We start from the raw sequence: 144,179 nt of genomic DNA, 5'->3' as shown, positions 1-144,179 counted from the left end.
TCATACAAGGCTATACAATCTTGACTGCAGTAAGATTATGCTGGATCCTTAGCTTTGCAAAGGAAATGATCACCTGGGTGTACAGCTGGTTTGAAAGACAAGTATTAGGTCACTTACCTATTTCAATGGATTTACACTCAGAACAAAACTTTCAAGCAAATATGGGTTTCCTGCTATTGTGCAAGGAATATGCAAAGGTGAGGGGATACTCGGCATGAAGTGAAATTGATAAATACTGCTAAAATTTCAAAACATACCTATGAAAAAAAAGGTTAGATTTTCCAAGGATAAAAAACAATCTTTCCATAAAGAAAGCCAGTGTTGATTACTGAAGTAGAGCAGCACTGGACACCATCCCACAAGGTAAGCTTCAGATCCCTCACTATTATACTCCTTCAGAGTTGTATTGCTTTCACATGATGGTTATGTTTGCTCCAGAGTGCTTGCAAGGGCAATTTTTAAGAATATAAGCTCAATGTGAAACTATTAGAGATGTTACTACGCCAGTAGTGGTAAACTTAGCTTTTGCTCTTTTCCGTTCTTGCACACACACACGCAAAAAAACCTCTCATAAAATCCAGAACTATTTGTAACATGTTGTTGTGGGTTTTGTGTTGTTTTTGATGTCAGAATGTTGTAATCACAGAATGGTAGGAGTTGGAAGGGACTTCTGGAGATCATTTAGTCCAACCCCCAGGCTAAAGCAGGTTCGCCTATAGCAAGTTGCACAGGAACCCGTCCAGGTGGGTTTCAAATATCTCCAGGGAAGGAGACTCCACAACCTCCCTGGGCAGCCTGTTCCAGTGCTCTGTCACCCTCAATGTAAGGAACTTTTTCCTCGTGTTGAGGCAGAACTTCCTATGCTCCAGTTTGTGCCAGTCCCCCCTTGTCCTGTCACTGGGCACCACTGAAAAAAGCCTGGCCCCATCCTCTTGACACCCACCCTTTAGATATCTTTAAGTGTTGATAAGGTCCCCTCTCAGTCTCTTCTCCAGGCTAAACAGAACCAGGTATCTCAGCCTTTCCTCATAAGAGAGATGCTCCAGTCCCTTACATCATCTTTGTAGCCCTCTGCTGGGCTCTCTCCAGTAGCTCCCTGTCCCTCTTGAACTGGGGAGCCCAAAACTGGACACAGCACTCCAGATGTGGCCTCACCAGGGCAGAGTAGAGGGGGAGGAGAACCTCCCTCGACCTGCTGGCCACATTCTTCTTAATGCACCCCAGGATGCCATTGGCCTTCTTGGCCACAAGGGCACATTGCTGGCTCATGGTCAACTTGCTGTCCACCAGGACTCCCAGGTCCCTCTCCACAGAGCTGCTCTCCAGTAGGTCAATCCCCAGCCTGTACTGGTGCGTGGGGTTATTCCTCCCCAGGTGCAGGACCCTATGCTTGCCCGTATTGAACCTCTCCACCCAGCTCTCCAGTCTGTCCAGGTCTCGCTGAATGGCAGCACAGCCTTCTGGTGTGTCAGCCAGTCCTCCCAGTTTTGTGTCATCAGCAAACTTGACGAGGCTGCACTCTGTCCCTGATATGACAGATAATCCCTGATATAACATAGAAAAGAAATTATCGGGCAAATGAATGAATAGAAATATATACACCAACTAAAACTATGTTGCATACAGGCAGAAGGAACATAAAAGCAAGGACTGTGTGGGTTTTACATAGTCAAACAGTGGTTTCTTAACTGGGACACTGTAGTTGGCTGAGGAAACCTCATTAAAAATCTCTAACTTTATTTTTCCTCTCCTCATTCTATGAGTCACTCATTACATTTTTGGATGTTGCAATACATTCATGAATAATAAACACATACTGGGAAGAAGAAAAAAAACAACCCCAGTGTTCACACTGGATTTTTTTATGTTCGTATTTATCAGTATAAAAATAAAATCAAGAATGAAGCTGAGATTTGTAGAAGTTTCTGTGCAAGGAATGCTATTAATCACAGACAAAGTATTTGGTACAGCCAGAGACAAGCGCACAGATATGCACAGAAGTTACAGCACGGCAATGTTAGTATTACTATTATTGTTTGGCCTTTATACAGAGCAAGAGGATAGGGGGAGGGATCATAATGTTCCCCATCAAACCATCTCCTGAGGGACAACAGCCAGGCACCGCCCTTAGCTAGATGGTTCTGGACCCAAAGCCGTACTTCTGCAGCTGCTTTTTTTTTAATTATTTTTATTTTAGAGCCTAGAGAGTTAGGTTGCAGAGACTGCGCAGTCGCAGAAAGCCAGCGGTGCTACAGGAAATTATTGTTGGTATCTTGAAGAAGTACTAGGGAATTATTTATTCACGTTTGTGCTTTAAACAATAACAAAGGGCATCCAGCATATGTCCATGTCAGGGTGGTTGCTGCAAGGTCTTCTACTGCTTGTCAGATGAAAAACCTTCGCTTCTATTGCGATTTTTGTTGTCCTTACAATCCCACCACCCTAGGAAGGCCATACTGGCTACTGCACACACTTGTGCCAACTCCCTGTAGGGATGCAGGCCAAATTCATGGAATTAAAGGAAATCCAGACAAACAACATTTTTAGAAAAATGATGAGCTAGAGTTCCACAAATATTTTAGATGCTTATGAGAAGGCAACAGGGTATTTCTGCACTGCTCAGGATGTGAACACAAAGGAAAGGAAAGCGTGTTTATGACTGCTCTTTCAGCTGCTCTAATTAATGGAAAAAGATAAGTGCTCACTTGGAGAAACAGGAGAAAAAAGAAAAAAAAAGTTGTGCAAAAAGGTAAGCTCGTGAATGAATCCATTTTCCATCACAACTGACTCAGACAGAGAACCGGCTATTAAAGAATGGTTATCTGGAAACACAACCCGATTATTTGCTTGCTCAGGAAACAATCAATACTTTTAGTAGCAGGCTTACCTATCCAAATACATGCTACATTAACCAGTAGGTGAATACATAAATCATGAAGACAAGAGAAAAAAAAAAAAAAAAAAAGACTGCAGGACACAAAAAGGAGGGGTGTTGGGGAGCTTGGTGCTGCAGGGAAGGTGAATGGGCTGCTGGAAGGCCAACATTTTGATCTCTCAGCTACATTTCAAGTTGTACAAACAGTGGCCTTGCATCTCTACACTGATCTTTGGCCAGGTGAATCGTCCTACCAGCAAATCCTGCAAGATTACAATCCTGTGGATCACTCCAAGAAACCAAACTGTCACCTCTACTATTGTCACTTGCCCATAAAAATGAGGTACTGCAGTCAGACATACCCTAGAAGATACCATCACACGCACGCACAGAAGCTCGGTTCCAGAAAGAACTGCTGCTACTACGATGTGTTTTCCAAAAGCCTCTTAGAAATCCTCTTTCTCGACTCTGTGGTTTAGAGAGCCCTGAAAACAAAATCGGGAACCAGAGGCCAAGAGAACAAGAGGACATTATGGCAGGCACAGTTTCACAGATGTGATTTTTCTGCTGCTTTCCATTAACAGAGGTCATTCATTTAATGGAGGTAGCTCAATATTCTCCTCAAGTAACCTGTCATAAAGACTTAGTACTCTCAGTGCTCCATTCAAAGTACTATATATACATTTATGTTTACTATTTTAGTCTAATATTGTCAATTTAACATTTCAGTATATACGTTTAACTTTATAACCCATTTTGTCCTGCATTTACTGAGGGTCCCTCAGCTTTAGAGATATCTGTGCTCTGGAAAACATCCCACTAGCCAGAGTGGAATGATTTCAACTCCCTCTACTATAGAATCATAGAATCATTAGGTTGGAATAGACCCCTGAGATCATCAAGTCCAACCGTTGACCTAATACCACCATGCCCACTAAAACATGTCCCGAAGTGCCACATCTACACGGTTTTTTAAACACCTCCAGGGACGGTGACCTCACCACTTCTCTGGACAGCCTGTTCCAATGTTTGACTACTCTTTCGGTAAAGAAGTTTTTCCTAATGTCCAATCAAAGAACAGAGATCTAAATTTGAGGGTAGAGGGCTCACATTCTAGGACAGTAGCCTAAATTCACAGTGTTTCATCCACTGCTTCTCTGTAAAAAATTTTATTTCTTGAACTTTTACTCCTAATGCTCCCCCTTTTTAGCAAGGCACATTAAAACTTTTTCCAGAACTGCACATCAGACAAAAATACACTACTTGTGACCGTGTCACAGAAATCTTCCTTTATTTCAACTACTACTGAAAAGTAACATCAAACTAATTTAATTTTAATATGCAGAATAAGAATAATTAAAACAGCTTTTCTTGCAAGACAGTGGACAATGATCTCATGAAGGAGAAAGAGTCAAGAAAATTACTTTTTGTGTTTGGTTTTGGGTTTTTTTTTTCCATTAATTGCCCACATCCTCAGGCCTGTTGGTTTTAGAATATAAGCCTTTGCTGCTTTGCACAAGCTAGAAGCAGCTTACTCCCTGCTACTCTCTGTTCCGTGAGAGAACAAACTCCCCTACCCAAAACAAGCACACTTTAATTCCTTTATTACTAATCCTTAATTTCATGCAGTAGGCTGCTGCTTCCCCAGAAGATGCCGAATAACCTCTCCGAAGACCGTGGTTCTAGGTGATTCTAACAGGTTTAGGTATATTATTTCTACTTACTTTCTGAAAATACATTAATTTCCCTTCATTCTATTCAAGTGAACGTTTTCAAAGCTATACAGTGTATCATTCGTGCACCATTCTGGCAGAAGTCTGGAGGTGCGGGAATTGTACAACAAAATTATACAGCACGTTGGACAATTCACTTGTACCATTAAACGCCCACTAGCAACACCAGACAGCAAGCAGGAAAGATACCACCTGTACCATCAGGAGACGTACATTTGCATTTTTGAGGTGAAGTGGCAGCTAGATACTGTGTAGGGAGGGAAAGAGAGAGGAGGGAGCACCTCGCTTTGGATACAAAACCTGGCCGCTGGATGTTGAGCTTGAGCTCTTGGTCATATCCAACCAGGAAAGCTCTGGTGCTTCACTGATGGTTACCGCTCACTTAAAAAAATCTGATCATTAATTAGACGAAAAAACTGCCTGCCCATTCTTTATGCTCTTAATCTCCTCAGAACTACATCATGCTAACACAATGTTTGGGAAAGGAGGGGAAAGAAATCTAAGCTCTAACTACAGATCGTTCCTCTTCAATGCTATCTAGTAGCAGCGTTCAGATTTGCATCTATTTTCCTCACATTTAGTAAAAGCTAACACTTTGTTCTTAAAAAGGACACAAAAAAATCCTTCAATAAACAAATGTCTGTCCACACATTAAGTTGGGTGAGAAGAATTTAAACTTCTTTCTATGGGTAATGCATTCAACTCAATATTCTTCCGTAAGCGCTGACCTAGCTCCCAGTTATTCCGTAGCAGTTCAAATTACCGCAGTTTTATCAGTAGGACTATTCGCAGTTTCTTCTGCGTCTTGTTTCCCTGGCTCATATCCTTATGGTTAGAAAGATAAAACTACTTTGGACCTACCTCCTTCTATTTCCTTCGCTTTCTAATTTGTTTTACCTTATTTTCTTTCGTTCCCAGCTCTATTCTCTATTCTTCAGGCTATGAATGAACATTCAAGATACATTCTGGAATAAAGACGGAAGAATTTGGTTGTGGTGGCTCCACAGAGCAAAAGCATGGAGACATCTGGTTTTAAGCCACCCAAGCTGTGACCATGTTCCAGTAAGAATCCACGTACAATTGTCATCTACTCCTCTGCTTATCTGGAACTGGTAAGTAATTTATTTTTCTGTCAGATGGAACAAGTAAACACAATAAAGGATTTTCCCAGAATGGTGAAAAAACACCTCTAGGATTTTTATTTCTACTTGTCTTCAGTTCACTAACAAATTAAATGACATGATTTGGAAACCTGACTGGGTAAGAGGGAGCACACATACAAAAAAGTACCAGTGACAGTGTTCATAAAGCCACCTCCTTGCATCAGTCCTCCAATTACTTTAACACAGTGTCCAAATTCAGTGGCTTTCCCAATACTTCCCATTTAGAATAGCTTCCTCTGCTAAAAGGCAGTCATTCTGCAAACATGAATGCAGTGCTATACAAAAGAGCCACAATTACGCATTTTCTCCCTTAAACAACACCTGCACAAATACTTGTGCCTCCTAAAATTCCTATAAGACTACTGCTCCATCTGATAATAAAATATACAAAATGGAAATTTAAATCTGAAAATGTATGTAACAGAACCTTCTCCACCTCCAAAAAAAAACAAAAAGAAGCTAAAGGGGGGTTGATATGGTTGTCCACCATGTCATAAACCAGAAGCTCCAATGAACTACGCAGTCTCAAACTATATGTAATGTCGCTAGAGGATTAGAGAATTCAGAAAAATAAGTAATATTTTCAACAGGTATTGAGTCAAAGATGTAAGACCTGGAACCTCGTCTGAGCCTTAAAGCAGGTGAAGAAGTAGTGTATTTAGCACTAGTTCTCCACAATAAAGGCAATTCTCTCTACAACTACCTTGTTTTCTTCAGGAAAACATGAAATGAGACATTTTCTTGCACTAATGTGCATAGATCTGGGAAAAGAGGGAAAAAACCCCACCTAACTAGTAAAGACAGTGAGGGGGCTCGTACAGTAACAGCCTCATATACGACTTGACCTTCCAGCTGCTGGTCACACGGCAATGACAAAACAAGAAACTACAAACCCCCATTTCTGATGCAGCTTTTATTTCAGAGGGGCAAAACACAACATATACAAAAGTTAACATATTGGTTTTGTCACAGAAAACATATGGAGACTTCTTAAGCAAACAACATCCTGAAAACATGCTGTGACCATTCAGCTGCCTGACCTCTGTTTTAGACGGCCCCAGAAACTACATCCAGGGGCAAAGCAAGAAGCTAGATCAGACTTTAGGTAATGTATTTGCAACAATTCACCTCAGACGAGGTACGTAATGATGCAATCACCCTCTCCCCTCCCGAAAGAGTACAATAATGATAAAAGTATACCAGTAAATTTGATCACAAGGACATGAAAACTATTTTACGCCAATAGACGTGTCCTGGAAAATTTTCACAAACAGTCATTTGCCAAGAATATAAAAGTATATTTCTGCCTCTCACCATCTTGGCTGCAGTATATTTATAGTCAGAAGTCAGTTCATTCATTTATTAAAATATTACACCTGTAATGGTTGAAAAGTTTTACTACACTGTAATATTAACATTTGAAAAAGCCTTAGTAAAAATTTTTGTAAACCCTAAAGACTAAATCTGTTAACTCATAAAACTTGTTCAACTAGGAAAACCTAAAAAAAAACCTAAAGGTTTGTTTTGGATGGCTCAAGATGCAGGTTTCACTTCAAAAGGCATCCAGTGAAAGACAGCTGCACAGAGCACATAGATACCCAAATATGTAAGAGAAAAGCTCAGCACTACTTCAGTGGAGGTGAGCAGGTGCTGGGGGACCTATTCTCTGCACACAATTACACGTCAGTATAATTTCCCTCTCCCAGAAGGAAACATAGAGGTAAAATGGTGTCACAAGGCTGGAGAAAGGTTTACAGTTCAATAAGCTGCGGACACATCTCATTTCCAGCACCTCCACTAACACACCACTAATTTCCTCAACCCAACCCCCGCAGCAGCTTCTCAGTAGTTATCAGAACCTTCCTCGGCTTTGCCACCTAAGCTCCCCAGTCCATGTTGACTGAAATAAATCTACTGTTTAAACCGCCTAAGTTGAGCAATATCTTTTTGTCAGAAGTGTTCCCGTGTTCAGCTGGCAGGTCGAGGGGAGCAGTAAACGCCAGCAGAAGATGAGTGACAAGCTGAGCGGGGGGGTGACCGATGGAGAAGAGAGGTAGCCACCACAGCCATAGCCACCACGGGCATGGAGATGAAGCACCCTGTACTTCTTACACATGCCACGGCCCTGTTCCCCCTGGGGACGGCTGTGCAAACTGCCACTTCTAATGACAGTGTGAAAAAGCCGAAGCCTTTCCCTGCACAGCTGTCCCTTGAGGCCCAACATTTTACTTAGATGACTGTCTGCAGTTGGGATCCCTATCATATAGATGTCAGCCATTTCATTAGATGGTGCTGTCTGGCACGTGGGAGGGGGGACGTGCAGGGAGGGCAAGAAAAAGCACTGCGCAAGGGCTGCCTGAAGGCGTTATCTGTTTAGAGAAATTACTGCTAGAAATATTCAAGCACTGGACTTTCTCCTGGAGCTCAGAAGCGGCTTCGTTTCTGTTGTCTTCACCTGCAACCCAGGAAGCAGAATGGGAGGGAGGAGGCCCAGGGCCCAGATGTTGGAGCTCTCTATCATTTCACTCTGCACAAATAGGCTGCATGAAGACAAGGAACGGTCTTGCTTAGGCTCGAGGGGAAACATATTTTAATGCATTAATTAATTCAGTCATCTGTACTTAGTTACTCATTTTTAATGTTTAAATCAGTTGATCTCCCCCAAAATACTGAAGTTTCTGAAACTGCATTGATCTACGCTCTTCTAGAGATTTACTGTTCCTTAGGTAAGACATTACCATCACATGACATGTTGGATCAGTGTTCCTACAGCAGTATATGAATGCTAAGTACTGTCACCATCCTTTTTCTGACTACTCTTGTTGTCCTTTTACTCACAATACCCCTTCCCCTGTCATTTAGCTTTAAAAAGTAGCAAATCCTATACCACAGGATAGCATAACCTCCTCACCTATTCAATAGTTTAAACTGGTGACAAAGTGCACTCTTTCCGTTTCCCTCAAAACAAACGTATCTGCTGTAATTCTCTTGAGCAACATCAGATCTTGAGCAACAAGAGACCTCACAATTTTCTCATCAAACTTCCCCTCTTAACAAAATCAAAGAGCAGAGAACAGATGCCAGGATGCTGTTCAATCACCCCTTGCCCAAAAAAGGGGTCTCTGAAGGTCTGTGGCAGAATCCTACAACTTTCCCACCAGCAGTTCCACTTCTCAACCACCAGCTCGTGTTCCCCCGTGAATAGCCCAAGCACACCCCAAATGCATCCGATAAACACTTAACATGCAAGCTGCTGGAAATGACACAGCAGCAGCATCTCTCTGAGCAGCAGCAGATGTTGAAACAGAAGCTGCAGAAGCAGATACCATGTCAGTGACCTTCTGCCAGGACTTGGAGCATGCTCTGTTTCTTACCTGAATATATGACACATAAACGAGTAGCAGAACAAGGTCAAGCAAGGTGAAATACCTCATTAAATTTCACTGATGCCTGTATGACCAGGTACTTCAGACACTGTAACTGCTTAATGTCACTATTGTATTAATGGAGGAAAAAAGACCAGAATATCACACTGCCTAGAGTACGCAGACAAATCCGAAATAGTGGTTTTAACAAAAAAGATACTTCTGTATACACCCATAAATAAAAGAAGGAAATTAAACTAATTCTGGGGAGCAGGCAAAATTACATCTTCACTGGCCACAGGTGTGCTGGATTAGGGACTATGTGGAAAGTTTGCACACACACAGCAGGTACAGAATAACACATTCAACAGAAACACCTAACTCTTGACTACCCTGATTATAGTTACATTTGGCACTGGTGAAGGGGTAAACCAAAGCTGGCAGAGAACACAGTCCTACCACTATTTCCAGCCTTTGTTAATTTGGTTGTCTGGTTGCATAATTATCCTACAGACACAATTTGTGCTGTTAGATGTACAGTCAGTCAGTTATATAGCTCAGCTATTTAATAGTACTATGTTCAAATTTGATATGCCCCTGAGACGGACACAGATCACTTAGCAATTCTGTAAATTTTAATCTCAGCCTAAAAGACTGTTTCATGTCACAGCCAGCAAGGGAATAAAACTCACTAAATATACACAGTGAGACATCATAAGGTGGCAAACTGCAACTGTATTCAGCTCTGGGGCCCCCAGTGTAAGACACAGACCTGCTCGAGCAGGCCCAGAGGAGGGCCATGAGGACGATCAGGGGGCTGGAGCATGTCCCCTGTGAGGACAGGCTGAGAGAGCTGGGGTTCTTCAGCCTGGAGAAGAGAAGATTCTGGGAAGACTTTACAGTGGCCTTCCAATACCTAAAGGGGACCTACGAGAAAGGGTGGGGAGGGACTCTTGATCAGGGAGGGTAGTGATGGGACGAGGGGTAATGGTTTCAAACTGAAAGAGGGGAGATCTAGATCAGATAGTAGGAAGAAGTTCTATACTATGAGGGTGATGAGGCACCGGCACAGGTTGATCAAAGAAGCTGTGACTGCCCCCTCCCTGGCAGTGTTCAAGGCCAGGTTGGATGGGGCTTTGAGCAACCTGGTCTGGTGGAAGGTGTCCCTGCCCATGGCAGGGGGGTGGAACTAGGTGATCTTTGAGGTCCCTTCCAACCCAAACCATTCTATGGTTCTACGATACAACCCACGACTGCACTTTCAAAACAGGCATCATGTGGTGATACTCATTATCATCTCCGTATCAATCCAAGTTTTATCCAACTACTGGAATGTTAAAATAGGATTCAGAATTTACCGTTGATTCTTTGATTTTGCCATTTTCTGAGAATATATTAAATATCCTAACTAGAGCTCTTCGAAACTGAAAACATCCAATATGATCTGCACTTTATTAGTGAGTTGGATAATGTATCTCCCCGAAATCAATAGTGCATTATCATTAACTCCAAAGAGCACAGCAATAGGCATATGGGCCAAACCCTAGAAGGCTGTACTGTCATTATTTTCCTCAAACATGCACATCTCAATAAGGCAGCTGAGGAAAGTGTTTTTAGAAATCATGTTTGAGAAGAGTACTTTAGTGCTTAAGTATTTCCAAGTAAACGGAAATACTTATATGCATGTTTTCAAGAAGTCTAGAGATACTGATTTACAAGAACTTAGGCTCCTCAAGTTTCAGTTCTCCTCAACAGGAAATGTCATCCTGTATCGAAAATGCAATTTGTTTCCTTAAAACATTCACAGGCTATTTTAAAGTGTGACTGAAGAAGCTCAAATCAAAACCACTGTGTGAAATACTGAATATCAGACCCCGGCATTCTTTTGCGTACCATGTACCCTGGAGTAGGTGCAATAAAATAAATTTTCTACAGAAAGAAATACTTTAACACTTAAAGTGTATTTATTCTAGTTCAAATGCCAGAGGAAAAAAATGCGTGTTTGTTATATTAAAAAGAATGAACTATGGAATTATAAAACACCATTTCATAACTATCTAGGCTCAAGTGCAATTCCCAGACCAAATTAAACCTTCAGCTTTATTGTGAGGCTGCCTGAAAAGGAGCTCTGCAGGTAACGCTTCAACTTGATTCCAGCAGTCAGTCACATGTTTCAGGTTACAAAATGATTTCACCACCATAACTTCTGTCGTTTTAGGGATCGCTGGGGGTGATATGCTGCCAAGCCACACACACACATGCCCACATCCCCATCTCTGGTGTCTGCTTGCAGCAGGAGATCTGGCAGCAGGAGAGGCATGCCCAAAGGTGCTTAAGGGGAGAGCAGGCCTGCAGGTACCACAAGCCCTCATCAGCTGACTTCTGAACAGTGAGCAACGTCCTTGCCTATCTAACAGCAGGGGAAGGATCTTAATCCCCGAATATAGCTGTCAGTATTCTGAGCAAAAGAAAGACGGTACACCAACCTGGGAATATGAGGGGACTCTGTACAGACAGAGAACAGTAAAAGAGGAAGATGAGTACCCGATATCCTGTCTCCAGCTGCCACCAAATGCTGATGCTCTGGAGGAAAGTACACAATAATTAATCATAATCCCAGAAGTCAAATTAAGCACCAAGAAAAAATGGTCCTCCTGGCCCAAGAGAAAACCAGCCAAGTTCTGAAGCACGACTTTTTATTATATTCTTGTCCAAGGTAGCAACATGTTCTACAATACACGGAAAGCACTGCAAATAATCTTGTTTTCTCAATCTAGGGAAGGATGCAGTCGAACAGAGCACAGTCCTTCCCCCTTCTGCATGCGCTGGAAATGTCCTCCACTGAACAAAGCCAACGCACATCTTTGAGAAGGAAACCCCATCTCACTTTAAACACTCCCAGCAATAGCAATCCATGACAATGCTTTATTGCCCTCGTTGCTACTTATTATTTCAAGGTACAACATACCTAACTTCAACTCCCAAAGACTGAATGTCTCAGTAGGGTCAAGTAAACATCATGTATTTTCCTTACACATACATACGATACACAAAGGCATCACTTCCCCTCTGTACACCCTGCATAGTGAAGCTTGATGTCCAAACCCTGGATCACTTTTGTCACAGTGCTCTTACTAGTATTTCACATCCTTCCTCACGTGTGAGCAGCAAACCAGACACGGAATTCCCATGATCTTACTAATGCCACGTACTTTCCTATTTCTGTGCAGTATTTATATTGCTGTACAGCCAAAGACAACATTTCAGTCACAGCATTACAATGAAAACTCCTGTTGAGATGATTCTCTGCAAAAATTCTTAAGCCTTCTTTCAAATTACCGAAGACAGTCTCCTGTCCTGCTGGTGTAACTGCATTCCTGGTTCTTTTGTATGTGGCTGCATGCAAAATGCCTTCTGCTGGATGCTGACCCTTTAAAAAATTATTTGGAGTACACCGTACCAGTAACTCGTTCCGCATGCGCACAAACCTGCATGTAATCTATTGGTAACAATGAGGTATCATCACAAAAACTTGAATATAATGATATTGAACAGCCTTACACCAAGATCCAGCCCCCGGGGAACCCCATGAGAAACAGCTGCACTCCCATAGAAGAAAGGCACGCCTAAGTTCCTCTCCGAATTAAGGCAGATTTATAAAGCAACTTTGCCAACGTTTGTGGTATTTATTCCACAGTGACTCCATGGCACAATTGTTTTAAACTCACACTTCGCTGCAGAGTTAATAGATATATCAGGGACACAATATAGGGTGAGTCTGCTACAACAGAACAGTTGATGAATAGCTTAGGAATTTGGGAGATGTGGTTTTTTACAGTTCAAAACGCTGGGAAGCAATTTGCTCTAGTCCTACTGTAAATTAGTCTTTAACAATTGTTAAGTCGTTCTGAAAGATGCAGAACAAGTAAGCCCTGGCTTGTCATTTATTTCAGAGGCTCCATTTTAAGTTTTCAATTTTTCAGCCAGGAAAACAACAACAAGTAATGTGAGTAAGGAAAAGCATTCACACAATTAACCAAACAGTTTTAGGTTCGATTCTCTATCAAAAAAAAAAAAACCCTGAATCAACTGTCTGCCAGTTAGTTGACCAGGTAACCTATTAATTAATATTACAGTTCAGCAGTGTATTTCCATGCACGTACACATATATATAGGACTGATGAAGCTTGTAGTACCGCCTATTAGGCGGCTGCCGAACACTTTCAATGCAAGATGCTGCTTCCAGCTGCTTGTAACTTGGCCAAACTTTGACTGTTTGGGTTGAAATTTTCCAAGCTGAATGTCTGCCTCAGGCTAAATTTTGTTCCATGTGTTGTAGAGGTTGCCTCTGAACGAGGGGTGCAGAAAGAGGCAGACTGCAATTAGAACCCAGCCAAAATGCTTCACCTGTTTTCAGAACAAGACCAGGGAAAATGCTGTCTTTCAATGTTAACAGAAACCTCTGGCAAACTTAGAAGGCTATAGAGCCCTTTCAGCTCTTGGTGACAGATTTGAAATCTGACATGAGGGCTGGAGCCACTATATTGGAGGTGTCCTTTCTGCTGCCCCCATGGAAAATCCACCTGCTTTTGGTCAAATGTCCAAGGGTGAACTGCACTTTGTGCACTTTCAGTAGGTATTTGCTAGACCAGGTCAACATTCTTCTCAACTCATCACACTGATCAGATGACATAAGCCATCCCCACAGCAATAAGCAACTTGTCCCCCAGCACCCGCACAGGACAGGGCTACAGCTCAAAGAACCGTGCTCCAAGCCAGGGAACGGCAGGAGGCTCCAGGGCTTCCATGTAAGGTCTGCTGGAGGCCACGACAGCACCAGGTACCTGGGACACGAGCAGGAGTCCAATTCTCCTTGCCCTTTCCCTGTCCCATCCCACGGGTCTTCACAGCAATGCAGACCACAGCCACGACCTACCTCCACTGGCTATCCTCTACAGAGAGCTCAAAGAGCAGAGTCCCAGGCGTTACATTATGAATCCGGCCAACGAAGGATGGTGACACAACTACACCGCCCTAGGCTGCCTATCTGCTTTTTAGCTCTTTTCCTAAGGGAAAGAAAACCTAAGAAATTACACACAAAAAGCACTATTAAAAATTTGATTAACATGGCAGAATTTAGGAATTATTAGAACCAAGTGCCTATGGTAATTAAAACTGTCTCCTAGTGCTTATATGCATGGAGGTCAATCTCTTAATAGCAACTGACTTGGTCACATTTTTTCCCCATAGAAGCTTTGCTGTAATTAACACACAAATTTCTCTTTTTACCCTTGTTCTGTAGAGCATCACTACACACTTTCAAACCACAAGAGGGAATTACTTCTTTTCTCCCAGGTTCTTTTATGGTTCTCATCACTACAGTAATCTGTGAGATACAGGATACTGTTACTCACCTTTTTTTAAAGACGGGAAACTAAGATACAAAAGGATTAAAGCAAAAATCTACAGGCACTGAGTGAGCAACTCTGACACTCAAGTCCTGTATTTCTAACATACTTAAGACACACAAAACATCCTCTGTATGTTGAGAGTGAACAGCCATTGACTTTTGTCACAGATGAACAAGTTCAGCAGAACTGCAAAGCAGATCCCAGGGACTAAGGCCAGGCACCCAGAAAACCCAACAGCCCCTGGGCAAGAACCTTTACGTTTACGTGGAAATCCTACAGCAAAGGCAGGGGCTGCAAAATCCAATTCTTCAGCTGCCTCGGGCGTGAAACTGCCTTTCCCTCCGCGTATAATCGTCTGCCTCACTCACATTACCTGTTCTCACTGCTGCCCAGCTGGGGAGCTGCTACATCTTGGTGGATGCGCCTCCAGTTCATCACCCGAGCTAGCCGGGAAGGCGGATCATGTCACGACAAACACCATCATGGAGCACAGGCCCAGGGCAGCCAGACGAGCCTGGCAGTTTTACAACACCTGAGCACTTCACTTCGCAAACTTACCCACGGGGTAGGGCTAGGTGGGGCGTAGAGGTAGTGAATGTATAGAATATGGAGATCAGCTACATCCACTGGGTGGCAGGCATGTTTCACGGGATCCAGATACATGTACGCACAGAGGTATATAAACGAAACCTCTTAAATACTGTGCTTGGTCCCTGTCTCAGAAGCAGCAATTGAACAGACACAGCTAAAAAAAAGTAAAATAAAAATCTCACAGAGCAAACAACATATTCTGCCCTCATTTTAACACCGGCTTCTTGTCCACAGCACTAAAGTGTTCAAACTGTCCTGACACTCAACGGCCAGAGCTGTGCAGACACGCAGTGCCCCACGTCACTTCTGTAGGTGGATGCCCTAACGTGGGGCAGCAAGGACCTTGCGAGAGCCTCCAGCGAGTCTCTGCTGCACTAATTAACGCGTAAAGAGCAATGCCTGCACAGGCCAAGCCTTTAAGCTCTTCCCCAATTTAACAAACTTCAAAGTGGGGGGAAATGTTTTTTTGGACTAACAGCTGTAAATACGTCCATGTGCATAAGCAGTGAAGCTTTAAAGTTCAGAGAAACATAAAAAGCCAGTATTTTCCATGGATTTCCACTTAGCATCTAAGCAGAATAATTTCAAAATCTGCTTCGAAGATGTTTCTGGAGAAGAGGCCGTCGACTAAATTTCAACCCAGTGCATATTTTTATAACCAAGTTGTAAACTACAGAATAACTACACTTATAATGGAAACGCTGACAAACGCATAACCACTGCAGTTAGCTATGACAGACAGCCTGACCGCAAGCCCTCCTTCAGGAAAAAGCAACGTTACTTCCCCCCCCCCTCCTTTTTAAGGCGGCTCGATAGCAAGCTGGGGCCGGGGCCGTGTGGGATGGCTGGGTACCTCCGTCCTATCCCTTTATGATGAACTTAAGCAACTCTTACTGCACTTATTTCCCACATGTTGAACGAGCCACCCCCCGGTTTTGCCATAAACAACCAGAGGGCCTCTTAAACCCATGACTCACCCCGCAGGCTTCTCCTCCACCCTTGTGCGTGACTCTAGCGAAAAGGTTGCCAGCTGCACTCGGTGAATTAACACTACTTTTTGCGCGGCACCTTCGGGAAATAAGTCACACGGGGAGGTACGAGGGTTTTTTTGGGGGGGGGGGGGGGGCGGGAAGCGGCTGAAGAGGGGCTTCTCCAGCTTCCCCAGCCCCGGAGGCACGGCAGGGACGAACACCCCGGGCGGCAACACGGCCCGACGGGGGCCGACGTGTCGGGGCCGCCCGTGTGCGACCCTGTTCACCCCCACGCCGCGCCCCAGGGCGGCGCCGGCGCCGGCCCCCCCGCCCCGCCGCCTCCAGCGCGCACGCACGCGCCGCGGCCTCCCCGCTCAAGGGAGCCAGCCCGGCCGCCCCCCGCCACCCCCGGGAGAGCGGAGCCGCCGCTGCCCCACGGCGCTGGGACGGCGGCAGGGAGGGCAGGGCGGCGGCAGGCGAGAAGGAGCAGGAGGAGGCGGCGGCGAAGTCGGCACGCAGCACCGCACCCGGCCCCCGCCACACGCGCTGCCTGAACTCCTCAGAAAGTTGGCAGCGGCTCCCGGCGGGACGGGGCGCCGTTGGCCGTGGCCCGAGGGCGCGCACAGCCGCCGGCCGCCCGCCCGCACAGGGCCCGCCGCTGCCTCCCCAGCCCTTTCGCACCCCCCTCCCCCCGCCCAGCACCTCCCGTCTCCCACAGCCGCGGCGGGGCAGGAACAGCCCGGCACAGGGTAGTGCCGGCGGTGGGGCTCGAACCCGCGTCCCCCGGCGGCTCGCTCCCACCCCCCGGGGGAGGGGGGGGGGAGCCGCCCCGTCCCCCTAAGCGGGGTCTCGCCGCAGCCTCTAGGCGCACGGGCGGGCGGCACTCACCGAGCGGCGGCGGCTCCCTCTCCGAGCGGCTCCCCGCAGAGCGCTCGCCTCTCCCGGGGGCGGGGGAGGAGGAGCGGGCGAAGGCAGGAGGTGGGGAAGGGCGGGGAGGAGTGCGCGGATTGAGCCCTCCCGGTTCCCGTCGCCGCGCTCCCTTCCGCCCCCCCGCCCCCCCCCCCCCTCCCCGGCCCGCCCCAGCGGCGCGGCGCGGCTGGCGGTGTGCGGCGGGGAGCGGCGCGGTGCGGCGGAGGTGCCGGGGCAGCGGCCATGTGAGTGCCGGGGGCCGGGAGGGAGCGGGCAACGCCGGCCGCGCCCCGTGCGCAGCCCCCCGGCCTGAGGGCCGGGCTCGGGCAAGGCCGGCAGCGCGGGGTGGGGGCGGCCGGGCCGGGCCCTGTCCCGGTGCCCGCAGGCCGTGAGGAGGCCTTGGGGCAGCCGGGTTGCGGCTGTGCCCCAGCTGCGGCCGGCGACCCCCGCTTGGCTATTTCTCTCTCGCTCTCGTCCCCTTGCTCCCGTCCTCCCCCACACACCCCCTCCCGCTGGTTGTTTGTTTCTGCTGCGCTTTCGGCCCCTTATCTCTCCGAGACAGGCCGGGCAGCTTCGGCTCCCGCCTGCCGGGACTGCACGTCCTGCTGCGGGAGAGGGTCTCTGTCCCTGCGGGAGTCCCTCCTGCCCCCCTCACACCGCGGCCTCCTTGGGCGTCCCTGGTCCTGCGAGAAGCGTGTGGAAGAAAGCCTCTGTGCCTTGCTTTTGCTGGGCATCGCTAGCTTTTTCAAGTGTTTAGTTAGGAAATCTGTGTTAATACCTGACCACATTGGGGGGGTGGTGTAAAAATACAAGCTTTGGTCTTCATTAAGTGAGAATGTCATATGAATGGCATTTGCTCGTTTCTGCTACTTTTCAAAGTATCCTAGCTTCCCTGCTAAAAAAAAAAAATAATCTCAACCTCATCAAAAATTTCTTTAGAGATATTTCTGTGGGAAAGTATTTGATAGCTAGGTTGTGTGAGCCGGTCTTGTGGACCGATACTACATACAGCAGTGTTCTTAATTTTAGTTATTGCTAAAATTATACCTGAACAGTTTCCTGACCCAATTTATGTTGCTGGTTTTTTCCTCTCTTCTAATTCTTATCATATTCTTCCTGACGTAGCTCATATCCTTCTTCTGGATCTACAGCAGCAGACCTCTGCTCTCAGGAGATATCCCTCACTTCAGATATTTAACTTTTGAAGGCTGACTCAAGCAGGTCTCTTTAGGTTCCCTGTATAAGGAGGAAACATGCACCTATGGAGTTCAGTTTGCTTCTCAGATGCCTATTTAGGATAGAAAAAAGTGGCATTTTGGAGATGACAGTCCACGTCTATTGATGTGGAGAACTTATGACCACTCAATACCTCCCTTTTCAGACAGCTGAAGTTAGGGGAGATGAGGTCCATTGGAGCTCCATACATGCAGAAGGCTGCCTGCCCTGATATTCTTGTGCATTCTTGTATATCGTTAAAAATATTTGTAGGATTACTCCTCAAGTTACGTAATTTACAATTTAGAAAAGAGATGTGGCAAAGCAGATCCGTGGAAATGATCTCCAGCACCAGTACAGGTCAGACAGAGCAGCTTCTGCAGACTCTGCTCTCTGCTCAGGTTGTCTTGCGGGATATTACAGTTTGTGTGTTGTTCAGAGCAGGCTAATATAGCAATAAAAAGAAGCAGCTGCTGAGGTTGTAAATTAAAATTTACCGAAGGATTACCAAAAATATAATCGACTTGAAGGCCAGAAGAGCCAAACCCTTCAGAGAACTGCTCTGTTTCATGTGGATGAAACCCGTCCAGTACTAGTCTGTAGGAGCCCACATTTAGACATACATTCAGTGATACATTAGAAAGCCAACAAGCTGAGGGTAGGTAGGACAGCCCCGTGTGCTTGGTGTGTCAGGGATGCTGTTTTCTCGAGTCCTTAAATGCCTTTTTTTTTTTTTTTTTAAATAAAAATTAAGGGTATGTATCTAAGAAGAGTTTTTAGGGTAACATTAGTGCACTGTGAATGAATGGAGTTGCTGTGAATTATTTGGGAGCAAGGGTTGTTAGGGTCATGGCACTGGGACCTACCTACTTTATGGTACAAGAAAACCTTTTCTTTTTTGGCCTCCTTCCCTGCTGATTTTAGCGTGGCATTTGTAGGTCTTACCAACAGTGGGGTATTTTAATTGGAATTAGCTGTTCTGGAATGGCATCCCATGTGGAGGAGGGTCTATTGTGAAATATATGCGATTTTTTTTTTCTTTTGTTCTTTCTTTCTATTTCTTTCCATTACAGAACTATTACTTTTCTTTAGAAGTACACAGTATTCCCAAATAGAATTTATTACTATTTTTTAATACTATGTCCTGTTGAGGGGCTGTTATGGAGCAGCCACAACAGCCACTCTGAATCCATCTCCTTGTCTAGTCAAGAACTTGAAGCTGTATATTACTTACTTCACACACCTCTATTCAAGAAGGTGGTGCATGCACAAGCTGTTCAGTGTTCAAACCTGCAGAAAGCTGTAAGATACTAATTTTGTATAAAGTCTTCAGAAGTTGTAGGTATTAAAACCAAAAAAGACTGCTGAGCATGGGTATGATGGTTTTTACCTCCTAAAGGCTTATAATTTGGACAGATACATCCCTGATACAAACCCCCCTGCATCCCTGCCAAATTTCAAGTCTGATGTTTTAGAAAAGAGCAAATGCTTCCAGATTTTGTTTGCCCAGCCAAAACTCTTTTTTTCTTGTGTTCAGAACCACCTAAAACACTTGTTTCTCCCCCCACCCCCAATTTTAATTTCAGTCGGTGTGTGGTAGGAACAAAACCTCCAGCCAGGTCTCAAAGTTTGGCAAAGCTGTCTCAGCTGAAGAGAGCTTCTTTATGAGGTTTTTTTAAGCTTCCCTATGTAAGGCAAGCTGATTGCACCACCTGTTAAAACATTAATAACTGTAAGTTGTGGGGAGAAGGAGCTCGCAGGTTGACAGTTCGGGGCCCTGGACCCCAGTACTGCTGGAGTTACTCTGCAGGTGACTTTCTGAATGCTGTCGACAGAACCTGTCCCCTTTGTGCGCTCCCAAACGCGTGGCTTGTGCTGAAGTGCATAACCTGGTCATTGCAGCATAGGCTGTGTGATTCTCATGGCTCAAGGAATGAATTATGCAAAGTAAAAATACCTGAGTTTCAGAGTTTTCTCTCTGAGATTCAGCATTTTCATATCTTTTGAAATGGCAAATGTGGCAAGTGCTGCTAATACAGTGTTGCTCCTTGTTCTTCCCTGTCTCCTCACTGCTTCTGAGGTTTTAAATTAATTACAGAAATCTGAAAATGGTTTTAACATTGATGGTATTTGCACTCTACAGCTGTTTGCAGCAGAGTTTGTCATTTCATTAAATTTTCAAGAAAACAATTTGATGTTCACTGTCTCTTTTTCCCTCCTTCCCCTTTAGCCTTCTGAACTGCTGCACATTCTGTCCCCGAGTAGTTTGGCCAGTCAAAGTTGAAAAAAAAAACCCTATTCTTTAGGAGACACAAATTTCTTGCAAGTTAATACAGGATTTCCAACTCTGGATGAAAGTTTACGGACAGAAAGTTAGTCCAGAAGTTGCCCAGTACCCATCTGTATTGGCACTGCTCTGCTCCCTAAGTGCCCAGTAGCAGATTGCCAAGCTGACTTGCCCAGCCAGCTCTGGAAGATCGGGCTCCGAGCAGACTTTGTTAGAACCCTTCCCAGGAGGTAGAGCTTCGCAGTAAAACTTGCACACCTCTCCAGGTCCGTGCCACCAAGCTGCTGTTTGGCAGCTACACCTGGGTAAACGTGTACAGTGCTGAACCTCAAATTCTGCCAGCCTGGACAAGCCAGGCTTGATGCACTCTGAACTGTCTCTTCTTTTTAGTGGAAGGAGGAAAGATAGTTGTGGTGGCGATGGCTAGCTGGTCAGCTCCCTGGTCCTTAGCAGGTTGGCCCGGCTGTAAAACTGAAAACAAGAATCAACCTTTACTCTGCTGTAAGTGCAGGTGGAAGTTAAGGAGTCTTAGAAGCTATACCATTCTGACTGCAGTGGCTTTTTAAAATAACAGTGTTCCCCTTGATTTGTACACAATTATTCAAGTATAAAAGACTTCTGTGCCACTTAACAGCATCTATTCTCAAGCCTGTATTTGGCAGATTAATCAAATAATCACATACTTAAACATTGTTATCGATCTGGATTAACTTTCAGGTTTGGGACCGGAGCCTGCAAAGCACACGTAGCATCTCACTGCAGTGGGATCTTGCTTCAGTTCCTGCTCCTTTCCAAACACTCTTTGGTTTGTTCTCATTGCAGCACTGCTGGTGCTTTGCAGGCTCCGCAGTTGCTACAGTGGCAGATGCTCAGTGGATATTTCATCTGAGCTTACTCTTTTTCTGAGTGGTATGAGCTCAAGTGGAAAATCTTCAAGAGAATTACTCAGCATGTAATACTCCTCATGCTCATAAGTCGCAGGATTTGGACCATAATTTACACAATTAACTTCATTAATCATAAAATGCAGGATTTAAGGTTCCCAGGATATTAGGTCTGGTGCACAGAGTACCGTTTACGTTTATATGTAACAACAGAGAGCCAGCTTCACTCTATATCAAAACCAATAGGAGATGAAGACAAAAGGCTTCTCCATCAAGACCTGGATTTGTACTTAAGCCTCAGGTGTGCCCTCAGGTTCTCCAGCATGATTACTGTATGCGTACCTACAGTGGTTTGTGACAGATGCGATGCCCAGTAGCATTTAGGAAAGAAATCAGGGGAAAATATAGCTGTGAAAATACATCTTGTCACACTCTCAGGTCTTGACTTTTGGGGGGGTGCAGCTGTACAGTCTTAATTTTAGCACTTACACTTCATGCTGTTGATGAGAAAGAGCCCACTCCGTTAGGTTAAACTGAGAAATACACAGATGTTGTTGCACATCTGAAACATGCAGTGAGGCTCTTTTGCAATTTATGTTTTCTGTCAGAATCAGTCCATTGCCTTAGGAAGGTTAACCCAGCTTTTAGCTGGCAATTTATCTTACATGATGTTGGAGGATTTAGAGACAATTTAGGAGCTATAGCTCAAATAGGAAAAATGACCTCGAGCTGTTTCTGAGCTCTGAATTTCTCCCTCCAACTCAGCTCATTCTCCAGCCAAAGTGTTCGATTTCCCAGACTTTGACCCCAGTATGTTTTCATCTATAAATCTCAAAAACCTTTTAATTAAATATGTGACTTAAGTAATCACGCAGTTTTAAAGTACACCATTTAGGGAGGCGTGGATTTCTCTTTAAATCTGGGGAAGCCCAGCTGCTTCTTTCTAGCTTTCCAGAAAATTGCCTGAAAAGCTGTGCATTACTAACACAAGATTGCTTATAGGTTGATGTATTTTTGCAGAGCACATCCTTCATACTTACACTTCTAAATAACTGTAGCCTCTTAGAAATTGTATTTTTTTTTTTTTACATTAAGCACTGGTAGGAGAGCGTATTTTGATATCTGCTTACATTTTAAGAGCTGAGTTTCTGCTATTAAAGATCTGCTCGCACGTATCATAAAGTTTGAGGGTGCTATCGTTGTGCATGGAAGAAGTTTTTGTTTTATTGAATAAAAATGGCGGGAAGTATTTTCCTTGAACTCTGTACATTTATCTTCAGACAGAAGGCAAAGATTAATTTTTGGGCTGATCTTTTTTAATGTTCTCAGTGTAATCTGGAATTGTTTTTGGTTTTGCCCCTCATTGTTTTTCATTTTAACTTAAAAACATAGAAGTCTGTTGCTGGAACATGTTCTGTTGAGCCAAAACATTGCATCTGTTGCTGCAAGCTAACGAGAAATTTAGTTATTTCTGCACAGTCCTCATCTGGCATTACGAAGTGGTTTTTGATGAAGAAACAGCTATCGGAGGGGTTGTTCACTTTATAGTTAAATACTTTTGTACTAACTTTTGAGCTCTGAAGAGTTTTCCCCAAGTTCCCTCACGCATAGGCATCTTAGGCAAACTGCATGGTTCAGAAATACTCACATTTTTACACTGAAATACCCAAACTGCTGTGTCTGTGACCCCACAGGTCAGAATCTGTTTTAGGATTCCCCACCGTAGCTCACATTGTCCAGAACTGCACCTTTGTGCAGTAAGCTCACCCTGTACGGTATCCAAAGTAGACTTAGACATGAAATCTGAAGTTTTATGCTTAGAAGCATTTATTGTATGCATTTTTACGAAAAGTAGTGCAAGATGCACTTTTCTGACCGTTCTGTGTTTAATTAGAGTGTGTAGAACTGCTTGTGTATCTCTGGCTCCCTTTGTCTTGTATTTATTTCTGGTTCTTACAGCGTCATCTTCATTGTAAAAATTTTGCAATCTTCAGGGGTCAGATGGGCACAATCCCAGCACTGAACTGTGCTTTATGGGACACAATGTAGCTACTCTTGCTTACTCCCCATACTGTGTTTTAAAAAAAAACAAACCAAACCAAACAAACTCTTAGCACATCATCACCCAAGGAAGAATAAATTCAGTTTCTGAAGCTATATATGTTAAAAAAAAAGGTGACTTTGATTATTGTTTCAGATTGTACATCTTTTTTTTTTCTCTCCCCAGGGCCGATTACTGGAAATCTCAGCCAAAAAAATTCTGCGATTACTGCAAGTGCTGGATAGCAGACAACAGACCTGTACGATGGTGTACCATACTACGTCAATGATTTTGAAATACTAGGAATTTGAATTACAGGCTATTAGCATCACACTTCATACTAATCTATTGATGCATGAAATTTGTTGTTTAAAAATGCCTTTGTAATACTTGTGATATTTAAAATACATTACGTGAGAGCCAGATACCTGCATACAAGACGGTGTGTGCTGTTGTGCTTGGCCGTACAGATAAGAACTGAAATATCTGACCCTGCTTTTCCTTCAGGTTCTGTAACTTAACACTTGATCTGTCTTGAAAGTTTGTGCACACCTGCTCCTAGCCTTGCTATGCAAGTAGAGAGCAAAACCTGGCATGGGGACTGTTTGTATATGGTGGGCCTGGTACAGTGAGCGCTTCAGGCAGGTTTCTTTCATTTCACACAGCCCATAGAAACATTACTGGGTTACAGAAAAGTGTTTCTGACTTGCGGATGCCTTTTGCAGACCACTAGAGCCATTGGTTTCATAATTATTTCTAAGTTTTGCATTCCTGACTCGAAGTTCAGCTCCAGCAGTATCCCTGGTGTCATCTGGCTTACACTTAGATACCTGCAGTTCAGAATGACAAGTGTGAGCTGATTGGTTTGGGTTTCTTCTTGTAGGCAGTGAAGAAAAATACACATTAAAGGGGGGGATTTGGGTAACTTACAAAGTCTGTCTTCAAATGAGATGAATCATCCCCCGGATATGCATGCTCTGCGCGTCGGTTCGTACAAAGAAATTCTAGGATTACTAGGTCAGGCTTAGGCACCTAACATCTGAACACCTAAATGAGCTCAGATGGTTTTTGTGAGAACCACAGGAGGACTTCCACTGTTGTACCTGTAGAGTTTCTGAGCTCCTTCCAGTTCCTACTGGCTTCGGTCTTTCTGGCAGCTTTTTATCTTGCAGACTGTTATGTTGTCCGTAGTTACCCAACTCTTCCACTTTGCCTTTTCCTCTCTCTCAGATTGGTGGACCTGCAGACTAGTCTAAGTATTTGTGGAGCGTAGCATAATCTAATTAAGGACCATAGCTAATATTTGGAACTCTTGAATAAGCCATATGGTTTTTAAAAGTTTGCATGAAAACAGAAAGGGTAAAAAAGAAAACCAAGGGATGATACTTGTAATGATAGGATGGAGAAGGAGCCCAGATTCCCTATTCCTTGTCTCTAATATGTGTGCTGAACAGTATTATTTGAAAAATTTTAAATCTTATAAATACAGGCTGTGAAATTTTATGATACCATTTTGGAGTGTTACTGATTTTTCGTAATTCCTATGTTTAGTGTTTCTCAGTGTTCCTGAATTCCTATAGCCATTTTATAGCTGTAGTGTTTGCTCTAAGTTTTTCAGAACAGGTTACGTTTAGGCTTGTTCAGCTAAGTTTAGTCTTAAGTAAATTTTAACTAACGAAAACTTAACTAAATTACATATGTATAACATGCATTATTTTTCTTGCTTTTAAGAGCATTGAATTTCACGAAAGAGGAAAGAATCATAAAGAAAATGTGGCAAAAAGAATTAGTGAGGTAACTAAAATATCTTATTTGCACAAATACTTATTTTTCATTTCTTTATCAGACTTGTTTAATTTATTCTCTTGGGTTTTTTGTTTTGTTTTAGATTAAAAAGAAAAGCTTGGAAAAAGCGAAAGAAGAAGAAAACATGTCAAAAGAATTTGCAGCAATGGAGGAGGCTGCAATGAAAGCATATCAAGAGGATTTGAAAAGGCTTGGAATTAAGCCAGGTAGTTCATATAGCTGCCAAAGGATTAAAGACAGAGTTGAAAGAATATTGAATAGGAATGCTTTTTTTCTTAAATTAGGTTTTAGGAACATGAGAGGAGGCTTCCACAACCCCGTTTGCTCATAAAAAAAAAAAAAAAAAAAAAAAAGAGTCTAGAGAAGTAAAAGTTGCGGTACAGAATGTTTCTTGCTGCCATGTCCTTTGATCCATGGAACAATCCGATTTGGAGTACAAAAATTAAACAATGTGATCACAAAAAATAGGTTGTAGTTGGTGTTTTGAATCAGCAGTGCAGCTTCCCTTCGTTAATTTTGTGTTTCATTTTTGCCAGTTGGAGGGAAATGTTCGCATTGAGTAGGAGAGGTTGGGTTCCCACTGGTGTCAAACACTGGAGATGGGACTCTCCGTCTCAGCTTGCGGTTCAGCAAGTACCTTTGTCCTGTCCATGCAGAGACACATTACCTGTAAAAAAAGTTTGTGGTTTCAAGCTCCTGTATCAGCTATCTTTTTCATAACTCTTGGTTTCTTCTTTGTTGTCGTTTAGTTAGAGCTCATTGGTCCTTACAGTTTTTCTCTTTACGATTCTCATCTTTTGATATTTGGACTTTCTTATGACACTATAGAGTATTGCTACAGTGCAAGATTCTTTGGATATAATCTTCTAAGTTTACCTACTAAAGGATAATACTAATGAGTGAAAATACTCATAAGAACAAAATTCCCTATTTGCTGTTGCTCAAGAGTGCCTAACATTTAAGCTCAGATTATTACTCTCTTTTTTAAAAAAGGGAATATTGTTTTCTTTCAGATGATGTAGGTCCCAGCTCGACACAGAGTAAAACACAGAGTAACACAGTGGAAACTAAAGGAAAGAAAGAAAAGAAAGAGAAGAAGGAAAAGAAGGAAAAAAAAGAAAAGAAAAAAAAGACACCTCAAGACACCTCTGTGCCACCAAAAATTGGAACGAAGGAGTGGGTGCAAGGATTTTCTCCCGAAGGCTATACATATTACTACAACACAAAAACAGGAGGTAAAACCTAGTGAGGAGCAAATGCAGAGATAGTTTGTGGATATAAATGAGAAAAGACTACCTGCATTTCTTTACCCTTCTACTTTCTCAGTAGTAAGATGATTATTAAGATGTGAACAATTAGATGGAGGTTTGAAATTTAACATTCAAGACTTAGGTGTCCAGAACTTCAGACTGGTTTTGCTGTTTGTTAATAATGGAAGAATGCAGTAATTCCACAGTTTCTAGAAATGTTTAGCCTTTTAGAGGTTAAGTATACAAAAGATAGCTGTGATCTTCCCAAAGAAGCTTTCTGATCAGGAATGTGAAATAAATTGATTGTGCCCGAGGAAATGAGAGCTGCTCTCTGATTGCTTCTTTCTGCTTTTACAGGATTTATCTAACTGACCGGCTTCTGTTGAGGAGCTCTGTGTTATGCTCTGCTTTGGAGCATAAAAGCAACTCTCTTTTATAATTAATGAGAATATTACAAACTGTTTCTTAAAAAATTAAGGATTGACATTAGTATTTACCATAGTCTTTCCTCATACAAGATAACATCCAAAAGGTAAAAATCTTGTGTGTTTAGTTTCTTCTGGCCTATGCTACCATTTAAAAAACAAACAAACAAACCCAACACCTTTTTTGTACCAAAATTCCAGTGTCTGAGTATCACCTATGGTTTAATAGAGTCTGGAAGGTGGTCCTGTTAAAGCCAAATGTAGTTATGATACTTTGGTTTATTGTTCATACCACAGTTTGATCGAGGATGATTTATATTCAGGTGAGGTGTATCTATATAACTTGTTTGTATGTGTGTACGCGTCAGTGTCATACCCTTCAGATCTGTTTTTTCTAAAGGTTATTCAACAGGATTGAATGATGGGTGAAATATGTTTTTGGTTTTTTTAAGAATCACAGTGGGAGAGACCTAAAGGATTCCAAGGCAACTCTCAAAACTCACAAACGGTAATCAAATGCTGTTATTCATACTTCTCTTTGTCCTTGTAAACACTTAGCAGGACTAAGCTAAGCAATTTGCAAGTCTTCTGATAGCAGAAGATAAATTGTTTGCTCTTAGTAAACTTAGGAAAACATAAGTTGAGTATATAGAATGTTTTATGATACACTTGATGAAAACCGAAATTTTACTATACACATCTTTTTTGGCTGATTTGTTTATCAAGGGAAGAGAAGTGATAGTGGTGGTTGTGTTTTTACAGAATATGCTTTTTTGATGCTTCAGTCCATAAAATTAAAAGCTTTTGGGAAATTCTGAATAAATTGTGTTCAACCTTTTGTGAATTAAATGTAATTCAAAAAATTACATCTTACATATTTGAAATAGTTAAGACTCCTTTATCTTAGGAAACATTGAGATTGTATTGTCAGTTAAAAAAAAGAGTGCCTATTTTTTGGTGTTTGCTTTAAGATACAGTTATGTGATAATTTCACTTTTTCCTGGGTTTCTTACAGTCATGGAACCTACATGCAAGCAACCTTTTAGCATTTTACTTTATTTTCCTGATTTAAGGCGCAGGAAAACTTGCAGAATAGTCCAAAAGACAGAAAGATTTCTCCTTATGGTTAATGGTCTTTCCTCTGATACTTACCACTCCAGGATTTTTGAGCTTCACAACATTAAAAATAGAACTTTTACAACAGTCCTGTGAAGTGATGCTACATTTCCCTATTTTCAAGACAGGTGTCACGCATACAGTATGATTTAAAGTCAGTTTTGTTTCCTAATGTTGGATTTTATGTTAGAGATAAAAAAAGCCTGGCTTTTTCAGAGTGTTTGGCGTTCTGTAGCTCTGTATTGTCACATCTCAGAAAGTAGCCTATGCTTGGTACTGGTTTACTTACAGTCAGAGGAGAAAATGGTTATAATTGTGTATAATTTTGGGCGATTGAGTCAATTCACAAAGTGTACATGAAGTCTTGTGTGTATTCCATCTCTTGTTACGACAGTGTTTTATCTCAAAAATGCAGGCTTTTTCCGTCCAATGTTCTTTCCCAAGAGAATGCACGCTTCGTGTCAGAGCTGCCCATCACATGCTACTCTGACTTTCTGATTCCTGCATCCTGCGGTTTTGCACAACTCGTTAACCAGCACTTCAACTTTATCTTTTCAGTCAAGGCATAGCTTTGCAGTATTTATAAGCCAGTCTTTACTGTAGCCTTCCACTGAAAGATGTGGTCCTGTGACTAATCTTGCACGGTCCTTGGTGCATATTTGCCCTGAGAGCGAACTAGTTCAGGGAGTGAAAACATCGAGAGTTTAGGTTCGTGCTTTGTAGGCTGAGTTCCTTGCCATCAGCTCTCTGGGTAATCGGAGATAGGCCGGTGTGGGGAGAGCAGACGGAGGAGAGAAGGAGCTCCCTTCTTGGCAGCAATTTGAAGTGAGGTCATCTCTGCTGTATCATAAACCCACACCTTCAGCCTTGGTATCTCTCTAATGCCACATGGCTGTATTTTGCCATTCCTCTCTCACCCTGCTCAGTGGCTTTGTGGTGTCTTGAGTTAGTTTCGGTATTGTTAAAAACAAGCTTTTGATTGCTCCCTTATTTAGTCTGAGCTAAAGATATAGGGAACATTCCAGATCTCTAACAAGGACTCACTGCCCAGAAATTAAAGGGCATGCTTGCAATATGTAGTGCAAGTGAGATTCGCAGGCCCTCCTTGTTTTACACGTTAGCTTGCTGCTCAGACTTTGTAAGAGGTGGAGAGAACAGAGTAGTGAAAAGGCATGTTGAAGACTACCCATAACTTCAGCGAGGTTGACATCACTCTTGTTAGCATTTATGTAGTAGGATACTCGGTGGGCCTAGTGTCAAATATCAGCTGAAAACCTCTTAAGAAGCAGGTCTGCAATGCTCAGGATCTAACTCTAACAAAAAGGGTAGGTTGTACTTAAGACTGGGTTTTTGTGCTCTTTCTACTTAGAGAAAATAAATTTTCCTTTTGCTTCTTTTGTTAAAATTAGCACACTGAAGCTTTTGAGACCAAAACCTTGAGGAAACTTGCTCACTGAAGGCTTTCTTGCCTTTGCCTGCTCTGAACCTACTGGTACAATTTTTTCCGGTTCACAGAGCGGGTGTGAGAACTTTAATTTCTGATTTTGTTGTGTTTTTTAAAAATACAGTGAGGTTTTAATAGAGTATTAAGGAAATGTATAGGTATGTGTGTGCAAAAGCCAATCTATGTGTATGTGTCTGTATACACATAGACATTTAATAATGCAAACATAATGTATGGTGAAGCTGCACAGTTGTTACAGGGGAGCAGGCAGTATTAGTACTTAAGGAGCCGTGAAATAGTTGTATGCGTGTTGATGAAAATCAGATTCTTAAGGAAGATGTTCAGTCATGGGTAATGTGGCTGATTCTTGTAAAACATCTTTATTTTACATAACCCCAAAGACATACCAGCAACTTCTGCCACATTTCATATGTATTTATTAATCCGTATGGAAAAACAGTGCTTTGCTGAAATCGGTGCTTTACTAAAAACATAAATTCATTGGCAGGCATTCCTGCAAGAGTTGATTCTTCAGTTACTTTTGGTGAAGATCTATTTTGGGATAAATTTTAGAAGGGTTTTTGTTTGTTTGTTTACGTTTAATTTGTGATAGTATTTATTGGTATTGGTTTTCTGTAGCCCTCATAAAACCCTGAGTCTTCCGGAGAATTTTTTTATCAATCTGTACTAAAGACAATGACACAGACAGGGGGTGAATACTGTGGAAAATAAAAAACGTGTAAAATAATGGCCTATGTAATAATTTGAACTGTATGGCAACACTTACTATACTGCCTCATACTCATTATCCACTGTTTGAAAAAAAATTGTGTATGTCCATTTGCAGTATTTTAAGTTAAGCAATTCAATCTCATTTGAGTCAAAGGGAATACTTTTTCACAGCTTTAGGGGTTCAAGCTTTGAAACAGTAAAATTATCAAGAACAAAAAATACTCAAGGGTTGAATAGTCTTATAAGTAATGCTTTGGCTGAGCCTTAAAACTTTTTTAATTAGCTCCTGTATCTTTTTCCTAGGCAGCAGAGTGGGTAGAAGGTGTCACTGAAGATGGTCATACCTATTACTACAACACCCAGACAGGAGGTAAGGAGAGCTTGTTTTCCAGTCAAGGTCTGTTTCAGAAGAGAGGGTTTTCAGAGAAGCATTTTGTTTTGAAAATAACTGCATTGTAAGGCCGTTACAAAGTGTTGTATTTTTTAAGCTGCTGCCTTATCTGCGATATATTTGTTGCTTAAGTCGGTGCTGGCTTTGTGTCTGTCTTGTCAGTGTGTATACGTTTGTGCTTCATAGGATTTTTTAGACATTCAACTTTAAACTATGGATTCTTCTTTTCTACATACATACTGAAATTATAGTTTGGAGACCAGAAAGGGGCAGGATTTTGTTTTGACAGGTATGTAGGACTGAATAAGAATCTCTTAAACTTTTCCTTTTGCTGACATAGGATTGATAAGAGAGTCCAGAATCTTACCTCCTCCTTCTTTTCCCTGTTTCTTTTCCCTACATGGGGAACTTCATGGTAACTCCCTCAGAACAGGCATCTGTTTTCTAAATCTGTTTGAATTATTTTAAGGTCAATGATGCCTCTCTGGAGAGCAAGTGATTTTATGCTGTCTATGAGTTTTCCTTCTGCTGTTGGGTATGAAGTGGCATTCCTAATGATGCCAAGAATAGAAAAAAAGCCAAAACCTTCCAGTTTTTCAAAATGCCACTCCCCTGTCCGAATGATTTGTGATTTCTTCTTTTGTAAGGGAAAGGAGATGCTGGTTATTTTTAAACGTTGCCTTCTAAGTTCAGATACATTTTATGTCTTTGGTTGTGTTGCTTTTTTAAAGTTCTTCATGGACACGTGACACTCGTGAAGAATGTCTTTGTAGTCATCACATTTGGTAAAATTTTGGCTTGTGAGATTTTAAAGTGTTCTCTTACTTTTATATAGCTGTAGGTGTCTTGGAAATGCTTCAGGATTACTTGTCAGTTCTGTTCATGCTAATCCCATCCTCTGAAGGCAATACAAATTTTTGTCCAAGGGAAGTAGTCGTAGTGTCTTATCTCAGGCATGTGACTTAGGAGACCGATGTCTCTAGGCTTAGCACTACAAGTCATGCTTTGGAAGGCTGCACCTTACTCCACTGGCTGTATATGGCACCTAGGAAAGTGAACTTTCTCAGTTATTAGTCCAAAACTAGATGACAGCAGTACCCTTAAGAGACTGTTCTGTTCATGCGAAGCCACCCATTGCCAGTTTCTTACCCCTTTACTTCTTCAAGATACATCTAGGTCCATACCTGTTAAGTGTTTTCAGTTAGGGATTTCTTTGGAAGTAGATAAAATGATTGGAAAAATAGTAGGTTTATTATAGTTGAAAGCTTATATAAAAATATAGATTGAAAGTTGGTGTACTTTTGCCTTATTGTTACTAAAACCAGTTTTAAGGCCATTGGGTCAACTTCTATTTAAGTGTTTCCTCTCAGTATATTTGCTGGAATACTACCTTTTAATTGAAAGTGAGGTCATATCCTGTGCACACTTCCATGTCTTTTCAGATTGATGTTTGTATTTCCTTCTTTGCTTGATAGCTCTTTAATTAGAGACCTAATGTTAGCACAGAGAAGGGGTTTATCTGCCCAGAGAGCTGAGGCTCGCAGTTACCGTTCTTTACCTTATCCTGTCTTTGTAATCAATGGATAACTCAAATCAAATAGGCATCTCTAGAGGGCCATGTGTCTGTCCTGTGTAAGGATGAGAGGGACCACAGTCTTGTGGACCACAGTTCACATGATATTTTTCTTAAGCACTAATTAAAACAAGCTTTATCAACAGTGAACTCAGCTGTCATGACTGTCTCTCTGCTGGGAAGTGAAATGTTATCTTTCTGATTATGCTTATTAAAAACAAACATACTGAACAAAGGCAAAAGCCTGATGCTAAATTATTTGCTGTATTTTTGCATAAGGCAGCACTGCTTCTGAAAGGTAATGTTGTCAAAGCAATAATAGATCAGAATTAGAAACATAAATAATGCGGTTGTTCAAATACCTTGGACAGTATCCACGTGGGAGAAACCGGATGGTTTTGTTTCATCTTCAAATGAGAAGAGTCAACGTGACAAGCGTTCCGAAGAGCTTGCAGAAACAGATTCCAGAGCATCTGAATCAGACTCAGAAGATAGTGAAAATGAAGCACAGAGTTCAGAAACAAATTTCAAGGTAAGTTTTCTCTTCAGATGCATTTTACATATGGTATTCGTTTTCTAGTATAATATGGTTTATCTTTTCATCTCCTGTGATAGGCTGTACTCATAGGTTAAATAGTACGACTGAAAGTAGTACTTTGGACTTGTTTGAATAGTAAAATGAATCTTTATTCAACTATTTGGCCCATTAGTGGCACTGTTCCAGAATAGAAAGCATGATCTTTCCTTCGGCCCACCAGAAGTAGCTTGAATTCTGCAAGAAATGTGATGTTTTCCGCGAAAGTTCACTGTCAGCTCTGAAATAATCCACAAAACAGTTTGGATTTCAGTGTGAGGATGACTTCAAACCTTCGTTGGTAAATGTGACTTCAGGAGATCTTCAGGGAATGCTTTTTGGCTGAAAATGACATGGTTGTAGTTTCCTTATTAATTGAGAAAAATCTTGGCAGCACGTAGTACAAAATCTGTATCAAATATGTATTTTTGTCTTCAGATTTAAAACTTAAGGTAAAGGGTGTGATTATGGCTGTCGTTGGGGCAGATGTTTTTTCTGAAACTGGTAGTTCAGAACAGGCGGAGACAGTTTAAATATCAAGTGTATTCACAGACAGGTGTTAATTCTAAAATACCTATTTTTGTATCACTGTGCATCATTATAAACTACTACCAGGTATTAGCTGTAAAGTGTGTACAGCTGCATGCACAGAAAACTGTATGTGAATTTTTGCCCCCCCCTTTTTTTTTAAAGACATGCAAAGCTTTGTTTTAAAGTAAGTTTCTATTGGCTACTCCTTACTAACTTCACCCTTGATGAATGGGGTTTTCCAGCTTGAACTTTTTGTAAAGTTTAAGATTTTTTTTTTTCAACTCTATGTGATGAAAGCTCAAGGAGAAAAATTTAAAGATTTTGTTACAATATGAGTTTATTGTTTCAAGTTACTCTTGGTTGAAAAGTATGAATAGTAGATAATAGTAAATAAAAGATGTAAAATAAAGCTACATTGTGTTTTTATTTAGGCATTTTTGCTTAAGGTGGGTTTTTTCCTCTTTAGAGGAAAGGTGAAGAATCAGAGGAAGGGAAAAAATCTTCCAAAGCTAAGAAGTTAAGTCCTTATGGCAAATGGCGAGAAGTTAAGCCAGAAGAAACTGTTGATAAAAAGGGGAGTACATCACCTTCCCAAGAAACATCTAGTGATGCACCTAACAAGACCAACCCCTATGGAAAATGGAAAGCAATTAACGCAGTAGAAGAAGAAGAAAAAGAAGAAGAAGAAGAACCAAGGTGAGGATCTTTTTTACCATAGTTATTTTCATGATACTAGTTTCCAGCATACTTGTTTTCAAGAGCTGAAGCTTTTTCTTCTGAATTCTGGCAGAATTAGCACAGCAGTGATTGGAAACATAGCCCAAATACAGTTCTTTCCATGGTGATTGTTTCAATAGCTCTCCACTTGGTGGATAGCGGTGGGGTTTTGGTTTTAATGTAGAAGTTCACCATGAGTACAAATGAAATTAAAGTGATTTAAAGGATCATTGTCATCCATCACTTTTCTCAGAGGCTGAGTATCAACTCCCTAAATGTAGTTACTCTAAGCTTGTGCATTTCTTAACATCATCTCCTTCAGCAATCTGGTTCAGCTGCCTCAGGAGCTCTTGTGACTGTTTTTTTAACTGCTTCCAGCCTTGGAACAGCATAGGCAGCTTTCTCAGGGCCCCCAGCTTGCAGGCTAAATTCTGTTTCTGATGAGTAATTAGTTGGGATAACTCTGCCTGGGGTTCAAGATCTATCTTGATCTTCTAGCAACCTTATCTTGATCGTACTAGGTTAGCATTGCTTTGAATTCCTTCCCTGTGGGATCAATAGTTCCTGGCATCGAGAGTATGCTCTTCGAGACTATGAGCTATTCCTACCTAAGCCTGGCATGTTTGGCTGAGTTACTTCCACAAGCGGTGAGTTATTTCTCACTTTGTGGTGTTGTACTAACTGGTCGCTTGAAGGATGCAGCCTAAAAGACACTCCAAATTTTTTGTCTTACTTTCACCCAGTATTGCAGTAAAAGACTTCTGGTTCAACTGTTTTACTTGTTCCCTAATTTCCCTACTTTCAAAACAAAGTTAAGCAAAACCAAAGCCACTACAACCTTTTCTGCTGTCACTGTGGGTAAGTGCTGGAGACTCTTATAACGTGGTGGGAGACGCCTTCTGTAATGATTTAACTAAGGAGATGAGAGACGAAAGGTGTGATCTAGTTATGCCAGTTTTAAATCTGGAAGCTGTCTCTCTCTCTCCCATGTCCAGCTGATGTACTGCAGTTGTTTTCATGACATACATTGGATCAGGAGATTTGATTTGGTTTGGTTTGGTTTAATGCCTGAGATGACTCAATTTTTTGGTGAAGCGTGCTGTCCTTTATGGCCAGTTTCTTATTGTGGGGCCGTGTAGGAGTCTGGAGAAATTAGGGTTTGGACAACAAATACCATCTTTTCCCTCATCCTCACCCCATTCTCCAGCATTTTAGTTTAAGTTATTCAGCAGTTTTGACACTGTTCAAGCTAAATTAAGCACTGATATTCTTCCTTGGAGATGGTAGCATTTACGTAACACCTCCTATATTGGACCAGCTAACCGCTCCTTGACTCCAGAGCTGATAAATCCTTTCAGGTTTTTGGAAAGCACTGACCTTAGTTCAGTCTGTACACGAACACACAGGCTTGAGATATACAGACATGTAAATAAGACAAATGCAGTTGTTCGTTATTTACTTTAAATTGAGACTAGGTGCGGTGCCAGCCACTTTCAGGAGGTTTGCATTTTTGGGGCACTGCAACAGTCGCATTTTCTTGACTTGCAGTCATTCTCATGGCTCTGGTTTGGGTGCTTGAGCTGATCCATGTCTTCCTTGAAGCGTAGGACCTGAAACTAGGTATAGTACACGAGCTGACATCAAACTAACACACAGTAATACTGAAAGATTTCTTGTATGGACTGGCCAGGAATACAGCGTGTGTCTCTCTGCAGCAGTGTTACGCTGGTGTGATTCCTGACGGACTTCTGATTTAGATCATTTTCTGCGAACTGTTTGTTTGTTCTCCATGGTGTGTTTGTGCCACAGGTTACTCTTTTGGAACACAGTGTTTTGCTGTTGACCCCTTAAAACCAATTGGGCGATTTTAAGACGATGTCTTTGATTTGTTCAGATCAGTATTAGCTGTGATCCTGTTCTCCAAAGCCGCTTCTCCCAACTTGGGGGTCACTGGCTGATTTGGTAGGCCTGTTCTCTGCTCTGTCCTGGAGACCCTCAAGGATGCACACTTCTGGAAAACTACTCGATAGCATTTTGGCAGTGAACCATTGCTAGTTACTCACTGACTACTGTCTTTCAACATTCTTAAATTTACACACCTGCTGTCTTTGGCAGGACTATTCCATGACGAGTGCTCGGGCCATGCGATAAGCTCTGTACAGAATGAAGTCTTCGGGGTTTTTTACATTTTATGGCAGCCCACACAGAAGAAACAATGAACGTGTTTTTTTTCTTGATCCCTGTCATGATGGTGATCTTGCTAGAAGACTGCATCTAGCTCAAAGCTGCTTTGACAATTAAATATGGACGTTACTGTCTGCGGTACACCATGTTGTTTTCTCCTTGTAGATTTAACCCTTTCATGTTTTCCTCTCTTCTCCCAGTGAAAAAGTGGACCTGGAGCTTCCTAGTACAGAGAGTGACAATCTACCACCTCCAGTGCTAGAGGTTCCAGAAGATGCAACAATGATCTTTAAAGAGAAAACAGTCACCTCCCTTGGAGATCTGACAGAAGGGGTGCCAACATTTAAAAAGAGGAAATTTGAAAATGGAAAATCTAGAAACTTAAGACAAAGACTAAGTGATCAGTAATACTTAGTAGATCATTTTAGATTCTGTTTAAGCTAGAGTGAATCAAAAGTTTAATATTTTAAACAGGCTTTTATAAAGACAATGTTGGATAGAAATTAAGGATTTATAGGTATTAAAACATATGTGAGTTGTAATATTTTTTTATTTTATTTTGATGTGATTGATTTTGGAATGGAAGTTTGTGTTATATTACTTATGCAATATTGTAAATACATTTATTTTTTATTTTAACCATGCCATCTAAGTCCGATTTGCTCTGTGTATGCTGTTTTAAATACATTGCGTAAGGTTTTTTACTCCTTTTCTAAGTATGGGAGAATGTAGCAATCCTTGATCTGGCCACAATGATTCAGACCTTTTATTTTTACAGAGGAACTGCATCAATGGCATGTACCCAAGCTTGGTTGTATGGAGTAGTTTCCCAACTAATGAGTAAAAATATTGTGCTTACTAACCTTTGGCTAATCGCTTGCAAAAGAGCAGGTGGTGAGACCGCCAACATTTCAAATAGATCGTTTGAAAGCTGTTTTTAGAGGAGTTGGTCACATCAGTGCCACTCGTTCCAAGTGGCGTTCTGAAAAATTATTTGTGGACGTGCATGATAAATGTATTAAACCTCTGCAGAAGATTTAAACCGGATGAATCTTAACTTTTAATAACAGCACCAGAGCCACCCAGCCCTGTTGGAGTAGGTATTTCTGTGGTGTCTGCCTGTTGTATTGTGCTTTATTGTTGTCTCCGCTGGAATTTTTCCTTCTTTTTACACATCAAGTTTTCTTTTTTTGGGGGGGTTTGTTTTCTTTTTTGTCTCTTTCCCTATAAAAAATACAATTGCCTGATATTTTCATGAAAAAATATTCCAAAGACCTGGCCCCGCTACAGCATACAGCACCCTTTTTGAGGCTGATGGGTTTTGTCTGTCGCTAAGAAGAGTATATTGAATGGTTGCAGTGTTCGCTAAGCTGAGAGGGGCTAAGTGTATTGAAGCTTCATCATTCTCAGGACCATAGGAGAGGAAAACAAAAGATGGATAACTAGAGCTGATGGCTGTACTGTCCAAGATGGCTTGGACATTTTCTTTAGATTTGATTTCTTCACTTGGTGGGATTGGTCTGCATTTAGCATCACCAAGATTCATTGGCTGCATAAGAATACAGCTACGCTCATTGCTTCTCTAGGTATCAAACAGTGGACCATAAAGGTTCAAACCATGAATCCATTAAAAAATATGTCTTTGTTCCTAAAGCTCAAGGAGTGCAAGACAGGGAGTTTGGTTTTTCATGTATTACAAAGGAAGCTGAAGTCCTTTCTTCTGTTCTATGGTATTTTCTCTGTGTGTAGAAGAGAACTAGGTATTGTATTTAATCCCATGTGTTTCTTTGGCTTCATCAGGGTTGTTGTATTTTTCTGATGTTTGTTTTGAGAAATTTGAAAGATTTCTGTAATACCTAGCCCTGGATTGTCATTTAGAGATGCAGGGTGCATGCTGGATGCCCTTGCAGTCGTAGATGCAGGAACATAACAACAGGTACTCCATATGAAGGACCTCACATACAAGGCTAAAACAGAAATGTCCTTTTCGCCCAGGAGAGGTTGTCAGGTTTCCAGACTTTCCAGGTTTTGTTCTTACTCTTATTTGAACATCACTGCAGCAGCTGGAGCCCACTCTAACTTGAAGCCTCCGAGTGTTTGTGACCACTTTACACTCGTTTCCTCTCGGTCTACATAAGTGTTGACCTTGAGCTAAGCAGCTTTTCTTCCTCTCCAATCCATCACCTCTTTTATCTTCAGAATCACATAAAGCATCCTTGTGTGGCAGGACCTTCAGCACTTCCCTTCATCCATCCCAGCCTGAGTTTGCCTAGATTCTATGCTGGAGGAAGACTGAGGCCACGCATGATGTCACTAATACTTTGTTAGCATATTGGAAGTAACTCTTGATACATCCCTAAACCACGTCTGCCTTTCACATGACCGCGTCATGCTGTCTGCTGTGGGTGCCCTGTGATCTACCAGTACAACTAGCTCTTTCTACTTCTTTGCCATTGCCAGCTGCTGAGCTAACAGCTGATCTTGCTTTCCTTTCAAGCACAATTGTTTTTTCTTAGAAATTTGTTTTGTACTGCTGGACGCATCCCACTTCCAATACTCTAAGCCTAAAGTATATACATTTCTTTATGATCCCTCTAAAATGATTTGATTGTTTAATAGTACAGTTTTATACAGTAGTATATTTTTTGGTAGGCTCCACTTTTAATATCCCCTGAGGAGGACATCTTTCCTCTGCTGGTGAGGTTCCCAAAATATCAGCATCTTTCCTTACAAATGTTTTGCTACATGGAAATGGTCATCAGCAGTGATTTAAGATACCTGTAACTAAATTGCTTGACCAGATGTTTAAAAATAAAAGTGTTCAAAACTTGTTTCCATGAGGAGCTGCTGTTCACTGTAATATGAACTAAAGGTCTTTGTCAAGTACTGTGTTAAATAAACAAACCAAGGCATTAGGAAAAAAAGATTAAATGTTTTCTTCGTTCACTGCTAGTGAAATTGGTTTAAATACATCGCTCTGCTCCCCACTACCTCTGAAAGTTTGAGGAGAGACCAGTTTATTCTTTGTGCTTAAGTGTAAATTACAACAAGGGCCAACTGAATGAAATCTGATATATCCACATCCACTGTTTCGTTTTGCACCATGCTGTCAGTCGATTTCCTTATTGTGTATCTAAACCAAATATTTTGTCTTTTATACAAAAATACTGCCTTGTGTGAGATGTAAGGCAGACGCTGCTTTTCCAGGACATCTGTTCTGCACAGATCTCTCTCCCTTCTGTGCTATCTCCCTGCAAAATCTTCCGCCTTTGGAATTTGCCGTAGGAATCCTCTAGGTATTTCTCATCTGCTAATCCTTCCTTGGGCTGCGCTGGCTTTCGACAAAGGAATGTTCCTTTTACTGTTTCAGAAGAACAGTGTTTTCAGAAGAAGAGTGTTTTGTTTTCTGACTAATCCACCCTCTATCATGCAGCATGGTTTTATCTGCTTGCCTGCTTTTATTGCAGGCTCCTTGAGCGAGGACTCATGTCCTTGGGTTTATAGGTTGTCGTTATTGGCAGTGTGAGGAGGAGAGTCGGAGAGAAAGGGGGAGTCTTTGCAATTTCTCACGATGACTTCTTTTGTGTGGTTTTGAGCAAGTCAGTTCACTGCTCTGTATTTTTCTTTCCTTGCCTCATCTGTCACCTGCCTTGTCTGTTTAGAAAGGCAGCTTCGCACTGCAGGGACGTGTGTCGTTGGTGTGTGTGTTTTTATAGTAGGGCCTGCCTGGAGTTGGTGATGCTTTTAGAAGCAAACAGATTGCATATACTAAAAAAGAAAATGATTTGGTTGGGCGTTTGTTATGCTAGGAGCTGCGGAGAGACCTGCTCAATTTGACCCAGGTTACAGAATAATCCTTGTTCCTGTTTAGGCTAAGCCAAATTTCAACCCATCGCCTGGGAATTTGTAGATTGAATTCCAGACTTTCCCAGTAGGGTCAAGTTTGATTTTTGTTTGACCCTTGTAGGCAAAACCTGTGCTGCAACATCCTCCAGTTCCAGTATTCGGATTTAGAAGGTGGGAGGGGTGGTCATGACATGGAGCTGAGTAAAATTCACTAACATGTTTAAAAACATTTCCTTTTTTTTTTTTTTTCCCCCCCTGAAAAAGATGTTATTTCAGTGCAAATTTTGGCATCTCAGAAAGGGAGTAAAAAACTATTTCATGCTGCTTGGTTTCCTTGATTTGCTTTTTGAGTCGTGCCTCCCCTTTTTAGCACTTTCCTTATGATTGCTGTCTTCCTCAAACCGTCTTCCACCAGTATTCCTTTATATGCAAATCCACATATCGCCTCTGTGCTGCGTTTCTGGCGTCCACCTTCACCGTATCCCCTGCTCCCCCAAGAGGGTCGGAAAGCTTCGCGTTGTCTGACGTAGGCCCGATCCGCATCTCCCGATCCCAGCCCAGGCCGAGCGCTTCTGCTGCCTCTTCACATCACGCCCCGAAGAACTACGGCCTTGCCTGTTTCCCGACAACACGCAAGCTCTTTCAAGACCGACTACATGTGCTCTTTTGATTTCCTTGATAATTTGTTTTCCTGGGGCAGATTTCATTCCATTCCTCCTACGGGGTTTGCAGCCCTTCAGTCCTTTCGCTTGTTGGCGCAAAAGCTGTCCATACACCTTCTGCTAGCTGCGGCGGCAACCCTTTGGTTCTGTTTTGTCAGCCATGTACCTTCAGTCTCTCTTGTATCTACCTCTGAAGTCCTCTTACCTTCTACCTGCTAAGTTATTTAACTTAGAAATTGTGCTAACCGTTTGTATGATTACAAATTTAGCTTTGTGAAATGTTTCAGGATATGGCTTGAATAAAAGTTTCTCTACAAAGCAAAAAAGCATTGCAAATAATAATCTGAAAAAGGCTAAATTGGCCCAGGAGGATTCCCAGGGAGTGTCAGCAAACGCAGGTTTGATTCTACCTGTAAAAGCAGAAATAGCCTTTGTTAAAAACCAGCAGATGGCATGATCTGGACCACGGGCTGAAGACAGTGGATTTTAATGGCTTGCTTCACTGAAGATACAGTGGAGAACAGTGGGGTGATTGAAAAGTGATTGTTTCAGTTTGTAACTATTGTCTGCAAAGTTAAACAGCTGGTTTCTCTTTAACAGCTTCTCAGTCGCAATTACAAAATATTGCAAGCTCTTGAAGTGGAGTTTATATTCAAAAACTGAATAAAGCTTTCATTTGAACAATCTCCATCCCTGTTGTTCATCTATTGAAGGGGTTTAGGACAACCTGAGAGATGCATATTCGGTTAAAAATGGGGCCTGGGGTAAATATAAACTAAAATAGGTATGTAAATATGGAAGTGCTTCTTAAAAGAAATAGACTTTTATTTTGTGGTCGCCGACGTAGTATCTGGGTGCCTGCCAGCAGCACATTAAGCAGTTACTGGAAATTGGTTTATTCTGTGCATCAATTATGAGTAACAAATGATCTGCGTTAAAATTATTCATTTTATAATTCTTAACAGAGTTTAGGTAAGGTTTGTGTAGTACTATTTAGTAGCCTTCAGAATGTAGCTGAATATATAAACTTTCTGATGATAACAGATTGTTAGTACTCTTCGTTTTTGCTCATCTTAAAAATGACGAGAGATAAAGATGCACACTGCTAAAAGGTGGGGAATGCACATAAATTATTTCACAACATTTCTTGTACCAAGAAAAATCTTTTTGTCAATGTGATCTTTTGGCAACTTTATTTACAGAAAGTGAAGAAAACTATTCAGCTGTACTAAGCAGCTGGAACAAAATGAGGTACGGTGCAGGCAAACAGTTCTGCTCGACTATGAAATGCATTTTGTTGCAAACAGCGTTTGGTTATTTCTTCCTTTTAGCTAAATGAGAACAAGCAGGATGCTATGTCAAGTGAATAAATTCATTTGTAGTTCTAGGATTTTGGAGGCTACAGAAAATGAACTAATTTAATTGCAAAATAGCCCTACGGTCCTGCAGTCATGACATGGCCATCTTCCAGTAAAATAAACAAGGCTCTTTTTTTTAAAAAAAAAGTGTTTCAATAGTTTTTCATAGTAAAGAATTTCACAGGCATTAACTAATCCTAGAAGGAGAATCTGATCATTCAAAATGCGTTCTTTGTAAGAAATTTCTGAGATTGTTGAAGCTATATAATTAATAAAATAAAATTAGTTTGCATCACAAAAGTGAGCAGGGTAGTTGGATAAAGCACATGAACTGGATACTCTCCTACTACAGCTGATCATACTAGTTACTGCCCGTCTGTCAGCACTGCTGCCCAAGTACAAGCTGAGCTGCACATCTCCTCGGAGGGGTTTCTTTTTTCTGAACTGCTTACTGCAAGAAGTCAAAGTTCAAGGGTGCAAATGACTCTTAAATTGCATGGTAATACATTTCCTGATGGAGTTACAGAGCTATAAATTAAAAGAAAAAAAAAAAAAGCTTTTATCATTAAAGTGTTGGAAGCAAGTCATTGTCTGTCATTGCCAGACAAAGCTTGCTGATAAGAATGTGCAAACACACAAAAGAATGGAAAAATAATTCCAGAATTGAGAACCAAGTATAGTTTTCTTGCTTTCTTGCTGATACAAATTCGGTATTTCTTAACAGAGCTGAATAAAGTTAAAACTGTTATTATATATGCAGTAGTAACAACTACACCATTTAGAAGAACTCTATATTGAAATAATTATTTTTCTTAAAATGACTTTTTCTTAGCCCTGTAGCATTCAGGATCACAAAATAAATGTGCAAATATAAATCAAGCACGAGGCATAATTTAAATCGCAGCAACGAACTGATTCTTCACACGCCAGAGATTGCGCAGAGCAGCTTTACAGCACAACCTGGGAAGAGCCGGACAAAAAGAGAACACTGTGATCTAGCAAGTCAACCCAGTTCAGCAGAGCACTTGCCTGTTTTTGTGTGACGTTAAACACGTGAATATTCCCGAATCGCTGCATACGACGACCGCCTGCCTGCACCCACGGGCCTGTCAGCACGCTGTGCCACACGCGCTCGGGGGGGGGGGGGGGGGGGGGGGGGGGGGAATGGGAACGCAAGTCCTACTCAAGTCCTATTAAAGCCGAGCGCGCTCTGTAGGTATTTGGATCGCCCCGGGGACAGGCATGCGTTCCCAAAGGCATCAAGGCAGAAACTGAATTCCAGAGCAACCCCATTTGCTAAAATGCGTCTACACTACGAACTCGTTTTCTCGGCCAAGCAGCAGGGAGCTGCCTGTTATCGCTGCTGAACTCCTTCCAGAATCTCACCGACGTCATTTGAAACTGGAACGCGTACTTTCACACGCTGCTGAGGCACGTGGTCCAGGCCCACCCTGAGCTGACCCAAGCAAGAATGGCTAAAAGGAAGCTGACAGGCTTCTCTCTTAAAGAGATTCTGACCCCTTGCCCAAGATCGCTCCCTTTGTGTTTGTATATTCCCTCTAAAAAATAAAGCATCATGATACTGGGTTATTTTTAAGCACCTACATTAAGGAGGCTCACCCCATCAACGGGTAAAAGTAAGCGCTATTCATGAGGCCAGATTCTAGACTATGTTTGGGGAGCTTAGGTTCTTTCACCTGGAGAGGAACATCTCCACCCCCAAAACAAAACGTGCTCAATCTGTTATTTATTTCTTCTGCTCCGTCACCACAATTCTGTATCTTTCCAGCTCCAGTATGGTCAAGAGAAGGACCGGCTTAACAAAGCCACGCTGCGGAGTCAGAAGGGATGTGCACACAGTGCTCCGAGCTTGTTCTTTTCTGCTGGGCTGCTGTAATACATTCAACCCATTTGCACCAAAATATAAAAAAGTAGCACCACACGCTGAAAAAGAGGGGCATAGATTTTAATCAATGTATCATCTAACAAATACATCTGGTTTCTTCTGCTACTGAACACAACGTTTCTGCTTTAACTCTACACAAGGTCTTCAGCAGCCTCCTCCTTCTAAAGCCTGTAAATTTTCTAGATATTCGGTGACAGCCTCTATCTCTGCGAACTCCAGTAGTCTGCTGATGAGCTTATCCAGTGCTTCTTTCCCACTTAGAATTTCCTATGGAAACAATAAAACCAGACAAAAGCATTACTGACTGTACATCAGCGGGAGTCTGAAACGCCGACTACTCCAACGAGGAGCTCCTGGAATGCACTTCGCCTGGAGCCTTATCTTGGAGCATCCACTTGCTCATCCGGCTCCCCCGCGTGAAAGCAACGCGGCGCGGTGCACAGTTTACATGAAAATCCCCTAGCAAGAACGATCAAGGAGGGAAGAACCTAATTCCAATGCTGGTGTTCGTGCCGAGAACCAGTTTTGCCAGCGAAGCTCAGATCACTTTCATCAGACAGTTTATGGTTCCAGTTTCACTCAAGAAAAGTAACGAGTTCCCAACACTAAGTAACTGAAAAGCTCGACTAACAAAAGTAATTTTTATGCAATCATGGAACTTCTTCCCATTCTCCTTCACCATAGTATTTGTATACCTATTCCCCACTCCACTAAGTATGAACCACTCCATATCCAGCACGCCCTGGGCTCTTGAAGCTACCCAGGACGCCTGTGGGTACAGAAAAGTGTTGCTCCTTATGCAACAGCACTGACAGTAAACTGGACACCTAAGCCAACATATTGAAGGGTCAGCCTAAACTTTGTCCTAAAATTCAAAACATTTTCATAAATTGAATACACAATGCATTATCAGGTATTTGCTTCCCTGTAAAAAAAACAAATAAATAAATAAGATTAAAGCCATATGTAAAGATTTACTCAGAAATAAGAGCTCAGGTAATGTTAAAATGAAAGCATTTGGTTTCAGTTTCTTTTAACTGTGGCCTGCAAGGCAAACATAAAAGAAAAGTTTTTCTCTTTCTTCACTCCAGAATTAGGAGGAGGAAAGAATGGCTTAACAAAAGAAAAAGAGAAAAAAAAAAAAGAAAAAGAAAAAGAGGAAAAAAAAAAAGTAAAACAGAAAAAAAAAAGAAAAAGAAAAACAGGAAAAAAAAAAGAAAAAGAAAAAGAGAAAAAAAAAGAAAAAGAGGAAAAAAAAAAAGTAAAACAAAAAAAAAAGAAAAAGAAAAAGAGGAAAAAAAAAAGAAAAAGAGAAAAAAAAAGAAAAAGAAAAACAGAAAAAAAAAAGAAAAAGAAAAAAAAAGTCCTTCGCCTCAGGTTTCTCCTTTGGATGTAGTAAGCTTCAAGAATCTCCAATGTCACTTGCCCAGTCTGGCTGAGGGACTCAAGGAGTTCACTGAGGGCTACAGGCTTGATCATTTGTCACTCATACAGCAGGAGAAAAATACGCAGAGAAGTAGTGCAGAAACTTATACCCTGTGCCAGTCATCTTTAACACTACTCTGGAAGGCAGGAAAGAAAGCTTAAGCTTTCTAAATCTAGGATGTTCTGTCATATCACAACTGGCTATCGGATTTCCTCATATATATTAAGCAGATTTCACTAAGTTAATTTTTTCTTACGGTACACGTAAGTATCTAACTTTAAATGCTGTCACAAGCAACCGTTACCTTGATATTGCGTGCGTCATACGAGATCCTGTGGTCAGTGACTCTGTCCTGGGTGAAGTTATAAGTACGAATTCTCTCTGACTGGGCTCTGGTTCCCAACTACAGCGAAGCAGCAAAAAACAAATTATATTATATTGTGTTTTAAAAAAAACCACTCCAATACTACTCTAAAAGAGCATACCTAGAATAAACTTTAATGGATCAGCCTGTTCCAACTACAAACCTAGTGGTCACTGGCTTAGCATATGAGGCTTTTAAATACTGTGGCATTACCAAACCGTATTCTTTGTGATTCTGTGCCACAGACCGAGTTTTTACATCCTCCACTACATTTCTGTTCCAGCTCTCCAGCTGGAAGAATTATGTAACTCTAAAAAGTCATCTAAGGCAAGAGATATGTCTATAGGAGTCCTTAGTTCAAAAATGGGAGAGTGTTTTTCTTTTTTGGGGGAGTTGTAGCTCCAAGAAAAAAATAACGAAAGCCGGCACCATTAATCACAGAAGGAGCACAGTCAACGTGTGACAAAGCAGTTCCCCTACCGTTTGGCTGTTGGAAATCAGCACAGAAAGAGGAGGAAATTAAGAATACGAAGAACAGTCCTCTAGTGGTAAAGCGCAAGAAATGCAAGCAATTCTAAAAGAACCGAAAGCCAAATGAAGCTTTGTTGTGCGGTTTATACACTTTATGAAAATGAAGACTTAAATGCTAAAAACTGCTTAGAGAAATGGGTGTCTGCTTCAACGGGCTTTTCTGAAAATCCCATCTGCACCCAACAGGTGTATTTCAAAACAAGGAACGTATTGAGTAAATTCTGAAACATTAGGAAAGGTAATTTAGTTTTGCCTGATTTTCCGTAGTATTCATATAAATGTCCGTCTAAGTCCTTTAAGCCTCCTTCAAAGGCTCTCAAGCTCAAATTAATAACAAAAGATAAACAGCTCGCTGCTTACAATGACTGGGTTAATAATCTGCAGGAACAACATACTTAAATGCAACTTGAACTTAGCGATCAAATAGCTAAGCTGGAGTACTGAATAACTCTGTAATTCTCGAGTATTTTTATTCCTGTCAATCGGTGTTGAAGTCTGCACCACAAATGGGAAAATACTCAAAGAATGGGAAAAGAACGATGGCGCATTTCAAGGAAAAGGACACTGCGCAGCATGACTTGAGGTAACTTTTTTATGGAAGCTGTTTCTTCCTTAAAAGGTGACCTAAACCTTGTCAAATAAACTGCTACTAACTGCGTAGCAGCAGGATTGTTCATATACTTGTTTCTTTCAAAAGCTCTGTGTGGTCTTATCAAATACTCCGGTTTAGAAACAGGTTAAAATAGAACTTCTGAGCCTAGTTTTCACGGAAAGTAACTTTTTACTGATGCTCTATCTGTGCGACTCTGGCCTTAACAAGGGGATTCAGTATATGATGTCGAGTGTTGCCTTCTGGATAATTCCAGCTAGTCTTTTGACTCTTTTCTTTCCAGCTACAGTCGATGTCTCTTTTGCATTGCCTGAGAAGTCTGTGATAGCACTGAACTGGGGTAAGTAAAAAAAAAAAAAAAGACTTGCCATTTTAAAACCCAAGATTCTCCTTTGTAAGCACACCTGGTCAGACACACACACGCACTTGCTCTGTCCCTGGCGCTCAAAAAGATCAGAAACAAATCTACAACATCACACCCTCTCCAAATTTCAGCAATCACATGTTCTCACCTGCAGCTTTCTGGCACTCTGCTCTTGACTCAGTTGTTTTTCAACGATCTGCTGGTACAGCTTAGCTCTCAGTGTCCGCAGAGCTATTTCCTTGTTCATCTGCTGTGATCGCTCCTGCTGGCACTCAACTGCTAGTCCTTTACAGAGGGATTCAAGAGAGCTCAGATCAAAAGCCCATTATAGCAAAGAACAAACAAGCTAAATGAATTCTAACACATTAGGCAAATGAAACCTTCTAGAGTGCTCCTTTGTAGGGCTGTTCAGCTGTAAGATTGGCCAGAACCATTAGTATGTTTTTAAACTCTTCACAGCTGCACCACAGGCTTTGTTCAGCGCTACAGAAAAGTCAGGGATACTTTAAAATTTCATGAAGCAAACAAGTTTCTGATATTGCCTTCAGAAAACGGGTTCACTCCAATTAGCTATCACAGGCTAAAACTGCACAGTCTACGGAAGCATGTTTAAAACACTGTAACACAAGTTTTGAAAGTCTTAGTCTAGATAAGCTCTTGGAGGCTGGAAAGTTCATTATTCTAGCAGAGAAGGGTGTCTAAACAATACTGGTGACTCTTAAACTTAATTATGAATAATGAAATAAAATAAAATAAAGGTCTTTAAAAGCAATTTAGTAGTTATTTTTACTTCTCATTTCATTTCTGAAATAAAAAGGCATATAGGAAACAGCTGTTTTCAGGTCACTACTGGGATTTCCTGTGCCTGAAGAGACTCTGCATCTGGACAGATAGAAGCACACTGAATTTCAATAAAATCGAATGCTGAGAAAGACAGAGTGGTCCAGTTTACACACTACCTTCCCATCAGTGTGCATTTTCCTCCCTATTCAGCAGCTGATGGCATTATCTAGTACCGAATGAAAATCTTCAAGCCTCCTTTTTTCTCAGTCGTGTAACTACAGAGGTTCCAGCCAGGCCAAGCGCACCCGTGGTTGCCAACGGCCATTATTCCTCAAGGTACAGAGCACACAGCACGAATTATTTACACCTGCCATCCCACCCCTGCCACCCTCCATTTGTTCCTTCATCCTCCAAAGACCGTGTATTCATTAAACACTCCCTCTGAAGACAAAACTGGCATAATTGCAACTTACTGGCCATTGTGCCACTGGCACATATCCCTTTTCTCACGCGTTGCCTTGCTAGAAGAGGGGCAGAACCACAAGGGGCTACTTCCTTTTTTTTTGGTGTAAGGCCCCACCCTGCAGACTCACTCTAAAGGTGAACTTGTTGCAGGATCACAGGCTTTCTCTTCACGCTACAGATGTAGGGTGATCAGAAGGATGACAGGCAGCCAGGCTTACCCGTGGGAAGATGTACAATTCTCACAGCGCTGTCGGTTTTGTTAACGTGTTGCCCTCCTGCTCCTTTGGCCCTGAACGTATCTATACGCAAATCTTTGGGATCCACTTTAACATCAACCTAGAATCAAAGAAAATTATTACTTGCTGCTCATTCTAAAAATATTTGAATGTCAATGATACTCGGTGTAAAAAAAAATAAATCACTTCCCAAAAAAACCTGCTCCTTTACAACTGTTCCTGAGTAACAGCTGTAATTATTATACTTTGAAAAAAATGCAGTATCAACTATTATCTGCAACGCGAGTGATGCTTTAAATATTCCACTTATTTTTTCAAACTCTTAGTCCAGGTCCTTCACAAAACAAGGTACATGCGTGTGTGAAACAAAACAAAATCAATAACTTTTTGTAAAACCGCTAGCTTTGGCAGGGAGACTAAGAAATATGCAAATAAACAAAAAATACTTCTAAACAGCAGTGCAAGGACATTGTCCATGAGTCAAGCCTGAATGATTCCTGCAACAGTACCTAAAAACATCAAACTGAGGAAAAAATGGGTGCATCCAGATCCAAGTAAGGATTGCAGCATTGGAAATACAACTCCATGATGACCTGGACCACAGTTTGAGCTCAGTGGATGGGAAAGGAACATTCAGATCTGACCAATGTTGCAAGGAAAGCATTACAAGGAAGCAGGAGAATGTTCAGGGAAAGCCTACAGGGTCTGTTTTTGTTTATTTTGTGTGTAAATTGCTGGCCTGAGTGAGAACTGTCGGTATCAGTGAGATCTCAGACAGACCGTCGGACACACTCACTCGTTTGCATTCCAAGCAGATTGTCCTTGATTTAACAGAGAAGGGCATCAGTAGTTTAAATGAAACAAAAAAAAAAAATCAAAAGGACTTGCAGAATCACATTACTATGCAATCCTGAATATCTTCTTGGACGTATTCCCTGTCTTAATACATTACGTAATTTAAAATTGGCTTACTCATAGCAGTCAGCTTGGTGAGGGCTGGGGCTGGAATACTCATTGAAACGATCATTGATTTACATGCCATTTCAGGCAACAGCAAATCTCTGCAAAGTTGCTTCCGATGACCCAATTAAACATGTCAGGTACAAAGCCAAGGACTATTATCACCTTCCAGAGTCAAAGAACTTGTGGTTCTCTTGCTGGGACCTGCACAAAGCACTTGGGTATCAATAAAAGCCCCAAACAGTAACAGTAACGTAGTTTTAAATAACACCTACTCCAATGACAAAACGGGTGAGCAGGGATACACCACCTCACTACCCTGACTAACAGCTACTTTACCTCGTCTGGCTGAGGGAGGACAATAACTGACATGGTCCCAGTGTGAATACGCTGCATTCTTGATGACAGGCCTGTCTCAGGGATTCGCTGGACTCGATGAGTCCCTCCTTCATATTTCAGGTGCCTGTAGACTTCATCTCCTGAAATATGAGCAGCGGCATGATGCAACCCACCTAGAGAGACAAATAATGCATGACAAATATAGCACAGAAACGCTGCTTTTAATTTCGTTGTCTTGGTGGAATGTCTGAAAAACTACTGTACCTTTCTCAGCCAGCGTATAGTTCACGATGTCAAAGGTCCAATGTTTATAGTCTGCATAGTTCTGGTACATCTCGAACATTTCTTTGGTGAACTGTTGGCAGATGTCTCCTAAAAATATAAAGGCACTACAACGTAAATAGCAGTTCACAAAATGGCAGCCACCACTTTTCAGATTTAGCTGCAGTCATTAGACAGGTTAATACTCTTCTTCAGGCAGCATTACTTGATACTATTAAAGTACAAAAAGTCATTAAGAATAACCCATAAGAGGTTTAATAAAGTTGGATGGAGGTTTGAAGTAATCTTTACTGTGGGGACTTTGCTGACCTCCAGTTGTTCTGCCAGCTGTCACTTCTAATATGACATGACTTCTATCATATTTTTCCTTTGGCAGTAGAAGCTGGAAAAGCTGAAAGAGAAAAAAAAAAAAAAAAAAAAGAATGTCATTATCTCCTTCACGACTCTGTATCTCCTCTTAATCAAATTTACAGCCAGCCTTCACAATTGCCACAGCTTGAGCGCACACAACCACTGATTTCTTTAGGCAAACGGGTCAGCAGGACTAAAAACTGTCCAACGGCCGTGGCAACTCAGCGCATCAGTGTGGAAACGGGATATGCTGGTGCAGCCATAGGAAAGCTAGCTGAAAATTCGATCCTGCAAAGTCAGGTGCCAGGTCACCCACTCCAGCCCCAACGACCTGTGATCACAAAGTTATTAGCTATAACCCAGCCAATCTTTACATTAATCTTATTTTTCAGAAAATCCCATTTCATATTATTTCAATCTGAACATAGAAGTGAGCCCAAACATAGAGAGGTCTCCACTGAATCGTTTCAGCTTCTCTGCTTATAATTAATTTCCCCACCCATGGGGTGCTGTCAGCTGAAAAGAAAATGAAAGACTGCAAGTTCCAATCAGAAATCTTTCAAGAATGCACGCTCCGCTGCCACAAACAGTTACTAGGATGTCATGTCAGGTCTCAATAGCACGGACTCACCATTTCTTTAATGCCCTTCAGCATCTGCAGACAGACAAGCAAGCCAGCAAAAATGACTAAAATAATAAGCTTCTAAGCCACAATTGTCAGTAAGAAGCTTACTAATAATTAATGTTGCCACTTCTTTTCAGGGAGATGACAGAAGATGGACTTCTGTTTCACTAAACGCAAGTGTCAGTCTATTGGTAAGATCACAAAAGAACATTTTTCTGACATCTTTATTTATAAAGCTGTGTAATTTTATCTCAGGCTCACCTTTCTGCACAACATGTTGATCTTTTTATCCAGGGTTTCCTTCTCTTCTAAGGCAAGCTCTAGAAGTTGTTTCTCATCTCTGCTGTCTAGCTCTAAATTCCAACAGGAATAGATGTTAGCCAATCTCACCTAGTTTAGAGCAAATTGTAATACAGCTGTCCAAAGACATGCATTGCAGCACATAAAAGCTTGCAGTTGCACTTTGCCAGCATGAAATATCAAATAAGAGCAGCCCAAGCCAGGATGCACACTGCTGACTAAATGATCATGTTTTTCAGGTGTGCTGGAAGGAGTAGCGGGTATCTTAACTCTCAATCCCTACCTTACGGCTCAAAGTCTGCATCAAACAGATGCCAGTCCTACCTGACAGTTACTCACTCTCAGTTATACTGATGGTTATGTGACACAGATTGACACGACAGTCCAGGAGTAAACCCACAAACGGATTTGACGAAATACGTCAAAAACATGCCTGCAGATACGAAGTGCCTCAGTTTCCCCTATTAGAATTTTTTATGAAACAAAATGTTTTGTTTCTAGACGTGCTCAGAAATACCCATATATTCAACAATTTGTAGGCAACTCATTAATACAAATAATGGTACGATGACAATAATGAGGTTTCTAACCTTCTGTCTCCTGCTATTCAAGACATCGGTGAGATGTGGGAGTCATGGCTGCAAGTCATCAGGATGTGGAAGACCTCATTTGGACTCTTTGCTTTGCTTAAGGAGATTCCCTTCCACTCTCCAGACCACAATCTGTCCAGTTTTGAGCTCCCCAGTACAAGAAGGTCATGGAAATACTGGGGTGAGTCTATTTGAGAACCACCAAGATGGTCAAGGGCTGGAGCAAAGGACGTATGAGAAGAGGCTGAGGAAACTGTGTTCAGCCTTCAGGCAAGGAGGGGGAGGGACAGTTTCATTGTTGGCGATAACGTGTTTAAGAGAGGAAAAAAAGTAATTGCGCAGCAGTAATTGCAGCGAGAGAGAGGAGTGAGAATACGTGAGAGAAACATTCTGCAGACACCAAGGTCAGTGAAGAAGCGGGGGAGGAGATGCTCCAGGCGCCAGAGCAGCGATTCCCCTGTGGCCTGTGGTGAAGACCGTGGTGAAGCAGGCTGTCCCCCTGCAGCCCATGGGCGGTGGAGCAGATGACTGCCTACACCCCATGGAGGGCCCCCACGCCGGAGTAGGTGGATATCTGAAGGAAGCTGTGAACCCACGGGAAGCCTGCACCGGAGCAGGGTCCTGGCAGGACCTGTGGTCCGTGGAGAGAGAGAGAGAAGCCCACGCTGGAGCAGGTTTGCTGCTGGTGACCCTGTGGGGGGACCCACGCTGGAGCAGTCGGTTCCTGAAGCACTGCACCCCATGAAGGAGACCCACGCTGGAGCAGTTCCCAGAGAACTGCAGCCTGTGGGAAGGACTCACGCTGGAGAAGTCACGGAGGACTGTCCCCCATGAGAAGGGACCCCACATTGGAGCAGGGGAAGTGTGTGAGGAGTCCTCCCCCTGAGGAGGAAGGAGCAGCAGAAAACAGCAGTGTGATGAACTGACCCCAACCCCCATTCCTGTCCCCCTGTGCCGCTCGGGGGGGGAGGAGGGAGAGAAATCGGGAACAAAGTTAAGCCCAGGAAGAAGGGAGGGGTGGGGGGAAGGTGTTTTAAATTGGGGTTTATTTCTCATTACTCCTCTCTGAGTTGATTGGTAATAAATTACATTTTTTCCCAAGTTGAGTCTGTTTTGCCCATGACAGTAAATGTTGAGTGATCTCCCTGTCCTTATCTCAACCCACAATCCTGTTGTTATATTTTTCTCTCCCCTGTCCAGCTGAGGAGGGGGAGAGTGATAAGAGTGGCTTTGGTGGGCACCTTGTCAGGCATCTGGCCAGGGTCAAACCACCACAGACCCTCAGAGGTCCTCTTCAAACTAAATTGCGTCATTACTTATTTTGTAAATTATTTTACTCCCTGTGTACTCTCTTATTCCTGAACAGTATCAAAAACAGCAACAATTTTTCTTAGACAACCATCTATTTTTATTCTTTGAAGGACCCCTCAAACATTTTCAAAGAAATACTAGTTTTTGCCATTTAAATTGGAAGTTGACAATTCAGGGCCTAATGAAAGTTCATGTAATTTGCTCAATAAGTATCACTGAACTGGTAGATGGAATCCCATTTTAAATAATACAGGTGAATTCTGCATAGAATCATAAGGTTGGAATAGACCTCTAATATCATCAGGTCCAACCGTTGACCTAACATCACCATGCCCACTAAACCATGTCTCAAAGTGCCACGTCAACATGTTTTTCAACACCTCCAGGGATGGTGACTCCACCACTTCCCTGGGCAGCCTGGTCCAATGCTTGACCACTCTTTCAGTAAAGAAATTTTTCCTAATGTCCAATCTAAACCTCCCCTGGTGCAACTTGAGGCCATTTCCTCTTGTCCTATTGCTCGTTACTTGGGAGAAGAGACCGACCCCCACCTCACTACAACCTCCTTTCAGGTAGTTGTAGAGGGCGATAAGGTCTCCCCTCAGCCTCCCCTTCTCCAGACCAAACAACCCCAGTACCCTCAGCTGCTCCCCATAAGACCTGTTCTCCAGACTCCTCACCAGCTTCGTTGTCCTTCTCTGGACATGCTCCAGCACCTCAATGTCTTTCTTGTACTGAGGGGCCCAAAACCACACACAGTATTCGAGGTGCAGCCTCACCAGTGCCGAGTACAGGGGCACGATCACCTCCCTACTCCTGCTGGCCACACTATTGCTGATACAGGCCAGGATGCTGTTGGCCGCCTTGGCCACCTGGGCACACTGCTGGCTCATGCTCAGCCGGCTGTCGACCAGCACCCCCAGGTCCTTTTCTGCTGGGCAGCTTTCCAGCCACTCCTCCCCAAGCCTGAAGCGCTGCACGGGGCTGTTGTGACTCAAGTGCAGGACCCGGCACTTGGCCTTGTTAAACCTCATACAGTTGGCCTCCTGGCCCGTCCAGACCCCTCTGCAGACCCTTCCTGCCCTCGAGCAGATCAACACTCCCACCCAATTTAGTGTCATCTGCAAACTTACTGAGGGAGCACTCAATCCCCTCATCCAGATCATCGATAAAGATATTAAACAGAACTGGCCCCAAAACTGAGCCCTGGGGGCCACCGCTTGTGACCAGCAACCAACTGGACTCAACTCCGTTCACCACAACTCTCTGTGCTCGGCCATCCAGCCAGTTTTTAACCTAGCTTAGAGTGCACCTGTCTAGGCCATGAGCCACCAGCTTTCCTAGAATGCTGTGGGAGATGGTGTCAAAGGCTTTACTAAAGTCCATGTAGATGACACCCACAGCCATCCCCTCATAGACTAGGGGGGTCACCTGCTCATAGAAGGAGATCAGGTTGGTTAAGCAGGACCCACCCTTCATGAACCCATGCTGGCTGGGCCTGAGTCCCTGGTTGTCCTGCACACGCCATGTGAGCGCCCTCAAGCTGAACCGCTCCATAATCTTCCCTGGTACCGAGGTCAGGCTGACAGGCCTGTAGTTCCCCAGATCCTCCTTCCAGCCCTTCTTGCAGACAGGTGTATGCATCTATCAAATGTATTAGGCTCGCTAAATTATTTTCCTTCAGTTCACACTGCTCTTAGTTCTATCAAAAAACAACCTTAAAACAAGTATTTCCAAACTATTTCTGCTAGACGGATAGCCCTGAGATTCCAGACGATCCCTCTCTTCTAAGCTGGCTGTATCAAGACCTCAAACTGAAGTGAGATGAAAAGCAGAAGGATGTGGCTGGATGTGGAAAACCCTAGCAGCATGCAAGCTCCCAGGAGCAGGCAGGCCCACCGAGTGTTCCAGGACTGGCTGAACTTACTTAAAAGCTTTCCCAAAAGGCTGGGCAATGAAGTTTATCACAAGCAAAGCTACTGTTCTGAAACAAGTAAGTAGATGTGTTCTCCTTACCTCTGCACATAGCTTCTAACTCCTGAACTTCTCTTTCAGCCTCTTTGATTTCTTGAAATGCAGCTGCAATAGGGGACAGATCCGCACATCTTCTCCTCAGGGTTCTTTCCTCAAAGTCATTTAATGAGTCAGTATTTAGCAGATGACTACTAACCTGCTGGTATTCCTTGCTGAGAGTCTCCAGATACTTCTGCACAGCCTCATGCTTCCACAATGCTCGAGAATCCTGATGTATTTTCCTACGCTGACTGTTAGAAGACAGAGTAAATCTAGCTGTGTCCAATAAGGACTTTGGCCTCCAAAATCCACAGTTGTGCAGTCCCACCACATAACCTATCTTCTTTGCAACAGGAGGGAGAAGACAGCTATGAAGTTGGCCGTGACAGTAGCAATTGGCAAGCAGGCTCTTGAAAAGACAGACACTTCGGAAAGGTTTCATTTTGTTTTCTATTTTTCCACCACCTGAAATTAAAAGTAGACAGTACATGGGCCAGTGTTATTACCTAGAGAAAGAGAGCATTCTATTAAAAGAACCCCAAACGACCAAAACCAAGAACTGTATCAAGCCCAAATCCTGTTCTTGATTACACCAGCACAAATGTAACTGTCATAAAACTATTCCTGTTTTAGTCCTGGTTTAAACCAGAAACTCTTATCAGCACCATTGTACCGACTGAGGGGTGGAAAGGGTCTCTTCCCTCACCTCCTCAAACAATCTATTTATGCTGTGGAAAAGCTACTGTAGATGCGGCTTTACAGACAACAGCTTCGTTTTGCCATATGTCTCACTGGAAAAATCCAACCGTGTCACGCCTTACTGGCAAAGGAAAAATGTTGCTGAGAGAAGACAAATCTATACTGGAGGTACAGAATTCTACATAGAGAATGTCTGAAATGTCCAGAATTATGCACAAAACTATACCCGCTAGCAGGACAGAACTTTGGCAGGAGGGCATGAGTAACATTGAGCTGACCTTGCAACAGATTAGCCAGTAGGACTACAATAGACCTGCAAGAGATTACTCACCCATATATGTACCAAGACACGGGAACAGTGCTTTATGTCCCCTGTGTGCTCCTTCCCATGGTATATTTACATATAAGTGACATAAGTATTTTCCATCCAAAAAGCGAGTGAGAAGCTGGTTCTTTGAAATCCAGCCCAGTGTATTTTTCTGAAACACTACTGTTTTGCAGGACAGAGGCTCCTCGTAGCATCACTGTTGCTCTAGAAAAGATCTTTTCCTCTTCATTTTATACCATCAACATTGCAAACTATGTTATGAATTCTCACTGCACTCTAAAAATTTATATTGGAGTGCAAGGGCCTACCGAGGGCATTAAATTGAAATCATTTGCATTCTGGGACTACTCACACAGAAAAAGCTTTGACAAATAAAGAAGCAGTCCTTAAAGTCTCTGCCAGTGCCACAATTGCATCTATCTACTGACTTTTACAAAAGAAAAAAAAGTGGATTCAGAGAAAATGAGAGCTTGAAACTTTTGCAACAAGATCTTCTTGAAACATACACTTCCGTTTTGTGACACAATTACTTTTTCCTCATCAGTGACAAGACCTTCTATGCATCTCCAAGTATTCAATTAACAAATTACTATGACATTCTAACTACTCAACTCGCCCATTATCCCCACCTATTTACTTTCATCCACTTGTCCACAACGAAGAAAGAGCAATACGCAGTAAACCCATAAGCACTGCCTCTTGCTTGCCTGGATGTCTGCTTTACTACCTGCAGAAGGAGGGAAGGACCTTTATTGTACTTCTGTACCTTCTCCAGGTTCCCCAGCCAGCGAGGGCTAGCGAAGCCACAGCAGCAACTTCAGGACTGCTTTAACTTACAGAAAGCCAACGATACCGCCAAGGATTCCTCCAACGACTAAAACCAGCTGCAGCAGAGGGATCGTGTTCCCTTCACCAGGAACACAGCAAAAGGCACAAATCTGGCTCCTCACCTTCAATCCCCTGAGACTTATTTGCTTAGGGGCACAGGCAGACTCAATTCCAAAAGACCTAACTCTGCTGATGACACTGGAATTGCTCCAGATCAGCACAGCCCATTCCAGTTTGATCAAGTACTAACCATCATTGACTCATTTTTAAAATATTAATGTTACATTTTATTTTAATTAATTAATTAAATATATTAATTATAACAATCTAACTCATTTTTTACTGATGTAGTTAAGAAGTGATGTACCCAATAACGGATTCGTAGCATTGTTCTGCCTGAGCTCTCAGAAATAAAATTCTTGGTTTAAAATGCCTAAAACCCCTAAGCGATGGCATGACAGAGGCCTTTAAGGAAGTCAAAAATTTCAAAATAACTTCGCTATGGTAAATTAAAAAAAGTATCTCCTTTTCAGAGAGATGTTGCTGCATTACACTTGTGCAGAAGTAAGCACACATACAAGTTTCACAGAGCTATGAGCAGTAGACGACCTATGAACATTTTTCAGGCCAGGTTTTAATAACTTTTTAGTCTGACAGAATTACCCCCTGCACATCACAAATCAAAGCCAGTAAGCAAGAGTGACAACTGTAATCATCTCACTCAAGTAACAAAAAATCGTAATTTCCAGACAGAAAACAGTTATCAATATTGTGAACACTTTAAGAGGTTTCAAAAATCATTTATATCAATCAAAGACGCTATTGACTCCATGCAACTGAATTCAAACCCGTAAGAACATGCAGGTGCACAGGCGGGGCGTGTGTTTCAAAGCCCCCAGTAAGAGGAACCGCTCCAGGCCGTGCCTCCGAGCCCACCTCTCCTACAGCCCCGCCTCCCACCGCAGCTACCCCGAGCAAACCCCCCCCCCGAACGCCGCGCACGAAGTCCCCCTGCAGCCCTGCCCCACTGCAGGGGCTCTGGGTGGAGGGGGAAGGCAGGGGAAGGCACAGGCGGCTCTGAGGGCGCGGGGGGCTCTGCTCCGCTCCCCAGCACCCGTCAAGGCGCTCCGGCACTCACCGCCCGCACACATGGCCGCCGGACGGATCCTGCCTCCAACCAGGAGGCCCGGGCAGAGGGGAAGTAGAGCGCAAAAACTCCCGGTCCCAGCTGCCTCTGCGAAAAGCCACGGCTCCCGGCGCGCCGCGGGTGAGGCCCGCCCGGCCGGGCGGCGGGGCCTCGGCGCGGCGGGGCCTCGGCGCGGCGGGGCCTCGGCGCGGCGGGGCCTCGGCGCGGCGGGGCCTCGGCGCGGCGGGGCCTCGGCGCGGCGGGGCCTCGGCGCGGCGGGGCCTCGGCGCGGCGGGGCCTCGGCGCGGCGGGGCCTCGGCGCGGCGGGGCCTCGGCGCGGCGGGGCCTCGGCGCGGCGGGGCCTCGGCGCGGCGGGGCCTCGGCGCGGGTCTGCCAGCGTCGCTCGAGCAAGGCCATCGGTAATGGCAGGCTTGGCTTGGCTTGGCTTTGTGAGGCGCAAGCCCCGGAATAAAAATGGGGACCGCGACCTTAAGAATAGGTGTTCACTTTCGGTGTCTTCCTCACGGTTGCACAGTAGCTCTGGCTTCAGCAGCGCTTTGGGACAAATGGCAGGAGAACAACGAATAGAACACCTGCTTCTGCTTCCAGCTTCTGAGCTGTTGCATTATGTACACATTTCCGCCTACTTTCCCAAAGCATGGGCTGAAAATGTCGTTTCAAATCTGGTTATTAAGTTTCATTTCAGAGAAGTTTGCATAAAACAACGTTAAGTTGCACTTTATGTCAAAGCTCACTACTTAATTATCTTTAAAATGAATTATTACTATGCTACTAGAGACAAGCACCAGCTACAAAATATTAATAAATATAACCGTTCAGATTATCACTATGCTACTAGGCTGCAGCTTCCTAATTAGGTATGTTATAAAACATAATACGTACATGCACATTTTAATAGATAATATTAAACAGATTATACAACCACCTCCCTAATTATATTTGCATTTTTAAAAGCCTTAAGTAACATTGGGTTTTTACACCTATAATCACCCAAAAAGCTTTCTTCCCAGCTACAGTTGTTCAACAGCATTAAAAAAAAAAGGTAAAAGTTTGGTATTTGGCACATATGACACCACTGGATTTTGGTGAGATAAATATTCCAAAAGACTGAAAACACGTCTGATCGATCGATTGTGAGGATTTGGATCAAACTTCATCAGCACATGAACGACAAGTAATGGCTTGTTTAGATCTGCGCACAGATTCTAGCCCTGCTCCATCCCCCGGGACAGAAGGCACGGCAAATGGGTGAAAAGGCTCCTCCAAAGAACAGGACCCACCCCAGAGCTGATCCAGTCAACAAAAGGGCCACAGCAAACAGCACCCCGAAACATCAAATGTGCTTCCCCAGGCCTGAGCCTGTAGTGCTGCACCATGAGAGAGGCCCTCGTCCAGACGCTGTCCCCACCACGCCTTGCTCTTCTTCCACCGTGACTTAGACATCAGTGAAATGAAGTAATAAAATTATCCCTGCATTGCGACTCTAAACATGGAATCTGATACTTTAAAATCTTGGGAAGGCAATCTACAGGAGGACAACCGCGAAGCTACTAAGAACATGAAAACTGTGAGCAGACCACGCACTCAAAAAACGGTTTTAAAAGAAGAGGGTAAGCCAAGGAAAATCAAATCAGCTTCTACTGTAATGGTTCTTACTTACAGCCAGTAATGGCTCTTACATTAAATCCTCTGATTAAAAGCAATCATGATTCAGTTTTCATTATGGCTGGCGGTCACTTCTTTAAGTGTGAAAATAGAGACTGTAACAAACTCCCAGCCCTCCCTACCAGGCAGCAGACAACGCAGCGACCACGTGGCCAAGAGCTGGACTCTATACTGCCAGCAGGGTTGCCAGACATACCGTCAACCACAGAACCCAGTCCGTCCATCTCATTTTCAAAACATGTAAGACACACTCTTTCCCCATATTTACTGTATGCTTTTAGAATGCAATATGGGAACTGAGTATGAAGGAGGGGAAATCCCATCGCCGTCTGTGATTCCACCGCCCTGTGGATGCCTTAAAACCTGCATGGCCGAAGCAGATGCCTATGGAGCTGGTGAGGACCAGGGGTTATGGGGTGGAGGCTGCTCGGGGCAGGGTGCCACTGCCTGCCTCAGCCACCACGGCAGCCCACAGGGACGTCGGGTGCAGAATGGAAGAGTGACAGCTGGGCTTCAGGGCTTCGGGACAGACACGGCGGCCCTCTACTTTAAAATCTGTCAGTAGCTTTAGAAACTGGAGGCAAAGAAATGGCTCATCAGACAAAACAGGCTCCAGGCCTTACAATGTGCTTGCCTTGAAGGCAGGTCCATGCCCACACGGAGGCCCTTTTTTGCTCGGGGGGGCCCTAACCGGGTTTAGCGATCTGCAAGCATCGTGCAGACCAACTGCACGATACCGACTGACGTTGACAGGACACGGAGTAAAGTGAGAGACACGGCAAAACCGCAGGCTTCTTATAATGTCTGTGTCACTTTAATATTGCTCCCCCCTTTCGACCCAATTAGTTTGTCAACAGACTTCTGAATTCTTTCTGTTTGAAGGAAATACTGGTGACAGAATCATACGCGTCTTGAATACAGTCCTGTTTGTTAACAAAGACTGTAGAAAGAGCTTTGTTTTGCCCAGCACAGTGAGATTAAATGACAAGAAGTTTTCTTGACTGCGCTCCCAAACCTCACTTTCAGCTAGAGCTCTGCCTCCCCCAAAAGCTCATTTCTTTGTTTATTCTCTCCCAGCTAGTCTACAAATGTCTCTTTTATTGCCTCCTTGCTTCCCTTTTCTTGCTCCTTTTAACACAGATTTTTAATACAGACACATGTCTAAATGCAAATCGAACCCCTGCCCCTTACGTGCAATTGGCCTGTTTTCAGACAGCATTCTTTCCAGTATTTGGACTAGCAGGAAACGGAGACCTTTAGCTGTCAAGAACAGCCTTATTGCTTCAGACCAAAAGTCCACCTAGCACAATATTTGCCTGACCATCTTGGAGATGCATGTGTTTACCAACCGAAGGCATAACATGCCTTTTGCTAAGACAGAAAACTAGAGTTCATACAGTCAAGGCTTCAGCTAGTTATACAAAGTGCTGTGGTGCAAACAGGCTCTGAAAATGGTGCAGTGGGGCAAAGTCAAGTTGGCCATCCTTGTCAATAATACTCCTGCTTCGAAAAAATCAGATACCAAATACAGCAGTACTACCCCACATGGCAGAAATGGCAGTGAATTGGGTACAGCATGTGGAAAAATACACGCCACAACAAAAAAAGGTGAGAAATAAACACAATAAAGGTATTGCTTCTACAAAGAAACTTATTACAGACCATACATATAAACAGATTAACAAAACACCGCCCAAAAAATCCCACAAAACAACATCCACAAAAACAGTGGCCATAAACTGACGCTCAACTAAGAAGAACTAAGAAAGCATACACTGTACTTCTTTAATATTCTTGCCTTTGCTGTTTTCATCTCAGGAGGCTTCCTAAGCCTACTGCATCTTTTTTTTTTTTTTTTTTTTTTTTTTTTTTTTCCTAATTAGCAGTCCCCAAGTTGTGCCATCATCCAGGTTACTCTCTTACAAGAAACTGTCTACTCTCGTGTTCCCTCCTTTAGCCTGAAAGGAAAGCAGCCATCAACTCCACCAGCTTCAGCAAGGCTTGTGACAAGTCAAGGACACGCTGCGTGGGATCTTCAGTCACAGTCACGCAGTCACCTACTTCACGTGTAACCAGTATGTTGAGTGCACAGCTTTTCTAATGGCCTCTAGTTATACACTGTTTTCCACACACTTGCTTTACTGTGGGTGTCTATCACGTTCATCATCTGGGACGGTAGGTGGGTAACAACATCATTACAAAATTAACATACTTTTAAAACATACCAAAATATAATTAATATTTTAAAAGGATAATTACATACACAGAGATTCTAATTGAAGGTGCCTAATTTTTTTTCCCTGTAAGATGGTCTTTTTAAATGGTTGTAACCTTGACAGTTTGACCTGTTTTCCCTCTAAGTAAATGCCCCAGGCTGTGTGGTTTTAGTGTTTCTGGTCGGGTTTTTTTTTTTTTTTTGCTTTTAATTTTTTTGCAAAGATTCTTTTAAGAACCATTTCTGGGATTTATAAGAAAAATTTCTTTTCAAAAGACCTTAAACCTCCTTCGGCAAAGGAGCCAAGCCATGAATAAACGCTTACTGTTCTAAGCATGGACGACAGTGCTGGGAAGTTTTACATAACCAACTGCTGAAAAATGCATTAATGCAATAGATGACATCCCCGCTCGCTGCAAGTCTGACTGCGAAGTTTGCTGCTGTTTCCTTAAATACCAGCCAGGACACAGCAAGCACGCAGCCTCTCAACGCTCTGCAGTTCGCCGACTTTGCTCTCTTCCAACAACACCCCCCCGACACGCTTTCGGGCAGCCTGGCTCTCCAAAATTCCAATTTAAGCGAGCTGCTGGGATGGCGGCCACCGAAACTAGGTTACTAGGGGCAGAGAACCAGGACAGCCCGCACACACAGGAGACCTTCTGCCCTCTCAGCCGCGGCCGGGAGAGGCCAAAAGCTGCAAAACCCACCGCAACCCGCTTCCGCACCCCTCGCCGTGGAAACAGCCGCGACTCGGGCCTTGGGGGCGCGGGAGTTGCTATTTGTGTACGACCTCCGCGGGTGGGCGCCTCCTTCCCCCTCCTCCCCTCGGGGCGCTGCCGAGGGCTCTCCGCCTCAGGGCTCCCCTCCGCGGGGCCGCCCGCCTCAGGGCTCGCTCACGGCAGGTCACTCCCCTCAAGGCCGCCCAAAGGGGAGAACGACCCCCAAGCAGCAGCAGCAGCAGCAGCAGCAGAGCCCAGCCCGGAGAGAGGCGGGCGCGCAGATGAACCCCTCACACCCCAACTCGATGAGGAGAACGGGGGGGGGGAGCAACGGGAGGCCGGCGGGCTGTGGTGCGCCTGCGCGGAGGGGACCCCGGCTGCCATTTTGCAGCGTCAGCCGAGGCCTCCCCGGCAGCTGCGCAGAGGGGCCGCGCTCGCGCGCAGCGCCCGAGGGGAGCCGGCGGGGAGGGCGGTGCAGGCCAATGAGTTAAAGAGTCGCCGCCGCCGCCGCTCGGGCAGGAGTCGCGCCGCCGCCGCCGCCCCGCGGAGTTCGGGGCTTTCCTTCGCGCCTTGCCCCCCACTCCCTCCCTCCCCCGTACCGACAGCCGCCCGGCCACCCCTCCCGGGCCGCCCCCACTCCCGCCAGCCTCCCTCCCTCCCTCCCTCCACTCCAGCCGTGCCTGCCCCGGGGCCGCCCGCACGATGCCGTCCGTGCCGCTGCCGCCCAAGGAGAGCAACCTCTTCAAGCGGATCCTGGTGAGCCACCGGCCCCGCTCCTCTCTTTTCCTTCCGCCGCCGCTTCTCCCTCCTCTTTCCTCTCGCACACCGGCCTTGCTCGGTGCCCCCCGGCCCGCGGCGCGGGTGACTTCGCCCGCTGCCGGAGTTGGCCCCGGCTGAGCCAAAAAGGATGCGGCGGCCGTGCTCGCCCGGGGGGGGGGGGGGGGGGGGGCTGAGGCTGCCGCCGCCGCCTCCTCGTCCCGCTTCGTCCCCGTTTCCTTCCTTTGTCTGGGGCCCGCCAAGCAGGCCGAGGGAGCCCCCCTCGCTCGTGTGGGGGGCCGGGAAGGGTTGGTGTCGCCCCCGGCCGGGCGAGGACGGGAAGGAGGGAGCCAGCCGCCCGCCCGGAGGGCCGCGGTTCCCCTTCTCCCCGGCCCGCGTCGGTCACTCCGGAGCGAGCTCCGGCGGCGGGGCTCGGCAGCGCGCCGCCGCCGCTCCGTCCTCCCCGTCCCTCCCGCCGCAAGCGGGCGGCGGCCCTGCCGGCGGAGGCGGGCCCCCACCGCGCCCTGGGCGCTCTTGCGGGCGGCTGGAAGCGGCGAGCTCGGGGGGAGCTGTCATCCCACCCCCGCCCGCCCTGCGCCGGGGGTCTGGCTTAGGGCTTGGCGTGCTGCCTGCCGGAGCCGCCCGCGTCGCCGCGTTCGGGAGGGTGGAAGGAGACCTCGAAGCGCGGTGCAAGCGTAGCTGGGATGTGGTGGTGCTGAGTTGATCTCCATAGGTGCTTCACTTTCAGTAGGAGCGCGGGTTTTAGTGTAGGGACTAGATTAAAGCTACTTCGCTCAGCAGTCTTTAAGTGTAGTTGAAGACGTCTGGTGGACTAAAGTATCCTGACTTTATATCCTTTGGAAGACTTGTCTCAAGTTTTACGTGGTGGGCTGCTTTGACTTTATTGTTTTGGGCTGTGCTTCAGCTTTTGAGACTTAATGGTGCAAAGGACATTGAGTGTCTGTGAGGTAACTTTAAAGTAGTAGCCCATTTTTACTGTTAAGTTTCTAGTCGATCGCTGTATTTTGTATAATGGTAACTCTTTATGGAAAGAAAAAAGCATGTGCACACACACCCTGAAAAAGAAAAAACAAACCCACAACAAGACACCAGACTACCCTTACGAACTTTTTGGTGCGATAGTAATGGAGTTTTGGCCTCAACAAAGTCGAGGTGTTTTGTGCCAGTTTGCTAGCCTGCAGGCAGAGGAGGTCTGTGCAGCACAGTGGTAATCTATTGTCAGGCACGGATTTATTCAGTTATATTGGAATTTGTTAGGCTGGTTTCAGTAACTTTGTGGTTGTGAGGTGAGTGTTTTGCCTTCAGGAAGCTGAGCTCAAAGCAAACAGTGTGTAAGGCTGTGTATTCTGTATGTAGCTGGTGCATTTCAGCAGGTGCTTTCAGAGCTGTTTTAACTGCTTTGGGTAGTATGCAGAATTTAAGACTTGGTGGTTCTTAATGGTGATTTGTTGCTTACTGCATGCTTATGGTATGCATCTTGGTAAGTCATTCTAGCACTCCTCTTTCTCTCTGCTAAAAATAAATGACTAATATTAGAACAGTTAAGTGATTATTCTTACTAGTAGCAAACAAGTTCACAGTAGCAGTCACTTCTGAAGTTTCTTCAACTGAAATACAGAAGACCTTTTCTGGAGATCATATTTTAGACAACTTTTTTTTTATTAAGCAGTGGACGATATGTAAGTGCTTAGGCAAGGAAAAAGAGATGCATAAAATTTCAGTGAAGCTGATGTGGAAATTTGCTTGCTTTCTAAAGCCTTCAGAAGGTTTAACTGGCGCTGTGTAGCGGCTGGTCACAGTCCCTAGAGTGTTAATAGCAAATTTTTACATGCTGGCTTGTCACTTCGTATGTTGATACATCTTGAAGCTTACTTTCTTATTACTCTTTCTAGATAGCTTTGACTTTTTCATGGTGCATGCTTTTTCTGGAATACTAATGTCTACATAGTACAAACTGAACTTTTGGTTGCTTGACATGTTTCAGAGTATTTTAGTGTGGTTAGTGTAGCTTGTAGTGCTAAAGGCTCTTTAATTGAAGCAGCTTTTTTCTACTGTAGCACTGCTGGCATACTTGAAATTACTAGGGATGCTATGGGCATTTTAAAAATTGGGGTGGGGGGTTATGTGGGAGGCTGTATAATAAGACCTTAGAAGCATGTAGTGATTTAATCGCTTGGAACAGATGCAAGGAAACTGTACTTATGTATTAAGATGAAGTATTTTTACAAACACTCTGTGGAGAATTAACAGTTATGAAATGGGAAGCTCATTTTGAGATCATGAGAATTACTTGGGATTCAGTGACTTGGTCTGTGTATGTGATCTGCGAGACAGGTTATCAACAGTCTGAACAAGTAGCCCACATAACAGCAAAGCAAGCTTACAGAGCTGCCCAGACTAGTGTGGCCTCTTGGAGTTCAGTGTAAGCTGTGAAGTCTGCTCAAGAAGCTGAATAAATAGTCTCTAAGCCACATCAATTTGTGTGCCTGCATGCTTGGCAGTACTTGAACAAGCGGACTTAAAACTAGCTGTGATGCGATTACAGAACTGCTAGCAATAGCAGCATAGGTAGTAGTTCTAGTTCCTCAGTACTACTGTAAGGTAGTGCTAGAGCTCGTTTATCTTGCTGTCCCGACTTCCAGGTATGTTTTATCTCTTAAGGCTCAGTTCCACTCTTCCACCAGGGATTTTTCTCAGGCTGGTGATCTTCCCCTGGAAGCTCTGATGGTGCTTAGAGTAGAGGTGTGATGTTGCTTGGGTGGAAGGGGCTAAGCAACTTCAAGCTCTTTTCTTTCACTTCTCGGTCTCACAGAAGGCATGGAGGAAGTGTTTGAAAGCTTCCTGGCTCCCCCTTTATGGAGAGAAAGGCATCTATAAAGAAGAATTAATAGAGGAATGCTGGTGTGTTTTGTGTCACTTAAAATCAGTCCTCAGCTCATGTGACTTGAGTGGGGCAGATGCAATCTAAAATAAACATATAAATACAGTAACTTAAAAATGTTTCTTGTTAACATTGAAATTTGGTAATGTGCATTTGGTATTCACTTCTAGTAAGCTTAGGCAGATATTTTATTTTGTGTATTTAAAATAGAGTTGTAAGCTTGCCTTCAGAGTATGTTTCAGTTTAAACAGCTTTGATTTTTTTTTTCCCTCCACCTGGGAACCCAGATTATAAACTATGTCTCGTCTTAAAATGAGTTTTAATCTTTGGCTTTAGAGAATAAAGTCAGATCTGTCTGGACAGGGCATGGTAGTAGTCCTTGTGAGTGCTTTAGAGGAAAGCCGTGGGGTGGTTGTCATACTTTCATGGCTTACTTGCCAAGCTGTTTTTGTTCTTAAGAAATGCTTAGTGTCTTGCAGTATCTACTGGTGTCTGCCCAGTATCACACAGTGTAAGGTATTGTCTGCTATTTGTTTCATGCTTAATATAACTGTGGATAGTATTATGCCTGTAAATAATTAATAGTTTGCTTTCTTAGTGAATTCCACATATTGTTGTTGCATAAAACAAGGTTTGCTGCTTTACTTGTAAATGTGTTTCCCTTGAGGAAGGGCTAGCCTATGAATATTTCATCCTGATAGGAGGGAGCTGAGTCCTAGTACCTCTTCAGATACAAGGCATTACTTTTACTGAGACTAGTTTAGCCATTTCACTCTTGTTGGGCTTCAAGAAATTACACACAAAAAAGCTGCAGGTATATCCCTTTGTAGCAGTGACTTACTACTGCTTAGCTCGTTCAGGCATGTATCTTCCACTTTTTGGGGTGAGGAAATCTTAGAAATTACCTGAAGTGCCCTGTCTCTGAGCACTTATTGAGCTTCTCTGTGGTGTCCTTTTTCTTCCCTGACTTCTACAATAATCTTACAAGATTTCTTTGATAAAATAAATATGCAAGTTTTTGTAGCAGTTGATTAAATTAATTCTTATTCATAAAATTATAAACATTTTTCCATTAATGAAATAAGAATGGATTATAAGTATGCAAATACCTTCCTAGTAGTGATGTGGGGGAGTTAGCGAACTTATTAAACTTAGTAATTGGGAAGGTATGATGCTATGCTAATTAATGCCTCCCATATAATGAATAACATAGCTGAGGGTAGCCATTGTAATCCACTACTGGAGTAGTGGATGTTTGAAGTATCTGTTAAAGATATACCTTCCTTTAAAGCTAGGAGTACGGACCTGTCAGTAAAAATCTTCTGGTGTAACTAAGACAGGTTTGTGGTGTGGTTGTTGCTTGTGCTGCTAAGGAGGGGCAGCATAGGAAGAGAGTGGGCTATTTCCTTGATATTGGCTTTCAGAAGAGGTGGTGAGGATGCCTGGCCAGCCACAGGCTACTAAAAGGACAAAATTGTGGAGGATGGACAGTAGACCAATGGTAAGAGTCAGTAAGACACTGATAAGGGAAAATCATGCTTCACATTTGTCAGTGATTTGAGGGAGTCTGATTTGGAGAAGACTTCATCCCAAATAAGTATTCCAGCTTTAAACTTTCAAAAGGAGTTTGTGAATGTCATTGTGAAAGGCACATAAAGCAGGCTTCCATGGGATGGTGTTGGTTGTTTATTCACTCCGGACTTTTTTTAAGGAAAGTTCCTGTATGAATAAATGATAACTTTTCAGAGTTAAGTCCCATTGTGTTTTGTGCTGTAACTCTCTCAATTGCCTATGGTTACATTGAACAGAACAAGCAACGAGTAGCAAGAAGTTGTACTAAACTACTCATGGCACTAGAAATGAAGGCCATGTGAAAACATGCAGAAGTACTTCGTGTTTCTGGAGTAAGTTGAGTCGTAGTGAGTAAAACTGTTTGTAGATGAATGTTAAACTTAATGTCTAACTTAATGTAGACCTGGTATGGGCTGTGAGTGGGATTGCCCCTAAGGCTTGAGATTTGTAGGGATTTATGAGGTTCTATTAAAACAATTTCCATGTATGGTAGTTGAAAGTTGCTGAATCCTGGGTGGGGAAAAAGGCTGTTATGCCACTGCTCAAGTACGCTTCAAGGCTACATTTGCAGTGCTGTGTGCGTTGCTGTTTCCACTGGTCCCGCTTCAGATCTTCCTCAGAAGAAGGGTGCAAATATGAAATGACCTTTTTGAAGGAAGAAGAACTTAATGGAAGATTTATGAACAATCTGGAGAAGTTAAGTAGGGACTTGCCTATTTTCAGGCTGTCATGGCTGGTTTTCATTTTGGTAGAAATGGTGGCTGCAAAGAAGCAGGCTCCGAACAAAGCTTTTAACAAAAAGGTAGTTATACTGTGGAACTGTTTGCAAGAAGTAGTAGCTGTGAAAAGTTTTAGGCACTTTATGGGGGGTGTGTGGTGGGGAAACTCTACTACTTATGTGTGTGAAGATAAGCCCTTTGGCTCAGAGGGTTGATGAGGCACAATAACTCAAGGCTGAGAACATTCTGGTGAGAACTTTAGTAATGCTTGTATTACTCATAAGCCTCTCCCTATGCATCCAACATTTGTCTTGCCTCTAGTGGCCTGTACCAGGTGGGTCTGATCTCTCTGGCCTGAACTGTTATGATTCATACAACTTTTTTTCTGAATTGCTGTGAAATCTTTTGTGGAATGTTGAGATGAAGTTAGTGTTTAATTAGGCTTGCATCAGTAATTGCCTTGAACTTGTCTTAAGATGTCCAAATAAAAGCATAACTCTTTTAAAGCCTAAAATTTATGTGTGTGTGTTTATCAGGTCTCACAAAACAGTGCTGATGTTGATAGTTTCATTTGCTTAACTGCTTACAGATGTAGTTCTAGTAGCTTGTGGTGCACCTGCTCAGTCTGAGTTCTTGCTAGGCAAATTGCAGTTTTATCCCAGGAGATGTGGCAGATTGGTCTCTTCAGTACTTCTACACCAAATGCAGATTAAAAACTAGTTGAAAAGGTATGATGGGGCTATGACTTGTTTAATTTCTAGTATTGCTGTTACGGTTTCTGCTTTGCAGAAGAATATACGTGTTTCATTAACAGTGGAGAACTGTACTTAAACTCAAATAGTGAGGAAGCTACAGATGCTAAGTACTTGTAAGCAAGAGCTCTTTCTACGGCATATTCTCTTGTTTCTGCCCTTTCAAAGTGAAGGATATTCTAGGGATTCAAGTTGTATTGAGTATGTATGCACAGTGCAGAATTAAACAAGGTCTTAATTTAAGGCAAGCCTAAATGAATAACAAGCTTCCCCCTTTAAAAGAGGCATAGTTTATAGGGCTGTTAAAGATGGCTCTGATGACAAATGCTGAAATGACATTCTCTTATCACAGATGTTCTTTCTGATAATAAATACAGTATCGATTTTATTCTGCCAGTGATATAGAATACAAACAGCAGTGATTATAACTTATTTCCACCTGCATTCTGTACAATGCTTTGTGTATTCTGTAAATTTGAACTTGTATAATTGGAAAAAATCATAGAATCATAGAATGGCTTAGGTTGGAAGGGACTCTAGAGATGTCATTGTATACAGAGTGTCAGGATAGTGAAAGCTTAGATTATTACTGTGGCATTAGTACGTTAATCAAAATGTTACCACTGTATGTGATGGTGGCTGCTTGTTCTGTTGTACACCACCATCTGTGGTCTGACACCTCACTGTTCTGCGTTGCCAGGTCCCCAGGTCTGGGGAAGAACTATGTGGTCTGTCCATTTTGACAATTGAAGCAAGCAAGGCTGGAGCTAGGTTGTCTTCCTCCTCTTTTTATTTCAGCTGATGAAGTTAACCACTCTTACCAGCAGGGAGTAGGGGTGGCTGTGCATATATAAAATACCAGGAGGGCTTGAGGGGAGAGGGTAGAAGATGATGTTGATACTCTGGAGGGATTGTCCTGGGAGTAGACATCTAAGATACTGTGTGAGTGGGGAAAGCAGTAATGAACTTTTTCCTTGGCCTCCATGAGACGAAGCCCCTGCCAGCTGATACTTTTTTCTGTTCTTTCAAACATCAGTGGACTGAAATGAGAGGGAGTTGCTGTTTGGGGAACCTCATGCAGAGGTTCCGGGTCTGTCTGAAATTTCATGGTATCCTGATTATTTCTTTTCCTGTGTCAGTACTGCAAAGTATCCAAATATTTAATGATACAAGGAACATTTCCAACAGAGGTGCCAATCTTGGAACTTGATTGCATGTCATTCAAATAAGATGGTGTCAGACCTTGCCATCAAACTGGTGAATAATTTAGTTCCTATAGCATAGGAACAGTATATACTGAGTTCTGCCTAAGGTACTTGGGTAACTAATTTTGTCAGCTGCTGTGAGAAAAAGTAGGTTGGCTGTTAGATGCAGATGACATTGTTTTATAGATGAGCAATAAAGCAACAAAGCCTTTTTAAAAGGCCCAAGTGTTAAATGCCAGTTAAGAATACTGACAGTATGCTGATGTTACTGTATTGATTGTGCCTGGGTTTGGTCAGAAATGTGTATTAATTTGAGCAGCCCCATAATGTGTGTCTGATAGCTCCCAGGAAAAGCTGCTGATCAGAATCACAGTCAGTGATAACTTTGAGGGTTTTTTATTGCTGAACTTGATCGCCATTGTGGCTTGGCCAGATTTTTAGCACAACTGAATACCAGCATTCTTTCCATAGGGCTTGATGTATAAGCCTTGTGCTTTTCTCTAGGCTTTGATGTTCCACATTTAGCTCTTGGGTTCCTTCCTTACCCAGCCCCCCATCAGTGTTACACAGCAGACACACAATTAAAAAATTGCAGATGTAAGCATTGAGAACATAAGATTAAAATCTTGTTTAAATGAATCCTAGATGTTGCCAAAAGCCCCACAGTCTTGCAACAAGAGAAGATGCTACCTGGGAAGAAGACTGTTGAAGCTCTGAGTGCTGAGGTTTGCAAGCAGGATTAAATGGAAATACAGTAGCAGGGAAGGCTAATACACAGACGATGATCTTCTAACAAAGCTTGAAGGTGTTTTTTATTCAACTACATAAACAGTTAAACCGGTTGAAATGCTTATTTTTCTTATTGGTAGTTCTGATGGTCCAGCACGTTTCTGATGAGGCAGCCTATTGATGTGTAGACTTGTATTAACAGAATGTGGGCTACACAGGTAGGATCTGAGAATAGTGATAGACTGCTGGTAGTGGTTTGGATTTAGCGCTTGAAAAGTTCTTGTCAGGAGACAGTAAAACCAACTTCCAAGTTGTAGTATTGTTATTAAAGGAATTTGCACATAGAATCATCGAATAGTGTGGGTTGGAAGGGACCTTTAAAGGCCATCTGGTCCAACCCCCCTACAATAAGCAGGGACATCTCTAACTAGATCAGGTTGCTCAGAGCCCCACTGAACCTGGCCTTGAATGTCTCCAGGGATGGGGCTTCTGCTGCATCTCTGGGCAACCTGTTCCAGTGATCCACCACTCTCAGATTAAAGAACTTCTTAATGTCCAACCTAAATCTACCCTTTTCTAGCTTAAAACCACTACCCATCATCCTATTGCTACAAACCCTTGTGAATAGTTCTTATAGGCCTGTTTCAGGTGTTGGAAGGTCGCTATAAGGTCTCCCCAGAGCCTTCTCTTCTCCATACTGAGGAACCCCAGCTCTCAGCCTGTCCTCACAAGGAGAGGTACTCCAGCCCTCCGACCATTTTTGTGGCCCTCCTCTAGACACGCTCCAACAGATCCATGTCCTTCTTCTGTTGAGGACTCCAGAGCTGGACGCAGTACTCCAGGTGAGTTCTCTCCAGGGCAGAGTAGAGGAGCAGAATCACCTCTATCGACTGTCTGGCCACACTTTTAATGCAGCCCAGGATATGGTTGGCCTTCTGAGCTGCAGTTGTGGACTGGTGACTCATGTCCAGATTTTCATCCACCAGTAACCCCAAGTCTCTTTCCACAGGGCTGCTCTCTAACATGTCTTCTTCCAGCCTGTATTTATGCTGGGGGTTGCCCCAGCCCAGGTGCAGGACCTGGCACTTGGCCTTGTTGAACCTCACGAGGTTCGCCAGGGCCCACCTCTCCAGCCTGTCCAGGTCCCTCTGGATGGCATCCCATCCCTCTGGCATATCGACTGCACCACTCAGCTTGGTGTCATCAGCCAGCTTCCTGAGGGTGCACTCAGTGCCACTGTCAATATCATTAATGAAAATATTAAACAACACTTGCCCAAGTACGGACCCCTGAGGGACACCACTTGTCACTGTTTTCTATCTGGACATTGAGCCATTGACCACTACTCTCTTGGATATGACCATCCAGCGATTTCCTTATCCACTGAACAGTCCAGCCGTCAAACTCATATCTCCAATTTAGAGAAGGATGTTGTGAGGGACTGTGTCAAAGGTCTTACAGAAGTCCGGTTAGATGACATCTGTAGCTCTTCCCTTGTCCACTGATGCAGTCACTCCATTGTAGGAAGCTACTATTTTGGTCATGGAGGACTTGCCCTTGGTGAAGCCATGCTGACTGTCTTGAATCACCTCCCTGTCCTCCATGTGCCTCAGCATAGCTTCTAGGAGGATCTGTTCCATGATCCTCCCAGGCACAGAGGGGAGGCTGACAGGTCAGTAGTTCCCAGGGTCCTCCTTTCTACCCTTTTTGAAAATGGGTGTAATGTTTCCCTTCTTCCAGTCACCAGGGACTTCACCTGACTGCCAGAACTTTTCAAATACTATGGAGAGTGGCTTGGCAACTGCATCAGCCAGTTCCCTCAGGACTCTGGAATGTATCTTGTCAGGTCCCATGGACTTGTCTGTGTTCAGGTTCCTCAGATAGTCATGAACCTTGTTGTCACTTATGGTGGGAGGGACTTTGTTTCTCTGGTCCCGATCTTGTGCGCCATAAACTTGAGAGCTGTGAGGAGAGAGGTTGCCAGTGAAAACTGACGCCAAGAAGTTGTTGAGAACCTCAGCCTTCTCCTCGTCTGTTGTTACTAGTTCACATTGCTGCTTGTTGTGGGGCGGGGGGTGGGGGTGGGGGGTGGGGGGGTGTACACTTTCTTTGACCTTCCTTTTCACATACCTGTAGACGACCTTGCCCTTGCCAAGTTCAGCTCCAGCTGTGCCTTGGCCTCCATGACCTTGTCCCTACACAACCAGGAAATGTCCCTATACTCTTCCCAGTATACCTGTTCCTGCTTCCACTGCCTGTGCCGTTCCTTCTTGCTCTTTAGTTTGACCAGCAGGTCTTGACACAGCTGTGCTGGTCTCTTGCCCTCCTTGCCCAATTTCTTACACCTGGGGACCGAGAGCCCTTGTGCTCTATGGAAGGTGTCCTTAAAGGTCTGCCAGCTCTGTTCACTTCTGGTTAAGTGGCAAATGCTTTGTTTAGGGAGGTGTAGTCTGTAAAAGCATCCCTTTACCACCCTGGTCTTGCAAATAGTTGAACAGAATTTACTTGTAAATGGTGTACCCGATTGAGTAGTGATACATTAAGTCGTTCTGGTTTATAAGTAATGCTAGTGAGCCATTCAAATCCCTGATTCTGTTGCTATTTTGTAGTGGAAAGGGCTTTTGCTAGTTTAAAGGATGGAAGGGATTTTGTCTCTAAAAAGAGATGGCATGATGTGAAAAATAAGTAGGAATTTGTAAATGGCGGTTCATTAAGTAGAAGCAGCAAAGCACTGTAGTATAGAATTCGTCTCCTCTTGCTCTTCATTGTTGTATCCTTGTTACTAGTAGTTTTTACGTTTGCAGTTACAGTTACTTCGTAGATGCTGTGCTATTTGACCTCTATGTGGAGGCACTTGATATTTAACTGAAAGTGCATAAAATCATGTCTAGCTTAATTGTATGGCAAAAACTAAAATTAGAATGTATCTTTAAGTTAGTATTGAAAACGGGAATAAGCCAGGGTGAGATGTTTGCCAGAGAAGGTAAAATTATTCCAGGAACATCTGGTAGCAGAAGTTCTGGATAACATTTTGGCCTTGCCAGAATCTCCCTTTGAGGTTTTAAGTGTGTCAACATTAGTGATTTGGCTTTAGTTTTAGCAGGAAATCATTGCCTTAAAAGGGCTAGGGGCTCACATTAAGCACAACAGATAGGGCTGTTTTAAAAAGTAAAAACCACAACAAAAAAACCCACCACCACAATAACAAACCCCCAAAACCCACCAAACAAAAAAAAATCCCCAAAACCCCAGCATATTACCTTGAGCTTTTAATATACCAAACACCTCATGCAATGGGATAGATACTAATGAATGCATTTCAGCTATGTTTGTCCTGATTAGTACAAAAGTTGAGAATACATCTGGAGACATCAGGTTCTCAGCTGTGAAATTCCCATCTGTACTACAAAATGAGATGGTATGATGTGGCATCAGAGTCTGGTCTGCTGTAAACAAGGTGCAAGTGGAGTATGGTGTGCTCATTCTCAGTTTATGGCCAGACAGAAGTTTAAAAGCAGACCATTCATGAAGTTTGGATACTCTAGGGCCCCAGGCTTGTCCATGTGACTGAATCTATAAGCTTTTCAGTGGATCTACCTGTGTCCAGTTCTGGGCCCCCCAGTTCGAGGGACAGGGAAATACTGGAGAGAGTCCAGCAGAGGGCTGTGAAGATGAGGGGACTGGAGTGTCTCTCTTATGAGGAAAGGCTGACACACCTGGGGCTCTGAAGACTGAGAGGGGATCTTATCAATGCTTATAAATGTCTAAAGAGTAGGAGTCAAGAGGATGGGGCCAGGCTATTTTCAGTGATGCCCAGTAACAGAACAAGGGGCAATGGGCACAAACTGGCGTAAAGGAAGTTCCACCTGAACATGAGGTAAAACTTCTTTAAAATACGTAAAGGGCGAGTGTCAGGAGGATGGAGCCGGGCTCTTCTTGGTGATGTCCAATGATAGGACAAGGGGCAACGGCTGCAAGCTGGAGCATAAGAGATTCTGCATTAACATAAGGAAAAACTTTTTCACTGTGAGGGTGACAGAGCAGTGGAACAGGCTGCCTAGAGAGGTTGTGGAGTCTCCTTTTCTGGAGACATTCAAAACCTGCCTGGATGCATTCCTGTGTGATCTACTCTAGGTGGGACTGCTCTGGCAGGGAGGTTGGACTAGATGATCTCTAGAGGTCCCTTCCAACCCCTAACATTCTGTGATTTGTTGATGATGAGTCTAAGTTGTATTGCTGAGCAAAGTCCTTTTCTCTTGTATTGGTATACAATTAAGCCAATGTATTGGTATAAATAGATAACTTACTTACGTGCATGCACATGCATTTGTAAATTTGGAGAGTGGGGCTGGGAAGTCACCTTTTGATTAACCAGCAAAGCTTGTTCTCTAAGCAGTGGAGTTGCATAAAGTTGCATTTTGTACTGATTCATTATGTTTCTATAGTCAGCCCCTCTTTTGTCCAGTAAGTGGCAGCTGGGCAAGAATGCTGTGGTTTGTGTCTGGTTTTGAGCTAACCTGTTTATTGACAAAGACAACCAGCATACTTGTACATCAGCAAGCCAAACAACTGTGGATGTTGAACTTGTACTTCTCTCTTGGTACGAGCATTAACTTCTCTCTTCCACATATGTTGGCCTTTGGAAAATGTGATCTTGTTTGTCTTCCAAAAAATCTCAAATTTGTCTATGATTATCTTAAGTTCAGTTCTTATTCTAGGCCCAGGAGTGAACTCTATAGGATGAAAATGTCAGAACAAGGATGATAGATCTGACTTCCTCAAGTAGTTAATTTGTTTTATGTGCACACTTAACTCAAATAGCTTCTGTTCCATGATTAAGCATTGCTGTATATTTGGAGTTTCACTCAACACTGCAAGAGTTGTAGAATTGTAGATGAATGGTTGCTATTCTGTGACTATTTTTGGCATACATGAATGAATTTAGAAAGCATGCTTAGAGCATTGTTGGTATTTTCTTATGATTTGTTAACAGTGATACTAAGCATCTTGTGTTAAGAAGGAAAAATAGATGAATGGGAGAACTTGACCTTCCTTTAGAGGGGGAAGTTTTGCTGCAACCTGGGTTATTTCAGATAAAGGTGTGGAAAGTAGTTCTCAGTTTAAAATTCTCAAAACCTTTTTTGTTGCTGTTGTTTAAATGTTAAATGTCATAGTATAACTATTTGCCTGTGATGGGAACACCCTGGCCATCCTGCCAGAAGTCAGCCAGGCAAAGCAACCTGATCTAATCAAGGTTAGCTGTCCTTTGTTTTGAGGGGTGATTTAGGTGACCTCCAAAGGTTCCTGCTGACCTAAACTATTCTATGATTTATTCTCCACTTAATCATGGTTAACTGCAAGTGTCTTGAGTTTCAGGCAACAAAGACTTAAACTGACTGCAGTTAAGCCATTTCCTGCAGACTGGAGGAAGACCCTTGTTTTGGCACCTTAGCCTGTTACCCACAAGCGAGCATAGGTGTGTTTCTGCCTTGCTTGTACCCTAGGGAGCAAAGTGATGATATATGATGACTGCAAAGGAGTTACTACGTTCTGCATTGATTTCACATGGATTTTACCTCTGTTCTGGAAGACTGATGGAGTGGGAGTCATCTATGAGAGAGAAAATACTCAAGCACATAACTGAAATAACAGTTTATTGTGAGAATAGCTGTCTAAATTAGAGCAGTTCAGCACACTTTATCAACTGAAACTGGTGCCAAGTTAAGCCTTGTTTGTTTTTTCTTCAAGTTAAGAAGCTTAAATGACCATAAATCATTGTTATGCTTACTGATAAAAGCATGCCTTTGACTTAAGTAAATTTGTTTTAAAGTGAGCAACTGTAGTGATCAGTAGTAGTTTTAAATTAAGACCTTACTAGCTTATTAACCAGGTAATATCTTAGTAAAGAAAAGGGACCCCAATTCACATGGTTTTGTTTTTTCCCCTTGTGTTCTCACAGTTGAACTGCATGGTTTGCCAGTTTACCTAGTGATTAGGTAAATGGTACCCTACGTAAATTTAAAAGTAGCCCTTAGCTGTACAAATCCAGCTAGAAATTAGCTATTTTTTTTGATACCTAGGTAAATTCTCCTTCCCTGGGTACCTACATCCAGATTTCTGAGGTTACAATAGGATCTATCCTACTTCGTGATTTCTCTTTTCCTCCCAAGAGTCTGTACCAGCAACAAGGAAAGCCTTCTGTTGTAGATTTCTTACTCTGGGAGGTCACTAGACCAGGGAAACGGGATGTTGAAAGGACTGTCTAGACTCTTTAGGGACAACATCTTTGCAAAAGTTCTGTTGAGTCAAGATTTCTAACTTAGCTCTATTTTAAGAATCTCTGAATCGAAGTAGATGTTCCTACTTGCCTTTCCTGGTTTTGTTGAAAAGGAATTACTAACTTTTTGTAAAAAAGGAGACCATGAGGTAGAGTGGTGGCTGCATGTAAATGAAGGCAGATAGTCTTCTGAATGCTGAAAAAAAGCAACGTAATATGAGTAGTCATGTATTCAATTAGAGCTTGTTAGGGATCTGATTACCATACCTTCCTGGAAGAACTGCTGCATTTCTAATAGTACGTTAAGGAGCTCTGGTTTTAAATCATTTCAGTGATTGTATTCCACCTTTTTTCCAGAAATGTTACGAACAGAAGCAGTACAAAAATGGACTCAAGTTCTGCAAGATGATCCTCTCTAACCCGAAATTTGCTGAACATGGAGGTAACTGCAGACTCAAAAGATTTTATTTTTTTTTTCCCCCTTGTCATAAGCTTAGATGTATAATCAGCCTATTCCATACTAATGGCAAAGAAAGGACCCTGTTGCTGAGTATGATTCTGTCCTTATGACTGAATAATTACCCTGGATTTTTGGTCTTCATGCACTCAGACCGAGTTTCCACCCTAGCTCTGTCACATACTCCTGTGGTGGGATGATGATCAAAATATGTGGTGGAAGCACACTTCAGTGAAGCTTCCAAGTAAGTTGCCTTTCTAGGTTTCTGGGTCAGAATGCTCGTGTGGGGTTTTATATTCCTATTTAATAGCAAGCCCAGCCTGTTTTCGACTATTACATGAAGGTATTCTGTCAGTGAATTAAAAATCTGGCTTTTTTATCAAGTGTATACTCTTAAATTTTCTGTGCTGCATACCAAATTGCTACTTATAAGGAGCAAAGTTATGTGATACTGTTGCTGCTAATACTTGAAGCTAAAGACAGAATCTGGAGATCCTGTTCTGATAAACGTTGCAGGAAATAATACAGCAAAATGTTGCTTCTATTTACATCTGTCAGAACTTCATCCTCGATAAGATACTCTAGTCTCACTGTGTTGCCAGGTTTCTGCTGCACGGTTCAGCAAATCTTTCATTCTGATACGGTGAATTTTTCTTGTTTGCCTGCTTCTGGAGCAACCTAACACTGAGTGTGCATGTACTGCATCAGTAAAATTATTTTCCTATTTGACACTGTCAGATCTTGGCAAAACCAGTGTCTGTTGTTTCTTTGCTGCCTTCATTACTTCCTTAGAGATAAACTTAATTTTCTTGTTGCTTCAAAGCTAGAGTGGCTTGTCCAGCTCTGACCTAATGCATTTGTCTCTACTAGCACTTGTGTTTTTATAACATCTCAGTATACATCTGTCTCTTCTGCTCTTGCTGCCTCTCCAACTTTTCCAAGACAACTAGCTGACTTGGCAGTCCACATACTACTTGGGCTCTGAGCCACTAATGGCTTTGAAGCTTGGGAGCAAAGCCTGGAATGAAGAGCTGAAGCAGAACTAAGCCAATGAAATGATCTGATGCAGGTCTGATGATCTGCACTGTTTTCACACTTAGCTTCAGAGACAAGGAATTTGAAAAAATTTAGTGAGAAGGTAGCAAACAGATAAATTGCTGTGGCAGGACAGTTATCTCCCTGGTGTGGGAAGGTAGGAATAGCTCGCCCTCTTTCCCGCAGTGGGGATGTTCTTTTTCAAGCTTCCTGATTTTATTGGGAAGGTATCATTCTAGTTTCCTCCTTTTACAGCATGGATGTAGGACGACTTAAAAGTCTTGGCTCATTTTTGGGTCTTCATTCACTCTAGCTATACTTTGACAGGAAATGGTGTTAAACAGGTCTGTTGGTGAAACTTCAAACTGCTGTTATGGCTGGCCTTGAGATGATGGGCTGTTGCCATTAATACTAGGGAACAGGTTGCAATTGGACGAAAACCAGAGTGCTATGATAAAAATATGACTAATCTTCTGGCAGGGGCCAAAACAGTAGTCTCTTATTTAGCAAAAAACCTGATACAAATCTGGAACAGCTTTCAGGTATAGTGTATGCATTACATGCAACTTGTTTCCCATAGTGTTACTTGAAGAATGAGGGAAGAGGGGGACCAATAGTCATACCAATATATTATTTGGGATCTTCTGCCTCTGAGAATGTTGACTGAAATGCTGCTACTTTGAGAAAGTCTTTTAGCCCCAGAATACTGTAGCAGGAAATAGGATCCTCTTAGCTAGTGCTCTGTAAGCAGCCTGTAATAGTGGATCTGACACTGACAGAGGTCTGTTTCTTATGCTGTGACACAACCTAATTAATTTTTTTTCTTGTTCTGCCTACCTGGAACTTTAACACACATTGAGAAGCTGTCTAAAATTGCTTTAGCTTATTGTTAACTCACTTAAAGCCAGTTAAACGTCTGGTTTTTTAATTAATAAAGTTTGTGTTGTCTGTGTTAATCACATATGTATGATGCTCTGCGGTGGTCTTTTTAAGACCGATTTCAAAAAGGGAAATGTTTCCATATAGCAGTCTTCAGCTGTGCTAGACTGCCATCCTGATCTAAATTTGCTGTTTAATGGGGAACTTCACTGTGTAACAACTTCAAAGGATGTCTGCACTGTGAAACTCACATATGGGAAGTCAGAAAGATAATTATTTGATATTTCTTACAGAGACGCTTGCGATGAAAGGACTGACCTTGAACTGCTTAGGGAAGAAGGATGAAGCATATGAATTTGTTCGTAAAGGACTTCGTAATGATGTAAAGAGTCATGTCTGTATCCTTTGTAATACAAAATCTGATCTTTTTGCTATGAGTTTTCACTTCTGCATGTATGATTTTTGTTGCTACATCAGTACCTACTTTTGAAGTACATAATGTGGTCTGTATTTAAAAAGTCTAAAATAAGGTGTATGCAGTGAACATTAATTGGTAAATACTTGAAATAAGGTTTTGTTTTCCTTTCTACAATTTTGCAGAAAATTTAAGAAAAAATGCCTTTTACACTTATGAAAAGACCATCTATGATGTTTACTTTCTGTAGAGAATACGTATGGCTTGTAACATCTGGCCTTTTCTAAAGTTTTCGTCTCTCAAAGGTAGAAGAAATCCATTCTAGAGGTGCTCTGAAAATACCTATTTTGCCACTAAATTTTAGATAATGGTTTAGGTCTGCTGGCTTGACAACTACTCTCACTTACATTTCCTGGTTTGTGTGACCTTAATGCCTGTCCTTTGATTTAAAGGGAGAGGTGGGGAGTAGCTGCTAAAGTCACCCCATTCCAGTAGATGGTTCCGAGGAAGTGCAATACATCTGTGTTCTTAGTTTCTTGTGGTAGCTTTTGGTGTATTTTGTCATCTGTGCTTTTTAGAAAGGACCTGGTAGAGGGTGTTTAAAATGCAGCTGGTTGCTTCAGTATTCTAACTTGTTTAAGGAAGAGTAAAAGATTTTAGTTCTTCTGGAGTTCTGAGTATTGAGGTTGGGGGGGAAAATGGCTGTCATAAAATTGTTTAGAAATGCAGACATTTTCTGGTCAAACTACAAACAAATTCTGGTCAGATATCTACACTTATTTCAAGAATAAATGTTTCAGATATGGCATGTTATACTTAAGGACACTTTAGGAACATATGCAAGACTGCCCAGAGCTTACTACTATAATAAATTGATGGCACTGTGCTTATTGACTTGTATCACCTGTTAACATTTCTTATGCTTTCTTATGTCTTGACTAACGTACATACTGATTTCTGAACGGATTTATACCTTTCTCTACTTAATTGTTTGGTGAAGATTATGTCTTATGAAAGATTAAGCCAGATTACCAACTGAGTCTGGGAATGGTAATGATAGACAAAGGTGGTGCTTTGAGTAAGTGTGCTGTTGAAGTGCAGATCAATTCTTTTGGACTGAATTGTCTTGCTCTAGGCAAGAATCTAAAATATCAGTAGTTCTGAGGCAGGTATGTGAAGATGCCACATTTTGATCATGTCCTGATTACTTGAACTCAAATAGGCAAGGCAGGATTGATAGAAAGAAGTAGCAGTATTAGACCAACTGCTGTAACTGTGTCCAAAACTGTTTGGTCCCCCTTTCCTGCTTAGTCTTAAATCATCATGGGAGCAGTAGCAGCTGTCCTAGCAAAGATGCATATGGAGTTTTTGTGTGCTTCAGCTGGCTGAAGTTAATTTGGTGTTCCTGTAGAAATGCAAAACAGGGTCTCTTGCTTATGTATTAGAAGTTTCCTTCAGACTATTAATTCTTGCAAGTCTTTTCTTTTGGCTGGAGTCTTACATCTTTTATTCTTGATAATTACAAATCTGCTTTATATCTTCATATCTAGCACTTAAGTCAGGACAGGAGTCTTTCTAAGAAAAGGGTAATTTATAGTTCTGTTTCTTTGATTAATTTGACCAGGTTAACCCATTGAATTTTTTGTTTGCTTTCTCAGCTTTTTGACATGCAAAGTTTAGAAATGACTGTATCTTTAGAGGGAACAGTTGTTTCTGTTTCAATTCAATATCATAAGAATTCTTAAATATTTTGGTTATTAGTACTATGAGTTACTTGTACGCTCTTAATTGAAAGCAGGTGAAGGATGCATATACCTCTGCCCAAGGCTTGCTGCTTCAGGGAGGCACATGGGAGAGTTGCTTGAGAGAACTTTTGAGACACTTCTAATTTGAAAATCAAAGTAAGTTCAGGTTTACTACTGTGGAAGGCATTGCCTCAGTGAGCTACTGGTAACCTGGAGTAGCAGAAGGTAGATCATGTCGAGTAATCTTTCTTCTAATATGACTTTTGGAGACTGATGTAAACACTCAGTGTAATGCATTGCTATGACATATGTTGGTTTCATGCTTTGAATTTAGAGTCTTTCCAGGCCAAAAAAAGCATGTTTGAGAGAAAAGTCAATTGAAGTGACACATTACTGGTGGAAATCTGAGATGCTGAGAATGTGACAAAGCCTTTTGATACCCAGAAATGCTAAGATTTCCTTTGTCAGTGAGTAAAGTGTAGTTCTGTGTTTATACCTTACTTTAAAATCTGGAGACTAATTGAAGTTACAGATAGGCAAGTGAGGAAAAGCACACCGATTGTATTGTTAGAATGAGATACTTCTAGGAGTAAGAATTCCTACTGTAATTACAGCAGTGTGTTTTAAACAATACATCTCTAGGAATAACACTTCTAGGTCTTGTATAACAGTATTTTGGGTGGGGTCATGAATGTGACTTAACAGAAGATTTTTAAATGAGACTTTACTGCTTATTTGAAAGCATTTAATGTTTTAAAATGTGTCAGTAAAGTCTGGCTGTGGTAATCAAACTTAACTTACAAGGGTGCTGATCTTCAAGGAAGATGATGTTTGATCTGTAACACAAATGCCCTGCAGTTACTTTGAAAATTATGAATGTGTCTTCCTTAACGTATGTTAGGTTGGCATGTCTATGGTCTTTTGCAACGTTCTGATAAGAAGTACGATGAAGCCATCAAGTGTTACCGGAATGCACTCAAACTAGATAAAGATAATCTACAGATCTTAAGAGATCTCTCTCTGTTGCAGATTCAAATGAGGGATTTAGAAGGATATAGAGTAAGTATTCTCTTTGAATTCCAATTTATTGCTGTTAGCATTCTCTTATTATTCTATTCCATTAAGTCTTTTATTGGTAGTAATTCTCTTCCTACTTGTTTTTGCTCTTTCAAAAGTGTTTTAAGCTCTTTGTTTAGGAAAGCATGAAAAGATATCACAGCAGAGCTCCATATAATATTGAGAACAGACCTAGAATTTGATTTGTGGATCACCTTGTAAAACTCTAGTTCTCAACTCACTTTTCAGTAAAATAATGAAAATGTAAAGGATAAGACTTAAAGCTTAGCAAGTAGAAGTACTTACTGTGGTACTGTGAAGTACCATAAATAGCGTTTTGGGCACATATACATACCAAAGGTGTTTTTTTGTGAGAAACACTATGGTGTTTCTTTTGAGTATGTGGGAAACTTGCCCCGTGATGACTGGTTTCTTGAATCTCAGTACTGATTTTATCATAAATAAAACCTTAAAATTTGTCTAAGAAGTTAGTTGTTTCAAATGGCTGAACTGATTTGGTTGTGAAAGGGAGAAGTCGTCCTCCTCTTCCATCCTGTATTTCGTGTGAAGTACAGGACTGGATTGTGGGCTTCAGCATTAGTTGGTCTCCTTCACAGAGGATGTTGAATTTGCTAATGCAAGAAAAGGGAATAATTGACTTAAGGATATGACTTGACTCAGGAAGAGGGTACTGCAGCAGTGTAAGTATGAGGACCTTGTGCCTGGATATGAGGAGAGTGGGACTGCTCTTTTAGTGGCAGTGAGCTCATGCTTTCTAGTGGAAAACCCCTCTCTGATATTTCAAAGCTCTGTCTTTGGAAATAATTTAGGCCCTTATGAGATATTAAAATGACACTTTTTGTGTCCCAGTAAATAGATTTTATGCTTTGTGCCATGACTTCTACATTTAGAATGTAGCCCCTAGATTTGAGATAAAAGTGGTGTTTTTCCCCATGCTGTTAGAATTTCGGAAATTGACTAGGGGTTTTAAAAGATATGTTAAAGCACTAACTATATTAGTGATAAAAATGGAGTAACTCTGGTTTTAACATCTGTTATTTAAAAATTGCTTTTCTTTTACTGAAGGAGACAAGGTACCAGCTTCTTCAGCTGCGCCCCACACAACGGGCTTCCTGGATTGGATATGCGATTGCGTACCACTTACTAAAAGATTACGATATGGCCTTAAAACTACTTGAAGAGTTTAGGAAAACCCAACAGGTAAGACTTCCTAGTCTGGAAAGACACTGCTTTCTGTATGAGAGACAGAATTTGAGGAATTAGGAAGAACTAATTAGGAACCAGTTAGGAATTAGGAAGAAATTTGTTATTTGTGGAGCTTTCTGCTTTGAGCAGAAAGATTTCCAGGAGCTTAGTGACTGATATAAATTGTACAGGAATAATTTTTCCCCTTGAAATAGGTGGTTAGGGTTGAGGATATAAGGGTAGACTGATTTGGAGTAACTGAGTAACTTAATGTTTGTGAGGCTTGTAGCTAAAGAAAACCTGTGATGAACCTGTCCCTTTACAGTAGGTAAAACTTCAGAAAATACTGTTTAGTGTTGGATGTGCTCGTTGCCCTTTCTCCTGCGGTAGCCTGGATGCCGTTACTTCCTACAAAGAATGCAAAAAGGAACTTTTTCATTGCTTTGTATGCATCTGTATATTATGCACTTAAAATCAGTGCCTGATGCCAAAGTAACATGAAAGCATAGCTGAAAGTTCTTTGAGAACATACAGTGTTACTGAAACTTGTTGGACTAAATCAAATGGTACAATGCTAAAACCCTTGTTTGAGAGGGACCATTCCCTTGTTTTGTTATTGGTGATGCAGAACTATAAAGTCTGAATTAAATAGAACAGAGTGGATGTGTGGATTGTTCTGTAACATGGAAAGAAAAACTATGTTTATGGATGCATTCAGCTTGAGAGGTGTGCTGGAAGTGTCATGTGCAGATACTAAGCTATTACCTGACCTATAGATTATTATTTTCTTTTAAACAAAAATCTCGCATCCTTTGAAAGCTGCATTTGAGCTCTTACACAGCCAGAATGGAACTAACTGTAAGAAAGGAAATTAATTACTAGGAGGGACCAGTGTTTGTGGTCACTGGTTGTGGTCAAACAAAGGATGTTGCAAGCCAGGTGTATACATAGCTTGATATTTCAAAAGAACTGTACCTTCAGTGTTGAATGAAAACTGAAAAGAATAAGCTTAAATGAAAATTGGGTCATCTTTTATGAGTGTTTGACAGCTAAAAAGTTGTGGTTCTTGAATGAGTTAGTGGAGCCCAATCTGAGTTCAGTGTTGAAGTGACTGAATCAGAATATATAATAGATGAAAATACTGCAAATGAAGTGTAAGAAATTAAGTTTTTTTCAAAGACTAAGAGGACTTAATAGTGGTATTGGCCCCTTGGAGAGAATGGAAGTGATGCTGTTAATATTGTTGTCTTTTGAAAAAGGTTGTGTGTAAATATGCTTTTTTTAAGGGCAGTCATGATACATGCTTCAGTCTAGTGACTTAAGCCAGATTTAAATACTGTCTGCCATAGATGAACATGCTAAATCAGTTGTGTACTGTGCAAGTTATCACAATCCTGAATCTCACCCTAAAAAATAGAAATCCTGAGAACATAAGCTCTGATGCCATTTTTGGTAGAACTGGAAATATTTGGGAAACTTCCGTAAGTAGGAAGATGGATTGTACTTGAACAACGAGCTATTTAACTGTTGATTAGCGTATCGGTCCCAGGCAAACGGTGGAAAAGCTGGTTAAGATTAAAGGACAAATATGCCCTAAATGTTGGACAACATGAGTTTACAGAAACTTAGTTGTGAAGCCTTTCTTTTCTTTTGAGATTGGTAGAGACAGTTAAATGGTATATTGTTTGCTCCCCCAAAACACTGAAAATAAGGATGACCACGTTAGCACAAGACTCTGTTTGCAAGAGAAATGAAACTTTGCTGTGCTGGGTCCCTGAGGAGTGCAGACCCATGTAAAGCCCCAACCCTGGGAGAGAGAATCAATGTGTTGGGTCCAGAGCAGTGAGGAGAGTGCAAGCAAACTCACAGCTCAGTTTTGCCACACTTTGGCTCTTCTACAATAGTCCCCAAATGTACTGTTTGTGTGGTCTCTGGATATTTTAGTCCTGTGCTTAAAATAGTTGAGTTCAGGATACCTCTTTGCTCTTTGAGGAGGTACACTTCTTGCCTGCTTTACTTTCCACGTCTCCCCTCTTGCCCTGTACTTTGTGTGCACTGCAACTCAATAGATGAACTTTTGTGACTGACCTGATAGAATATTGCACATGGCTGATTAAAGGGTGATGTCCTTCAAGGTTTAAAAGGAGGATTGAAAGACTGAAGGGTTTCCAAATCACTAGTGAACGGGAATCCTCAACAAACTGATGTTTCTGAGGAGTTTTATGGCAATTTGTTTCAGGCCTGATACTGTTTACTGTTATTGTTAATGACTAAAGAAGTAAATGTAACATATTATGTAAAATGCTGCTGTTATAATAAGTGGTAAATAATGGTGGTTAGGGTGATCATATTCATTTACTTGGATTACTCAGGTGGCTCTGTCCATTCAGATGTGAATTAACAGAGCCAAAAGCAAGCAGTAAAACTAAGAAAAAGATCAAGGAACTGTCATTTTAGTAATTGTAGGTGAGTATCTGAAGATGCAGTATTACAAAATAATGGAGCTAATCTAGCTACAAGCTGTTGCCAAAACCAGTGGTCTGACTTTTTCCTGTGTGCTCCCACTGCTTCCTTGTGCAGCACTGGTTGCCTCGTGGAGGGCTGGTTCAGGAAGCCAAAGTGACAGAAAAAAATCACACTTTTGAAGGAGTGATTGGCTGAACTGAGCAACTGTGAGGTGAGAGGGGAAAGAGGAAGGGGAATAATAGAGGGAAGTGAACTGTCGTTGTTGATCCAGGCTGCAGTTAGATTGGCTTAGTTTATTGTAAAATTCTCCCTCAGGGCAGACTTATGGGTGAAATGCAAAACACACCCTTATTTCTGAGAAGCAGGGATTTTCTCTGTAGAGCACTGATTACTGAGAGATCAAGACTTACAGATGACCCTGTTTTTAAAAAGTTAGAAAATGAAAAGCATAATATGGAATGATAGAGGACTACAGAAAATGCTGTCTAGTGGAGGGCGGAGATTCTTTGTTTACGGTAAGCAGAAAAAACCCTAGGTGATTCTAGTACAGTTCAGATACTGGTTTTGGGAAGAATGATAGCTAGGAAGATTGCTTAGTTGGAAAAACAAAGGAACAAGTAGTGGTAGGAAGTTGAGCAACAAATTCAAATGATAAATCACTTTTTATCACTGAGAGATTTATTCTAATGGCTAAGTTATCATTGGAAATAGTGAATTTTCTGCCTCTTAGTTTGTCCAGATCAACATTGTGTGTCATCTGAAAGCTGTAAATTAGCCAGATGCACAATACTGCAGTCAAAACCAGGTTATGAGGTTGAATGCAGACATCACTGCAGGAAATGTAACAGCCTATGCTGTCCAGGTTAAATCAAATGGTTTTAGAGTCGCTTCAGAATTTAAATTTTGGGAAGCAAGGTGTAAAACAACTATGCAATTTGTTTTACTGTTGTATGTCCCACTTTTCCTTTCTTCTTTTCCAGAACAAAATTTTTATTCTTAATTTTTATTTTATTCCTAATTTCTGCATCAGGCCCACAATTACAGATATGGACAGAAAACCTCTGGAGTTTTTGGGGTCTGCTCTTAGGTATGTTTTGGCTGCATCTTGTCACATTCTTTCAGTGACAGTTATGTTAGGACATCTATGGTTATAAAGTTGATTCTTTTTTTTTGATCCAGGAGAGGAAGAAATTTATTCTGAAAGAGCAGAATTGAGTTCGAGAAAGTAGAACATCTCATGTGCAAGAATCATAACACTTCTGGGTGGAGGGAGAAGTAAAGATTTATTGTGCAGCAATAACGATGGCATGGAAAAAATTTTTTATAGAGTATCTTATTCTTTATAAGACAATCTGAGTATGCTGATTATGTGCTGGGGTTATAAGCTGCTTGCCTTCTGATGAATTGCACGTTTAAATCATCATTAACCTGATAAGATTTCAAAATCTCTTTTAAAATGAACTTTTCTTAAAACTGCTTTTAAAAATGGCTTTTTAAATGGAGCGACAGTAAGTGCAGTACCTTTTTGGTGGGTTCACCCTATGTGTAAGAGGGAATTAGTTTGATTTTTTGACATTTCATAATTTCCTTTGTTAGTCCTGCCAAGCCGGAAGAGCTACAAGAAGGTTAACTGATGTATTTCTTGTCTCTTATGTATTTTTAAAGGGGTTTTGGGGCTAACCTGTTTTGAAGGCCTAAAATCAATTTATGATGTGCTGAAAAGATGTGCTACTTGTGGAATTTAGATAGTCTTGTTGGAGGGAGGATATTTTAATGGGGGAAGTGAAAGAGAAAGAACTAAACTGGTGCTCAGGAGTTTCAGTTCTGTGATATTGCAGTGAGGATAAGCAGGAAGACATACTTAAACACTTCACCCCTGTCACATGTTTCAGGTCTGTGAAGCAGTTGAAAATGCTTTCCAGGTAACAGTGTTTTTATTGGTGACTTCCAGTGTTTAGGACGAATAAAAATTGAGCAAAGGTGGAAGTGGAAATGGAGCTGCAGATAGAGGAAATACACTCTAAGAAGTGGGTAGGATTTCATGCTACCTGCTGACTTTAGTATGTGCAAGGTCTGGTCTTGTTCCATTAGCCATCGTTTGCTGTGTTAGCAGTTACTAAAAAAATACTTGAATGCTGCTGTTTTCAGCCCTAAAACTGATGTTTGTTGTCAGGTACACACTTTTTTACAGTACATTACTTAGTTACGTTGTCTTCAGAAAATTTCTATTTGAATGAAAGAAAATCTTCCTTGTAAAAATTCACAGTACTATAAAAGCTGCCTCAAAATCCGAAGAGCATGTAAACAGAAATTTTTACATAAAATCATAAAACTGATCTGTACTTAGGGAAGGGCTGGGAGTAGTGGTTTAGGTCAAGATTCTTTTAATATGAATGTTAATTTCAACCAGTTAAATGTTTTGGGGTTGGTTTGTTGTTTGTTTATTAAATTACTTGGTTCTTTAAAGAAGACAGAGGAAAAGGTTTACTTGGGGAACAGAAAAATAATAGTAAATGGTTTAGTGAGCAATGTGACAATTCAAAGTGGTGCTTGCTCGGGAAGAAACAAAGTATGTAGTGTCATGGGAAAGAATCGTTAACATTTATCAAGCTCAGCTGCTGCTTATCTATTTCTGTTATTTAAAAAAACATGTTAGACTATAACTCTCCCCTGTGATTTCTGTTGAGGCAGTATATTTCACATATGAAACTGCTGTATAGATCTGCTAGGCATTATCTGCAGACTACTGCATTTGGTCTCTGAAATTTTGCAATTTACTCATAACCGAAGTAGCTTCTCTGTATATTTGTGAAGAGCATTTATAAAATAATAATTTTAATAAAATAACTCCAGCAAGACTTTTCATTGCCTGAATATACTTCAGGGAGTTATACCTAGAAAGGAATACTTTTCAATGTCATCCCGTTTCAGTGGCTGATGTATTGCTCTAAGGTGGATGACCCAATAGTTTTAGTATAGCATGTAGATGAAGTCCTAGGTATACGTCTGGCAGCAGGCCTCAAAATAATTATCTGTTGCTTGAAAACACTCTTTGCATGCTTATGCACTGTGCTTTCCAGGGGATCAAAATGTAGGACAGAGAACATTGGTTAGAGAGAAATAGTGTAAGTTTCCTGTCTCAAAAATTCTAGTTGTCCAGCTATGGCCAGCATTTGGGTGGTTCATTGCTCTTGGAAATAGTTTGATCCAGAATTTTTGATACGCTGAAAATGAGTATTGTGATATCCCAGCAGTCTGCTATGGAACTTGGGTCAAAATTGTTGTGGAGTGCATGAGTACTTCAGAGGAAAAGATTACAAAGATATTTGCAAATTTTATTGAATCACATGAGAGAAGGCAAGGATTCCGTCTTTAATTAGCTCGCCACAGTGATAGAGAAAAGAAATACAGGAATTCCTTTAAACTGTTATCTAGCAAAGGATATGCTGAATGAATCTAATTTGATTGTGAATAATGGGAGTTTTACATTTTGTCTGTTTGGATGGGTATATAAATAGACCCGATTATATTCCGTAGCCTGAGTCTTATGTTCTGTAATACTGCATACAGTTGAGGTACAGATAAATGTTAACTAACCTATTGCTTTTTTCCCCCCAGATTCCTCCTAATAAAATAGATTATGAATATAGCGAACTGATATTATATCAAAATCAAGTGATGAGAGAGGCAGATCTATTTCAGGAGTCTTTAGAACATATAGAGACATATGAAAAGCAAATATGTGATAAATTAATAGTAGAAGAAATCAAAGGTAAGTCATTCTTCTTCCCTCAGACAATTCTGTTCTAAACTTTTGCTACTGGCTTTCGGATATGAAAAAGCAGTAAAAGGAAGAAATGTGACATCTTTAAGTGACTTGGAACAATTACTATAGGGGAAACTGGTAACACCAGATGTACAATTTTGTGCTAGAGTAACTTGCCCTACCAAAGTGGATAGTGGATGCAGGTAGCTTAACATGGGTTGACACAGGAACAGAGGACATCTCAGAGATTATTATATTGGTGCATACTAGAGTAGCTTTCTGTAAATCACGGCTACTATAACCCAGTTTTAAGCTCATGAAGAATGTAATGAAGAATACTGTTTGTGGTATGAACACTATTTTTTGTTTTTATTGGGTTTTTTTTTTTGCTGAAGTGTCAAATTCTTGTTCCCTTCTTAAGCTTTCTAATTCATTTACTTGTATTGCCCTACTTAAGTGAATACTGAAGCTGACTTTTTTGGCTAAAAATAACACACAGTTGCTTTGTGGATTTGAAGTACTAATACTGACTTATGAATATGTGCCATTATACAGTGTAGGAACACGTGTTCTTTAACTGCTCCTTGTTTGCACAATTGTGGTGGGTTGGCCCTGGCCAGTGGGTAAGCCCCAGACAGCTGCTCACTCATGTCCTCTAGCCTCCCTTGTAAGGACAGGAGAGAGTATAGAAAGATCAAAAGCAAGAAAACTCACATGTTGAGATAAAGATAGCTTAAGTGAAGGAAGAGGAAGGAAAAAAAACCCCAGACCCCACCCCAGATACCCATGTGATGCAAAGGCAGTTACTTGCCATGTGTCACAAGCAGACTGATGCTCAGCTAGTCTCCATCTGCGCAAACACTCCTTCCGCTCAGTTTTTATTACTAAGCATGACACTATATAGCATGAAATATCCCTCTGGCCAGTTTGGATCAGCTGTCCAGGTTGTGTCTACTGACAACTTACTGTCCACCCTGGCCTGCTTGCTGGATGCCAGAGTGGGGTTACAAAGTGAAAGCCTTGGTGCTCTACAAGTACTGCTTAGCAGTAGAAAAAACATGGGTGTGTTATCTATGTTTAGTGTCAAATCCTGAAACACAGCAGTGTATGGGCTGCTGTGAAGAAGAAAGCCAGACCTGGTAGAACAACTTAGTAGCAAACCAGTGTGATTTAACTGGGTAAGAACTGGTTAGTTGGTGTGAAAAATATAGGTATAGTTAAGTTAACAACCTGGTAAGAAGTGACATAGTCATGTGTTGGAGTCCTGGAAGGAACGAGTTGCTTGTTTCTTTTTTAATCCCAATAGCTATTTTAAATACTCGGATACAGACATACAAATAATCTTTGTTTTCATAGATGCTGAATGCTCCAAATTGTGGTGAGCTAAATGTATAGTAGCTTCAAGTAGCCCTTGTAATACACAAATGCCTTTGGAAAAATAAAGCCTTTTTAAGTATCTACATATGATTAAGGCCAGTTCTATGTACTGAGTTTTAACTTTACCCCCATCAGTGTTTTCTCATGTAATTTGCCGTTCTTTACTGCATTGTTTTTAGGAGAGATGTTACTGAAGTTGGGAAGACTGAAAGAAGCTGGTGAAGTATACAAAGAGTTAATTGAGCGCAATGCAGAAAACTGGTATTATTACGAAGGCTTGGAAAAGGCCCTACAACCTAGTAAGTTAAGATACACAGATATATTGAAAATGTGTGATATAGGATATACTACTGTTTTAGAGTTAAAAGTTCTGCTTGGCAGGAAATTCACGTACCTCCTAATCTTGAATATGATATAGTTGTGTGTATCCATTTAAAAAATGTTCACTGGGAAGCTTGTATGCATGAAATTACCAACAGCAAGTCTTTCTCTTCTTGGAGCTAAAGAAGAGCTCATTTGTCATTTGCTAACATGCTTAAGTGAAGAATGTTTCTTTGCCACACATGAACTTGGAAACCAAACTGCAATTCGTTCCTGTCTGGTAGTTCATTGCCAGACTATTACCACACACCACAACATAACTGTCATTCTGAAACTTGTTTAGCTTTTTCCACAGACATGTAGAGAAATAATCAAATACCGATTTCAGATGGCCTTTTAAAGAAAGGCCATCTGAAAAAACCACACCTTTTTTTGTTTCCCCAAGCTGACTGTTCTGTGGAGAAAAAGGTGATAAACTGTTATTCCAGTGCTAGTTCACATTACTGCTGTTCTGTCTTTCCAGGAAAATAGCTGATTTTTAAAAAAAATTACAATATTTATTGCAACAATTTATACTATAAGTGTTTTGCAGTGTTTTCCCAAGTGTTTACCTTTACACAGGAATGGTTTCCTTGTATTTCATGGCTTGCTAACTAGTGGAAGTTTTGAGTTATTCTGATGACATCATAAATCATAAGCCCACGAGGATATTACTTGTAGATATTATAGCTGTATTGTGTTTCTCAGCCAGCTTTCTTCTAGGAAGTTTTACAGTTGGGTTTCATAAGGTCTGAGAATATGGCTTGTAATTGGGAAATGAAAATGATGGCATTTGTTACGTTTATGCAGAGAGTAGTGTTGCCCTTTGAATGGCTTTCATAGTGTATTCATAGAGTTGAACATCGTTACTATTGTCTCGAAAATAAATTATCCAAGAACTTGATTATTCTGTTTGCTATAATAAATGTTTTGATGAAAGTAGGTAGTTCTTAACAAAGAACCAATCCAGTAGTTTATTTGACATATTAAAATCCTATGTAGATTAAAACTGTACTAATTTATAAAACTAATAATGCTACTTTATTTTTTAGGTGGTCTTAGGACTATTCCTCCCCCATGGTAAGTTCTGGAGCTCCAACTTGTGACTTCAATTAGGGCTTTTATATGCTTTAGTTCCAATCCAAACATTATTTTAGTGTAACTTTTTGAACTCTACATCTCTTGGAGCCACTGGGTAACATGTTCCCCCCCCTTCCCCAACATCTGAGCTCAGTGACAAGATAAATTGTTTTTCTTATGAAAGGAAAACAGATGTATTCATTAAATGTAAGTTGTGTCGTAGTCTTGATCTGTACATTCTGTTTTATTTAAATTGCTTGATGAATTTCATAATATTTGTGCCAAATTGATTGTAATTATGTCAAAATGGCATTTCAAAGCAACAGATTAGTTTTACTTAAGTTGTAACCACATTGGAGCTCCAAAGCATATTATGGGGGAAAGGGGAGGAGTGGGAAGAAAATCTTTAGCTTTATTTTTGTTAAACATTAAGGTATAAAGATGTCTGGTGCTCAGTACTTACACTGGCGGTATTGTGCCCTGCTTTTGCTGCCACCAGAGGACCTATAATAAAGGCATGCTTGTGTAATGTGCTAGTTGTATACCTATGATCTAGAAATGCAATATATATTGCTCTGAGTGTTTTAACTGTCTGAAACGGATGCATAGTGAAAAAACAGTTAATTGATCAATGAACGTCAAACTACTGTGTGAATGGGAGTGCGCAGCATGTAACTGAAAGAAACCAAACTAGTGCTGTATGATTGAGTGTGCAAGGTAATTGTTCAGTTTGCAGTTTACCCTTGCAGTAATTAGCACTGATAGTTGCATGTCATACATGCAGTGTGTTTTCAATACACAGTTTTACACAGTAATGTTTATGATTAACTGGAAGAAGCTTGAAATGTTTAAATGGTTCTGAATTGTATAAGAAGTTCAGCTCAATTCTCAACATTTAAAAACATTTAGAAGAACAGATTTTTATCTCTGTTACTTACATCTATTATATTTACTGATAATAGGCACTTTAGAAGAGAGGCTTCAGATTTATGAAGAAGTTAGTAAAAGACATCCCAGAGCAGTTTCACCTAGAAGATTACCTTTAAACTTTGTTTCAGGTAACAAGTTGCATATCTGTTCCATAATAGTTTCTTACCTGTTTTTTTTCCTTAAGTTTTCATCAGGCTGTTGAATGTGCATTTAATACCTATTTGTACATGTACACGAATCAGACATATGCATTCCTCTTGGAATAGACAAAATTATTTGTTATGTTTCAGGAGTTCATAGAAAAAGTTCATGTACTCTAATATGGTGATATGAACCATGTAATATTTGTATTGATGAAACTACAGTACACAATGGTGTACAGATTGTAGGAATTCTTGTATGTCACTTTCCTGCATCATGCAAGTTAAGAATCATAAGTTAAAAGGTAGGGGTTCTAGCACACTTGAATTGCAGGTATAGGTGTGTGTGTGTGTTTATATACCTGTATCTTTAAGATACATAAATATTGTAGAGAGAGCTAACTTAAATTATAATTTATAAACACTGAAACCAGGTGTAAATGGTGTATATAACAATCACAATAGCATAGGACTGATTAATTTCCTAACGGGTTTTGTACTGTACAGAAAACATTGAATCTCTTTTTATGGCTGAGTATCTTATTGGGTGTGCAACAGCTTATTGTAGAACCGCTAGAACTTAAATCTACAACATAAACTGGTCTTGTGCTGATAATAAGAATAGGAACAAAAAGCAGGTCTGCAGTGTTATGTAGCACAAATAATTTTATTTTTATAGCTAAGTCCTTTCAGTGACTGTCCTTTCAAAAGCTGTTTTAAAATACAGTGCACAAACGTCCTCAGTTCTAGAGGGAGTATGTACATACTTTTTAAACCAGAAAGCTACAATCTTCTGAAATAGAAGGAAGGAGGCTAAATGAAATGATAAATCCCATACACTTGGTATGTAGCTGTCTTAACTGCTGTAACTCCAGTAGAAAACTTTGGGAAAGAAATATAAAGTATGTAGGTTAGATATCTAAGTGTCATGAAATGTTTAAGTTCAGCTGCAAATTCCCAACGTGTCTGCTCATGCTTTTAATCTTGTGAGATTAGTTTTTAGTTTAGCTCATCTACTGAGCACTGCATTTGTTGTACTTTTAAATGCTACAGAGCATAGCTAGTCAACTTCTCTGTTGTTGTTTAGGAGTCTGAGTATGCATACACTGTTCCTGTGTAAAAATCACAAGATTAACTGTTTCGTAAGAGATTTAACCCTGAAGTTAACACTTGCAAATTACTTAATCCCAGATACTTCAGTTTCTTTGAAAAGATGCAAGAGCCAATTTTAAGGCAGTTCAGCTAGATTTGAAAAGCTAAGTGGCAAGAAACCGTTTTTCTCCTGTAATACATAGCAAACAAGGGAATAACCTGCTAAATGCTTTTGCATATTTTTCTTAATAGTGTTTTTTGCTGTTGACCTCACTTCACTGTATGTTTTGTATTAGGTTACCTTATTGTATCTGACAGTGTAGTTTTACAGCTAATATTCATTTAACTAGACGTATGTTTGGTAATAAGGATTAATTGTTTCTACAGTAACAGTAATCTACACGAAAGCAAAGTTCATGATTAGAACAGTCAAGAATCTCTCAGTAGACTCTCTGGAGTGTTTCATAATAAGAATTTTCCTAAATTAAAACTTGTGTTTCTGTTAATCTGTTAGGCTTGTATCAGTCAAGGATGTATAAAACTGGTTTTGATCCCCTAGAAATTCATCTGTTTACTAAATGATTTCAGGTGTTTTTAAGTACAGCAGATAAGAATTCCTGTTGGCAAAAGTTAGTGTGAATGTGTAGAAACAAACTTGTTTGTAGAAATGTATTTGCAAATTTCAGGAGGGTAGAATTTTTGGTTAAGTGAGGTTGCTGTTCCAGAGTCGTCACTGACCAGTTGCTTGCAACCAACACTGATTCACAGTTGGCTTAAAATACTCTAAAGTGCAGGCTTATATTAAAAGGGCAGTCTTTCCCAGACCTTGCCATGTGTTGCATCTTAACAACCTTGTATTTGATACAAATCGGCTCCTTAATCCAGCTGGAAACCACCTTTATGGAGGAAGGCTGTTAAAATTAATTTTCAGACTGCCCAAGGATGCGGGGGTCGGAGTGTAGCCCACCTAGTTTTAGATTAGTTTATGCTGCTATGGATTGACTGTTCCTTGTGGTCAGGTCTGTTCTGTGCCTCAAGACTTAAGCTTTGAGCTTGGTTTCATGTCATAGGTGGGTGCCTGGCTGTGTGTTGCATTTTTCAGACTTTGTTTTAAAGCTGTTCTGGTTTCTATAAATAAATACATACTTAATGGAAACTTGAATCTTGCTTTCCTAAATTCTGAACTACAGTTCTTCCATCAAGAATATAAATTAGACTAACTCAACAGAAGAAACTGAGAAACTAAGATGTATCTTTCTCATATTGGGGGAGTTTCTTGTGTGAGAAGTTTTAACCAATCCACCTGTAATAAAGGATGTGCTTATAGTCCAGTTATGGATCCTCATCCACAGATAGTTTCTACATACAGCAGTCTGGTTTAGTACAGCAAGGTGAGAAGGTGAGTTACATTGATTAGTCTCAGCAACAGTGCTGGTAATAGTAGGTGTAGGACAATTAAGAATTGGTGGAAGTACATAGGAATGTTGTATACAAAGCAGTAGTACCTTCACTTTCTGAGTATCTATAAAACAACCTGTTAAATTTGTAATTCTTAGTAAATTGAAGTTCAATGTGTGTATGTTAGCATTATGTGAAGTGTACTATTTCCTTGTGTAAAGACTGAGAGAAGTAGGCAGTGAAGTGTAGCAACTTCATCCCTGTGCAAAGCAAACAAAACCAATTAAAAAAAAAATGAATCAATTGAGAACCACCACTATTCATAGGAATAAACCCATGGAAGGCAGCTATTTTCCTGACTGGATATCTTCTCTTTGAAGTCCTGCCTTTTTTTTTTTTTTGGAAATGGCATTTCTCAGAGAGGTGGCGTACTGCAAGTACTGTAATTTTTACCTGAAAACATAATTAAATCGGTTTTCTAGCTTTCTGCTAGTGTATTTTGATAAAGATGATTCTGATATGGTGCTTATCCTTCTGAAACCCAGTCTTCTATTCTGTTTCTGATTCCAGAAACAAACATAATATCATCGGAAGTCATGTCCTACTCATTAAAAAATAGGACTAGAAGAGAGGTAGAGGGTTCATTTCATCCATCCTTCTTCCTCAAAGCAGGATAATTTATATCTGCACTATTCCTAACATACATTTGTCTAACTTAATCATAAAAACTTCCAATGATGGAGCTTTTACAAGATCTCCAAGGTAATCCATTCCAGTGCTTAGTTATTCTTGCCATTATAATTTTTTCCAATGTTTATTTAATAGCCCTTGCTACATTCTCTGTAGCCAACACTTAATACTTTCTCTTTAATAGATTTTACAGGTTTTGAGGACTGTTACTGTGTCTTCATCAGTCGTCTCCTAAACACTAGCAACTTAAGCATTTTATTCTCATCTTTTTTTATCTGAAGCATATTTGCATCTTATTCTTAAGTAACAGAAAAGATGAAAACCCTTAATTACAGTTTCTCAGTTACTCTGTTATCCAGAGTTGCACAGCAATTAGTGCTTATTTATATAACACTTGCAATCACTGACATATAACCAAATACACTTTTGTTTCTAGGTGAAAAATTTAGAGAACTTATGGATAAGTTCCTGAGGGTTAACTTCAGTAAAGGCTGCCCACCCTTGTTTACCACTTTGAAATCTTTATATTACCATCCAGAAAAGGTAAAACTTAGTATTTATTTGGTTTTAATGAAGTCTTCTGTGTTGAATTTCTAATAGACTATCTAGCTGGTTTATGTAGATTTTCCTGTAACATACCGATAACTTTTGCTGAACACTCTTCTTCTTAATGTGCTGTTTTGTCATATGTGAATGATCACTTGATGCTTAATATGTATGAAACTTCACTTCTGTAGACAGTTGATGTCAAAATGCTTGAATTTGGATTGATGCAGAATGTACTGAAGTTCTTGAAAAAAATCAAAGATAACCAACAACTACTTTTGTGTACTTTGAGTGCAAGTTTATCAGGATTCTTTCAACTTATGGTTTATGATGTCACCAGAAGTCATGATCTTAAAATATCCCACAGATGGGTGGTGTTCTACATACATTTCTGAATTGCATGAATACATGAATGTTTTAGTATTTACCAGAAAAGCTTGTTTCACATTTCAGTCTTTAGCTAAAACTTTAACTTTTGCAATTCTAAACTCTGAGTTTTGGCAAAATTATGTCACTTTAGAACTATTGCTTCAAATGTAGTTCTTCATTCTAAGCTTGTCAATAAGGTATAGTAAAAATAAATTTTCAAACTGAAACACCTTACTAAAATGTGTAGAAAATAAAAATAAAGGTCAGGCTGTTCACATGTTGCTGTCTCTGCTACAAGCAATAAAACTGGGTATTCTAATCCATTCATGACTAGGTAAGAAGAGGGTTTTATAGCTGGAAAAATCATAAATACACGATGTAGCTTTTCAACCAGCAGTGCTTACTTCTGTAATTGGACTAATTATTCTTTTTTCTAAGAGTCTCTTTGCTAGTTGTCCTAACATGACATTTTCAATACACTTCTGTTTGGAGAATGAAATCTGTACTGTGTCTCCATTGTTGATGTAACTTTAGTAAATTCTGGTATCATGTGTAGTACAAGCTTTTCAGTGCATCTTGCTAATGAATATCTTTCAGTGGAAACTTCTGAAACTGGGTTGAAACTTTTTAAATTATGGTATAGTGACTATCTAGGCAGAAGTACAGTCTCTATCTGTAATATCTCTGTGATTTGAAATATGAAAATCTATAAGTTAAAAGATACATATGAACTCATTTGTCATGTGATAAGATTTTTAGCACATAATTGTTCTTGATGTGATGGGTAAAAAAAAGGACTACCATGTTTTGGGGCAGACTTACCCAGAAAGGTGCCTTGCTGCTGGTGATCTTCATTGTATCAAGTCAGTGCTGCTTGGAACTCTGAGATTAATCCTAAGAAGTAATTAAAACTGAAATCAAGAGCCTCACAATTTGCAAATATGCTTGGACTTGTTTGTGCTGCTAACTTCTGCAAAAGCATTTTCCTCTTTCTTACACTTCTTTCATCAAGACAGGGTCTCTTTCATGTTTCACTTGGTTGGGTTTTCATGTAGCTATAGTGTAACAACAGGATCTCTTGAAACCAAGAGAAACTTTAATTTTAGTCTCTGACAGTTAATTTTAGAATTGTTAAAATTTAGGTATTGGGGCCAGAAAACTGTGGCAAACTAAAGTGTGCTATAACTTTCAGGAAAATGTTGTATTTTGGTATCTAACATGTCTAAGTTGGTGCTTAATGCTAGCTTCTCACATTACTGGTATATTTTGACTGAAAATAGAAGAACAGTAGTCAGGATCATGCTATGCCTACTAGAAAATACCTAGTAAATCTCTGAGTTCTCTAGAAGTTTGGAACAAACAGTTCCTTGCTTATTTCTTTGGAAACAAGTATAATTTGGTGTAGTCAACTGCAGTTGCATTTTGAAGTGGCATAGATAAGAAGATATTATGAAAGAGTTGTTATTTAAGCCTAGGAAGTTCCTTCTTTCTAGAAGTCCACGTGGGTCCAGGATCTCTTATAAACCATGATTTTGGGGAAAAAGGTGGAGTAAGCAATGTTTATATAAGTTCTTTATTTGTGTGTAGTTAAATTTAAAGGAAGTGATGCAATATTTTATATGTAGGAAAGGAAAATGTCAATTACTTAATTCAGTACCTGCAAGAATATAAATTGTATGTGTGTGTGAATGTAACTTTACTTGCTCAGCAAAGTTGCAGATTATATTTCTCAGTAAATATCTCCTAACATTTTGGTGTTAAGAAGACCTTTTACACCTGAGTGGGGATACCAAAAGGCAAAGGGTAGCTGATTCTAGAGGAAAAACATTGATATCTTGCCTCTGTTCAGAGAGGGCGAGGGGGGAAGAAAGGGTGGTTGTATAGAAATCAAATGCTTGTTAGATGTGTTAGGAAAATATTGATACCTAATTGCTGTAAGTTGGTGCTTCATACTAAATGTTCTGAAAAAATTGCTGGCATGTTTTGATTTAAAAACAGATTCTAGTCTACTAACATCAGTTACCAGTTTTGGGTGAAATCTGGCTTCATTTACACAGCTGCAAAGCTTTATCACTTGAGCAGATCAAAGTGAAGACTATTCAGGGAGGCTTTAGAAACTCTTCAGTACTTAACAATGCTTAGACTCCAAATACCAAGGTTATAGGTTGGAAGTTACGCTTTGTATTCCAATACAGACACTCTTGTGATAAAGAGCTAAACCAGATTTGCTGTACTTGAGGAAGTAACATCAGAAAATAAGGTGGGATAAGTTCTGATTTTTGGTCTGTTTAGGGAGTTAAAGTTCAGCTGTGTTGTGATGATCAACTGATGGTCAACTAGCAGTGCTTCAGTAATTAGCATTGACTTGATCAAAGATCATTTAAGCAATTAAGGAGTTTAAGAGTACATTGCTCAACAAGTGAGTAATCAAATCCACTGAGGATACACAGGAGTAATTTTTAATTTACAACTTGGCCAAACATTACACTTAATTCTTCAGCTGCACTAATTCTTGTTTTGAGAATTGTTTGATGCAATCCTTCTGTGGTACTATCTTTACTATTTTATGGTATTATTTGTTACATTCTGAGTTGTTTTAGGGAGACCAGAAGTGGGCTTGACAATTGACTGAATTTCTTGTTTTGTTGTTTGAAGTCTTACTGAGACCTTATTGGAGATGAATAAACTGTGTCTAAATAAAGGATCTTGAAGACAGAGAAGGTGGTCTTTTTGTTGTTTTAACGTTTCTAGGAATACGAAAAAATCCATAGAATTGTGTTTGCGTAGCTTGTCATAAAGGGTATAGTATGTTCCTGTACATTCCTGCTTTCAGATAATAATTTTCAATGTATTTGATTAAATCAAAAAAGTGTAGTTTGTGTATGGTAAGCAATTTTTAACAAAATAAAAAATTTGGCGTGACTGTCATCCAATAAAAAGATGTCTGAAGTCATCTTTAGCTCTGGTTTCTTGGTTCTGTTTTTTTGGACTAGGTGAATTATTTTAAGCAGATATGTATTCAGATTTCAAAAGCTTTGGCTTCAGTTGTGTTTCTTAAGTTCTCCGGAATATGTTTTTAACAGTTAAAGTATGACATTAAGGTCAATATTTAGACGTGTGAATTTAGGTCAGTGGACGCAGAACTGTTCAGCTCACCTTTGCATGTGGCTTTCTATGTAGGATCAGTTGAGCAGCAGTCAAGGCTCCTTTTGACTGTGCTAGGTGGATCTTACAGATCTGTTTTGATCATCGAGGGAGCACAGGCACCTGTATTATGGTTATCAAAGTACAGTTGTCTGAACCTGAAGGTGCCTACTGTGTTTCCCATCTGTTTCACGGGGGTGTGTTGGGAACTCTTTATACTTGTTCCTAAAGTTTCTATTATATGGGTGCTTCATATCTATGAAACTGTTAAGCTTGCCTAATATTAGTTGCTTCTAGGAGGAATTAATGAATGTCCCACCAAAAAAACCCAAAACTGAAGTAACTGAAGTGCTAACTGGATGGAGAGGATGTCACTACTTCAGCTACCTAATTGGAATTTGTTTACGTATTGTGCAAATGTTAAGTGGAAGAAGGTGTGTGGTACAGCTGGTTCTTCTTTGCTTCAGTAAAGAATATGTCTTTCTTTGGTTAAGAAGATAGATGTTTTTAATCTTCACACTTGATCTTAAACAAAAGTTCTACTTCATTTGTGCGAAGTCACAGAAGTGTTCTGTAAGAGGGAAAGACTTAAGTACAATAATGTAAAGCTATTTGTTTAATGAAAAAGAAATCTTAAGGTTATTGCTGGAAGAGACTTTCTTTGAGCAACCAAAGGCATGAAGATCTGAAATCCATTCAGTAGAGATTGCCAAAAAGCAACCAAGCTACATGTATTCTCAAAGACTTCTTTTGAGGTAAAATCTTCCATAATAATTAAGTCTTTAACAAGTTAAAGTATACTTTTATATTATGCAATCTGTTTTCCATAAAATTCTGGAGCAGAAGAAAGGTCACCTATGTGTTGGCCTTATGTTCAGTTTGTGATGTGCAGAGGTTTATATTTGACTGCACAACTGGGTTGAAAAGGAAACTGTTCAAGATTCGCTAACTGCTTGAAACTTGAGTGTTTGAGAAGGTAACAGAGATGTTACAGTGAAGCCTGGGATTAGCTGGATGTTTCATCACAGTCTGAGCAATATTGTTTGTTATCTTCTAGGAGTGAGTTGTTAACCTGCTGAGATTTCAGATAATTATGTTTCAGAGGTACTCAAGGCAGACTTTACAATAACTCTGGAAGCTGATGGGCAGGAGGAGAAAGCATTAAGCTTGCTTTGCTGTAAATTTCTGTGGTTGCTTCTGCAGCAAGATCCAATGGCAGATACTGTGGTCCTTTGCTGCTTGCAAAGTAGTGACCTGACTGTGGTTTTTTTCCCCCTAGCTTTAGAAGGGAGTTATTAAATAAATTGTTTAATCCTTCAAAGTTCTTTGAATGAAGTTGTGATTCTTAAAGTTTTGTGCTGTTATGTTAGTCTGACCAGTAGCATGTGAACTGTTTTATTTGACTTTCTTCCTCCTTGTCAAGCCACCTAAACTGGAAGAGATATAAGCAGTAGAGACTGAAGGGTGAAAGCTTGAAGACATAGAGCTAACACTTGTCTTTTGCCTAGAAACTCTACTGCTGTTTAAACTTGATCAAATGTATTGTGCTGTGGATAGAGCTTTTGATTATTAAAATACCAAATAATTAAAAAATTATACTAGCTGTTCATGTCCTGAGCGTACTTCTGTACCATGCTGTAGCATAAAATTACTCTGAAATAAGAAAAAAAAGGGGCATTAAATTGCAGGAGAAAATGTTGAACAGAGGCCAACTGAAAAAATATTTGTTTTATTTTCTGTATTGGCAACTGATTTTTCTCCAGGTGATGTGGATGAGTAAGAATATATCATGTAAAGAGTTAAGTTCTTTCTCAAATGATAACTGTTATGTGCTCCCTGTTTGCAGATACCAAAGTTATGTGCTAATCACTTCCTAACTTGCTACGTTGATACACAGCCAGATTTTGTCTTTCCAACTGAAGATCAATTAGAGGGTGATAGAGACTGTCAAACTGAGTCTTACTGTATTTTCCAAAGTGTCTCATTCAAAGCAGGTTTGTAATACTATGTAGGCTATGTCCAGTGGGACATCATTGCTGATGCTCAGTTGTAGATTGCTTTTTACCTACAACATATTAGAGAAATCATTTGATGAAACGCTGTCTTGATGGCTTTGTTCTTATTTAAAAAAATACTTAGTAGGAATAAGGTTCATCACTGTTTGTTTCAGATGACTCTTGGAAGTAGCCACTGCGTGTTGTGAAGAAATTAGCTACGTTTTCTTTCTATTCATTATACAGCAGCCTCTAGGGAATGCTGTAAATAGAGCCTGGGGCTTTTTAAATGCGAAAACTTGGTCATGATGAAGTAGCGTAAAGTGAGTGTGGTTACATAAAAGACAAAGCTCACAAATGTAAAAAGTACTGTACCAGGTTCTACTTACCTGTTAGGGTTGGAGAAAGGAAAGGAAATTAAATAGCTGGTCTGAACAAGAGCAGAGACCTTCCTATACAGGTTTCTGGTGTTAAGGAACAGACCTGCGTTCTAAGCTCAATATTGGTTTTCTTCTCAACTGATCTTGTAGTGTCTTGTAAGGACAGCGTGTTTGATGTGGTGTGTGAATTAGTTAACTTCTTTCTGGCTTGCTAAAACAGCTAGCAGACTCTTAAATATCACTTAGAGGAACTCTTCTCCTATGGAGCAAGTGCAGGGAACCAGCTTCTACATGTAGCAGAACAGTCACAAGCAAAATGCAAAATGCAAAAAACAAACAAACAAAAAACCAAAACAGGTGTCTCTTCAGAAAACTTAAGTTCACCCACTCTTCTGCACAAGTTGTTACTGTAGCTGTCCATGTTGGATTGAATAGATAGTAATTTAGTGTGCGTTATGAAGCATGATTTTGCCAAAATACAGATAAGAGGAGAATACTCTTGATGTTTTTCTGGTGTTTTTTAGGTAGTTGCAATCTCATCCAGAAACAATTTGTTTGCTGTCAAAAATAGATTAATTAAAGCCTAAATTTTCTATGTTAATCAAATTTTACTTGGTCATCTACATTAATGTATGGCTGCTAAATTGAAGGAAGAAACTAAGGTGGGGAAATAAGAGTATAGACTTGAAGTGTTTCTGTAATTTGTTGAATGTTTTATGTTTTAACAAATGCCAGCAACTACTGATTTTCTTCTTCAAGAATATCTTCAAAATACCTTTTAGAATATGGAACTATTACAGAGATTCCACAGTAAACACATGTGCTGTGACTATGGGTTCAGTCACCTTCTCAAATACCAGCCTGTGCCTGTTTGTACAGTTCCTCTTGAAACACAGTCTTGGTTCTGGCTGTTGTTAAAGACACCAAGAGGGAACCCTGTGAATGTCCTACTGCTCTGGGAAACTCTAAAGCTTTTTCTAAAGATAAGTTCATTCCATGTTTGTTTCTTGGGACATCTTTTCCCTGATGTTAACTTTACTTGGATAAATTCTGTTACAAAATGGAAGAATTCTGAGAGAAGAGTTACCTAGAAAAGGAAGGCACTCTGTGCTAAACACCATCATGGTGGTGTTCACACCAAATCTGCAGTTTACAGTGTCCTCTTCATGCATTGAATCTATGCCTCTTATTGGCAGATAACAGCAGATGCCTAGTCTTTCTGGGAGGAAGACATCTCCCAGGCAGGTACTTAGTAGGCTTTTTTCCTTCTCAACCTGTGTCTTCCCATATCTGCTAGCATCAAGACAAATGTTGGATACAGTGATACTGTTATTCTGATCTTCTAGGTATTGTTCACTCCTTTGATAGGAGACTTGTCGGATCAGAAGGAGAGTCTAATGTATCTGCATATATTCTGTAATTGAGTGTGTGCAACAAAATGGCAGTGGATTGCTCAACCGATGCTTAGCTGGTGCCCTTAGTGCTGTCTTGACAATATTTGTGTCTATGCTCAAGAGTGGATTTGTGTTACGTATCAAGGAAAGGCAGAAGATATCCATTGTCAGTGGCTTCACTGGCAACTTTCACTGTTGTGCTAAAAAAAAAACCCCAAAACCCCAAACCTCTTCCTGAGGCAGAATCCAGAGAAATTCAAAGCACCTTTCATGATAATGCTGTTTTGTCATCTTTCCTAACGAGACTCTCATTTCGAGCTCAACACTTCTGATAAATCTTAAAACCTTCCGAGAGTTGCTGATAAAGTAAAGAGTTTCGTATAGCAAGGCAATAGAGAATGTACACAACTTCTGTGATTTTTTTGAGGGCCTATCGGTGTCACTTTCTTTGCTTTCTTAAATAGATGTCAGTAGAGGAGGGTCAGGTTAGAGGACTTCTAAACAGATCGGATGTGTAGATGCCCTTTGGACCTGATGAGATGTGTCCACAGCTGTTGAGGGAGTGGGACAAGATCCCTGCACTGCCAGTCAGTCTTTGAAAGGTCATCGTGATGCATGGGGTTTCCCAAGGACTGGAGGAAAGCAAATGTCGCTTGTGTTTTCAGGAAGGACAAAAAGGAGGATCTGGGGAGCTATGGGCCAGTTACCTTCATGTCAATCCTTGTGAGGCTGATGGAGTAAATGATTCTGGAAACCATTACCAGACACACAAAGAACAAAGTGTGTCTGGGTGTAGGTAGGATGGATTTATGAAGGGGAAGTCATTCCTGACTAACCTGATAGTCTTCTGTGACAGAATGAGTACCTCAGTGGACAAGGGGAGAGCAATTGATACTGTTTATTTTGACTTTGGCAAGGGTTGGGGTGCTGTCTCCCATGACACAGACAAAACTGTTGAAGTACAGCTTAGCAGGCAGTAAGGTGGACTGAAACTGGCTGAACTGCCAGGCTCAGTGTTGAGGTCAGCAGCATGAAATCCAACTAGTGTCCCCAGCAGTTAACACTGGGTCCAGTAGTATGTTACATCTTTGATAATGACTTGGTTGATGGGGCAGAGTGTACCCCTCAACAACCTTGCAGATGATACAAAAATGGGAGGAATGGCTGATGCACAAGAGAATTGTGCTGTCATTCAGAGACACCTTTATGGGCTGGAGAAGTGGTCTGAAAGGAAGCTTAACAAAGGGAGCTACCAAGTCCTGTACCTTAGGAGGAATAACCCCGGTATAGGCTGGGGACTGACAATCTGGAAAGCAGCTCTGAAGAAAGGAACTTGGGGGTTCTGGTAGACAGCAAACTGAACATGGGCCCGCTGCGTACCCTGTGGCAAAGAAGCTCAATAACATCTTGGGCTGCATCAGTAAAAGCACCACCGTGAGGTCAAGGGAGGTGATTGTTCGCCTCTCCTCAGCCCTGGTGAGACACATCTGGAGTGCTGGATCTAGTTCTGGGCTCCTCTGTACCTGAGCGACATGGACGTACCTGAAAGAGTCCAGAGAAAGGCCATGAAATTTGATAAAGGGACTGTAGTGTCTGGCATATGAGGCAAGGCTGAGAGCTAGGATTGTTTAGCCTGGAGAAACAAAGGCTCAGGTGGGATCTTACATGTATAAATACCTGAAGGCAAGAGTGAAGACAGCCAGCCAGATGCTTCTCACTGTGCCTAGTGAACAGACAGGGTATTACGTACACAATTTAAAATACAAGAGAATATTTGAGCAGAAAAAAAGACGCTTTTGTCATGGGGGTTGCCAAACATAGGAGCAGGTCTTTCAGGGAGGTAGTGGAGTTGTTGTCCTTGGACATAGTCAGTATGTGACTGGACACGGCCAGGAGTAGCCTGCTTTGGCTGACCCTGTTCTGTAAATGGGGGTTGGGCTAGGTGGTCTATAGAGGTCTCTTGTAATCTTAATGATTGTGTGATAGTATCTTCTTACTGGGTTTCACCTTCAAGTCTAGGATCAGCTTGTAGCCATTGACTTGCTAGCCAGCAAACTAGTTTGCAGCTGGTACTTCAGTACATTTTATGCAAATCCGGCAACACTAAGATTCTATACCAAACAGTGCAGAAAGGCACAATATAGATGGACATGCCTCTATATACAGAAGCGTTGAGATCCCTGATCTGGATACTGTGATTTGGAATCTTTAATTGTGATTTTTATAACTGTTTGCCATATAACCCTCCTAATAAATTCCTAGAATTTCTTGCTGCTTCCTTGTCAGACCGTTCATAAAGGGAAAAACAGGTGCTTGTCACAATCTGCCTTTTAGAAATGGATTAACTTCAAAACACAGGTGAATAACTGCAACTTGTCTTAGTATTAGGTTAAATGTGGGCACATTTGTGGTTCACCACATGTTAAGTGAAGCAACTGTAAGTCCTGCTTCAGGGCAGGCACTTGCCCAAAGAGCAGGTTGTTTATTCAAGAGTGAAATGGGGTTAGGCTGAGGATGCTATCTGTAGATATGAAGGGATCTAATCACTGTTTCAGTACAGTCCTCCATCCATCATTCTTGATTTTGGAGCTCTCAGTGTAGCACATATGGTATCCCTCTTTATTTCTGTGATGTTCTACAGTGCAAATTCTAATAGACAATGTAATAGTTGTGCGTTTGGTGTTTTTGTCAGTGATCCTTCCCTTTAGTCTCAAAGAGGAAAGAGCCATGTGGCCAAGCTGTTGATGTAGATGTTCACTGAAGTTGAGTTTGCCCTTCTTTAGTTGTGAAGGAAAACTGGAAGAGGAGACATGGATAAAATTCTAGTGAAGTCATAACTGCATTGAAATTATTTCTCAGGTCAGCTAGCCCATGTTCACCTTGAGTAGTTGCCTGCTGACGGAGATAGTTTGGTCCAGCAAACCTGCTGATGTTTGTGGCATTATACAGCAGGGACTGTTGGTGTGACTCTGTGGTGGGGGCAGCGTGCTGTGCTCCTGACTTCCTGTGTTAACACACAACTGTTGGGAGGTGCTCAGAAGAGCTGTTGTCTGTAGTACTTGAAAAATGCTGTATGCTAGGCTTTAAATGAGGTGCTGTATTTTGGAGATCAGTACTTCAATTTTTAATGACCGTTATGTTCACTTTCCCCAGTACCTGTTGCCTTCGCATACTCTACAGTGATAAGTGCAATGGTGTACATTTAAAGAGAAAACGGCCTTTTACCCTAAAATAGCCAGCTCTGTGAGAGGTGATGACACAAGTCCTGTGACCTGTCATCTTCATCTTAGAGTATTACTTTATATAAATTCTGTTCCAGAGAAGTTCATGATCATTGTATACTCCATGTGTTGAAAGTGAGAGTAACAGGCACAGGGTTTGTAGGACTCCAGCAGATAATGCTAGTCAGGGAACTGATTTATGCAATTCAAAATGGATTGTGTAAGGGCCCTACCTAACTCATGGACAGAGTAATTCACGTTCCCAATTGTCCATTCTACCCTTGTCCTTCAGTTGCTACTTTAGCTGAAGGAACAGCATGGGTGTTTGAGTACCAGTTTCTGAATCTGTACAGCTTTAAATTTGTACTCTTTTTTTTTTGGTTTTCTTAATATGTTGTACTATTTAGCTAAAAGTGCAGCTCCTCAACAAACCATTTCTGCAGTCACAATCTCTAAAAAATGGCTGGATTGAACATGTGAAAATAAAAAACGCTAGCTGTCTTCATTTGAAACATCCACCTGTGTGATTTAGAAAAAATTCATATGCTCTGAGAGGTGCTTGTATGTAATGGGGCCAATGTTGGTAGTGTGTTTTGAAGAACTAGTTACTACTTCAGAAAGCAGTTTCTTTTGCTTAAGAACATTATTACTTCAGAACATTATTTATAACGTGTATTTCTCATACTGCCTTTGGAGATTTATTCACTTGATTTTCTTGATCTTGCCATAAAATACTAAATTTCTGCATCATCAATTCGTAAACCTACTGTGGAGGTAACTTGCATTTTCAAAGTGAATTGTTGTCTTTGTTACTTTTAACCATGGGCTAAGTAGTAAAAATTGTAGGTGACTAAATAAAATGAATTAATTCTAAGCAAGTGAGATATATGGGAGGATAGTAGGGGAGGCTATAATGAAAAAACAGCTTCATCACACATAAGGAAACTTGTGGATTTATGTTTCGGAGCTTTTCACTAACAAGATATCCTGCTTTTGTCTGGAACTTTGAAATGTTACCTAAACAAAACATGGCTTTAAAAAAATGTGCATATAGTGGAGTGTTTTTACTTATGGTGGATACTTCTAAAATAATATGAAAAGTTTTATTTGTGATTCGTGGAGCCTTTAGGAATAACCACTTAAAGTACTGTTATGTGAATGAAAGGGTTTGAAATGTGACTGTACATTGGTTTTATTTGCCTGCTAAGAAACATAGAGCATTTACAAGGAAAATGTCTTGGCGCTACAGTTTGTGTGTACATGAAATACTTTATGGGTGTATTAATCCTTTTCTCTGGTGTAGGGTGACTTACTGTCAAGCTACTGGGCTCTTTGTGTTACGCTACAGGTGGTTTTATAGATTTTATTCTTTGCTTAGTGCTTTAGTTTCTGAAGGTAGTTATTAAAAAATGGGTGTCAGCAAAGAAGCTATTCTCCCTGAGTTTTCTATAATGCTAAACCTTTAAAAACCTTTAAAAAGCCTGCTATATAGCATGGAGGCTTACTAATTTTTTTCCTCAGGCTTCTTTTAGTTTCTGAATAGCAGCTATTTAAACTACATTTATCATGTTGATATTTTTCTACTTGAATAAAATTCATAGAGTTAGCCCCAATACATATTCTGTTGGGAAGAAGCTGTAGTATTTCTGGCATATTCAGGAAGCAAAAACTTGTATTTAGGAGTGCTACTGCATTATTACGGGTTTTGTTGTTCATGTAAAGTTAGTGTTCAGGGTGAATGTAGCTGTGGCTCCTGGCAGAATGTTTCTGCTGGAAGCTAATAACCTGAAGTATAAGCAGTTGCATGAGGTATAGTAACTCTCACTGGAAGGTGCTGTACAACCTCATTCGTTATTGTTCCTCACGATAGGAATCTTGAAATGCTACCCTCACCTCCTCCAAAAAAGTTCTCTTTGTACTTCAGCAATATTCAGAAATACTCTTTGGTTCCCCATACGTGCTGGTCTCTATATCCACGAAGTAAAAGTCTAGGGTGAAGATCTTCAATTAGTCAACATCAAGGTTTGCGTCGATTGTGTTGCAGGTGCGTTGGTTGATTCCATTGAAGCTCGACATTAGTGCACATGTGCCCTTTTTCTGAGTAACTAAAAACATGGAGACTGTGAGAAAATATTGGATGGGAGAAAATGGCTGGAAGAAACATCAGAAACAACAGTCTCAAAAAAAGGTGTAAGGCTGGCTACACAGGAAGGTAGGCTGTCTCCAGTGAAGATCTTTCTTTAACCCTTTCAGGAAAGAAGGCATTTTCCCTCCTTGACGTGGAAGGATAAAGGAATTTAAAGCAAGTTGCGACTGGTTTTGTAGTTAGATGCTCTCTGTAAACTATTGGTGGATTACGTAAGGAAGTGAAAAACATTAGTTCCACTCGGAATCTCCCTAAGTGTTAAGAAGAGTTAACTCTAAGATCAAGTCCACACCGACTATCAGTTCAAGTTTTAGAAAGTAGTGTGTGTGTTAAAATTCCAGGAGGGGAAGTCTGGTAAGTAGACTTGCTCGGGATCTTTTTAATAACTGGTAAGTTTATAGCAAAGTATAGCATTTCTGCTGCATAGCTGTGTCTTAAGGAAGAGTGAGGTAACTTTAAAGTAAGTGGAAGAAGGAGGATGAGAAACTTCATTGTAGGTACTGTCAGGACAGGGTGCTTCCACTCTGTAGTGAGAATGGCTACTGTAAAACATGTTGATGGCTAACCATTTTGGTTCCTGAAGTGACATGTAAGCCAAGAGCTGACAGGTGTAGCAGCTGATTTACAAGCTACTTTATCAAGAGAGGGTTTTTTTAGTTTGAAGTCACTTTGGAAGTAACTTCCCCAAATACTCATCTGAAGACCCACAAGAGATGCTCTCAAGATCTCTGTTCATAGTTGCTCCTACTGGTGCTCTACTCATAGGGAATTACTCGCTTTCTTCTGTGCGGTCCCCAAACTTGTCCAAAAACTTTCAAAAAAATTGGATTGCTCGTGAAATTAGTTGTGTGATGGCCGCAGTGACATCTTAGAGCATTCATTTGCTCTGAATTCGTATTCTTACGAATGTCTTAACTTCCAGTACAAACTTGTACTGCTGTTATTAACTTATTCTATTGTGTTTTGTGACTGGATCATTAGGAGTCACAGTAAAACTGGGAAGTCAAGTGCTTATAAATAAAGAATACCATTTTCCTGACTTTGTTATATACTGTGGTATAATACAAATTTTGTGTGTCAGTTTTCTCGTATGCTATGGCTTATGTCATGTCTTGCAAGTTATTCAGTCTTGACACAGTACAACGAAGAGGGGAAGTATTATCCATACTTCACACACTTAAAATAGGCAGTAAGATGTCAAGGACAGATTCTGCAGGCATAGATCATATAGCCCAGGAGTTATGGTTTCAGGGATGTTTATCTTCAGAAGTGTTGTTTGACCTCTGTTTATGTGGAATGCTCAGCATGTTAGAAAATCTGTTTCTGGGTGGTTTAAGGCAATATGAAAATGAAAGCAAAAATCTGTTTTGTGACTGTCAGTACTTTCATATAACATTATCCAGTCTCCGATTTCATTCACTGTCGCTAGTGTGTGTTAAATGAGGCAAGTGCTCTTCAGGAAAAAGTGTGTAACAAAATACTTTATATTGTGTGGCTTGGTATCTGTATTTCTGTCGCTTTAGAGTGGCTTCTTGATTTAAACCTTACAACCTGTTGTCCTTAGATTAATTCAGACATGTGACTGCTGTTAGAACAATAAGTCTGAGCTAGCAAGTCATCTCTGAGTTTGTGTTGTTTTTTCTTTTGTTCTACACTTGTATCAAGAAAATGTCAGTTGTTTTAACTTACCAGATATTTGCAGTTCACTGTTAAGTGTAGATGATTTGGGGTGGGGTGGAGTGAATTAAAAATAAACTTCAGATCTTCAGTCCTCCATATGAAGTGTTCTCCTAGCACAACTTTCCAATTTATAACTAACTGTAAGGGTCTGTTTCATAAGGCTCCATCATGTCTGTAATAGTATGTCTGGGGAAAAATAATATCCCATTTATAGTCTGTTTATCCATCTGGGTTAATTCCTAGATGAAAGATGTCTAACACTTTTAAGCACTGTGCTTTTTTTAGAGCTCTCTTTTGTGATTGGAAATAGCAGATAAATGAGTAGGCTTCTCTAAATTATATGCAGGCTTCAGTAGTAGACTGGCATGTTAAATTTCTTCAGGTTATTTTGAAAATGCAGTGAAAGATCAGTGTTTGAAAGCATAAAATCGGGAAAGAAACTTAAACCCCAAGCCTTTAATAGCCTTTGTTGCAGTCCCTAGATTTGTATTTTAATTGTGTTGTAAGTTTCACAGTTTGACCACTGTGAGTTTTCTTGGGACGGTGTCTTCTGACTCTGGTGGTGTACTACTGAACTTCAGGTTTCCTGCACAAGTTTTCCAAATAGTGTAACTTCTCGTTAACATACTTTGTAAACTGCTAATCTGTATTAGCTTTCCCTTCCAAAAAAGACAGACTGTGTAGAAATCTGATACGGACATCATAGTCAAATTAGTTATTAGTTATGATACAGTTGAACACTGATGTTCGTACTTAGAAGTGTTCTGTAGCTTTACTATAGGCAGTGTATTTGCTGCGTCTATAGCCAATCTACACTTTTCAATGAAGTTCCCTTCAGTTTTTGAGGGAAGTTAAACTTTATATTGATAACATAGCTGGATGTGTAGTTGAATTTGAAAAATTACTGTAGTCATATTTTCACTGTGTTCTGAATGGAAAGATGCTATATTTTACGTAAAAGGTTTGAGCAATTCTGACAGTTCCAGTAATCTCAAAGTTAAGACCCAATTGCTAAGTCTGGCTGAATCCTACATTTTTCCATCCCAAATAGATGCCCTAACAGTTTGTTTATAAAAATATTCAAGGAGTATTGTGTCATGGTTTGAGCTCGGTTTGAGCCCACCCAGCTGGCATCAAAACCCCCTGCAGCTGCTTGCTCACACCTACCCCGTCCCCTGAGGGATGGGCAGGAGAAAATGCAACCAAAAGGCTCCAGGGCTGAGACAAAGGACAGGGACGGCTCACTCACCAGTTATGGTCATGGGCAAAAGACAGACTCAACTTGGGGATAACAACAGACATTTAATACAAAACAACCACCACCATCAAGGAAAATAAGAGATACAACCAGGTCTTAAAAGCAACACACCATCCCCCTCCACCCCTCAAGTCTTCCCGGGCTCAGCTCTGCTCCCTCTTCCCCCCCAGCAGTGCAGGGGGCAGGGAATGGGGGTTACAGTCCGTCCGGCACAAGGTGTCTCCGCTGCTCCTTCCTCCTCAGGCAGAGGGGCCCTCGCAGCCCTCCCCTGCCCCACCGCGGGGTCCCTCTCACGGTAGACAGCCCTCCACCCACTGCTCCAACGGGAGTCCTTCCCGCGGGGCCGCAGCTCCCCAGAACCGCCCCAGCGCGGGTCCCTCCCGGGGCTGCCGCCCTCCCACCGACGGGCGGCTCCAGCGCGGGCTGCCTCGGAGTCACGGCTGCTTCGGGCCCGGTCCCTGCTCCTCTGGCCTGGGGCCCTCCGCGGGCTGCAGGGCGACCTCTGGGCCACCACTGATCTCCAGGGGCTGCAGGGGCTCAGCCGCCACCCCACCGTGGGCCGCAGGGGACCCTCTGCTCTGGCACACCTCCCCCTCTCCTTCCTCACTGACCTGGGTGTCCACAGGGCTGTTTCTCTCACATCCCCCTCCTCTTCTCTGCTCATCAGCAAAGAACCGTGAACAAAGAACTTGCCCAATAGGTTCTTCCACTCTTAAATAGTTATTAGCAGAGGTGCTGATTGGCCTGGCCTTGGCCAGAGGTGGGTTGGAAATTGGAGCTGGAGGAGCTTCTCGAAGTCCCTTACAGGAGCCACCTCCCTGTCCCTGGCTACCAAAACCCCACCAGACACCAAACCACCACGTACTGATTTTAAAATAACTTTTGCGGGGTTGTTTTAATGTTCAACTTGTTAAATTTTAAAGCACTTAAAATTCATGGCTGGCTTGTGTACTTATGTCTTAGTTTGGTTTGTTTAACATGAGGCTGATCTTGTGCTTCTAATACTGTTGCACAGCTCCAAAGGAGCTTGTGCAGTTGTACTTTCAATGTGTAAACACACATGTGTTAGACCTTTCCAAAGCAGCATTTTCTAAAATTCTTTACTGAAGAATGCTCTTCTCGAGTCGTTTGCCATTCTGCTTGAGCAGTCTGCTTTCTGCAAAGCTGGTGTACTGAGCAGCTTTCCCCTAGCTGAGAGTTCTTCAAGAGCAACTCGGAAGTGCAAAGCGTGTTACATATGGAACAAAGTATGTTTCCAGTGCAAATATTTGAGACAAAAACTAGTTAGTGCAGTCACGTATGACTAGAAACATTGCATCGTTCAGTCAAAATTACTATGATGTTTATCAAATGCTACTTGTACTATAAACTTTCCAGTTCATTATGCTTGTACATGGCATGCCCTAAAGAAATAATGCTGTTTCAGCAGAGCAAGTGTACAAAAGATCATGTTGGAAATTACTTTGCATGCAAGTTACATGTAAACTAAACTAATTTAGATAAATGAAAAAAGCTTTTTCTTCTGGAGTTCAGTATTTCAAATAGCCTGTGTGTTCATTGGTGGTATTAACACATGAAAAATATCTCTTATTTCAGGAGTAGCTGTTATCAGTGCTGGCAGCAATGGACAGCAGCAGTCATCTTCACTTACACAGCAAGTTAGCATTATCTTGAGGTGCTAAGTCAAGAGTAGGATTTGATGGTACACAGGTTACACACAAACTTACTGCAATGCAGCTATACTGTTCAGGAAGACATGCGGTTTACTAGCAGTGATGTGCATCATAAGGTACACCTCCAAACCTAATCCATGGCTAAAAGGAGCTCTAGCTATGCTTGATTTTTTTTAGCAAATTTTGAGTGCATCTGACACAGATTGGTTGTATTTCACGTTTGAAAGTGATTACAAGTCATTAATGGAGGTGTTTAGTTGTAAGGAACTAAGTGTAAAGAAAAATCTGAAAGCTAATAAAGCCTTTGTATTGTGGTTTTTTTCTACAAAAATGTATGATAAATAAAAATGTGTGAACTTCCTTAGAGTGTAGATCAGCTTTAAAGAAACATATCTAATAGAAGGCTACTGTCTCTACTGCTTACAAAACATATAACATTTCTTAGAAGGCCAGGGAGCAAAGATAATGTGTAACTTTCCAGAGTTGTGGGGTGGATTTGGGTTTTTTCTTGCTTTTCATTCTGTTTTGTTAAATACAGTACTGTGGAGTTAATGCTTTCAGGCTAGCCAGTCCTTATAAGCTAGTAGCTCCTTGATGAAATTCTTGAGAATTGTCTGCTTAGCCACCACACACTGAGAAGTCCTGAAGTTGATGACTAACTGTGATACCATAGGATTAGCTTTATAGAAATGAAAAATTTCCTACTAGCTGGGTTAAAATGGCCAGTTGCAAGCTGACTGGGAAGATGTTTTTACAGGTACCTGGAGATGACTGTAGAACACCTAATTTCCACTGAAAGGAGGTACAAGATTCTGTGCAGCTGCTTAGAAAACTAAATCAAGGAACAGATTGGAATAAAAACCCACTGGTTTCTTTTTTTGGCAGTTGACTCTCATTTAGGTCAGTTTAAAATGACTGCGGAACTTCCTTTTATTTTACTGCATGTGACAGATTTTTTTTTGGTCTTGCCATGCGTATACATAAGCATATGCACACATGTAGCAATGCTTTTCTTGGGGGTGCAGGAGGGAGTATTGGTGGCTTAGATGAATTTAAAAAGAGGTGCATCTACGTCTGAACTGTTAGTTTCAAAGCAACACTTCCATGGGGTGTTATGCAGAACAGTAAAGCTTCTTACAGAAACAAGCTTGGCATCTGTATATGTGAAAGGTATATAAGAAATTTAAGACTTGTGTTAAGTAGAAAGCTGCTTGTCATGTTTTCCTGTTTCAACTTTCATATCATGAGGTGGTAAACTAATTTCTAATTGGTTGTGATTTTTATTGCATTCAGGTGTTAACCATATACTAAAATATAAGCAATGGAAATTCTCTGTATGAGGCTGAATAGCCTTTCACAATTGGAGTAATTTATTTGAATAGTCTCTATGGGCTTGTTCTGCGGTTCACACCTCATTGGCATGGGTAAATCTGTATCTGCTACATAACAAGTTGTGGAGCAGAAGCTTTCCAAGTGAGACTAAAGTTGTTGCAAGTAAGTTAGGGTATAGCTGCCTTGAGTAAAAACTGAAATATTCAGTCATTTGCATAGCCTACACATTTTCCTTTTAACACTCAATCTGTCAGTACGGTATGTTTCAAAGTACCTAGATGGGACACTTTTTAAATAATGGAGGAATATTGCTTTAAAAAAACCACCAAAATCAACAGGTGTGAGCCTTGCTGAAGAGGTGTTTTGGTTCTTTGTTGAACTGTGTAAGCTTATAAATGTTGTGAAGTTAGGTATTCTATTAGTTAAATTTATAGTAACCCATAGGAAATCGAACTACTTTAGGTGGCTGCCCATGTTCACCTTCCTGTGTGGATGCACTGGAAGAGCCTGAACTCAGACTTCTGGTGCAGTGCAAGTGTGCCAGCTGGCTCATGTGTTTGGCATACTCTGTTCTTTGCTGCCTCTAAAAAGCACATCTCAATTAATGCCAGTCACCTCTTGGCTATAGATGAAGATGCTTCTTGTCTTCGTTAGGCTGTAGTAAAACCTCTTTTCTAATGTGTAACTGCCCTTTCTCTCCTCCCCCCCTTTTTTTTTCTCTGACATGGTTAATTGAATTTAGGAGCCTTTTTCTTTTGGAGTCTGACAACTTCTTTATTTGAAACTTCCTTCCCATCAGTATTTCCATCCAGAAAGGTACGTTCAGAGTGCGCTGGATTGAAATACTGTTAATCGTGTGATAGAGCCATTCTAGATACAATGGATCACCAGAAGTGTGCCTCTGCTACCATTCGTAAATATTTTTCAGGCCTGAAAGTTCACGTCGAAGTGTCTGCATTTGTAGAGATGGGGACTTCAGTTTGCAGATTTACTGTGTGGACAGAGCTTAACTGGCTCTGAACCCAGAGTCCTCCTGTACAGTGTAGCTAGGGACCTGGAAAAGGCAGGGTACAAGTTCCTTGGCAAGCTGCGTGTGTCTTTCTCATCCATCACAAGTAGTCAAGAAACCCTTTTCAGGGAGGCTGTGAAGGTGCATCTGTGAGCAAAGGGAATTTTGAAACAGAATTACTCAAGAAATATTACTTTAGAAGATGTTCTTGTTTGTGCCATCACTCTATCAGAGCTTTTCTGGTGTTAAGCTGGTTCTGGAGAAGGTTGTTTAGAATGGTGTGGCGAGCATAGCCTCAAAAGAAAAGCAAGGAACCAACTCTTTGTAGTGTTCCTCTTCATTATTTTGCGTGTTCAGCACCCCACCTTTCAGCGCTCTTGGCTGGTGTGGGGGGTGTGTGTGTGTGTGAATGATTTCCACTGTCTCAGAAATGGACTGATAATGGAGACAACTCAAGAAAGGGTGGTTTAGTACTGTTACTGTGTGCCGCAGACAGCTGCAAGCCCTGTTCGAAATGATGTCATCAAAGGCCTTCTCCAGAACTCTGAGCAGGCAGCTGCTTTCTCGTTTTTTTTTCTGTCTTAACTTATTTGATACTAAGTTCATAAATATTTTTCAGGGTCCATTGATACCACTTCTGCACATTGTAAGCACCTTCTTATCTCTCTCTTAGATAACATCTCATCGTAGCGAAGACTTCAAGTATTGACGTAGTACTCTTACGGACTGTTTTTATTGTTGCTTCTCCATTTCCCATGAGGCATTTAGAGTATTGCTTCAGGGTATGTACTGGATACTTCTTTCTGTCTTGTGAAAGATACTCCTAATAATTTGGCCACAAGGACTTTATCTGTTAATGACAACATCATTTTCTTCTGGCCCAAGCAAAACACTGCTGTCAAAAGGCTTAGTTTGTCATTTGGTCTTTATGTAGCCCATCTCTTCTAGATGATGAGGACTGTTTCAAAGTTGCACAACAGTAATTTCCTTTGGGTACTCTGTAGCAAAACAATTTGCAAATGGTTTCTAGATATTTTGAGAAGTACAACTATTTTTCAATTTCTTGCACAGATGTAAGGATTCTTGCCAAGTCTAGTGGATGCCTCTTCTGCTGTGCTAGGAAAGTGGTGTCAAACTCAGCTACACCCCATTCTCCTGAATAAAGAATACTATTCTTACTCAGGGAACCAGAAAGCTTTGTTCAAGTGCCACTACTTGCAATACTGATGATGGGAAATGCGGTCAAAATTGAATTGTACTTTGAGAAGAAAACAAAGGAATTGATTTATTCAGCTTTGAGACATACTCTTCTGCTATTGAAGTAGAGTTTTTGCGTATTCAGGAGTTGGTTTTTCAAATAAGTACTTGTCTGATTCAGAGATGTTTGATTTGTTGGTGGCAAATCATGTGGTATTTCAGGATCGCTTTCTGTGACCTGTAGGGCCACTGTTGTTATCACCTGCAAGAAACTTTTTTTTTTTGGGAAATAAACTACTGTGGAGATTTCTCTGTTTAAGAAGAAAGGTTGTTCACTTCCAAGTTTCAAGAACAGATAGCATAACATTTTTTTGAAGGGCAAGAACACATGCTCTTCTCTTTTTCTTTTTTTTTGTATACATCCTTTCACTTTAAGGGAAATGCAATGTTGCCTTTGCAGGTTTTTCCAGTCCTTCTCCCACTCTAGATCTTCAGAACCAGCTGAGAAATCAAGCTTCCCAGTGGTGAAGACCACCCATGTTGATGCTTTGAGTCATAAGAAAAGCGGCTGTTTGACATCTGAGCCAAAATGTCAGATTCCAGAATTGAGAACATCTGCCTTAAAAACATCCTATTTAATTTCCAGCACAGAAGACCTTCATCTGAGCAAGTTCATGAAGGGTCTGTCCCCTTCTACCTGCTGTTTTCCTCTTTTGTTGGCCTTTGTGCAGCAGACATCTTTTTGCTAGAACAGTGGAAGTGCTTTATCAATATAAGAGAAGATGTTTCTGTGAAATTACTCCCTTATTTTGAAGGAGGGAGAAAAGTTTGGCAGCAACCCATCCACCTCCTCAGGAAGGGCTACAGTTACCTTTAAATTTTCTGCAAAGTGAAATTCAGAAAGCTAACGCTGCATGTGACAGCTGCCCCTGAAATGAGGGGAGTGCCTGTATAGGATATGTCTGATACTTGTGCCCAAGTACAGTTAGTGTTTGAACTCTCAGGCTTCTGACTGTTTGGAAGATTACTGCTTGGTAATACAAAGGCAGTTCTGATTCCTGGATGTTACAGGTCTTCCTGCAATCAAAGGGTTTAAGTACTGTTTCAGGATTGGGTGTCTAAAAGGAGGTGTGTGTTTGGGCACACCTGTGTTTCTGTACATGGGGAATGAAAGCAGCCACAACTTCAGCTCTTTTTTTTTTTTCTGGTCTAAGTACTGATATTACATGGCTTTTGAATATAGAATGATCCTTCTATGTCATCCTTCTAATTTAGTTCAAGAGCTTTGAGACAGATGAATCAGAGTAGGTGAGCTTCTTATGAAATTTCATTCTTTTTTTTTATACCTATCTGCTGTAATTACTAAATAAATACACAGAAGTTTCTGAAGAGAAGCCTCATTGGGTTAAGTTCTGGAAACTGAAGAACGGTTGGCTAATTTTTCTCCTGTAGCCCTTTGTGGAAGGTTATGAAAAGGATTAGCTACGATATTCCCATATGGAAAAGTTTCCAACTCTGTCATGGGGGCTTCGAACTTGTAGCATTGAATTCTGTTTGAAGAGCAAAGTACAATCTGAGACACTGAAACTTCAGAAGCTTGTAGATCTGACACTGAGGTGAGGTTGGATTCTTTCTGAGATGGCAACATCCTTGTGTTAAAGATGCCAGTTACTGTTTTGGAATGGGTAGCAGTGGACTGTGCAGCTGCTTGAAGGAGAAGAAAAAGTTACTGTCACTAAAGTAACTGAATAATTAAAATTACTCTGAATGCAGTACAGAACTGTGAATAGCTAGTCTTCAGAAATTTTCATTCTCTTAAAAAAAAAAATTATGCAAATACTTAGCTTCCGCTATGGGTGATTATTGGTCATTCCATAAGGAAATGGTCAATATGGCTTTCTAAAGTGTCAGCCTCCTACTGTGTGGCAATTCCAAGTGATCCATTTGGTGCATGATGATTCCGGGCCATTTTAGTGATTTAAATGTCACTCTGCACGTATTTGTGCCAAGTAATGTGCAATCTTGTTCCTATCTGCTGTCTTTTTTTACCCTTCCCCACTGTTCTGTATCCTTTTCATTGCCGATGGTGTTCAAGGCAAGATAATGTACCCCTTGCCTGTCTCAGTAGTGTAAATATGTGTAAAATAGTATAATATGATGATGGTATAATACGGCAATGAGAGAATGACTGGATGGATAGATGAAAGGAGAGCAGTGAACGTTGGGACGTTGTCTGCCTTGACTTCAGCAAGGCTTTTGATACAGTCTCCCATCACATCCTCGGGCAAGCTTAGGAAGTGTGGGTTAGATGAATGGACAGGGAGGTAGATTGGAAATTGGCTGAAAGATAGATTGCAGAGGGTTGTGGTCAGTGGCAAAGAGTCTAGTTGAAGGCCTGTAACTAATGGTGTTCCCCAGGGGTCAGTACTGGGTCCAGTCCTGTTAAAGATACTCATCAGTGACCTGGGATGAAGGGACAGAGTGCAGCCTCGGCGAGTTTGCTGATGGCACAAAACTGGGAGGAGTGGCTGACACACCAGAGGCCTGTGCTGCCATTCAGTGAGACCTGGACAGGCTGGAGAGCTGGGTGGAGAGGAACCTGATGAGGTTCAATACGGGCAAGTGTAAGGTCCTGCACTTGGGGAGGAATAACCCCATGCACCAGTACAGGCTGGGGGTTGACCTGCCGGGGGGGCAGCTCCGCAGAGAAGGACTTGGGAGTCCTGATGGACAGCAAGTTACTTATGATCCAGCAATGTGCCCTTGTGGCCAAGAAGGCCAATGGCATCCTGGGGTGCATTAAGAAGAGTGTGGCCAGCAGGTCGAGGGAGGTTATTTTCCCCCTCTACTCTGCCCTGGTGAGGCCCCATCTGGAGTGCTGTGTCCAGTTCTGGGCCCCCCAGTTCAAGAACAACAGGGAGCTACTGAAGAGGGTTCAGTGGAGGGCTATGAAGATGATGAGGGGACTGGAGCATCTCCCCTATGAGGAAAGGCTGAGAGACCTGGGGCTCTTTAGCCTGGAGAAGAGAAGGCTGAGAGGGGACCTTATCAACACTTACAAATATCTAAAGGGTGGGTGCCAAGGAGGGGGCCAGGCTCTCTTCAGTGGTGCCCAGTGACAGGACAAGGGGCAACTGGCACAAACTGGAGCACAGGAAGTTATGCTTGAACATGAGGAAAAACTTCTTTACTCCGAGAGTGGCAGAGCACTGGAACAGGCTGCCCAGAGAGGTTGTGGAGTCTCCTTCCCTGGAGATATTCAAAACCCATCTGGACGTGATCCTGTGTGACCTGTTCTAGGTGAACCTGCTCTAGCAGGGGGTGTTGGACTAGATGATATCTAGAGGTCCCTTCCAACCCATACCATTCTGTGATTCTGTGAGATTTCTAACAGTTAAATCTTTTTATAAAAGCACATACTAGAGCACATCTTTTTAAAGTATTTCTGGGATTTGCCTGAAGATTCTTCTTCTGGCCTGCATGATTTGTAGGATTCTCTAATGCACAACTAAATTTACTTAAGACTACCATTGCATCTATGTCTGCAGGTCAGTAGCATATTTTCTCATTTGGTCAGCTTTATAGATGCACCTTGAAACTTTATATCTCAGTAGCAGTGTTCAAGCTTTCTGTTTTGGTAGAGAACAGTGCAGATAATACTAAGCAGGTTCTCAGGAATTCAAAACACAAGGACTCAAACTTATGGATTGCTTCTGAAGCTGTCTACAGTAGCATTTAGTCTGTTTGGGCACTGGAAGTGCTGGTAGCTTCCTACTGATTTATAATGGTAGCAACTGAAAAAAAAATACCTAAACGTAGTGAATATAATGAATAAATTAACAAGCTGAATCCTTTAAAAATAAAAAAATACTATTGACGCAGTTTAAGTCTGACTTTGTAGTACATTACAATATTTCTGTAGGATTGGTATTGGTAATCCAGTTCCTTGCAGTTGTTTTATTGAAGAAGGAAATATAGTGTTAGTGTTTTGAAGGTTATCGTTGAAACAGAGGTCTATTATAAAATGTTTTGCCCAACTGCTGTAATAATAGGATTATACAATCAAGTTAGCAATTTAACTTCCTAGTAATGAACTAGAGAGTTTGAGACTTCGAAAAATTTGCATCCCTGCTTTGTGCTAGTGGGCTGTTGATTTCATTTTCCATTACATATTTCACCTCACCTTTCTTATATATGTTTCTTAAAAGACTTTCCATATTGCTTTTCTCTTTACTTTTATTACTTTATCATTCCATTCAACTTATTTCCTACATGGCGTATGGAAAAAGAAAAGAATCAAACTAGAATTTAGGCTACTGTAGCCCTCATGTCCCATTTTGGACTCCAATATTATTGTTCTTATCTTTGATAGTCCTCTTTTGCGCTTTGTCATTGTAATAGCTGCAAGTGATGATAAAAGAATTCTAACTATCAACAGTTTACCTGGAAAACAATAACTTTTCCTTAGGCCATCCCTTACAAAGAGGATGCAAAGGTCTTCTCAGTATAATCAGATAAGTAAAAACTAATGCTCACAGGAAAAAGTAATTCACAATTGGTGTTCAAGTGAATTGTGTTCCTGTTGCTTACAGTTTAAAAAGAAATTAAAATGTGTATGCATGATATTTATTCCAGTCTCAGTTTGTATTTCTCTAATACTACTTTGAAAACATTTACTTAAAGTTTACTCACAAAGCCATCCTTCCCAGTGGAAATAAACTGCACATGAATGGAGAAAAAAGACCATTCTGGCCTTTGTGGAGTCTTTTCTTCAAGTAGTACCCAGTGTGGAAGATGCTTTGTTGCCTGTAAAGGTTATTATACTTGACAAGAATCTGTACTGATTTGAATGTGTGCAATCTTGATCTTTAATAAGGTATAGGAGGGAAAAACAAGCACTTCACTTCTCTGTGCTAATTCCCCTTCTTGGATTCATGCTGCTTACATTATTGTTCTTTTATAATGAAATTGAAGTTGTAGGTAGTGACCTATGAAAAGGATTTGGGTTAGGATTTTGATTATTTAAGAGGCTTTTGAAACTGATGGCCCCAGTTCTGGAATTTACCCCATTCTTATCATAACAAAACCTGAGATTTGTTGATGACTTCAGTTATGCTTTTGTAATACCTCAAGCTTTTTCAGATTCATGGCAAGGGAATAACTGTAACTTTTTTTTGCCTTAGAATAATACCATTTGAAATTAACTCATGGTCAGTATTATGGTATTTCCAGATACCTCAGCCTGATTTTTAAAAATTGCAAAATGATCTTTATGAAGAATGCTGTCGTGTTTGGAAGTAGTAAAATAATATTGCCTTTAGGATGACAGTGGTGCGTTAGAATACAGATAAAAGATGGTAGTAAATCCAAGAGACAGATTTTACTACTAGATTGAAATTAATACACACACAGAGAAATCAGGGTTCATATTTCCAGATCATTTGTTGGCCAAAGCAGCACATGGACTGGAATTATTTTCCTAAATTACTGGAAGGAGACTGAAGAATAGTCGTAAAAAGAGAAGAAAAAGATTCTGAATAGTCATGAGAAACAGATGCTGTCATTTTCATCAGGAATGTCTGCAATAACTGAACTACTGGATTTGCATTATTTTTTGTAGCTGTTGCTTTCGCTGAATACTTGTTTCCAAATATATTGTTCAAAGTAGTTTTCAGAATGACCATTCCAGTGTAGTTTCTTGGACTGTAGAAGCCAAAACCACTGCAGAGTTCTGAATTTGGAAGAACTTAGCATCTTCTAAAACATGGTACAGTTTGGTATTCTCAGTCACCTCAAAAATCAGAGGATTTGATTTCACTGTTGCTGTAAGCTGATTGAAGACTCTGCTGCTAGGAAGAGACGCTTCCTCGCTGCCCTGGGTCTGTCAACTGCCTGCTTCCCCTCATGATGGAGCTAGTAAGTGGGCATCTGTATGCTGAGGTGGAGCAGGGAGTAAATCACTTGTAACCCTGGGTACAGCCACTTGCACTGACCCAAAGCAGGGACCAGGCATGTCTGGCTCAGAGGTGGTGGCACAATACTTTTTGGTGGTAGCATGGTCTTTGTCCAGCCGTGAAGCCATACTCCCAAGTGTGCAGCAGTGGAAAAAACTATGTGTGGAACTCCGTGTGCAGGAGTGGAAAAAATTGTATGTGGGGTTTGGGGGGGGGGTGTGTGTGTTTATTAAAGGAAGGAAGGGGCCTTTCTCCCTTTGCACACAACTCACTGGCAGTCTAGCAAAGCTGGCTGGTCTCAATGGAATTTGAGCTTACGAGCAGCCAGATGAGAACAACTTTGGGGATACTTTGAGGTTGCAGTGAAAAGCAGCAAGGAAATAGCACTATGTTGCACATATACACTGCAAGCCTGATGCACATATACACTGAAGCAGATGCTTACTTCTGCATTTGAACTCATTTTCGAGAAGAGAATCTTCAAAGATTTTTCTGAGGTTGTTGAAGGTTTATTTTAGCAAATAGGTGTCTGAGGCCAGGGAACGGCTTAATGCATTTATTTGCCTTTGACTGTTTAGTTGTGACTTCTTTACATTCCTTTATCGCTCTGTTGTTACTCGAAGTCTAGTAACATTGTAGCATATTTGGGATTTTGCTACAAGAAACCATTTCTTACAAGACTTGCCCAGAGCTTTCCAGAGTGTGTAGGTGTTTATGTGTCTTATTACACTTTTGAGACATTTACTGGCTGTGTATGACTTGAGTGTGTCACCTTCTCTGCTGTCTTTGAAACAAAATGTTTGGCATTTCTTGCCTATAGTGCTGAATTAGGTTAAATAAAGTAGTAGCCTTCGGGTTGTATACTTTTGATCTTCTAGAACAAGGTTTATTCCCTTCCCCTCCTCTCCCAAAGTGTATCTTGAAGTGAATGCATGCTTTGTCAAATCATGCTTTTTTAAATTTTGCTATCTTGCAATGGTATTTCTATAGTTTACTCTTGCAATTAAGTTTGGGGTTTTTTAATAATCTTTTAATCATTGAAGTTGTAGGGTTTTACCATCTATAGGTTTCACCTGGTTGGTGAATGTAGCCATTATCCTGCTATGCTTGCAGTCAGATCTTAAGTCCCTTCTGAGTTTTGGGTGTATATATGTAGATCATATTTCTTTCTTTGGTATTGTTCTTGTTCCTTAAGAGGCTGGTTACTTGCTGGATATGGCAGGCACGTTTAGAATGTAGCTACAAAACAGGTTAAGCATTTCATAAAATGCTTAGAAATACAATGTGGCACTTGTGAGTCACAGACCTGGTATTGGAGTAGTTCTTTGTCATGAAAAGCACAATTACTAACAATAATATTGTTGATGAGGTCTGATTTCAGAAAGTATTAGCTTCAGATCCATCCATATATATGTTTCTATGTAAAAAGAAACAGCCTGTATTCTAGGCAACAATACCTTTTTAACGACAAAAATCTTTAATAGTACGTATCAGCCTGCCAGAAAACGATGGAAGTTTCTTCTGTATCTTCACTGTTATGGGAAGTTCATGCAGAGTCTTTTCCAAAGCCACCTTTCTTCAGTTAGCTCAGTTTGGGCACTTAAACTGATAGCATAAATAAAAATTGCAAAGTACAACTTAAAGGATACTAATCAAATGTACTTGATCACTTTCTGCTGTAAGCTGCCAAAGATTACACCTGTTTCCCTGCTGTATCACCAGTTAAAATGAGTGATCAAAGATGGCTTGTGAAAGGTGAAGTAAACTATTTGAAGGATATGTCCATTTTTTTTCCAAATTAAGTAATTACTTTAGTATAGTTTCTGTAATGTTGCCCAAGTATTTTTTCAATATGCTTATTCATACAAACACGATAGTAAAGCGTAATTTAAGTTGGTATTCTTTTATATGCAGGTTTCTACAATCCAAGAACTTGTTACTGGTTATGAAGCCTCTTTGAAAACTTGTGACCTTTTTAGTACATGTGGTAAGTTTCTGTGGTCTTGTATTAATTACACTGTAATTGCTAATACTGTTTATGATCAAGAACTACTGAAGTGCTGATACTTTTTGCAAGAAAATAGTTGTAATACTTTCTAGTAATTGAATGCATTACAGGAAGTATTTGCTGAGTTTGCCAGGCTTTATTTTTTGTTAGTTTTTCAAATGCGGTCTTCAACTGTACTGGTTACTGTAACTTTTTCCATTTTGTTTCAGAAAATGGAGAGAAAGAGCCCCCAACGACACTGCTTTGGGTTCGCTATTTCCTGGCACAGCACTTTGACAAACTTGGCCAGTGTTCCTTGGCCTTGGATTACATTAATGCTGCAATTGCAAGCACTCCAACATTAATAGAACTGTTCTATTTAAAAGCAAAAATTTACAAGGTAAAAAGTTAATTTGGACATATGGAGTACATAGTTTATATAAAAAAAAAACCCAACCCATCAAACTGGTGTGAATGTGTGCATAATATTTCAGTCAGGAATGGTTACAGATGTTGGTTTTCATGTGTGTTTCTTTTTGGGCACTGTTCTGTTAGGAAGAAAATGAAAACCTTTTTGTTTAGTTTTTGCAAAGCAAGTCACAACTTACAGCAAATTGTCATTCTGAAAACATCTGGGGGTGGGGTGGCAGCAAACAATAATACTGCCTTTTGTTATTTCTGAGGGAGAAATACAAGTAACTACAGATTTCAGGAGTTGGTCAGTAGCAGGCTTATACTGAAAGTTAACTGTTTAGTTTCACCCTAACAGCATGTAGGTAACCTCAAGGAAGCTGCCAAATGGATGGATGAAGCACAGTCTTTGGATACTGCAGACAGATTTATCAATTCTAAATGCGCTAAATACATGCTGCGAGCAAATATGGTGAAGGATGCAGAGGAGATGTGCTCTAAATTCACGAGGGTGAGTGTATTGCTTTAATGAAGAGGGGTTTTGTTTGCCTCTGGCATTTTTTTTTCGCTTGTGTAACTTGACCAAAATGAAAAAAAATTTATTAGTGTCCATTTTTAAGATAATGATCTTACTTAGTTGTAAATAACTATGGAATCACAGAACAGTTGGGGTCAGAAGTGACCTTAAATATCATCTAGTTGAACCCATCTGCTGTGGGCTGGGGCATCTTTCACTAGACCAGGTTGCTCAGAGACCTGCCCAGCCTGACCTTGAGCACTTTTAGTGATGGGACAGTACAGCTTCTCTGGGCACCCTGTTCCAGTGCCTCACCATCCTCACTGTAAAAATATTATTTTTTGAGTCCAATGTAAACCTACCCTTTTTCAGTTTAAAACAGTTACCCCTTGCCCTGTCACTACAGGCCCTGGTGAAAAGTCTCTCTCCGTCTTTCTTACAAGTCCCCTTTATATATTGAAAGGCTGCAATAAGGTCTCCAGGCTGAACAACCCCAACTCTCTCAGCCTTTCTTCACAGCAGACGTGTTCCAACCCTCTGACTTTTTTTTACGGCCCTCCTTTGGACCTGTTCTAACAGGCCCATGTCCCTGTTGAGCTGGGGGCCCCAGCTCTGGATGCAGTACTCCAGGTGTATAGACCCAGTAAATACTAGAAGAAATGGTTGTTCACAGGTGGTTGTCCGGAACTATTTTTTTATTGCCATACTTCCAAGTACCTCTCTGGAAATGTGTCTGATGGATACCTTGTTTGCAAAACTTACTGTTTCCTGGTAATACCATCTGAGCTAACTGCACAGGAATGTGCACTGTATTAATTGTGATTTAGCATTAACATAAATGAATTTGGACTTCAACATTTCATTTCTTTAAGCTAGTACTACAGACAGAAACTTTGTTAAAGCAAATCCTATCCTTAAAACATGGGGTAAGCACTTTAAATTCTATAGTTTTAGATTTTAATTTAGATTAATAATTTAGATTCATAAAGACCAGATTTCCGTATTACTTATGTGACTAAATATAAAGACAGCTACTTGGTGGGAGTTTCTGGAGCACACAAATGAATCATGCTCTTTAATTCTTCTTAATTTTATGTGTGAAAACACTTTAGCTTTCTAGACGTTTCTAGGAATGATTGAAAATTTAATACTGAAACTCATCATGTATGCTTGTTGGAAGTGTTAGAGCAAGAAATACAGAACTCTAGCATAGATACCTGTTGTAAGATAGGCTAAATCTGATCAATAATTAAATCTTGTGAGTTGGACTGGGTTTCCTTTCTTGTATAAAGACTGTTCTGAAAATTTGTTGGTTAGCATTTGTGATACGTGCAACATGCTTCCAGTTTGCTTGCTCTTAATCTAGAGCATTGAAACTGTAAAGAATAAATACTAGGGTTTTTTTTCTTGTAAAAGTATGGTGTCTAAAACTAACTTTGTTTATTTAGACTAAGAAGTTGTAGTATGAACAATTATTCTTACATGATAAAGCAGTAAGTGTATTAGTGGACTTTTGGATTAGTAGATGCCAATTACCTGACAGGTGAAAAAAACAAGGAAAATTATTTGCTGTGAATGTTAAGATCTTTAAAAATAGTGTTGTTTTCTGCCCCCAAACTGTAAAAGTAAGACTGTGTATACAAGCATGAGTTAACCTTAAAATCTGCTGAGACACTAATCTTATTCAGATATTTTTTTTAAGTAACTGAAATCTATTCCTTTTTATCTTGGGGAGCACAGGGTATTACAAGTGTTATTCTTGGTTGCTGGGTGATTATATCAATTTTCTATTGTATTCCAAGTAATTGAAGGATCGATTATTTCCTACTAATGGCCTGAAACTAGCTGTAGTTGAAAGAAGCAGCTGGTAAATTATAATAGCAAAAAGTGATAATGACATTTATTTCAGGAAGGAACTTCTGCTATGGAAAACCTAAATGAGATGCAGTGTATGTGGTTCCAGACTGAATGTGCCGCTGCTTATCAGAGGCTAGGGAAGTATGGTGATGCCTTGAAGAAATGCCACGAAGTAGAAAGGGTGAGTAAGTGCAAACACCATCAATTTCTTTCCCAATATTTCTCACACACTAATGAAGATATCTGCTGATGTAATCAGCATGGTTTTCTTTGTGTATGAAGTATCTAGTATAATCATTTTAAAAGACGGGTTAATAGTTGATGATTTACTGTAATAGGTAAGGTGTCATCCCTAGCTATTTTGTGAAAAATAATTATTTGAAGTTAAAAGGATTTAAAATAAAATACCGTGTTTCCTAACTGTACAACTATTTGTACATTAACTTTGTGCTGTCTTTTGCCAATTGTTTTTTTAACCAGAACAATCACATTTGAGTTGGCTTTTAAAGAGTACCTTATCACATTACAGTTTTTATTAACAAAATGAGGTTTTTCTGGGTGAGATTTTTTGCTGCTCACTGGTTCTCTTGGATAGTCACTATTATAAGTATATTTCTATGCCTGTTAAATATTGCCTGTGAATAGTATCAGTTGTAACTTTATTCACCTCCATCTAATTAAAAAACTAGACTAAGCAAGGGAAGTGCATAAGAGTTGTGTGTGTGTTCTTTTTTCTTGAAGCATTTTTTTGAGATAACAGATGATCAATTTGACTTCCACACATACTGCATGAGAAAGATGACTCTTCGTGCCTATGTAGACCTTTTGAGATTAGAAGATGTGCTCAGGAAACATGCCTTCTACTTCAAGGCTGCTCGGTCAGCAATTGAAATCTACTTGAAGCTCCATGATAACCCTCTTACCAATGAAAGCAAAGAACAAGAAGTGAATTCAGGTATCTAGACCATAATGGAGTCCCATATGTGTATGACACATGTAAAAGCTTATTAAGCTAAGTTAGATGCTATAGAATAAATGAGTGGTAACATACATGAGTTTTTCCTCTCTTCTGTCTCCATTTGATAACTGAAAAGAGATCATAGATAATGTGCCACAGCTTTCTGCCTCTCTGTTCTCTTCTCATCGTATTGTAAAACTAGTATGTGAATCAACCTAGCTATAGTTGTAGTACTTGGGGAGGAGTGCCATTTCAGAATATTAAGAGGAAAAATCAAATTCAGTTCAGCCATGTATTAATTTAAACAAAAGATAAATGTCATTAACAGGTGAATTTATGAAACAATGGATAGATTCTGTGGGAAAGCAATCTGAATTGTAAGAATGTGATTTTGATCTAGTGTATTTAATGTATTACATAGTAATACTAGTTAACACTGCATTACATTTTATCATTTTTCACATAGCTTCAGGACCAAAGAATACATGAATAAGTGTGTAGTAGCAAAACTAATGCATTTAGGAAACAATCTTAAACAATTGTTAAATGGGAAGCAGACTTTCTTAGGAAACCAGTGGGGTGTAGTTTGGAAGTCTGAGGATTCAGTGACAAACGAGTTAGGAGGTTTTTTCCTTTTAAGATAAATAGTTGCTTCTCCTTTTTGTAGAATTGCAGCTACTGTAAGTGCTGCAGTGGCATTTGACTAAAGGGTCAAAATTAATGTCTTGCGAAGGGAATAATATTTTGACATGGGAGAAAGTTATACTAAACCAAAAATGCCACTTAGTATTGCTGATACGATCTTATCTTTCAGAGGCGAAGAATAACACTTTCCATATCTGCCTATGTATAATGAAGGACATATAAAAAAAGGCGCCGTTCAACTTGCATCTTTTTTTTCTCCAGTTTTGTTTCTGTATAGAATGTAAGATAAGTGTGTGACAGAGGATCTTGATAGCGATATCTCATAGAAACTAAGGTGGGGAAGAGTCTAGGAAGTCATGTTAGTTCATTTGGTTGCCGTGCATTGGGATTCAGTAGGCTCATCCACAGGGGAAGACAGCACTGTATGAATGGGGTAAAAAAGAACGCTTGCTTCTCCTAGGTTCCCTATCTCAGAACAGTTGCTGGCCCCAGCAGAGTGTGATGCCATAGCCACAAAAAAGATGTGTTGGTCCCTCAGTGGCCCACTCTTCTATTCCTTTCCACATTATAAGCACAAATCCCATTTTCAGTGAAACACCACAGAAAACAAAGTGGAAACTACAGTATTATTTTGGCTAAATAGGTCAGGTCAATGGGACAGCAGGGAAGGAAAGAGAAGGGTGAACAGAAAGGCTGAAGGCTCCTCATTTCTATGTGAACCTATAGGAAACCATGTTTTGTGTACTGTTTTTCATGCAACTGTTAAACTTCCTTGGTTTGTCTAAATGCTAGTCCAGTCTAAAAATCTGAGCACAGCAAGCAGCCTAAAGATTTGTATAATGGTCCTGCTAATGTGTTCCAGAATATTTTACCTCTCCTCATCCCAAGCAGTGTCACTTGTTGCTTGCATTCATTTAGCTATCCCATGGCATTTCACAGAATGGTAGGGATTGGAAGGAACCTCTAGAGATTATCTAGTCCAACCCCACTGCTAGAGCAGGTTTACTTAGAGCAGGTTGCCAGGGAATGAGACTCCACAACACCTCTGGGCAGCCTGTTCCAGTGCTCTGCCACCTTCAATGTAAAGAAGTTTTTCCTCATGTTCAGGCGGAATTTCCTGTGCTTCAGTCTGTGCCAGTTGCCCCTTGTCCTGTCACTGGGCACCACTGAACCTGGCCCCATCCTTTTGGCACCTCCCCTTTAGATATTTATAAGCATTGACAAGGTCCCCTCTTAGTCTTCTCTTCTCCAGGCTAAAGAGCCCCAAGTCCCTCAGCCTTTCCTCATAGGGGAGATGCTCCAGTCCCCTCATCATCTTCATAGCCCTCCACTGTACCCTCTCCAGTAGCTCCCTGTCCTTCTTGAACTGGGGAGCCCAGAACTGGACACAGCACTCCAGACGGGACTTCATCAGGGCAGAGTAGAGGGGGAGGAGAACCTCCCTTGACCTGCTGGCCACACTCTTCTTAATGCACCCCAGGATACCATTGGCCTTCTTGGCCACAAGAGCACATTGCTGGCTCATGGGAACTTGCCATCCACCAGAACTCCCAGGTCCTTCTCTGCAGAGCTGCTCCCCAGCAGGTTGACCCCCAGCATTTGCAGAAAATCAATGCAATTATCATGGCTGTGTGTAGTTCAGACACTTTAATGAAAGATAACAAGCTTGTTTTGAGATGGAGTCTAACTCTGTCTGGATGATTCTAGTTAAGATTAGAAGGAAGCTGAACTACAGTTAATATAGGAGCTTAGTATTACACTTGAAAACTGTTGTCCATTTTCTAAGGTAAAACCTGTCATAGATGCAACAACTTAATGTAGTTAACCTTTGAAATAGTTGAGGTTTCTATAACAACTATGTAAGAGAAAATATTGAGGGATCAAGTGTAGTGTTATGCTGTAGTTGGTAATCCAGTAGTAATGTTAAGACTATACAGTGATGATAGTCTAGCAAATGCTGATATTTATGGAAATTGCTGTAAAAGTATGTCATTTTGATAGCAGGGAGGAGTGTAGTGGCATGTCTGTGTGATGTTTGAGAGAAAGAAGATTTTTTATTAAGTATCTGTTGATGTAAGTTACCTGTTTGTTACCTTAATCTGTAGAAAATCTCTCAGCCAAAGAATTGAAGAAAATGCTTAGTAAGCAAAGAAGAGCACAGAAGAAAGCAAAACTTGAAGAGGAAAGAAAACATGCAGAAAGAGAGCGACAACAGAAAAATCAAAAGAAAAAGCGAGATGAAGAGGAGGAGGAAACGAGTGGACCCAGGGAAGAGCTAGTTCCTGAAAAACTGGAAAGGGTTAGCATGGTCTTTCTGTTAAATTTGTGTGGCTGTCATAAGAAGCCTTATAATATGGGATTGCTATCAGGTTCTTCTAAAACATCCAGGGGTTTTTATAAAATTATTTTTGCATGCAAAGATACTCTTTTGTAGTCTATCTCTGTTTACACTAAAGAAAAGTAGTATTTTTCTCTAGTAAAAAAGTTCTGTATTAACATTATTACTGTCTTTAAATTTGGGGTTTTTGAACAGTAGACATCCTTCATTAAAATAGGTACTGAACAAAAAGGTGGTTCTTGCCTGAAGAACTCTGGTTTTCATACAGTGAATAGAGAGAAACTAACAGAAATGTGGTTGCAGTTCACAGCATTTGAAGACATGAGCCAGTATTTTTCTAAGCACAAAGAACCATCTCCTTTATCACAAGAAGCTTAAACTTATGAAGTTACTAAGGTGGTTGTACTTAATTGTTTCCTAAATGCTAAATTACAACACGGAGTACATCACATAAGCAGTGCCACAGTTAGCAATGATGTTGTCTTCAACATGAAATCATGAGTAATCACCTGTAAAGCTTACTGTTCAAATAAAAATGTTGTGGTTCAGTTTAATCCAGAAAGCTGTCTACAGTTCACCTTTGGCCTCTGATTATTTAAATGCTCCCAATACCAAGGACCATTTCTGTTGGGTTTGATTTGACATTTATTTTAAGCTTTAAATTTCACTTTATTTTTATTACAACAGGTAGAAAATCCCCTAGAAGAAGCCATTAAGTTCCTTATACCACTTAAGAATCTTATTGGAGATGACATAGAAACACATTTATTAGCATTTGAAATATACTTTAGAAAAGGTAAAGTACTGCATAATTTCATTTTTGCTCTACAAAATTTTAACCCTTTGCTGCAGCCTATGTTATCTGAGTGTAGCCTAAAATGGTCTGGAATAGGTATTTGCTGAACTGAAGCTGGGGGTTGCATCATATCCAGTAATAACAAGGGAAATGGCATTTTTGTTTAGCCACCCTTAAACAAAACAGCTGAGAGCAAAATAAGTTGTAATGTATATACTAATAAATGCTGTAGACAGATACTTTCAGTGTGATCTTTAATAATCTAGGGGGAAAAGCCAAATGGATAGTAATTTTATCTGGGCAGTGTTGCCAGAGTTCAAGCAGCAGGCATTTGTATTTTATTAAGCAATTTGGATGGAAAAAATAAATCTCCTTTCTAATTCCATGTGGGCATTGATGTTTCTAATGTTTGTACTAGGCTTACTAAAGAAAACAGTAGTTGATATAAAAAGTTCTATATTCTTAATCTTGGTATGTTTTTGTTTTTTCTCCTTCCCACAGGAAAGTTTCTGTTAATGTTACAGTCTGTCAAAAGAGCTTTTGCTATCAACAGTAATAACCCATGGCTACATGAGTGCTTGATTAAATTCTCTAAAGCTGGTATGTGTGTAGGAAGTAATGAGTGTATTTATAAAGATACAGGAAGTTATATTGTACAAGGACATAACTACATATTTTTGTGATGTATACATTCTCTTGAAACTGATAGGAAGGAAAAATAAAAATAAATTGTGTGTTTTCCATGGTAATACCCAAGAAAACACCGGTTGAGCTATGCAGGGTATAGTGTATGTATTGTATCATATTCCTTCCTCTATTAATCCACTAGGTGGACCAAATAACTCATTTTGGCTAGATTTCAGAGGAGTAGGTGTTCCAAAGATCCTGAAAATTCTTTAGTTTTAAGAAAAAGTGGCAGATATGGGAGAGATATCGTGACTGAAGCAAAGTATGTGTTGTGAACCTGCAGCAGCAAGTTTGCATGGCAGAGCACCCTTCATGAATGTTTCATCTATAAATGCATTAGTAATGGTTGTGTTGACCTGTTTTGAACTGAAACTTGTATTTCATTCTGTGCCCAAATTTTAAAAATGGGAATTTTAGCACTAATGTTTATGGCTTCACACTGTGTTCTACAGTTCCTTAAACAGCTTTTTTTGCTTCTCTCCCTCTTACCTTCCCCTTTCTAGTATCTGACCATAGTAACCTCCCAGAAATTGTGAGCAAGGTCCTAACTCAAGAAATGCAGAAAATCTTTGTTAATAAAAACTTGGAAAGTTTTAATGAAGAATTTCTCAAACACAATGCTACCTCCATTCAGCACCAGCTGTCAGGTTTGTTTACCTTTTTAATGCTCTTCAAAACGAGATTATATATGTGATTCAAATCCAGAATCTTTATCTGTGGTCCTTAATTCGTACCTAAATTTCAGTGAGTCAGATATTCACATCTTTACATTGGTTTTGTTCTGCCTGCTTTTACTGTGTAAAAATCCAAACCTCATTCCCCTTATTAGATGCATAAAGAACGTGCTTCTTCCCTCCAAAAAGTGCAATCACAGCACCAGAGATACTAGAGTATGGAATCAATGTCATCCCTCCTGTTGCAGCTTTAGTTTTGAAGTTATTAGAGGAAAAAAAGATACAGCAAAGCATCCTATATATTAGCAGTGCTTTTCCCTGTTTTCTTATCAGCTGGAACGTCTCTATCATAGCTTTGTCACGTAGCAACAGCATCAATAAAAATATCATGACGAACTTGTTATGCTACTTTTGTTTTTCTCCTTCATGGTCAACAATGAAAGTGTTGAAATATGACACTTATTTGTGTAGAAAAGCTACAAGTAGCTCTTGGAGTTAAGTCAAAGGAAGTTATAATTTAAATTTGCCACGTCTGCTGAGCACAGAAAGTTTTGCAATAAAAATTGGTGTTACCCAAGATGCCTAGTAGAGGAGAAAACAAAACACGTCTCCAGCAGTTAGGAAGCAAAAATAAATGTAGATTTATCAGGCATTTAAAGTACTTAAACCAGTACTAACCTCACCTAGTTTGTTAAAGTTGCCCAGGGTCTGTCCAAAATCACTGGAGAAAGTTAGCTTCAGAGGGTTGTTCATCTCTCCTAAAGGAAGGCCAGGTAACTTGCCCCAAACTTAGAGGCCATTGAAAGATCCCTGTTTCAGGATGGCATCTTGAGAGAAACACTTGCACCCTTTTCCTGAGAGCATACTTAAGATCTGGGAAGTCAAGTACAGATATCTCAGCAGGCAGTTGTTTTCCGATACTTCCAGATGTTTTCTTTCACTCCTGTTGTTGGGCGTCTACCTGGATGTCTTCCAGGTTGTACTTACTGGTCCTCCATTGTTATGGAAAATGGTCCAGTTACTTTGTCATAGTAACTGTACAGGCTAAGACTGTCCTGCTCCTGAGTTTGGCTTCACACTGTCTATGGTTTAATGCATTTGAGAAGAACCCAAGCTAGATCACTGACAGTGGTGGCACCTGTGTTAGAGAGATGTCAGGGACCCCTTTGAAGAAGGTGAGGCTGTTCTCATTCAGTGGAGGTGGGGGGCTTAAAAGTGTAAAATCCCCTTAGGCTAGATAACTGATCCAACAGTATCAGATTACAGGCAGTGAGAACAAATGTGGGATTAGGATTTTGAAGTGAAATCAGGAGTGAACTAAGGGTAGACATGTCCTTGATAGCTTCAGGTCTTTGCCTGTGTGTCAGTCTGCTGTTTGTGCTGGAACAGGTCTGAAGCAATTGATTTACCTACAGTACAATTTATAACTTCTTAAACTGCCATCTTGAATTCAAGTTTGAAAATGTAAAGGTCTGAAAGACCTAAACCTTGAGTCTGAGAATAAAAAAAGTATTTTCTTAGTTTAAAATTATTACTAGTAAAAAAGAAGTAAGCAAAATTTTAATCCCTCTTCAATTTCTGTAACATAGCCTCCCTGATTTTAAACAAATGTAACTAGGTTAAGTTTAAGGGTTTTTTTTTGACAATGATGACTCAAACCCTAATATATTCAGTCTAGCAATTTAATTTCTGAAACCCTCTGGATACAAAAAGCAGTAAGAACTAGAAAACTTACTTCAATTAGGAAAACAAGTTTGATAACTAGGGAGGTGAGTTGAGCAAGAGGAGACAAAAGTCAGGTGTGGGCTTTTAACTTTTTCAGTAAAATGGTTTCTTAAGCTTTTTGTTCTTCATAGCAGATTATGTAGTGAGGTGTGTCTGGACTTTGTATTTGGGAAGAGTAAAGTATATGAAATGCCTATGTGTTCATTAAGATGAGGTTTTAAATTAAGGCAGTTACGATAGGAGAAGCAACACGGTATTTTGCAGAGATGCCCAGACCGGTTTCAACAAACTAACTGTGGTCCAAGAAGCTGTGTAGTTACATCAGTGCAGTATCTCCTCACCAGTGTTGGCTAGTCCAGGCAAAGCACCAAACTTGCGTTACACTTGCCTTGCACCTGAGCAGTTTCACTCAGCTCCAGGTTCGTAGCCCCCTTGGTCTTACTTTCTTCCATACGGCCATATTCTGGTCTAAATTTCTGGACTCTGTTCCACAGTTGCGCAGTAACTGTACTGTTCACTTACCTGCAGTACTTTTCAAAAGAATTCAGAGTATCTCTGAGAAAATGTCTTTTACTCACTTCTGCATTTGTAGGGTGGATCTCATTTAGCCTGCGGATTTGAAGGGCGTCATCATCAATGTGCCCTTTATGTGTATTTCTTGAATGGTAGGTCTTCAGTGAAGTGAGGCGTTTCACTTTTGCAGAAGCAGATCTCCTGTGTTACTCAATCCTTACGCTTCTAATAAATTTCAAAATAGCTTTAGTTTCACTAGTTTTAAGTTATTGAAGTATTTGTGTTACTAAAACTAGTGAGAAGTCCTGATTCACATTGATTTATAAGTTCAGATTCTGTGTGTCTGTATATGCAGTATTGCTTTTAGGAACACCGTTGTCTAAATGTTGTGTTCTTTTTTTATCCTAAGGTGCAAAGATGATGTATTTCCTGGACAAATCAAGACAAGAAAAAGCAATTGCTGTTGCTACTAGATTGGATAAAAACATGAGAGACAAAAATGTGAAGGTAAAAGATACAGTATTTAAAGGCAAAAAAATGTGTGGGATCTTAAATAGCAGATACTTAACTGCAGGATAATGTATATGCTTCATATATCATGATAAATTAGTATTATTTGAAAGAATGACGTTTCAGACCTTTTCCCCTAAGTAACTATAAGATATGTGAATACCAACAGAGAACCTGTTTGCTCAGATTGTTTAACAGTGCATCTTAGTGATAAAACAATTGCAAGTCATGTTTATTAACTGTTACTTTTGTTTCTTTAGACATTAACAAAGGTTTTTGAGGCGCTGCTTGATGGCAGTTTTGGAAGCTGCCACACTCAATGTGAAGAATATCAAGCAGCATGTCATAAACTGTTTCCTTTTACGTCTGCCTTTATGCCTGCCACAAATGAGGACGATAGCAGCATTGCATCTGTGAATCATACAGCCATTAACCATGATTTGCTGTCTAACGAAATCTGAAGCAGTGTGTGCAAGCCCGCGTGTGTGTATACCTATGTGCACACGTGTATTCAAAACTCTGACTCTCATTACATGCTGGCTGGATACAGATCAGGGTTACTTTTCCAGGTTGTATTTTAATATCTTTAACAGGTATAAAACAAAGTATTTGGATAGTCCTATGAAATGGAGTATGCTATTAGGTTTTTTTCTCCCGACAAAACCTGCCAATATTTATGTAAACATTATCCTTAATCAGCATTTTTCGTGTTTATACTTGTACAGTTTTAAGTCTTTTAATAATCCATCAGCCCTCCCTCACAAAAAATATGGATGTTAAAGACTGCTTTCACTTAAGTGTCGTTACATATGCAGATAAATGTGATCATATCTTGTTAATAAATTATCATTTGAGCGTTTTTAGCAGATCAAGACTGAAGTGCTGCTTGAATTGCCCTCTTCGTCTTTTACTGTTCTTTAGGGTTTTTTCTGGGTTTGAATTTTTTTCTTTTTTAATTTTATTTTTATCTTTGGTCAGTTTGGTTTCTTTTGAACGTGACAATGAAAGCATTGGGGGTTTGCATGTTTTCGTCAGGTGTGTGTCTTATATGGAACCAGTGTTGATGGATATGAAGATTAGGCTTGTGTAAAAACACTTAAGGTTTTTTGAAAACTATTCTATCTACCTTGTGTTCCATAGCTATTGTTTTCTTAAGTTTATTGTCAGTTTAACACTTTTGAGTTTGAATACCCTGAAGCAATTCCCTGTGAAAACACAACGAATTTGATACTGTTGTTTGTCCTTTGTTCCATCTTCCCCTTCCTCCTCTTCCTTCTGGTTTCTCCCCATCTGTTCACCTATTGACACTTAATTTGAAAAAGCTGCTCCAATTTTGAGCAAATGCAGAAGGTACAGTAATGGGGAATACAGTTCTTCTCTAGATCATAAAAATTCACTGGTAAGTTTACTGTATTACCTCCATTAAAAGTCTTAGTTGTGCACTTATGGCCAATACCCCAGTACTTCTCATGCCTAAGTACTATTGCTTTAGGTGCTGCAAAGCAAATAGTATGCGAGGAGTATGTTTTACACTTAAAAAATGTTAAAGGGAGCACAAAGAGGCTGACTACAAATCATAATGAACCTTTTTCTTACTTTGTATTCTGGTGCATTAACTATTAAATATACAACACATCAAATGGAAGTCTGAATCTAATATACCTATTTAAAGCATAGTATTGCTGGAAAAATGGCTACATATGACAGCTTTACATTCTATAAGAACTGCTATCAAAACATAACTATACTGTGGCTTGTACAGAAACTGTTTTCTGGAAACTGTAATGGAATCATTCAATCTCGGTTTGTTTTTATTTCACTGCAATGTAAATAATTTCAGTAATATTAACTAGCCCCTCAAAGGCAAATATAAGTTCATGAAGAGGGGATTTTATTAAGACAAATAAACTGTTCTAATTAAAATTCTCCTTTGTGTGTCATCTGTTTAGACTCAAAATTGTTGAATGGAAAACTCACTGTAAAATATTGCCAACATATGTTATGCTGTAATAAATTATTTTGTACACACTTGCCTTTGGTTCGGAATTTTTGCGTATTTATGGACATCAAACTTCAGCCCATCGCACTCATTAAGTTTTTTTCTATTTGGTTGCAACGCTCACTGGTTTAATGTGAACTCTTAAATAGTTAAGAAAAAAAAATCACTATTTAGCAGAGTCATGTAACAGACTACCCTGAGAAATATGGCAAGACAGTTTTGTGTTGTGTGTTCATGACTGTGGAGCAACTTGCTCAAAGATGTCTTGAGCAGGGAGCTGTAGTTGACCATAACGGGGTGGGTTTGGTGCAGCAGTACCCCAGAAACACTTCAAGGTGAAGACGAGTAGTAGTACAGTGGTCTTCTGTCTCTTAGAGTGATCACACTTACATTACTAGAGATTTAATCCAGGCCTTCAAAAGAAGGCAGCGGCACTACAGATAGAGCTGCTAATCCAGTCTTCTGGTATCTGTTTAGCTTGATCTTTAAATCACACTTGAGCAAAAATACCTGGGGTATCTTTTCAGCAGTTTATTCCTTGAGAAAATGGTTGAATAGTTTTGATTTCAGGAACTCTCTTGAGAATTCTGAAAATAGAAAAATTGAATCTTCTGTCACCCAGTGTGTGGTTGGTTTTCTCTTAGAACTGCTGGAGGCGTAAGCGGCTGCATTTTCACCAGGGCTGCGACCACAGGTGTGAACTGCTTGGGCTAATAGATGCTTGGCAGCCCTGTAGGCCATTGCGGAGAGCGAGTAGGGTGGTATGGGAAGGATAACAAAAATAACGGAGAACAGCAGATGTGAAGGAAAGGTGTTTTTCTTTAAACTATTCTGAAAAGTTTGGGTGTCTTTTCAGTAACTTGAATTAGAAAAGGCATTGAACTTAGCAGATGTGCTAAGCAGTCCCAGAGGAAGTACACTATAATCCGTAAATGCTGACAGTGTTTACATCTCATAGAATGGGTTCTTCACATTTCAGTGTTTAAAATACATCAGCTGGCCTAGCTCACTCTTTCATACTGTTTCTCATTCTTGTTTTCTTCCTCACTTTCTTGCCTTTTTTTTCCCCTCCATGCAATTTGTCATCTCAAAAACAATTTAATCCACTTTGACAGTCACTTGTAGTTGTTCTTGTTCCATCCTCCAGTCCTTGAACTTCTTTCCTCCTCTAGCAGATGTGACATCCCAGGAGGTAGCGTCTCTTTTCTTGCCAGTCCACTGGCATCAGAATAACTGCTCAGCTGCATCAAGAATTTGTGGGCAGTCCAGTTTGAGTCAGCTTGTGGGGGTGGCTGAGGTTGAGGAGCCTCACCTCTCCTTTGCCCCAGCACAGTCACACCCTATACCTGATCTCGGGTCTCAAATCTGAGACTGGCTATCTTCTCACAAATGAGGCGAGCTGAAAACGTCCTAGGCTGAGACTAGGGTATTTCCTGTTTTCGGCACTACGTGTTCTGTTGACCCACAGGAAGGTGGAAGGAGTGACCGATTTATGCCACGCATCTCCTTTCTTCTGTTACTCTGGCCTGGCCTCAGTTAGTGCCAAAAGAACACGGCAGCCATTTCATCAGGGCCTGAGTGAGTTGCTTTAAGATGCTTCTGTGGCCACCCACAAGCAGACACGTGTCAATGAAGCTATTAATACGTGGCGTATTTCAACTGGAGACAGTTTTTGGGGTGAGGACTGGTGAAGTTTTGTTGATTATAGCAGTGGTTCTGCTAAGAAAAAGTGACTGGTGTAGGAAGCGAAGCTGTAATCACCTGTGGCTAGAGCTATAGTGAAGTCGTGGAAACTCATTCCTGATTCAAACCTGTGAAGTCCAGAAATTGTGAAGGACCAAGACAAATTCCAGCTCTTGTAATGTGCTTGAGTGGTTTTACCCTTTTTTGTTTGTTTCTTTGTTGTTAACAAAAAGAAGCCTTTGACTAATCAAGGAAATCGTACTGTTTTATAGGCCAGATTTAATAGATTAAGAAGAAACATCTTTTAATCAATGTATCACAATTTTTTTGATCAGTTGTTTTTATCAATACCATATTCAAATGCTTCACAATCTTGTGATGCGTTCTCACGACCTCCTTCAAATTTAATCTTTGTTGCAGATGGGCATGGGGTGACATGTGCCCCAACAACCTGCAGGTATCTTAAGATGGGATTTGCTGCCCAGGCAGAAGGAAAACATGCAGGGGCAGCAGCAGCCTAGCAAAAGGCTGCCTGCAGGATGCAGGACCTTGCTTACCTCAGCATGCTTGGCAGCATTAGGTAGTTCAGGGCGTTGTTTAGTGAAGAGCTGATTCAGCTTGCTGAACTGACAGAAATGATTCACTGTATTTCTTGACTGGTGTAATTTCTGGTGGTTAGTGAAAGGCATTCATCAGAGGATCGCCAGAACTAGTGCAGGGGAAGCAGCAGCAGAACAATCTGGGACAGGCCAGCTCATCTGCAGTTCCAATGGGAGCGTGTCCCTGGGGAGCGTATGCGCCTCTTCTTGGGCTTCCCGTCTGAGGCTGCAGGTGTGAATGAAAAGGGGTCAGTTCATGGATTTTCCACTAGAGGGGAGCCTTGCATCCAGAATATTTTCATGGTAACCAGAGGCTGCAGTCTTGTTTATTTTCAGGTGTTTTCTGGTTTTGTAGTAAGAGCACAGGAAAATGCCCATCTTCTTATTTCTTTCAGGCAGTGGAGAGAGGTCATCGGTGTTTTCTATGTGCTTAAATGGCTGATTCATTTGTATATTTGTGTATTTATAGCTTTATATATATATAACAACCCAGTTGTCTGTAGGCATTGATTTGGGGATCTGAAGTTGATAGCGTGGTTGCTTGGGCTTATTTCATACCAGCTGAGAACAGAGACACTGGGAAAGGGACTGGCCTTTTGGGAGATCCTTTGTCATACGCGGAAAGCATCGGTCAACCCAGTCCCTGCCTTACTCTCCTCAGGCTGTGGAAGAGAGGCAGAACGTATGGCCTTGAACATGAGTCTTCGCTACAGTTAATTTATCATAGACTAAATACGCTGTCTGTTCACCACTCAGACTTTGCCGCTTAAACATATTTCAAGTCTAGACAAAGTATTTGAGAATGTGCTGTTAACGCTTAAGAGGAGGTTTGGGTTTTGAGAGGTTCCTAGAGGTATTTTAGGTATGC

General features: G+C 40.9%; 3 protein-coding genes across 3 annotated transcripts; 2 read left to right on the top strand and 1 right to left on the bottom strand.

Moving 5' to 3' along the window:
* The first annotated feature begins 17,212 nt into the window (after window positions 1–17,212).
* On the top strand, window positions 17,213–37,230 carry WBP4 (WW domain binding protein 4). The gene is made up of 10 exons (XM_086476581.1): window positions 17,213–17,263; window positions 23,632–23,704; window positions 25,177–25,239; window positions 25,334–25,457; window positions 26,265–26,486; window positions 27,379–27,434; window positions 30,522–30,588; window positions 32,554–32,714; window positions 33,754–33,983; window positions 36,389–37,230. Coding segments are annotated over exons 1-10 (1,206 nt in total). The 5' UTR covers window positions 17,213–17,261; the 3' UTR covers window positions 36,597–37,230.
* A 6,769-nt stretch (window positions 37,231–43,999) lies between these two features.
* Window positions 44,000–56,000, bottom strand: MTRF1 (mitochondrial translation release factor 1). Its single transcript, XM_086481980.1, has 9 exons — window positions 55,514–56,000; window positions 51,558–51,649; window positions 50,630–50,711; window positions 50,303–50,410; window positions 50,039–50,211; window positions 48,722–48,839; window positions 47,404–47,540; window positions 45,691–45,789; window positions 44,000–44,227 (listed from the first exon to the last, which is right to left on the bottom strand). The coding sequence occupies exons 1-9, from the start codon at window positions 55,998–56,000 to the stop codon at window positions 44,105–44,107; spliced, it is 1,419 nt and encodes a 472-aa protein (XP_086338106.1). The 3' UTR covers window positions 44,000–44,104.
* A 7,786-nt stretch (window positions 56,001–63,786) lies between these two features.
* On the top strand, window positions 63,787–141,058 carry NAA16 (N-alpha-acetyltransferase 16, NatA auxiliary subunit). The gene is made up of 20 exons (XM_086481979.1): window positions 63,787–63,867; window positions 78,381–78,465; window positions 80,688–80,792; window positions 83,456–83,613; window positions 84,697–84,831; window positions 90,901–91,054; window positions 92,605–92,724; window positions 94,828–94,923; window positions 98,552–98,658; window positions 127,327–127,399; window positions 127,630–127,799; window positions 128,169–128,321; window positions 130,237–130,365; window positions 130,926–131,139; window positions 133,893–134,086; window positions 134,813–134,921; window positions 135,423–135,521; window positions 136,112–136,255; window positions 138,930–139,027; window positions 139,291–141,058. Exons 1-20 carry the CDS (start codon window positions 63,814–63,816, stop codon window positions 139,489–139,491), a joined length of 2,598 nt encoding a protein of 865 aa, XP_086338105.1. The 5' UTR covers window positions 63,787–63,813; the 3' UTR covers window positions 139,492–141,058.
* The last annotated feature ends 3,121 nt before the right edge of the window (window positions 141,059–144,179 follow it).

Source organism: Leptosomus discolor, chromosome 1, assembly GCF_034619465.1.
Source record: "Leptosomus discolor isolate bLepDis1 chromosome 1, bLepDis1.hap2, whole genome shotgun sequence".
NCBI classification, from domain to species: Eukaryota; Metazoa; Chordata; class Aves; order Leptosomiformes; family Leptosomidae; genus Leptosomus; species Leptosomus discolor.
The sequence above is the reverse complement of the archived record's forward strand: the minus strand, read 5'-3'. Positions and strand labels throughout refer to the sequence as shown.

What these genes read in the sequence shown, in the direction of transcription:
- MTRF1 (XM_086481980.1), bottom strand. Translation starts at nt 56,000, where the DNA reads ATGTACTGTCTACTTTTAATTTCAGGTGGTGGAAAAATAGAAAACAAA. An exon ending in TCCTCCCTCAGCCAGACGAG is followed by an intron (nt 48,840 to 50,038) that starts GTAAAGTAGCTG and finishes CTTTGATTCTAG; the next exon opens with GTTGATGTTAAAGTGGATCC. An exon ending in ATGACGCACGCAATATCAAG is followed by an intron (nt 44,228 to 45,690) that starts GTAACGGTTGCT and finishes TTGTTTCCATAG; the next exon opens with GAAATTCTAAGTGGGAAAGA.
- WBP4 (XM_086476581.1), top strand. An exon ending in ACTCTCAAAACTCACAAACG is followed by an intron (nt 27,435 to 30,521) that starts GTAATCAAATGC and finishes TCTTTTTCCTAG; the next exon opens with GCAGCAGAGTGGGTAGAAGG. An exon ending in CTACAACACCCAGACAGGAG is followed by an intron (nt 30,589 to 32,553) that starts GTAAGGAGAGCT and finishes TACCTTGGACAG; the next exon opens with TATCCACGTGGGAGAAACCG.
- NAA16 (XM_086481979.1), top strand. Translation starts at nt 63,814, where the DNA reads ATGCCGTCCGTGCCGCTGCCGCCCAAGGAGAGCAACCTCTTCAAGCGG. An exon ending in GAAATTTGCTGAACATGGAG is followed by an intron (nt 78,466 to 80,687) that starts GTAACTGCAGAC and finishes TATTTCTTACAG; the next exon opens with AGACGCTTGCGATGAAAGGA. An exon ending in CATTCAGCACCAGCTGTCAG is followed by an intron (nt 136,256 to 138,929) that starts GTTTGTTTACCT and finishes TTTTATCCTAAG; the next exon opens with GTGCAAAGATGATGTATTTC.